Below are 113,852 nucleotides of genomic sequence, written 5' to 3' on the forward strand. Positions count from 1 at the left end.
TCATCCCACTGCACATACTATTAATAAATTATTTCCATACTGTACATGCCACACTTATATCACTGAAATGCTGTAGCTGCACTCATTTACAATGCAATTACATCAATTTTTACTATCTCAAATTGCTTGGTTGTTGCACATTATGCTGCTTGATTGATCTTATTAGATGCCAGACTTTCACTCGGTGTGTTAAAATTAAAGATGAATCTACAGCAAACTTATAGGCCCAGAATAGCTACAAAAAGAGAGCAGAAATGAGGATTTTTTTCCTCTCTCTGTCTCTCTCTCTTCAGCATCATGACCCTGTTATGTGGAGGAGATGGAGTAGGCCCACTTCTCATTAAACAAAGTCAAAAGCTTCTCATAAAAGGTGAATTTCTGATCACCTCGATGCTTTTTTTCCATAAAATCTTTGGACTCAGCCAATAAAAACCAGTTTTATGTCATCCACATTATTGGGTGTATTTATTATAAAATACTGGCCTAATTATCCAGGTGCAAACTGCTCCCCACATTACTGATATTCCAGCAGGATAAAAATTAGTATGCTATTTATATGAACTGCTTTCGGTTACATGTTTTTGGTAATGAATGGCCGTGCACTTCTTTTTGTCTTCTTCTGATTAAACAGCAAGGAATCCTGATTAAAATGCTGCGCTTCGTGGGTTTGTTTGAGTACAGGAGCTTGGAGAAAATACAGCAGACCTCGTTTGTGCTTTAACACATTCGCGCAAACTGAGCTCACAAGAGATAAGGGTTTAATATTAGCTTTAATGTGGGCTGTCACAATTAGCATGAGGATCCAGTCCGCCCCCTTTGCAGTGATCCGTTCCAGGTTTTGTGTGCCGCCCTCCACAGCCAGCTGCTGCAGAGAGCAGGGGACCGGTGCGCCGTTTCTCCTCGCCTTGTTTGCCTCCAGTCCGGCTGTAGCTCCGACTGTCTGCACGGCGTGTGGATGAGACGCAGATGGAACAACCGGGAGCGCACCGAAAGCCAGACTAAAGAAGTCACATCATCCCCCTTCGGGTTGTAGCTGCGAACCAGGTCGCTGGAGACTTTCACACAGACTTGACAGCGTGGAAGACGTGCGCGGAGTCTCATTTTTGTAGCGAGACCAGGGCGCATCTCGTCTCCTTGAAGTGATCTCTTTTTATGCAGTCTAACCGTAGCGCTCCCGTCGGAAGGAGCCTGGGTGCACGCACTGGAGGAGCAGTCGGAGTAGGAGGGGGAGAAGTAACGATCATTACTTTTGAACAGACCCCCTCGCAATGGAGCTATTCGTCCGGTCCCGGACGTACTGGCGTGAACAGAAAGCTGCCACCGAAAACCGCACCATCTGTCCACTGTGAAGAAGAAAGTGGAGCATGCAGCCGAGCCCCAGCCGTCTTTGTGCGACTCACCACTTAGTTTCTGGGGGCCTCTTTTGAAAAAGGGAGAGGAGAGGAGAGGAGAGGAGGGGGGCTCCTGGTGTTGATCTGAAATTCCCACTCCATGCCGGGATCCATATTTTGGCACGGCGTACACACTGTAAGTAGCCATTAAAAGCGGATGTTATGAGTCTTTCACGGGAGATGCTGGCTTCTGCCTCTCTGAATCAATACCGTTCATTTACACTCGCAGGAAATGATAAGGCAAATGTCAAAAAACGGGCCCACGGGCTCCTCTGTCAGTTCAAAACTGTTGTAATGAGATCAATACATAGCCGGTAGTATAGGCTGGGGTGTCATTTTGTAGCCTGGTGTGTGGAACCTCCAGACTTTTAATTAATATGAAGTTGCTTGGCTGCCAGGATCCTGTCAATGGGGATTTCATTGAGTATAGCTCTAAATAATTCAATTTAAAGCTCGTTGAAGTATAGCTTCTTTTGATATGTGATGAAATGTGTGAAATGCTCTTTTTTTTTTTAAATTTAAGATGAATACAATAAGAAAGAAAGTACTGGATTTGAATCAAAAGTCTGTATAAAAAAAAAAGCTACAGGGAGTTGATTTATATAATGATCAGTGATGATAATAAGCGTGATAACATAGTGAGAAAAACAGAGCTCACACAAACACAAACATCTCCACCCATTCAGGACAGCAGGAGCTAAGAAGTTGGATGTCAGCTACTGTCTCCATTTACTTCTCCATTTTGCGGCTATAAAATAAGATCATTTCACAGGGCATGTATAATTCACAGACCTGAGCCAGCCATGTGTGATGATGGGACACACACACACACACACACACACACACACACACGCAGACAGAGTTTTTACAGGCTTAGGGAACCACATCTCATTCTCACGTGAAGCTTTTAGAGACGGGGCTGCTCAGACTTCAGCAAGAAACCCCAGGAGAGCACAGCCATGATGGACTGAAATATCAAGGTTAAATAACATTTACACATAATCCATACTGTCAATGCCAAATCAGCATAGTGCTGCAACATTATATAAGCCATACTGACAAGTTAGGGAACTGAGAGCTTCCCCGGCATATACTTATATAACAGCTTTCATGCAGGGAAGATGGATGATGACTTTTTCAAATCCAGTTGTTTTTGGAAACAAAAGCAAACCAGAGCATTGGGCTGTTCAGTTTTTTGAACTAAGAAAACTGCAGCATTATATAAGCTGTATGCACAGTGTGAGACCTGCCACCACACAAATCCGGGTTTATTCTGACCGTGGCGGATAAGTTTTTCCTGTCATGCCAGCCATTTTGGAGGACTAGACAAAAAACAAATAAATAAATAAAAAAAATGGGATGACATGCCCATCAGGGATTCCTGAAGATGAAAAGGTCATTTTGTTCCTCTGCCAGTGAGCTGTAATGGGATGTTTCACTGGTCAATATGGATGTTGCACTTTGGAAAAATCCTGTATTTCAGCTCATGCTAAGTCGGTTTCTTGAAACAAATACTGGGACAGTGGATTGTAGGAATTCAAAGAGAGGAGGATAGGGTGGTGGGGGACAAATGTTCTGTTGCCTCTTTCTCTACCCCTCCTCCTCCTCATCCTCTTCTCCACCCTCTCTACCTTCACTCCATCTCTCACCCGCCCCAGACGTGCTGGTTTGGTCCATTTGTCTGTGTTGTCTTGGGAGGAAGTGCCATCTCATCTCACATTGCGCAAATGGTTTCAATGCATGCTAGTGTGAATTCTAGCGGGTTTTTGTAACTGCCAATTTCCATATCAAAGTGTCTGCATTTCAATAGGGAGAACTTGAGCTACCAGCCCCCTTCCTCTAAGCAGTTTTGTTCTGATAGAGTGTTGCTGCTGCTGCTTCTGGTGGTGGTGGCGACTGACAAGGATTGCTGGACACTGCAGTTGGTTTTGTGTGCTTGTGTGCGAGTGTGTGTGTGTGCGTGTGGTGCAAGTGTTAGTGTTGGAAACAGATTTAGTGTGGATTGGGAGAATTTGTTGGCCATAATGTCACACCAAAAGGCATGTATTTAGTGGAATTTTTTTGGACGCCATTCAGAAACGTGGTCATGTTAAAAAGATTTCGTCTGTTACAGTATTTTCCGCAGTATTTCTCCACGCACTCCAGCATGAAACATCAACAAAGGTCTGTTTTATTTTCAAGGAGAAAGAGACTTTGTCCGTGGCGAGAGGAAACAAAAAAAAGCAAAAATGACTTCTGTTTACACATTTCGACTGGTATTTTGGCCACAGCCGTCCACCTGTAAAATGCTCTGAAAAGAAAGTGCCTTCAGGTGCTTTCTTGCCAAATAAATGGTGAAATTCCACATTCAGGAAGTGTAGATGTAAAGACGCAGATCATTCAAGCTTTGTGAGAGACACTGAATACCTAGTGGTGTCTGATTGTTTTTCTGTCGCAGAGATAACATTTATTCCCCATTCTGTGCAGCTGTTGTTTGTCAGTGCAAGAAAGCAGAAAGACACTGTTTATTTTGATGGATTTTTTTCTTCCCTTCTTTGTCTTGTGAACGTGGCTTAATGTTCTGTGCAATTTTAGGTAAGTTAGTAGAGCAAAACACTGATTTTCACCGAGCACGAAGAGTAGCAAAAAAATGTGCTTTCTTGCTTTTGCGCACGGCCTTATTTTGGATCAGCACAGGTTAATAGTGGACGAAAGTGCAGCCTGTGAGATGTTATTACGCAGAAACAGGGAATGTAAATGCCATTGGCAGCGCAGTAGGGGTCAGTGGCCCCTTCATGGTCATCCCGCTTCTGAGTAATAACATGGGCCAACTGCTCTCCAACCTGCCGAAGAAGAGCGCTTGCTTCCTCCTCTCCTTCTTTTGTTCGGACAAAGTAACCAAAAAAAAAAAAACCTTTGAGAATAAAGTGAGAGTGGGAGTTTTGAACCCAGAGAACAGGAAGGAGGAGGGGGGAGGACTTCACCTGCCATCTTCAGTCATTGTGGGCGGGTTTGACAGCTGTCTTGTTCAATTCCTTTGACACGCTCTCTGTGAAAAGTTGGACAAACAAATGGACAGAGAGAGGAGAAAGAGGGAGTGATGCATTATAAAGGTAGATGAGGCAGCCCCGATTGTACTGGTCTTACAGGAGAACGAGTCTTTACATCAGACACGGCTAATCAGCTCGTGATGTTGAGTGCATTTTGTGCCAAATCTTTTTTTTTTTTCCTGTTGACTTTACTTTCTTTTCCTGTTAGTCATTTTCCTGCAATGACTCCTGACAAAAGCCTAGAGAACAGGGCACTTTGCATTGTGTTTGTGTAGGAGGAGAGGGCAGGAGTGATAACAACAGTGTTGGCAGTAAGTTTGTTGAGTCAAGAAAAAGCTGAGTGGGAACCATGCTGTGGTGTGCTGAGCTGAGCCTAGTTGTTCAAATTATTAAAAGGCTGCTGAAGAGGAGAGGTACATGCATTCTGCTCTGTTGAGGCTGCTGTCGGTGGTGAAACTGGAATTATTCCTCCTTCTCAGATGGATTTCTTCCTGGGTGAGTGTTGCTGCAAAATGGTCTTAAAAGTAGTCTGTGCCTGTACGGGGCTGAGATCGAACCTGACATTTGCTGGTGATGCTGTGTAGAGGCGCCCCACCCTAACCCCCAAATGCATGCTTGTTGTTCACATTTCGCCAAGAGGATGAAGAACAAGAAGAAAATGAAGAATACAAAACAGAGGAGAGGGTCTAATAATAAAAAAAAAGAAAAAGAAAAGGGCATTTTGTTTATTTAACAAAGTGCTTCGGGGTGAGTTTCTCATTTAACTGCAAAAGCCCAACATAGCCATTTTGTGGCTCGCCTCAAAAATAAAGAGACAGATGACTGGAACGAATGATTATGTGTTAGGGTAGTTAACCCGATGGATGGATATATGCTCTCGCTCCTTTTCACCAAGAAAATACATCTAAGGGAGAAAGAATCTCTCCCATACTACCACCTCCTGTGTTTAAAATGACAGTTAACTTTCCCCCACTGGTTTAAAATGGATGTTTAATGATCAGCAGAGGCTTGAAGCTTAGGTCTAGCAGTCATGCCGGCTCTATCACACACTCAGCTCCGAGCCTCTGCAAAGAACGCTACCCCCTCGGCGTTGTTAAAGGATGCTTCGCTTAAAAAGGAGGTTGGTTCTTGAGTGACGGCTCATCAGAGGTCTCTTTGGGGGAGTGTGTTAACCCTTTAGCGTGTGCAGATCTCTCCCAGTCGGGGAGCTGTTGGCGGCGTGTGATGGATGTGTCCCGGGTCTTTAGGCTCCATATATCAGAAGATTAGCACTGACCTGTGAGTCGTCTGGGCTGCCCTCTGAGCTTCTTCTCCAGCACTGGCTGGCATTAGCATATGAGGACACTACTCTGTCTCAGGGGGATACAAAGATAGTGTTCTTTATTTGGTTCTGTCGTAGTATAGGTCACAGGAAGTGTGCAGATAAAAGGCTAAAGGCTTTGTGTTGGTATTAGGTGTATCTGACAGGTCATCTGTCCTCAACTGAGGAAATGCTCCTGTTTTCCTCAGATTCCTAAAACAGTATCATATAATTATCCTACAAATTGAGGCTCAGGACATGCTTCACTGCACAAAAATCTCCCCCTTGTCCCCCTTCATGGTATTCACAAATCGTATAAAAATGTAAATCACTCGGCCGATGTGTATTTCTCATTTTGCATTGAAAAGAAAGGTATTGTAACAGGTAAACACCCAAACTGATATGTTTTATTTTACCAAAAAGTCATCTGCAGAGCCTCCACGTGTGGAAGACATCTTGAATTCCTCTGTTAAATGCTTTCATGTAAACAGCAGACGTACATTTACTTCTGAGAATTCTGTGGTATTCGGTGTGTTGAAAGCTAAATTAAAAGTTTTGCTGCAGGTTCTCCGAAATGATTATCAAATCCTTCCAAATTTAGTGCAGTGTGTTTTCTGTCCAACACTTAGATGTCACCTCCCACTGACTGCTGGCATTTGTTGTTGCCGTGTCTTTATGTAGAAAGAGTGCTTTTAATGCAAATTTTTTTCCCTGAGCCGTTTTCGTGTTGAAAAAGAAGCACGGGATCACCTTTAGTCTGCTACCTCCTTGTCTGCCATGTCTAATGGCTATTTGATGCCTTCTTGGTCTTGTGATGAAGCCAATGTGTTTTCAAGGTGAGCAGATATTGTCAAAGCCCTTGAATGTTCCCCGGGCTTTGATTGGCAAGCGTCGTCACAGAAGATGAGAAGCAGTGGGAGTCACACAGCAAAGAGAATCTATTACCTTGGATGGCAAGTCGTGCTTTCACAATGTGTCAGTGCAGTCAGCCATCTTGCTCTCTCTGTGTCTGTGGAATAGTCCCTCCTCAGTGCAATGAGGGAACAGCTTTCAAGTTTAATTTTGGTGGCTGCCATTTTTTTCCTTGGGTTTCAAATCACGACGAATTATCACGCAAAACCCCAAAACATTTAAGCGTTCGCCAGCAGTGTTGTGTTATCCGTTATATGATTGCTGCATTCAGCATTTTAAAAAAATAGTCACAGTATATATATATGTAGAACTAAAAATTCAGCTGAGCCTTTTCATGTTGAGTTGGGCTGATTTCCTCCTTTTCAAAAGCCTCCTTAAAACACACGGAGAGATAGAGAGAGAGAGAGACTGAGGGAGGCTGCAGGCTCTGTGAAATGCACTGAGAGAAGGAACCTTGTTGTTGATCAGCCAAGCAAATCAGATCTTGATATTTGAAGAGCGGAATTGTGATTGCTAATCACTCCACTGTTGAGTTTTAATTAGGAGACTCATAAGCATTATGTCAACCCTCAGCTGAGCATAGTCAAGCATCAGATGAACTTAAGAGAACAAATAATTAGTTTTCTTATTTGTTAGGGCTACACAAACAAGCGCAGGCTTTTTCTTGTACTGTAGATGAATGAATAGTTTATTTTATGTATTTGCATTGATTTAAAATATTACAGCGTAATTGTGTTTTTATGTGAGCTTGTGTATGTTACATGTTATCTAAAATTGTAACTTGATCTTATTAAGGGATGAAAAAGACTTATTTTGAGCTGCCGCATGGGCACTTTCATCAGCAAAGAAAGCCTGAATCTATTCTTAAGATATTTTCTTGGAGATGGTGCTATAATTCGGACTGAGCTTATTTTCAGTGGCTAGGTTTTCTGTGCTGTGCTCCCTAAGACCTTTGTTAGGACATTTTAATTACAGCAGAGCTGGATGTAATTGATCTAGGCTTAGAGGGATTTCACTGTCAGTGAAAATGAGCCTGGGTGTTAATACAGCTGAGCAAATGCTTCCACCTCTGCACTCGCACACACAAGGTTGGTGGAGGAGAGAGGAGATGTGTCTTCTCGTTGACTTTGCCTTAATTCAGCGAGGCATCTGTCTTTTGCATGTAATGGTTAAATCAGTCTCGCAGAGCCGGCTGACACAGCAGCCCAGACAAGTTTTCCTCTGCCTCCACTTTACATTGTTGTCACCTGGAGTGTCCTCTTACGGCGCACTTTCTTCATGGTTCCGTGTTGTCACCCACAATCTTTAAATTTTTATAAGGCTGTTAGATAATGCTTCCCGATGAGGGTGAATTATTGATGGTCTTGTTCGTATGAGTGGGACAGGGCAGGCTTTTAACTCTCTGAGCTGCCGGGTCTCTTATCCTGTAACTAAGGGCCACCGCACAAACACCCAAAGGAATGATGTACTGGAGGAGAGGAAAAAAACGGAGGCAGGGGGCTGAAAATAAAATAAAAGAAGCATGCATCCTTTACACTACCGTTGGGCTAAGCCACAGCACAAGGGAAACTTGGCAACAGAGAAAAGCATTGCATCTACAGAAGGCTTTTCTCTGTTTTTGAAGCTTTGAGGAGTGGTATGGTGGCTCTGTATTTGTCCCTTATATTTGTTGGTTTATATGGAGGACGAACAGCACTCTGGCTCTGCTATTTTATTTTGTAGAGACAAATCTCTCAAGTTAGGTACTTGTTAAAATAGGATGCTCAGATTGTGATGCTTTTACTGTACGTTTTTGGAGCTCGAATATGAACAATTAAACCTTTTAGCCACTAGAGCTGAAATGATTAATTAATCAACAACAAATTTGAGAATCAATTGATTTTATCTCACTGTAACCCGAATGTCAAACAAATCAGGCAATTATAAAAAGTTTTCACATCGTTCTCTTGAAACTGGTGACTTTCTATCTATTTTATGATGATGTAAAGAATAAATGATTAATTGATTCATCGTAAACATGTAAAAAAAAAAGAAAAAAGAAATAACCTCTAGTTCAAACGGTGAAATGGTCAAACGATTCAGTGCATTCACAAATACTTCTAGTTTGGAGGAAAATGGAGGATTTTTCTGTTAAATATAAAGCCTTTATATTGCTGCATACTTTATTCAAGGAAGCATAGACAGCATTTCTGAACATGAAGAAAGGAAGAAACAACGCAGCCAAGAGACCACCGTAATTTGCTTTTCAACAGTAGCACCGAGGTTTGATCTGTTCCTTTGACCCTGAATGATAAAGCGTGAAACATGCTGCAAATATAGAATGATTGGCTGAACATAACGCACATGGCTGCTTTTCGGTGAAATGGGTCCGTAACCGCCGCTAAACGTACACCCGTAGACCCTGCCAGCTGTCCAGATTCTTACAGCACGCACTTTCATCACTGTTCCAATTCATTCTTTCTGCACTCGCACGGCCCTCCAGTTTGCATCACAATGGAGTGAGCAGAACAAACTCATGGAAATACTGGTGAAGTGTATAATCTGACATGCTGAAATTCAGCAGTATTGTCCTGTAAGCTTTATTTTGGGTTCCATTTTAACATTAATTTAGAATTGTTGAAATTTTTCAGTCTGAAATCGCTTCATTTGGCCCTGTAAAAAAAAAAAATAAAGTGTTGCAGTCCAAGGTTGCAACCAGATTTTTTTGAAAACATATCTAGTTGTTTAGATGCTGTGTTTTATAATTGTTGAGTTTTTGTCCATTCTGACTTGTTAAACCTTAAGTTGCAGCTGTGAAAAGTATGTTTCTAGCATTCTTAAAACATCAAACATGAATCTAACTACTGTGGAAGAAGAGACATTTTAAGCCCACCGGTAAACTTGCAGGGGCCCATCTTTCAAAACAGAAAATTAACTGGTTTGAAGCTGAATCATGATATTAGCAAACCTTAAATAATAACCCTGAGACTATTGTGGTGAAGAAAACAAGAAAGACAGGAAGAGAACAAGAAAGTAATTATGTACAAAGAAACAAGAAAAACAAGTCCAACCAGTTCCCATTTCCCACTGGAAATGCTGCAGATTGATGTCTGCGTCTTGGTTTCCAAAAGAGCAGACAGAGTGGGTGGACAAATTAATAGAAACCAATACTGAAAGAGTGTGTAAAAATGATTTTGAATTGAAAACAAGCTCGAAATCCATCCAGGCCTACAGCACATGTATGCATATTAAGCCACTGTCTCATTTCCAACTCAATACAGCCAAATGGTAGGACTGGGCAATATGGCAAACAGATATTAGCTTGGTATGTTAAGCCCTGGTGAAATACTGCATCTCCACAGAAGGATTTTTTTCTAATTAGTGCAGTAATTTGGAATAATCTGTCTGTAAATGCTATTAGATCTGAACTGGCCAGTACAAACATGTTTTCATTCAAGATTATAAAGCATTTTTAATAATGTTTTGACAAACCACTTTAAAATTTAAAGTCAAAATAATCAGGTTTTTCATCCAAGCGAGTCCCACCAGGATACTGAGAGATTTCTGTTATTATTAAAAGCCTGAAATACTTGAACCATATTTGAACCAGAATATGGAGGATGTTTATACATTTTTTCATAAATGTCCTCCACTTTTGTTGTTATTTTTCTGCTTTCTCTTGAACATTGCTAAGCTATTTTTAATGTCCCATTATTGCCAAATCACACGAACACATACTGGAATGAGCTGCCTCTGCTATCATGTCATCAAGCATACCTTATTTTCTCTTTCCCTCTTATCGAAATTTGGCTAAATTATCAGTCATGTGTCTGCTTCAAATGAGGCTAATCACCACTTTTTAAACTGAAATGATGCCACTACCACTTCCAAACAGAGATTGCCTGAACTTCAGATGAATCAGCCACAAAAGATCAAAATAATCTAAGATGACATTTGAAACAGTACACAAAAATGAAGGCAGCATAGTACTGTTTAATTTTTTACATATGAGTACTGAGCAGGTTTGAATTAATGAACAGACAAAAATTGGGAAAAAATTATATTTGAATCTGCAGTGGATCAGATTACTACATGTAATGTGAAAGCGGTTTCTCATGTTAATGTAGCATTTTAGGGTCTTTCAGCTCATTGTTTTGGTTTTAATGGATGCTGCTTCACTCTCATTTTATCATTTTTGGCAGCAGCAAAAATATAAAATCTCACTACGCGACCTGCTCAGCACCGAATGCCATGCAGCGACTGGCAGGTGAACATAGTGGAACGTGGAGAATGTTGCTCCGTGCCTGCTGTTGTGTAAAGTAAAACCTGCAGTGCGGTACTTTTACATATAAATGAACCCCCTTGCCAAAGAGTTCAGACAGTGCTGATTAAGCATTAACACCTCTGTAAAACATTCTCAGTTAAATATTATTGCCTTTTCAAGGCAGATGCTGGCCAAGTGTCACAGCTGGCTGTGTGAGGCAACAGGGATGGGACCCAAATGCGGATAGAGGAGGCATTCAGTATGGTTTTCTTTTTTGATGCTGAAATGTTTATAGGCAGGAACTGACAGGCAGGTTGGTTCTGGTCACCGTTAAGATTCAGGTGGCAGAAGTCTGAAAGCAGAAGGACAAGACAACAAAACAGCACTGCAAAGTTAGATGAACTGACAAGGACTGTGTGAAAACGGACTGGTTAAATAGCTGGAGGACTGGCGATTAAGGTGTGGACGGCTGAAGCCAGGTAACTGCAGAGCTGATGAGAGCGACGAGATCAGGTGAATAGTTGGGCGTGGCAGTAAGGTGAAGTGGGAACGTCCGAGGGCATCTGGTTGGCAGGAAGAGAATGACGAGGTTTGAGGAGGTGGGAATGAGGCAGGCAGAGTGTGACTCCAAAACACAACATGTAGCAGGTTACCTGGTGTCAGAAGTGAAAGAATGAGAAACTGTACTTTTTCCACCATTTGATGGGTTTACTTGCAGAAAAAGACAGAATATGTCCGCTGTCGACTGTGCGACTATAATAGCATCGGCAGTCATCTCGTGGGACTCATTAGAGCTGACAATCAGTTTGCAGTGTTGTGTAATGGCCGAGGTATATGAGGCTATTTTACAGAACTGCAGCAGACGTGGCGGTTTCATGAATTAAATCATATTCCTGGTACCTTTTCCTCCGTCACCAGATCTAAACATCATTTAACATCTGGGGAAACCCTGCAGAGCAGAATGTGGAGTTGATTTCCACCTCATTCAGCTCTCACACAACCAGAGACTTTACATCTCCAATAAGATTCTGCACTTTAGTCGATACTGTAGTCCTACCTCCCTCTTTTAATGTTCTTGATATTCACATATTAATTGGTTTTTTTCTTAGCATAACTCTTTCATATGGTGACTGTGATGTCAATTGTGGAATATTGTCATAACATTGTACAGTAATGGGTGGTCCAAATGAATGATTCCACTCAAGTTTTGCATGTGTTAAGAGGTTTGCCTGCTGAAATGCATAATATTAAAACAGTTAACCGACTAAACTAAAAATTTGATCGATTTCATAGGCTACAGCTAGACCCATAGCCGAAATGAATGCATTCTATTACACTGGCCCTGCAATAAACCCTTTATGTGTAATATTCTTCTTCAACTTTATGCTCATTTTACAAAGTCTGTCATCTTATTGTTGAATTGTGAATGTATATTTAAAATAGAAAATATATTCCTATTAATATTGTGATGGTGATTTCAGTTCAAGTGTTGAGTGATTTTATGTCTTTGTGAATATGTTGTGTCTGTATCATAAAAAAATCAGCATTGTCGCTCTCCTTCTGAGTGTGCATTACGGCCCTGAATTAAGGCAAATTAATGCATGTCAGTCACTAAAGGCGCTGAATGAACAGAGACCACACAAACAGTCCACAGTTAGAATGCGGCCCATGTGCTGACCATGCATAGGTAATGCACAGCAGACTGGATTTTACACAAAAATGTGAAGTCTGACAAAACGTTAAAGTTTGCAATGAATCCACTAGAGGAAGTAGATGAAACCAGGTGGATGGATGTGTCGCGTGTGTGACGTGAGCCGTCGTGGCGTCAAAACAAGAAGGCCATATAACTTGAAATAGCTTTGAAAATGCGTCGAGCATGAAGGGTGACTCTGGATGTCAGTAGAGACATACAGCTTGTTTGAGTAATGTAAAATGTCTGCATAACAGTTTATGTTCTTCTGAGAATTAAGGCAAACAGACACGGACATTAAAGTTGCGTGGCTCAGTTACAAGGAGGGGAGGGAGATGCTTGTACTCCTGGCAGATTTGAGTCATTGGTCAAAGGTGTAGTGTTGTAGCTTTTAAGTTGAGTGGGGGCAACTTTATAGCATGTAAAATCACAGACCTGTCTATCTTGACTAATTGATCATTCATTTGGCCAGTGAAACTTGAAGTTAAGATTGATTTAGATTCATTTTCTCCAAGTCCAAGATGATCTCTTCAACCAATAATCCACAGCACAGAGATCAGTTCAGTTTACGATAATACTAAACTTTGTTTATTTTTTGGCATCAACATGCTAAAAATGTCTTAGATAAATAATAAGTAAACCAGAATTAGTTGTTGCCTAATTTTCTATTGCTCAGCTTATTGTTTAATTGACTTTTTATTTCAGCTCTAGTCAGGATTATGTAAAAAAACAAACAAACAAACAATTGAATGTGGTTTTAAGCGAAGTTATATTTTTTACATTTTTTTATAAGAATACCATCAATTTGAAAACCTCAATAACCATTTCACAGTAATTTGTCATCTGCTAGATTGATTTAAATATATAAATACAGGAAATAGCACTACTGACTCCATGTGTTCCCCATAACTTCTGAAACCAAATCTACGCCCTCGCATACAGTTTAAAATTTATTTTTCGGTTACACTGCCAACTACTCAGTCTCCTCAAGGATTAATTGTGTTTGCTCAATTTGCATATATTTCTTAGCAAAAAAAAAAAAAAAAAACAACTCAAAAACTAACTGCACTTTGCTTTTGGCAACAAAAAATGTCACTTCGTCATCGCAATACTTAGTTGTAACCCCCCTTTTGGATGGGATTAGTTTTATGGTGGGAGGAGGAGAAATGTAATGGAAAACGGAGCATGTCTATAAATTTAAGTCCTGTCTGAATCTTGCTACATAAGTAACTTGTGCAGATTTTAGCGTCCGGCCGTATCTGGGACCTCCCACGCCTGGCAGAAATAATCTCTGATAAAACCTCAGCCAGTCCCATCCAAAATGGCAGCCCTGAGATAGTTTGTGAGTAATCTGTCATTTCCTTTTCGGGGAGAGTGAGAGAGAGAGAGAGAGAGAGAGAGAGAGAGAGAGAGAGAGAGAGAGAGAGAGAGGAGGACTCTGCGTCTAACTTTTACCCGAAACTGAGATCACTCTGTTTGCTCCAGATGTAACGTTTCATCTCCTCTGCTGGTTTGTTCTCCTCTGCTGGTTTGTTATTGTTTAAACAAGTTGCCGTCAGTTGCAGAAATAATGTTTAATTATTTGTGATATTTGTGTGTTATTTGTGATTTTTGGTGTGATGGCAGCAGGTGAATGGAGTTCTGTAACATTGGAGACTGATTACTCAGATTTCTCCCCACCTGCACGTTCACTGACATCACAGATGTTGTGTTTTAGCAGTTACTTCACGCGCATTTTGTTGAAAACTAATCCAGTCTGAATGGAGCTACAAGCGTGTAAAAATTTTGTGATGTGTCAGTGTATTTTTTTCCCCAGAAGGTGTTAACATCAACACATCACCTGCTGGAAACACACTGAAGGAGTGAATGAATGTGTGTGTGTGTGTGTGCGCGAGTTGCTCATGTTTAGGTGAGGGCTGATGTTGCCAGGCCAATCACGGTTTCCGTTGTAAAAATGTGTTTTGGCACTGGAGCGAGCTGGTGGTGAGCAGTGTGTGTGTGGGTGTGTTTGTGTGGATAAAGAGCAGGCAGGGGAGTGCTAGAATTAAGCGTGGAGGAGGTGAGAAGTGAGGCTGTCTTTACATTTACAAAGAGACTGACTGAAAAGGAGAAACCTCTCTTTTCCATGTCGGTGTCGAACTGCTCCCTGCTCCTCTCCGCAGACCCTACTGCTTAACCAACTGCTCTGAGGTCAGCCTATTCACTTCACTGGCAAGCAGGGAAGGCTGCTGAGTTTGAAATAAGACCAGATATTAAAGAATGATACAAACATTTTAGTAATTTTTTTTCCTCATATATTTTTTTACTATGTAGTTGCGCAACAAATACAGTCTCCATAAGCCAAAGTGACCTTTGCAAATGTTCAGGTGGAGAATGTTAAAATGAGTGCATTTCTGCAGCAGGCAGCTGGTTCAAGTAGGTCATGATTATCATTAATAAAGTAATTTTCATTTTTAAACGGAAAATGTCCTAAATGTGGATATTCTCTGGTTTTGTAAGTGTTCAGTGATCCTAAAGTGAATATTTTCAGGGTTTAGATGGTTGATTGGACAAAAAAAAGAAAAAAAAAGTCTTCAGCAATGACACTAATGTGTCTCTTAGTCGCGTTTCCCAATTTCATTGATTTCAGTTAGAAACCTTGACAGAAACACACTTTTACCCTTTTTGCAAGCGTTTGCTCCTCTGCAGCTCCTTTTTGAAAACGAGTCACCTCCATCTCTTCATTTTGTTTGACACTAACCTGGTTGCTCAGTCTGGGTTTTCTTTGTTCTCTTCACTTTACTAAGCGTCTTTGCACACCCGTCTCTGTTTCACCATGTCCATCTGCCCGCTGGCACTCTGTCTTATCTACTGCCTCAATCATTTGGCCAAGAGCCGCTGAACACACCAACTGTTGTGCTCTCTCAACAACATAGTGAAGCATTGCACCTTTCAGGGATTTTCTGTTTGGGCTTTTTTTTTGTTCTTCAGATGTCTCCTTTTAATCTTGAGCCATTTATCCCCGAAACAAAACAGGACATAAAAGTAGCAGTTCAATTACCTTGAATTATAGTTTTTGCATATTGGAATGAAACAGGAACTCATTTCGACCCAGACCTAAATAAGCAATGTGGGAAGTTCTGTGATCTATCCTCATAAAAACACCTGTTGACAGAAAATTATTTATAGGCACATAACCGAGCTGTAATGATGATGGAACAAGTAGCGCACATGGGGCTCGTATGAATTTAGAACTTGTTTAGGATATTTTGTTCAAGTTAAAGTTAAAATTGTTCTTAATCCTGAAGACTTTTCTCAATGAATCACACACACACACAGTTTCCCATGTCTGGGTTTATACATCCAGATGTGTGATCAGCAGTCCAAAACCCACTCATAGATTCTGATTTTTGTTATAATAGAAGACTAAAAAAAAGAAGAAAACTTTTGTGTTTGAGAATCTGGAACAAGTGAAATTTTGGAATTATTTCTTAATGAAATGACTCAAAATAATTATTGACTGGTGCAGCAATTGTTGCAGCACTGCTTTCATCAGGAGGATAAAGAAGGTTTGTTTTGAATATCGTGCCGCTCTTGTTCAGATTATTTGTTTTGTCCAATCAACAGTCCAAAACCTAGTTCTAATTTTCTGTCAGTTGAATTAACAAATCAACATATCATGTAAACTCTAATCAAAACACATGGGAGAAAACATTGTTGTTTCAGTGTGTACTGCTGTTAGCCACAGTTTACAACCTGTTTATCCTAATAGCATATCTCATCAGCTCTGTGTTGAGAAAACTCTCTGTAGACTGTGTGCTCGGTGTCGGCCCGTCTCTGGCAACTTGATGGCAAGTTCTCTACATCATTGGTGAAGCCAAGGAAATGACATCATGTCCCTGCAGGGGTTGAAAGCGCAGCCCTGACAGGACTGTCATGACAAAAGAGTTCCTTGGGAACATCAGCGTGCACCAATGACAGGGGAAAAAAAAGTGTCTGGAGGCTGTGTTTTCTTAGTTCCTGTAGTTCCCGTCTCCCACTTCTAGCCCATCAACCATTTTCTGATGCTAGAAATTCCCCTCTCACATGTGTGCCTTTTTTTTTTTTGTCCTGAATGTAGGGCATGGGGGCGGGGCAGAAAGTTCGCCAAATTAGTAGTTTTTCAAGGAGTGGAAGATGGATCATTGTGTTGGCAAGACGCAGCTCAACAGAGCCACATCTTTATTTCACTTGTAGGTTTTCAGCTTACACTTGGACTTGCGCATTAGTTTTGTTCTGGTCTTACTTGATATGTATGTATGCACTCTTTATCTGTCTCTTCTCGGCGTTGACAATTGAAAATAAATTAACATTCCTGGGCTTTATTTTTGTCTTCTCTAAGCCTGTGGAGAAAACTTGGAGACGAACCCAGGAGGTCAGGCCATACTCACAGGCTGTCAATCCTCCGCAGTGACCCCACCGCCCCCTTCTTTCTCCCCCTTCCATTCTTCTCCTCCTCTGCTCTCCCTCTCCCATCCATTTAGTCCCTCCCGGCTTAGAAACTCTCAACCCCCCCCCCCACCCCCTTCTCTCACTCTCTCTTTCACTGGACGCCTCTCCAGCTTGAGTGAGGCAGACACAAGCTTTGTTGAAGCAGACTCACATTCATTCAGCCGGCTGTTGCACACATCCTTGTGTTTCATGTTAAGACATGCGGGCCTGTCTCCTTCTATCCATTTATTTTAATTATGTTTTAATTGCTTGCCGTCCTCTTTTAAATGCTTGCTTATTATTTCTATCAGGCTGATGTGAAAAATTGGCTGTGGACTGTGATTTTCTGCATTATCTTAACTGATGATAGATTTCTCTCCTTGGGTTTCCACTGTGTATGTATAAGAGACAAAAGAAAAACAGATGTCTTGAATGTTTGCATATCATTTTTCATTACATTGGTGGATTTTTTTGTCTTGTTTCAAGAAAGACATACTGTTAGGAGAGAGAGAAATCCTGAGGGAATATATGTACTTGTGCTTTTTTTAGGAAGAGGAGCTAAAGGCGCAGATGAAAATGAATAACTTTTATTTAGTCAGTGCTCTTCTGGTGTATGTCGTATGTTTGAGTTCATTAGATTTAGCGTAGGTGGTGACAGTTAGTCATAACTGTGTACCTTTTTTAAATATCTGCCTCACTGGAACATGATGATCATTATGTGGAAATCGCTGGCCAAGAAGCAAGTAACCTCAATTCCCCGGCTTCGGGGGAGGGTGGGGGGCTGACTGGTGTAGATAATTCCTCTGCACAATCTCTGAGGGGTTAACGATGCCTCGCTTACCTCTTGAAATCATTTTCTGCTTCAGAACATCTTAGCCCCCTCCCCATACACACACACACACACAACCATCATCCTCCCTGTCCCCTGATGTGAAATTATGATACGTCTGTCAGTACTTGTGTAAAGCATCTTAATGTTAATCGCCTAATCCTTTTATCTCAAGTCTGGTCCGATTCAGTGCAGAAATCCCACCAAACAAAACAGTGTTTTTAGGAAGATGAGCATGGCTGTGTCCTCCGCCAGCTTAAGGGAGAAAGGAGACATGTTACTCAGCGGGGCGACGGCTGATCAGGAGAAAGAACCCCAGGGTGGTGAGGGCAAGTCTGCATCCACCAGGCCTGGCAGGCTCTCGCCCCCTGGTGTCTGGAGGGGCTGAGTGGCTCAGCATGCCCAGCAGGCCAGAAGGGCAGGGGGATGTCCCCCCAACAGTTTCCAATCTCCTCCTGTCAACCACCATTATGGTTACCCCATGGCCCCAGGCCTCATATTTGCAGAAGATAAATGGCTGAGGAAGAGGTCACATGTGTCTCTTGAGTTTTGGTGTTCTGCCCAATAAACTGAACTGGTGGCGGTCTTGTTAGATGACATAAAGAGTACGAGCAGCCTCAGTAGACTGGGGGTGTGAGGCTTGCAGTGCAAGGAGAGTTTGCACCCTGAGTTTCAGTCTTATCTGATCTGGTTGGGTGCCACTGGCAAATAAACAACTGGAAGACAAATAAAACCACAATTTCTATAAAAATCACCCAAGTTTAACTGATAAATTATAAGTTAGGTCTGTGTGTGTTTCCTTGGCTCAGACTATGCTGCACAATTTGAGCATGACCTCAAAATGAAAATAAACACTCTCAGACTGTGTCAGACTAGGTGCAGATCCAGTGGGGCTTTTTTTCCCCCAGCTTTTATCGCCCCTGACCAGACATTGGTCATGTATAGAATGAACCCACCAGTGACTTAAATTATTACTCAGTGTGCTAATGCGAAAGCTTCCCATGTTTTGTGGGTTTTCATATTGCCAAAAATATCCAAGCGCATTAGCGAGGCCCAGGGAGCGATCAGAGCTGACTGCTCTGCTGCTCAAATTTAGGTTCATTATAAAATAATCAGGGTGGTTTTGACGGGTGGCTCTGGAGGAGCTGCATTCAGACATGGGAAACGTTCACTCTCCTCTGCGTAGCGACGGCTACCAAGTGACCGATCCTGTTTATGATATTGGTGTGTGTGTGTGTGTGTTCATTGGGGAGATGCTGGATGGCAATGTGGGAATAAACAAGATACATTATGCCGGTTTGTGTGTGCACGTGTGTCCACAAGTGTGCATGTCCCTCGTTATGTGTTTGTGCAAGCATGCATATGTGAGTGTGTGTGTATGTGTGTATGTTTGGCATTTCACATATGACACAACACATCCCTCCTTGGTGTTTGACTTTGGTAAGCAGCTTATCTGTCTGGTGTGTTCGTCTGTCTCAGGCTCTAACCTTTTGCTGCTTTCGCAGACAAAGGCCTGTTTTTGCCACTCCTCGATAAGGAAGGAGACAAAAGTAACCCACAAAGCAGCTGTGTCTCTAACGGCGTCCTGTGTGAACGTGTTGCCGGAGTGACAAGCTCCCTCCCGCGGGGATCTGGGAGTAAATGGGGAAGGTGGAACAGGGAAGTGTGGGAGAATGAGGCAGTGTAAACATTCAGTGGTAACACGTCGCTAAGTGCTGAATAAGTGCAGAGTGCCAGGCATGCTATCTCCTTTGTTTTCATGTCGGTGCACTCACAAACATCTGAGAAGTTTTAATATTTCTGTGGAACTTCTGAAAAACGCTTTTGTTTGCTCAGTCAAACAGCAGTCAAGAATTTTGTTTTCGTGGTGTTCAGATTTGTGTCGGACTACATTTCATAAGAAACGTATACGTGATAATCCTTATTGCAGCGTACACTCAATGATAACAAATAATGCAAAAAATAAATAAATAAAAAAAATCTTCCCTGAGGCTGTAGTGATGACCAATTCCTCCATTTTTATAATCTTTCCTCTCTTTTTTTCCAGATGAGAAGATGACTGGTGATGCTTCTCTGAGAACTACTGATCGTTGACATCGCTCCAGCTTTCTGCTCTCTCGCTGCAAAGCGCCAAACACTTATTATTAGCCACCAGTCCGCTGGATCATTTACATACAACACACAATGGCCTCTGCACTGTGGAGGTGTCCAGTGTTTCGCTGCCTCTTGCTCCTTGTCTTTTGCTTTCACTCTTCAAAAGGTGAGTTACCATGGAGTTATGTGGCAGAGAGTAGTGTTAATGGGATTCTGGTCAAACTTTCAAGAACCCACTTATTATTCAGCTTATGAATGTGCTGAATTTATTAGCACACATTCTTCAGGGTCTGTTAATAGTTTATCCAGTGGAGTTTCAAAAAGGTGTTTTGAACATTTTGGACTGAATTCATTAAAAACAAATCACGGACACATTCACGGACGCATTCCGTCATTTCCACCAACACAACACACGTGCGTCATATAACAGACCTTTCCCTCAAGGCACCTTTTCTGCACAATGAGCTTTATAGAGATTGAGTGTACTTTGAGGCACTGGAGCCACAGCGGATAGATGCATTTTTTATTTGTGCCTAAATCAGATTGTTGTGTGCAGCCAGTACACCTGCAGCCATCAAAAGCATGTCACTTGATTCAGTGCCAGGCTGGGAAACTGGAGAAGAATGTGTCAGTGTTTTTAATTGTCTTCAATGACACCCCAGGGCTCTTTTTGGTTCCTTCCCTCACTTTTGATTAGTACATTTGGCTGTAATTACAATTATTGTCACAAAACAGACCCGTCTGTTACATGCCCATCAAAACCACTGATGTTAGTATGTCTGCTTAATGATGATCATTACATTTTTCCCCCTTTCAGTCCCATTGTACAGAGAAATAAAGTAACCCAAAATCACATGCTTGTGTGCCAAGCATTGATTACAGATAGACGTTGAAGTACATTATTTTGGGGGCTTCCTTTTCAATTTGGATTTTGCCTTTTTTTCTCTCTCTGTCTTGTTGTTTTGTTCTGCGATAGATCTTTCCTCCAGTTTTATTTTAGGATTAGTTGTGGTGCGCAATTTGTTAACAAAGACAGAGAGCTCTGTGGAGCAGGCTATCCCAGTCCTTCAAGTAGACTAGCTTTAAAAAAAAAACAAAAAACAAAACTACAAGAAAATGCCTTAGTTAGTTAAAATGCCTTTTTGTTATGAAATGGACATGTCAGACCTTGTAACAAACTTTGATGTGTTTAGGCACCAAATTTTTATTTTAAATGTAATTTTCGATAATATGCCTTATTGAGGCATGTGAAGAATAGCCCTCTGATTTGGTCTGGCTTTCAAACTGAGTTGAATAGCCCTGTTGAATTTCTTTAAGAGGAATACCGCTTTGGTATGCAGAAAGTCCAGGTTTTGGGTTTCAGTTGATTTGACGGCTCTCAGGCCTAAGAATGCATATTTTCCCATCCATCAATAAAGGAATGTGTGTGTGTGTGTGTGTGTGTGTGTGTGTATGTGTGTGTGTGTGTGTGTGTGCGCGCGTCTCTTTGAAAACAATATCTGATTCTATCCACATGCCACTCACCTTCAGCCTGTCCAGCCCTCAGGGCCGGCATCCCAGCACTTATGATCTCCGTTTCCTTCAGAGTCCCTGCAACAAAAACTCTACTTGATAATCACCTCCTGTCCCTCACCAGGAGAAAGAGTCTAATCAGGTTATCGTCTTCACCCAAAACATTCCTCGCTCTTTGAAATGCTCATTGACATAACCGAAGAGAACGTCATTTTACTCGCTCCTGGTATTGACTTCCCCGGCTAATATGAAGAATGAACACCAGTCTGGCCTCTGTTTTGACAAACTTTATCGATTTGCGCAAAATCAAATGGAATTAGCTGCTATCAGGGAAATTGTAATAAATGCATGTAATCGAGCATAGGTTATTCAGTTAAAGTTATAATCGTTGCTATCAGCTATATTTTTACACTAACAATATATCAAATGACAATGTGACAGTCACTCCCTTCAGATTTACAGAGAGTTTCAGCTCATTGTTTCGCTGTCCGGCTGCTGCTTACTGTTTTGGTTTGTTCTCTCTGCTCTCATAGTGTCGCTTAAGGCTACAGCAGTTTACAGTACCTGCTCAGTACTAGCAGACAGACATAATCAAAGACTAGCTGGTGAACTTGATGGAGCATTTAGCAGCTGTGGAAGATATTTCACTTAGGGGTTGGTAGAGACCAAAAGCAGAGCTCAAAGAGAGTTGGACTCGTTTCCTTTGCTTGGCCAGACACACCATTCCAAATGAACAACCATGTTACTCCATAACTGCTGGATGTAAAAAATTGCAGCTGATTTTTAAGTTTGCAATATTAATTTAAAAGATGATTATTTGTCAGTGTGCCACTAAATTGCCAAAAATTATTGCTGGTTTAAGATTTCTTGAGATGACTTGATGAGAGTAACAAAAACTCCATGAGCACTTACTTTTACTTTTTCACTTTACAGTTCAATAGAGTGAAGAAGGGACTTTTTCCCATCATGACATAAGCAACCACAGTCTGTTTTTGTGGTGCATTTTTCACACAACAAGCAGGTTTCTTGCTGTGTTACTCTTAAGTGCTCTCACTGACAAAACATGCAGAAAATGACTATTTTCTTCTTTTGTTTTGATGCATTTTTTTATGAACAGTTGTGGTGAGCGCTAACGTCTGTGACAAATACATTCCAGTTTCCTTTGACTGCTTTACAGTAAAAGCCATCCCACCTCCTCCACCCCCCAGCCACCAGCTGAATGATTTTAATATGAAGTAGTAAAATAGAAAATGTTTTTGCATGAGCAATAACTTACAGCTCTGATATGGTAGAAAGAAACCGAGGCTGTTATCAAATTAGAATTAGATGAAATTAGAAACAGTAATGTTGGTTTACATTCATGCTTCTTTTTCTTCTGTGAATTTCTTGTTTGTGTGAAGGCAGTCAGAAGAGGAGTGGCAGACGCCACCACTAACATATATGTAATGTTAGTTACAAAATATGCTGTGTATAAATGGTATCAAAAATGGGATTTGATTGCATGAAAGAATTATAACTTTCCATAATGTCCTTTTTAGTGTTTTTAATTAGGCATAGGCTTTTTAGGTTATTTGTTCTTCTTTTCTTCCACATCCTTGTCCCATTATATAACAGATATATAAAATTACACTACTGCTAGAGAAAAATAGGTCATGCAGGTATCAGATTTGTTTTAGATATTTTCAGACCTCCCAGTCTACAGATATGAAAGAAGACGGACAGATTCAAAGGAGAAGACACAAAGGTGGGGCGAGTGCCGGGGCACATACCTACTGTGAGTGAATACAAGCTGTTATCTGAATCTTTAAAGTAAAGAAAGACAGATTTAGGGTGGGATTATGTTGTGTTGTCAGTGTCAACGCTTTCAGTTGGCTGTTGTGTTTAAATGCCAAAAGGAGAGTGGGCACCTCAGCCTTCATATCTGAATGTGGCGCGACAGAGAAATGTAAAAGATTAGGTGGTTTTTGTTTGATAGCTGCGTCATATCTGCAGAGACAGGGAGGGGATCAGAGCAAAGAGGCAGTGTTTGTTTAGGTCCTTTAGTGTTCCAGTATGGGCAGAGTGAGTGGATGAAAAAAAGTTGTAGTTATTTTAAATAATGAATTCAGTAGACACAGAAAACAATGTGTGAGGAGGGTACAAAAAGAAGCAATAGATTCCTAAAAAAAATAGTCTGCGTTCTGTTTTCTTTCTGTCAGTCTTGAGCTGCTCTGGATAACATACACTCTACAGGGGGATTTTTTTTTTTTTGATTGTGCAATATTCCTCAGTCGAACATACCAGCATGCTTGTGTTTCTCCATGAAAGGTTGTAAAGGTTAACAATATGTCTCAGCACAACATTTGTCTCAAGCAGTGCCATACATTGTGCTGATGGAAGACCCTCCCTCGTGCCACACTGGTATTTCCAGTCCTGGGGTTGACTGAATGGGGAAGCCATTGTGCTCTAACTCCTCTCTGGCCTCAGGCCATACACATCCAGTCTGTCATCCACTGATATGCTTGGCTTGCCATTTTATAATTCATATTGAATGCTGCGGGTCCATGGCAGGGCGATCATGAATTATCAGCTTAACCATGGGAGATTCACAGATGACTGGTCAATCTGTGTGGTGAGAACAAGCACAGAAGAAGGAAAAAATCTGATATATCAGTCCTGCATGGAAATTCTGCCCAACTGGAAGTATTTCAAGAAATAAGGCAGGGGTTCATCATCTGGATTGAATGGACTTTCGTGCAGATTGGGAGTCATATGGAGACAGATAAATCATCCTATTTGTTGCTTTTTTTCTTCATTTCTGATACAGTTTTGTCAGTACTTTGCCACAATTCCTGCAGTGTGCAGCTTTTCAGTTTCTGTGCAGCGCACCAGATACATTTCAGTGCAGAATTGCGTAACAGTATGCTGTTTTAATAATAACCAAGGACCTGGAGAGTTTTGAATCATACGAGTACATGAAATTGAAATGAGCCAGAGTCACATGAATCTCCAAGATCAGTATTTCACTCAGAGGAAATGAAATACAATATCACCCTTGATAGGGTCATCCTAGATTTATTGCAACAGCGATTTCCTGAGTGCGTTTTTGGTAAGGCAAAAGCTGCACGAAATGTCTCCATCCAATATGTGAATGTGAAAGCAAACCCATTTCCCCCTTTAGGAGAAAAGCTTATGCTTAGACAGGATAGTAAAAGTCGCTTCTATATGGCCAGTTGATGAACACTTCATTTAATGGACCAGCAGCTACAGTTTTCTGACAGTTTGATTTTATTTGTTAAGCATGCTTTAAATCTCACTTGCTTGCAGCATCTCAGAGCCATTTAGTTCACACCCCTTATGGTAACAAGTTGTATAAACATTGGACTAGATGCCTACCTCACTCTTTCCTTTCTTAAATGCTGTCCACACTTGTTTTTTTTCTCCAGGCAGCCTAATTCAAATAATAGATGAGTCCGGCTTACAACCACAAAGTAGTTTGCCTCAGAATCTAAACTTTTGGATTTGCTCGGTGTAAGTCGCTGCATCACAGGAGTGTTCAGCTGTCATAACAAAGTAATGCATTTAATCTTGAGAGGAAGCAGAAGGGTTTTCAATAAAACCAAGTCTACGCTATAGCAAGCTGTAGACTTCTTCCTTTCTTTCTTTGTGTGTGGGGAGGTTTTTGCCAACAATATAAATCAGGCTTGGAATGGGAACAAAAGCATTTACGGAAGCAACAAGAACCTGTCGGATTTTAGTGCGGATCAGTGTTCACCCAATACTTTTAAATAGCTTGGAGGCATGTCAGAATTAATTTCATTTGAACAAAAATCATAAACGCTAAACAAACATGCAAAAATTAAAGAAAGCATGTAACATTTAACACCACAGGGACATTGTGCTAAGGCAATCAAAGCAGATGGTTGCTCTGAATACCTGTGCCAGTGAATTTTCCTTTTTAGCACAGCCACTCCAGCTGTTTTGTAGTCACATACGTTTTAGGCGTCAGGTTGTTAAAGAGAGCTTAGTTTGGAGGCACATCATGTGTGTAAAAGAAAACGAAGGCCATTTGAACAAAAAGCCCCTCGCTGTAAGAAAAGAGAGTGAGGCTACAATTATGTTTACTCTGTGAAAATTGTTTTTAAAAATTATGCATTTGTCCCTACCTGTCCTCCTCGATCTGTATCAGAAATGTCTTAACAGCCCTGGTCTCGCTTTTTTTGACTGCTGGTGATGATTTGTACTGTTAATGCTTGTGTTAACACTAATGCTGACAATGGGGAAAGGATGACAATCAATTTAAGAAGTTCTTAGGGATTCTGTGAATGTGCTTTTGTGTGACTCAAATGTTCTAAGTTTGCTCATACATTTTCTGATGTATCCGTTCTTGAGACAAAGAACAAGAAAAAAATGAAGAGAGGAATTGATGTGTAAATATGATACGAAATTGCTTCCACTGTGCTACGCCTACCAGTGGTTTTTCGTTCATTTCACCCATTTTTGCATGGCTTAAGGTCATATATGATTCAGATAAGTGTAATAACCTGTGTTGGATCTCTCACTCTCTCTGTGCCTGCCGGCTAGCTCTCACTATAGGCCATGAATGCAGCTCTGTTGAATTCACTGTATTAGTAATCTCCTCAGGCTGAGAGGCTGTGCCATAGAGCATGACCACACATTTTTTTTTGTCCAGGAATTAAATGTCACCTCAGGGTGGGTCACCTGCAAACAAAAGGCCACCAGCCGATTTGCAGGTATAAACAGTCTAAGATAAGGAAGCCCTCTCCTGCCGCGCAGGAAATTGAATAAGTATGCAGCAAGAAAAAAGTCAGAGAAACAGCAAAGCACAAAGGACGTTTTTGTTTGCCTTACGCTATCGGTATTGACCCCCTCTTGTAGCGTATATCCCATTGAGTTTGCGAGGCACAATGGGCTCATCGAAGATGAGGGGCAGGAAACTGTCTGTCATCAAGATCTCCCTATCTGTGCATCTCTTATCAGCACTCCTGTTTTCTGCTCACATTGACTGGAATGCTGGTGGAAGGGAATGGGGCAAGGTCATCACGCTCAAGCCAATCAAAGTGGTCAGTGTTCCAGAGATAGCGGGGGGTTATTGCCAAGGAACGGTCCTGGATGTTTTACTTTCACTGACTTTCCTGGTAAATCTCAGAGAGACTCCAAACAAGGTTGTATAAAAGCCCACAAAGACCTCCTCTGTTCCATTGTATGCACATTTTGTAGATTGCATTATGTATTGTGCTAGCAGTATCATTGTGGAAGGGAGGCTCTCCATAACAATCTGCAAAGCTCTAGTCACATGTTCCTCAGGATTATTTTTGGTAGCTTTGAAAAATTTGTAAAAATCTAAAAGCTGTGATTCAAACAATGCTTTCAAGCAATACTAACATATACTAACATTTAGTTAGTATATGATGAATACAATAGAAAACAACATTTTTAGCACCTCCCTTCAAAAACAGTTGCATCCATTGTGACCATTCATGTAAACCTATCATCTAGATAATCTGACTTTTAAAACCAAATTTAGAGATCCTTTCAAATTAGATGATATCCCCCCTTTAGCATTACAGTTCTGTTATCACAGATGCACCCAACAAAACATTTCCACCAGGTCTGTTCAGGATGGCTGGCAATGAGGTTACAGCTCACAGCCACTGGAGCAACAACAAACGTAATTTTTCAGTAATTTGCTCCTACTTCAATGAGTCTCTTGTAACCTTTTTAAATAAAACCTCACAAAACATAATCATCAAACCCACAGCGTGCAGGGTCTATTATCTGACATTGTAAGAGCTTGAACGTCCAACAGTAGTCAGCTGGTGGTAAGCATGCTAGCAAATTAACTTGCTAGTGGTCATGCTAGCACAGTTTGTGACCCTGGCCTTGCAGATTATAGCAGTGCAAGTCCATGAGGCTTTCCTTGGTGTGCATATATTGAAACTGCTTTCCTGAAATGGGCTGCAAACCTGTAATGCAAGCACAAACTGTCTGACCTTTAAACCTTTAACCTGAAGTCCAGTCTTAGTGCACTGTATGCAATCTGGAAAACATTGTTAGCAGGAGCTGGGGATGTGTCCCGAAGACATTCCTGATAAGAATCATCCATTAATCCAAGCCAGCACAGACTCTTTCTTAATTGCATCAAAAATTGCATTTTAAAGTGCAATGAAATGTGCGCTAGATTAAAAACATATGTCAAAATGAAAGAGGAAAAACAAAACATACACGAGAGAGTTTTTTTCTCGTGTGCACCAGTTAAAGCCACAAAAACAAAAGCACAAAAACTTCTTGTCTATAGATGAAACAGATCCATATTTTCATGCCAAAATGAATACCAAAATTGCACTGCACCTCCTCATCTGCATGAGCACAACCTCAGCCACACCACTTTGGTGGCACTAGTGGGTTTGTGCAGAGACATGAAACTACCAAAATGGACTCAATGACAGTACTCAATAAAAGCGATAGCACCACAGCGTTAAAAGCTACTCCAGGCTCTGCGTCTGCATGATGGTAAAACCTATATCTCCTATTAGAATTGCCTGTTCGTTATAGTCATCCCTGTAGTCTCTGGCTCATTATTCATGTAATCCATGTTCCAGTTGCAGCTTCTCCTGACACCCTGTCTATGTGACGTACTGAGTAAGCCTCCTGGCCTCGGCTCTGTACAGGCAGGGCAGGGTGGAAGTGGTGGGGGGCTGATTAGGATGGTGAAATGGGGAGACTGGGGGAGACAGAAACGCAAGCAAGCGATGGAGGCAAACCCACATTCTCCTCGTCTTTTCCCCACGTGATCCTTTTTTTCCTCTCCATCCGCACCCCAAGGGAGGCGCCTGACTTATTCTTAGGCATCTTTTTGAGCGGAAAATCCAGCAAAGGTTTAAGTGCAGAGGTACAATATGGGCTTTGAAAGCAGTTGGGAACCACACAGGGTAGATCAAACCTGTGAAACTATACCCCCGAGTGTTTCTTTAACTCACCTCTTTCTGCATGTTTCATCAACTCCACTGCAAAAAGAGATGCAACAATATATTAGATATTGAACTAGGAATGAACTAATTCTGTCAAAATGGCACTCTCCTGGGAGAATATAGGTTTTTTCTCTCATCTTCTTAGAGGAACATGTTTTTTCTTTCAAATGTTTAGCCCCTGTGACAGTTATTTGTATCTCTATGAAAGAATTGTTTTCTCAGTAGACAAGGTGTTGAATTATGCTTTGCTTTAATCTGACTGATGTGTCCATGGACAGAACAAAAAAAAGACATTACATCTGGTAATGTCTCTGCAAATGCATTACTCTCGTCACTTATATTAAGCATTGACCCTCTTTGCATTTAGAGGATTATATGTATTAGTAATGTAATGATGCTCTTCCCTTTTGTGGCTCGTTTTCTTTGATGTGTGCCCACAGGGTCAGGGATCATCCAGCCAATCGAAGGAGGAGAAAACCTTGATTCTTGCGGCCAAATTAAGACACAGTCATTATAGCCTGCACTTTCTTGCTTTTTTCCTTTAGTCCTCACTCTCCTGGGAGAAATTCTTCATCTGCAGTCTTCTGCAGCTGAGCTGGCTGTTCTGCTGAACCAAAATAATCCACCATGTCGACTGTGCATCAGTTGTGGCAAAACATTTCTTGTGTGTTGTGTTGTGTTGTGTTGTGTGGTGTGATTCCAGATGGTGATTTCTGCAACATCAAAATAGAATGATCAGTGCATGTCAAGTACTCAAACAGTTAACCAAACTAGCTGTTTGGTCAGCCAACTAGCAACTTAGCAACTCATATGCATTTATTACTTATCATATATTTCATGTGTTAACTTTTACAGAGGGAAACAGGTATCTTAAAATGTTTTGAGGCCTTGGATTGCTTCGTAGGGATGGTTTTTGCTCTTGCTTACTGTACAGCAAGCTGTTGCTTCCAGGTGATTTTGGTCAAACACTCTCCAGCCTAGAAATGGAAATGAACATATGTGTGATGACATGTCCAACAAGCAGCTGTGTGAATTGCTGGCAAGTTGCCCCAGAAATAGATCCTTATGTAGTTAGCTACAATAGCGAATCCCACGGACTACCTGCGACTGAGTGTGTATACTTTTGATCAGACACAGAGACAAGCATTTTAAAAGAATAGTTAGATAATTTTGGAAATACCCTTATTTGCATTATCAGTCTTTGCTCTAATTAAACACTCGCACCATTAACTGGCTTTTGGTGCTAATCAAGCTAACAGAATGATAGCTTCAGATTTACTGTACAGACATTAAAGAGGTATCAATCTTGTCATCTGATTTGCAGCCAGAAAGCAAATAAATGTGGTTCCCAAAATGCTGAAAGGATTCACCTAATTTGATTTATTATGAAGTGCTTTTTGTGAAATAGAAGTTTATTTGGAAAGCTTTGGGTGGGTTGTGTAGCCCTGCTAAAGGCTAGCCTAAATTGGTTTGTCAATCAATTGACTGACAAAGAGAGAGCCAGGTGAAAAATTTTCCCTTTAAATTCATGATGCTCCGCTTAAAGAGGAAATCTGCGTTTGGTGTGAGAGAATCTAGCTGGCTCTAAATGGACCCACCTGACAAGTTAAGAGGCAGCAGCATAGTCTGTCACGCCTTTCTTGAGCAATATGACAAATCCTTACCCTTAAACCCCTTCAAGGAGCAATGTGTCAACATGGAACATGTGACTCTCTCCTCCAAGCCAAGAAGTCAAGAAAACATTCAGGAGATGTATTAGAGAAAAAGGGCTGGCCATGAATAGAAATGGTGGCTTTGGAATTTGAAGTGGCAACACTGAATTCATGTTTCCCCAAGGAAGAGAAAACAGATATGACTCGAAGCGCTTCATCTAACCACAAATGGACTCAGTCCTATATTGCCAGTTTCTATTTTAGAATACTTATATCGGAATCAAGAGTGTCTGATAGCAGTTGTCTGGGAAAGGCAGGCATAACCCTGAGGCTTGTGGTCTTGTCTGACACTGTCTTTGGAAGCAATTCCCAGCAAGGTGGACTAGAGTGAGGACTAAAGTGTCATGGGGAATGGTGCCATATGTCCAACTAGATTTTCATTGTTTCACTGCTTTTGAACAGTTGAAATGAAATAGGAGCCGTTGTGGCATGGTGAGGTGTTCTTGGAATGTTGTCTGTATTTGAAAAGCAGGTGTTATTTTGCGAATCCCAAACCTCCTTTCTCATCTCCCACCTTGTCCCTCTGTGTCTCTCACTTCTGATGGTCGGTCATGTGCTGCATTTGCAAACATGTGTTGCACATTTTAGACAGCAAAACTGGATCCCTCAGAAATTTAGAGATGTAGAAATGGAAGTTTTGAGGACTGTCTTTGTACAGCTGAATCAGTCCAAGTACTGAGTTTGTCACTTTTGAGGCATGTGCATTGACAGAGAGTCTACATTTGTTTTATTTCATCACAGTGGTCTCTTAAATTTTATTTTTTCTAAGTTAATTTAATTCCATAGTATATCAAACGTTCCACAGAAGGCATTAAAATGCTGCAGTAAAGAACAAAGAACCTAGACAAAAGAGCCAAAATACTGATGAAGCTTTGAAAATCTTACTCCACCAAAGCAAAACACGCTGTATGACCACTGTGTCACTCCGGATATTGGATTATGGAGGCATCCCCCGCTGTTGGAAGAAAAGATTGACTCTAAGATCTGCTCTTTCTTCCAAAGATGTTGGTTACCGGTAATATTGGGAATAAAACAACGTAAAAAGACAAACAATCTTCAAGTACTCCTGCTGTGACCACGGTGGGGGCACTCTTATTTGACTAAAGGCTACACCCTCCTTTATGTAGCAGAGAAAGCGTCCCTGTCAAACCCAAGCACAGAACAATGGGGGCCAGCCTTGGGGAAACAGGGCCATTTGCATGCAGCTGTTTGCCGTTTCCAGGACCACAAAGGCCAATCAAAGGAACCTTAATGGAGGATGACAAGCGTCAACCAACGCCTTTGCTCTCTGTCTGTATCAGCCCTCACCACTCTGTCTAGCCTTCAAAAATGGCCCAGTTTTTTTCTTTTTCTTATGGATCAAACATTCCTCCAGTTCTCTCCCTCTCTCGCTGTCTGATGTCCAGATGCACAGGAGTTTGTCAGGTTAAAGGTTGCTCATGACTCCACTCTTGAGAGCTAACACACACAACACACGAACCTCAACATGTGTGTTATGGTCTGATGTTTGCAGTCGCCAAATGGCAATATCTCAACACCAAAACCTCCATTATCTTTTCATTTCATCTCCAGGGTTTTAATAGCCATCTAGTGTAACTAGTTTCAGATGCACCCATCTGTGCCACAGTGCCACTTCCAATTTCAAGGGTGTTGATAGAAAACAAAATATGTATTACGAGGTGGGGGATTGTTGCCAGTGAATTATAGGCTGTCAATTGGAGAAGAAGAAAAAGTCCCAGAATGCAACATATTGAGAAGTGGACCAGCCCATGCTTTGCTTTCTTGAGCTCAATAGACGGCTTAGCAGGCAGGTCGGGGGGGGGGGCTGGGTGGCGGGTCTGAAAGCTACTTTCCTCGCAGTCACTCACTGACCAGAATGCATGATAAGGCTTCATGTCAACAAGGCCAGAAATAAGGATCACAACCAATTACAGCTAAGTCAAAATGGTTACCTTTGCAATTTGACTAAATGTTCTGTATCAAGCATTATTCAGTTCCATCAGTGACTGTGTAATTTAACGTTAATCTGAGGTACAGATACAGAGAGAGCAGCCCCCTTCTCTTTCTTCTTTTTACACACACACACACACATGCACACTGACAAGGATCGTGTTATGGATTTTTTTTCTGCAGTTTTCTTGACATCGTTTTCGCTGCAGCTGGTGCCCTTCTGTCGCAGTGTTCAACTTCTGCAAAGTTGAGCAATCAAACAAAGCACAGAACGTGAGATGAAAAGCTTTTCGTAGCTCCCTAAGACATTGACATTTGTGCACACAAACAATCTTCCTCTCTTTCCAAAATCTCGCAAAACTTGTTTAAGCCAAGATAATCAACACAGAAAAATACCTACATCCAGAAACCTTTGTTGTCAAAAGGCTTTTCCTTCTTAGCTTTGCTTGAATCCTTAGATCTTAAGCAACATCCAACTAAGTCGACCAAAAATATATTCAGCTCTTCTCTTCCTCCTACAGAGTGAAAAAAACCCCTCTTTTATATATATTTAACTTTTTAGACAGATTTGTCTTTACTTGCCCAATTACAGGTTGACAAGACAGTCATTAATGAGGCCAAGACTATCTGCAGTTTGGAGAAGAAGCAATTTGTTCTTTAGGCCGCCAGTACAGTCTTGATACTCCCCCTAATTGATGTAGTGTTAGCCTATGACCACAGAGATCTATACAGGCGAGGGAGAAGGAGGGCGGCAAGGCACAAGCCTAATCAATCGCCAAGCCTCTGTTGACAGCAACATGCCATCATGCCATAGTGGTCTGATAGATGGGTAGAGTTGCAAAAGAATGGAGGTTGCAAAGGCAGACTGCTCATGCATGTGCGCGTCCGTGAGGGCGTTTTAGCTGAAAGACGGCCTTTCCGCGCAGGACTTTAAAACCCCATGAAATGCATTCTTTCTGTCTTCTCTCTGTAGCTGCCATGATAAACCCATCACTTCTTCCATGAGGAATGGCAGGCGGGATGATCATTAGTCTTCACAGTAAAGCCGGCGACTTCAGTCTGTTTTTTATCATCCACCATTCTGGACAGGTTTTCTGAAAGGGTTGGGTAATTGTAGTGGTTATTGGAATAGATGGAGTGACCTCACAGCCCTCCACTTACAGTCCAGCTGCACTGACGTCTTCTAATGAGGTGATAAACAGTGGAGCTAAGCAGAATCTACTGTCCATTAGATAGATCATGGTACTATAATGAAATGTCTAGTGGCTGAATGCCAGAGAATTTATACCATTAGTTTCATATTTTGTTATACTGCCACCACTAGTGTTTGCTGAAGTTTCTCCTAATACGCAATGACTTTTTATATACTCAACAGTGTATGTTTCACAGATGTCTGTTTTTTTTCTTTCTTTTTTCTGTTTTCTAGTGTGACATGAACAGACTGACACAGAATATCATTATAACCGAGCCAGGCACAGCAGGCTGAAATGGCTAGCAGACACGTGGGTCGGAGGTTTCAGGGTGGGAATTTCAAGCAGGAATCAGTTCAACTTTGAGCAGTTCAAACAATGCTAATTGCATCAGGCCCTGACTGTCAAAAAGTGTGAGGATAATTAGAGTGAGGGGGCAAAGTGAACCCGGGGTGGTAAGCATTAGTACATGACAATGCTTGGGAGCCAATGGGAGCATGGAAAAGGTAACAGGCTGAAAGGAGGGCTAATTAGCACAGAGCAGTGCAGAAAATTCAAATGGTAGCTGCCCCCTCAGGAACCCTCTATTGCTGCAAACAACGGCGATTATTGACAGTTCATGCAGGGCTCTGCTTCCACTTTTCAAATGGAACGCATTTGCATGTTCTACTTAGATTTTACCTAATTGTTTTCTCAGAACTGCAGACAGTTACATTTCTTTTTTTTTTCTTTTTTTTTTTTTTTAAAAAAACTCTGGATCATTTGAAACCCAAATAATGGATTTCTTTTTCTTTCTTTCTTTATTGCCTTCTTCTCTCTTTGCAAATCTCCGAATCTGTAGTTCCACTTCATTTGTGACGTGACATTCTGTTACTTAGAGAAAGGAAATATTGAAGAATAACTTGTTTCATTATAACTTTCTCCAAGGGAAGGGGGACAGATTTGAGTGAAATTGTTAATTTTCCCCCGAAGTGGAGCTATTTGGCTGTGCTCCCATCTGCTGTGTTCCATGTATAGATTTTTCCTCCTGTGTGGACTCCAGACTCTTCGATCCCCGACACTGTAAAATAGATTATATTACACTTCATTCTGCCGGGATTCTGCACTTTTTCCTCTCTCTTGCTTTACAGAGCAAGTAAAGCAAAAGAAACAAAGTACGACTGTAAAACAAACTATTCTCGGCCCTGATAGATTCGGCTGTGTGGTGGATGTTCTCTAGATGAAGGCCCTCCTGATGTCTTTGTAGCCTTTGTGTTTGCTCAAGGATTTATGAGGTTACCACTGGTCTCCGATGACTTAGATTAGATGCCTTAGCCAACATCCAAGACCACAGAGAGATGGAGAGATGAATTGTTTCGTCCTTCCCCCATTCCTGTATTGCGTGTAATGGCCCTGTCTGTTTAAAACTGTGGTAAACATTGGACTGCTGTTGCCTATTTATTTTGTGCCAGTAGATTTTTACCGCATTATGTGTGGTCTTACTTCCTGAAGGAGTGATCCCTTTCCTCTCATTAATTTTATTATTTGCCTAAAGTTTCTTGTCTGTCTCCTCTGTCAGGGTTCAGCCGTGCGGCCTTGCCTTTTGGGCTGGTCAGGAGAGAGCTCTCATGCGAAGGATATGCAATTGATCTCCGCTGCCCGGGAAGTGATGTCATTATGATCGAGACAGCCAACTACGGCCGGACTGATGACAAGATCTGTGACGCTGACCCTTTCCAGATGGAGAACGTCAACTGCTACCTCCCCGATGCCTACAAGATTATATCACAAAGGTAAAACTCTGGGGAGAGGAGGGATCTTATTTCACAAACATAACCAGGAGCTGGGGAGGCAAAGTATGGACACCCCTCCCTCTCCCTTGCTCTCTCTTTCTGCCTCCCACTGAGCTGCACACAAAAGAAATGTTTAAATTATCACCCTGATGTTGCAGCCACCTACAGACCAGACAATTAATCAACATCTCACACCTTTTAAATTTTTTCTGTATTCCTTCATTGACTAGATTATGTAGGTGGCATTTCGAATTTCAGAAAACTGGGGTGCAGATTAATTCTTGACAGGCAGGAATTGACATCCATGCAGCAGAGCTCTTCACACCAGCTGCGTGTTGTTGCTGCTGTTTGAGTCATAATCAGCATAGCTCAGAGTGTGCGCAAGTCACATGAACATCCTCTTAATACCCTGTCTGAAACACTGGGCTTGTTTTGTTCAAACAGTTGTATTGCACTGAAGTGGCTTTGCCTCAGGTAGTGAGCAATGCCTATCATCGTGCCTTTTATCCTGGTTACCCTCTCACAGGATGCTGCTCTACTGTCAAACCCAAAGTACAGCAACACTTCAGCTCGACTGCTCCTCACCCCCAGAGGTGTGTGTGTATTTTTAAAGGGCATTGGATGAACTATTCATAAATAGTAACCAGCTCCGTTCACCTTCTAATGCACTGCTCTGCCTTAACTTCCTCCCCTTAAGCTAGCTTCTGAGCCTCATCGCCCACCATCTTACACCTCTGCCCTCATCTTATCCCGCTCCCCCCAACCGCTTCATTCACTTCTGTATTTACTCCCCTGAGATGCAGCTCTACAGAATAGGTCAAGAAAGGTTCAAGTCCTCCTGTCTTACTCTGTCTTTCTAAATTTACAACCAGGTCCCAGTACTCTCATACCGCAATACATCGTTGACGGTGTCCATGCACCTTGGTTTGACTGCAGTCTGCTACACTGTGCACCACATCTGTTGACAAGTCAGACTCTCACTTGCTGGAGCTGCACTTCAAACTTATCTCCATCGAAGATTCCCCAGAGGCAGTGTGCAAGCAAAAGCTTTGAGAAGACTTTGTACCACAAGCCCTTAACCAGAATTATTCTAATGATTCAGATCAGAGGAAATGGGCTCCTGACCATAATTAAGGTTGATGTGATAACCAGGGATGTTAAAGCAGTCGCAAAGCTGATTAGTCCTCCCTCGGTCTGCAGCAAAGTAAAAGAATGAGGATCACATTAAGACGCAATGTGCTGCCAATATCGGAGAAGATCAACAAAAGGCAAAAGCACCGCAGACAGATAAACAAACATATTAAACAAGATTGGAGGAGAGGGAAACAGTGGGAAGTCTGCAACACAGAGTGGCAGTTTTGTTGGTTTGGAAACTGTGGCAAAAAGTATTCATCAGCAGCCAGTTCCTCACAACAAAAACAACTAGACAGGAATCAAATGGCATGATTTTCAACATTTATGTCAAAGTGATTTGTCAAGTAAAATGTCAGGTTGAAAGTGGCTGGATGAAAAGTAAAGTGGCTGGATGATAAATGTTTGAAGAAAATGATGAAAACTCTGAGGCTGTTAATATTCAGGTGATCATTCCCTCAGAGATGTGCAGTAAATGGACAGTATGCCTGACCTTACTCTCGCTTTCTACCGGCCTGCACCTTTCTGTTTTCTATGAGTGTAGGTATACTGTTGACACACAAGAAGATAATCCAAATAAGGTGATATTGCTGCCTTGAAGGCAAAAGGCCATCTATTCTCTGACCCAGTAAACTAGCAGAATAAATATTTTAGATGGTCAGTAGTGCAGCTCTTAGGGGTAAAGAAACCAGGATTCAGACGTTTTACTACCATGGGATGGTGCTCAGTGCAGTACAGATTACACAGAGGAAGTGTCTCAAAATGCTTAGCAACAACACCCCCTTTTCTCCAAACGAGAAGGAGAATCTAAAAAACTGCAGCAGAGTAAATGCCAGTAAACTTTTGCAGTCTGAAAAGAATTAGCAGTAGTAGATGAAGCATTTAGATCTTTTAGTAAAAGTTGCACTAATCAATATTTTTTTTATTCACAGTGGATCAAATGACCTTGGGTGATGCGAAAAGGATCACTTAAAGTGACAAACCCACAGGAAGTTGTCACCTAACTCTGCAGCTGTAACAGCCTTCAGTTCATTGCTATTTGTTACCCTTTTTAAGCAAAAGCAGGCCATTGTTTCCTGTGAAAAAAATCTTTGATAAACTGACTGTACATTAAGTGCTCATTGCTAGCAAGAACAGACAAAGTTAGCAACTAGCTGGAGTGGTTGGTGGTGGAGCCCAAAATGGAGTTAAGAGTGGAGTCATTATTGACCTTCAAAGTGAATGCTGTCTTCTGAATGTGCAAATGAGAATTTTTTTGCGAACACATTAGTCATACACATATCAGCTTAAGTAAGTCAGTTTGTGGCACTACCCTTAGAGAAAAATTGTAAAAATTAATAGAAGTTTAAATAAAAGCACTTCATAAGAAGAAAATAAGCTAAAAGCTTTAGCTAAAACTAAATTTAAACATTGTTTTCTTGTTTTATATCTCTCAAAATTGTACCTAAATACTTGAGTAAATGTGCTTTCTCCCACTCGGAACTAGTGTCAGTCATACTTCTAAACTTTAAACATTGAATTAAGTAGAATATTTCAGGGTGTGTTTGAAGTGCTCTCATCTGCTGCCAGTCTATTCCCTTTTTGATGCAGTGACCCTTCTCCCTCACAGTGATTCTCACTGCAGTGAAGCCAGAAAAGAGATTCTCTTAAGTGCAGCTGGCACCATACTGTCAGGGCTGCTTAAACCATCACTGATGATGCTGATGCTATTTGTTAACTTCATGATGGACCTTGTACATTTTAATTAATATATAATGTTTTAATAATCCATTAGTTTCATGTGAAGGGTTTTGTTATGAAAGCGCATAGGTGGATTTAGAGCAAGTCTCTTTGGTTAATGTACACAAGTCTACCTTTTTATTCACCATTTTAACATCCGGCTTAGTTGAAAGCGCACAGAGGTGGTTTTTGTGTGGTTGTTGTGCAGCAAAATCCCATTTCGCAGTGACAGAGAGCCTCTTGAATTACTAATGGTTCTCTGAAAGTCATGTCCAGTGTTGAAATGTATGTCCAACTTGCATGACTGCCACTGACCTTCTGAAATATTTATCTCAGCCTTGCAAATTGTTGAATGTCCTATTTTGTTGCCAATTTTTTTCTTGTTTGACTCTGTTACTGCTGAAATTATTCTCAATCCCTCGGCCTCGAGTGAGCTTGATTGAAGTGGAGCCAATTTCACCCTATACCGTATTTGCACAAACTCAGTCCTCTGCTGTTCTTCCCCGCCCCCCCCCCTTTCCCTCTTTACTTGAACTTTTTTAGCACCATCATGCATCTGCAAACACGCACACTAACTTTGCAGTTCACACATTAGACTGTTAATCATGGAGGGACACTATTTCAAACTGGAAGGAATATAAAACAACCTCACAGACAGTTGTGTTTGTTGCGTATGTGCAGAGGAGCCTCCCTGTTTTACCAGAGGCCACCATTCCAGTCCGCTGCATGTCGCTGCCACCTGTCGTGTGTGTTTTAATGAATGTTATCCCTTTCAATAGCGATATGAAGATGCTGTGAAAGGAAATGCCATCGCTAATTCCCAACATGCCTTTAGCAGATCTCTCACTCTGTTGTTTATTATCTCGTTCATTTACTCTTCCTTAATGTTTTCATTCCTCTCTCTGTTTGCCAAGGTTTAAACTAGAATTCACATGTGACAGCCATGGCTGGGATTTCGTCAGTTTCTCTGTAGCTGTAACGATGAACTTTCCCCCCTCCGTGTTATTAATGTTGTCTTTACCGAGTACGCTTGCTGTGGATAGTCATGGTGAAATCTCTGGTCAATTCTCTTTTTTTCCTAGGTGCAACAACCGTACGCAGTGTGTGGTTGTCACTGGCTCTGATGTCTTTCCTGATCCATGCCCTGGCACCTACAAGTACTTAGAGGTCCAGTATGAGTGTGTTCCCTATAGTAAGTATCGCCATCCAAATCTCACACTGAAATCTTATTGTGTGTTTTTAAAGTGTCTGCGGAGTAGACAGATGTTTGTTTTACAGATGATACTCCAACTGGAAACTGGACGTATTTGGAAGGCATTAATGATGATAAATGAAGAATTAAGTGTTGTAGTCACTGAAAGGGTCAGTTTGCCAAAAAAAAAAACCAAAATATAAACAGTTTCCTTAATTACCCCAGGTTCAATGTAATCATGCCAATAGTTTTGGTTTTATTTGTCCAGGTTTTGAGATATATGCCTTTAGGGCTGAGTTTTTACTTCCATTTTGGATGTTATTGCAAGTTGGAAAAATATCCAAAGTTGTTAAGTTCAGAGGCTGAAGAATCTCTTTTTGGATCTTATTGGGCATGTTGATTTTAATTCTGTCATGCCTTAAATGAAACTTCTAGGCAGTTGTTTGGTTAATGTCCTCTTTGCAAGATGGTGTCTGCACTCAGCCAGAGATTGCTTGCGAGGAAAAAGAAACATCACTCTTAAGCACAACCCCATAATCACAGGTCCACATGTTGATTTTGTAGTTCAGTAAGACCAAATTTTATACACATCTTATTTAGATATGATCGATCTAATACTTCTGTGAGAGGATCTCCGGTTTTGGGGCAAAATAAGACATAAATGTAAGCAGGACACTCTCGTCATCACAATGTTGTGATGCATATCAAACAATTAATGTATTTTTAGGTTGTAGCTTCAGGCTGTGAACACTAATCAGCTGCCAAAAGGTGAACACAGATAGAAATTGCATCTTTGAGTTTTAGATTTACATAACTTTAGTTGCTTACAAATGTTGAAAGCTAAATCTAATTAGATCTGAAAATGGATTCAAAGGGATTCTAATATGATAAGCGTATTCAATACAGCCTTATCAAACCCTGTGAATGTTTGAGATTTCTGCTTAAATGAAATTTGTGGTTTGAAGAGAGGAAGAAATTTCATTAGCAAAATCCTCTTCGGAAATGCTGTTCTTGTAACTCTTACTTACTGTTTTGATTGGAGCAACTCTGTACTTAAGAAATAGTCCCTATAAAAATGTTTTTCCTTCTCTGCTGTGAACATGGCAAACACAATTCCGCTGACCTCTACTGCATTTGAGCATGGAAGAAATCTTATAATATTTCAGGGAACAAATGAAACCAAAACTATGTGCATGACTAGTTACCACTTGGGGGTAACTGAGAAAATGTTTTCTTGTAATTTGGGTGAACTGATCCTTTAAATGGCTTTAATAATATAGACTTCAGATTCTGTGCCTTTTGCTGAGATAATAAAGGAGAGATTACAGAAAATTGGGCACATTATAGGACTTATATTCAGTAATGTCCAGTTGAATCATATTACACAGGATATTAGAGTAAAACAGTGTCAGTGATAAAAATGCTAAATCTGGGATGACTCTGCATCTTTTTTTCAGGTTAACCAAATTCCTGTATTCAGGTCATGGATCAGCTTTAGTGTGTCACCGTGAAAACTGTTTAATTAAATGTGGCATAGAGTTTAAGTCCTGCACCATTTTAAACCCTGTCTGCGCTTTCTGATTTTAGTTAATCTACCTTAAAAGGGTGTTTTAGAGCAGTCTGTAAGAGCAGCTTTAGACTTCAGCCTGCCCGTGAAAGTACTTTGTATTGTTTTAAATTGATGAATTATAAACATTTTTTAGAAATATTCACCTCTTTTTTTTTCTTCTTTCAAACAGACCTCCTTTTCACCTCCTGTCCTGTCGCGCCCCCCCACCCTTTCCTTTGACTAACTTCTTTGCTCTCATTTTTTTTAACTTCCAATCTTTCGCATATTGTCTGCAGCCTCCTCCTGTTCTGCCCAGCGTATGCAGCTTCAACAGTGCACTAAGGAGACTCCATATTAGGCTGACTAGCCATCAGTCATCTCATGTGCTGTTGCTCTCTTTGGCTCATTTAAGAGTTTGGTCTGTAACGTTAGCACTGTGTCACGTTTTATGTGTGGGCCAGTTTGGAATTGAGTTTTGATTTGTGTTTATAAAGTTTGAACAATTTCCACACTTAGTTAATACATGCCAAAAATAACTGCTGTGTTGTTTCTCTCAGAATGTTATCCATCTTAATATGACCAGGAGATTTTGTTTTTCTTCTGCCACTTAGGAGAAGCATTTTTAGAGGGATGTATTCTGCTTTTGCAGTGGCCAGTACATTATTTTGTTGGCAGTTAAAGATGGTAGGAATGAAAAGTTTAATGTGCTGGAAAACATGGCACATAACTCGTCTCCAGCCGTAACTTGTCTGTTTTTATATCCTAGGATGAGAGGCTGTCTCACTAACAAACATCCTTATTTTTTCCTTCAGCGCTCTTTCTCATAGCAGCTCTGCAGTTCATCTCATGGTCATATCCTCCAACTAATTCTTCTCTTTGTACCTGGTAGTTGACTCGTGATAACCTTTCTCTCCCTTTTGCACTCTTTTTTGCTTTCTTTTCCAATGCCTGAAATAGAAGTGGAGCAAAAAGGTAAATGAGTGGTCTGGTCCCCCCTCCCCCCCCGGCTCCTTGTTCTGTGGTGTTGAGTACAGCTCCCCTCACGTCTCTTCCCCCTCCTGATTGCCTCTCCTGTCAAAATACTAAACCCATAGGAGGTTTGTTTGCACCCATGGAATCCAAATGAATTTCAAAACAAAATTTCAAATGACATCCACAGTCATCGAATGTAGTTTTTTGTCCTCACAATGTGAAAGAAAACACCAATTGTTTGGTGTTGATTTGTTCCAGGGACTCTTGCCTAACACTGTATTGACTCCCCTGAAGAACGAGTTGTTGTGTATATATATTCTTAGTTTGCTTGGCCCAACTTCTGCTGCACCCATAGCACGTGATGTGAAATAGCAGTGATGGCTGAGTGAGATTGGCACAGACTAACAAAAAAAAAGGTTTGAAAAACAAGAATTCACAGTGTCCCTTTTTATCCAGAACCAATTACTTTAAAGCTGTCTAAATGGGAACCTTGCCATGACCTCCCTCACCCATCAGTGGTTTCTCTTGTCTTTTGCCACAGAAGTAGTGAAAATCCTTTAGCACTGTTGTACGATTTATTCCCCAACCTCCACTTTCATTTTACTTCTGCTTTGCTCCCACCATCATTGACAACTTGTTGTTCACTCTTATCACAAGATGTGAAGCCTGTTCCCTTATCATTTTGGTTTATGACCTCAGTCATGTGAGTATGCATGTGCAGTGTGTCCATATACCCAGCTGTTCATGTGGCATTTGATGTCAGAGACAGACTGGTGTTAAAAAAAAGAAAAAAGAGTGATGTCTTCGTATCCCATTTCCTGTGTCTTTCATTTGCAGGAGTTTTACGCTTTTTGTTCACATTTTGTTTCATTTTGCCCCTGCTAGGATGTAGCAGCAGACCCTTGAGATGCAAGTTCTCCTAACCTTACATTTCTCATTCTGAATAATCACTGTGGCGCATTCATTATTTTCTTTTTTCCCCGTATTTATTAGCAGTAGTCCAAAAGCACTAGATTCCTCCAAATTTGCTGTCCCTGATCCTTTTGTCCTGCATTTGAGTTGTACAGCAGCCAGAATGATGCGTGTCAAATGTTTTACTCATGTTTAAAATATAATTTCCTTAATGTATTTTGTTTCACTCTCTTCTCTGTCACTAGTTTTCATTTGTCCCGGGACTCTGAAGGGTGTAGGAGATGCCACCTTCCTCTATGAGGCAGAGCAGCAAGCGGGGTCATGGTGCAAAGACCCGCTGCAAGCCGGTGACAAAGTCTTCTTCATGCCCTGGACGCCGTACCGCACTGATACCCTCATTGAATACGCCTCTCTGGAGGACTTCAAAAATGGTCGCCAGACGACGACCTATAAACTGCCCCACCGCGTTGACGGAACAGGCTTCGTAGCCTATGATGGTGCTATTTTCTTTAACAAGGAACGCACTCGCAACATTGTTAAGTTTGACCTGCGCACTCGCATCAAAAGCGGTGAGGCTATTGTTAATAATGCCAATTATCATGACACCTCACCTTACCGCTGGGGTGGCAAGACAGACATTGACTTGGCAGTAGATGAGAGGGGTTTATGGGTAATCTACGCCACAGAGCAGAACAATGGGCGCATTGTGGTGAGCCAGCTCAACCCGTATACTCTCCGCTTTGAGGCCACATGGGAGACAGCTTACGACAAGCGCTCTGCCTCCAACGCCTTCATGGTATGCGGCGTGCTACATGTGGTGCGCTCAACCTATGAAGAGAACGAGAGCGAGGCTAGCAGGAGCCAAATCGACTACATCTATAACACCAAACTGAGCCAGGGCGAGTACACTGACATCGTCTTCCCAAACCAGTATCAATACATCACCGCTGTGGATTACAACCCCAGGGACAACCAACTGTATGTGTGGAATAACTTTTACGTCCTGCGGTACGACCTGGACTTCGGGCCACCAGATCCTGCTGAAGGTGAGAGCTGCTCCATTTATTGTTTAATCCATTGTCTTTGTGCATGTTCTCCATTGTTTGGTTACAGCGTGGCATGTCACAGATGGCTGCCTCTTAATTTTGGATGCAATTCAGGTGTGATAAAGAAAAGAGGGTTGTGTTAGTCTTGGGGAAAGGGCTCATTTGCAGACAGAAATTACAGATTCACCTTGGAATGAGGGATATCTTCCCGTGGGATCACACTGCTTCAGAAACCTGTTTCTTTTTATTACCATGAGGCAAGCTGAGGCACTCGCTCCAGCTGAAGCTTGGACCCAATCAAATTCTTTAATCTCAGGCCTGATCTAAAACCATTAGATATATATGTTTATATATAAAATGCTGGGAATGAAGCTGAGAAGTATTGTGCACAGTATGAACAGAGGTTACCCTCTTCTTTTCTTGGGATTTCAAGTTATGTTGCCATGGCTACCTCATCAACTTCACAGAAACCCTTTTTTGTTTTACAATGGATCAGGAAATAATCGCCATCCTATTGCGGCATTATATTTCTAAAATCACCAAAACAAACTGTGTGTGAGTTCTACACCACATGGTGAATCAGGGTAGAAGAAAAGCTGGAACAAGAGATCAATTACAGTGAAGGACCTTGCCAGGCGTTTAGGGGCTTAAATTAAGCTGTGAAGTGCTGAGAGGCGACATACGTGTCATCAGACGAGGACCTTACATTAAACTGATGATGGGTTTAATTACCTGACTGCAGCCACCTTACCACACAGAGCCAGGCTAAGTCTGCTGAATGAAGTGAAGAAACAAGGAGCTTGACCCGACTTCATGTTATGTTAGAGGCTCGAGTAGCCCTTGAGCAACAGTCTGGATTAGGTTATGATTTTTAACTTCTGGATATTCGGGAGGGGGTTTGCCAGGGGGAAATCTGATTCTTGACCTGAGCTGTCGAAGGGGATGGGGGTTGGGGTTGGTGTTGATGTCTCAATGGCGGGTGTGTGCTCCTGAACCCTGGCCTCTTGTCAGCACTTTTTTTTTTTTTGTTTTTGCCCTGCCATCCTGCCATTCCCTGGAATCTTCATAGCATGATAACTTGACACCAAAGGGGACTCAAAGTTTGTGTCTGTTTTGCTGAACAACCAAAGCCTTAATTAAGAGTATGTTGGAGGAGATGTGAAATATACTTTAATGAGTTCTCCATGCATGCAAACTGCCTTCTCAACTGTTCACTTCCTGATGTATGTAAATGTAATTAACAACTGAATTATCATAATTACCCTCCTTGTCTCAAAAGAGGCTCACAGAGAGGAGGCCATCACAGAGCATTTTCAATGAAGGGTTTAATGTGCTCTCTCAGCTACTGTAATGCCCCGATAAACATAAATGCCACATAGGCTTAGTGTTGCCACTTGCTGCAGGAACAGTGCATTTAATCAAGGAACCCAACAGAATATAGTTGTTGATCTCACTCGCTATTCCAATTACCCGTTTCCTGCCGCCATTTTGTTATTTCGATCCAATCAGAAATATGTCCTTGCAGCTGAACTTGTCACTTTGGATCATTAACTTTGTTTTATGGGAACATTTTGAAATGTTGTGGGCTCAAGAAGGAGAGAGGAGGCATCTCGAGATGCCTCGGCCAGCAGCGGCACACAGGGCTTTGTGAATGGCACTTGAAAATAATTGGTTCTTGTTTATTAGGTTTTTTCAGATCTACACCTTTAACTTCTTTACTGTGTAGCTATTAGGATTTATTGCTGCCCATGATATGGCGTTGAATTAAACAACCTGTTCTGCCGGGTAATCTAATGGTGCTGAAATAATGTCTCTCTCTCTCTTTCTGTGAAACTGAGGGGCACTTGAGGCGTAAAGGAAATTAATTGTGCCCATTAAGATTCATCGACCACAGAGTGAAGTTACCTCGAACACCAAACCCAGTGTATTTCTCTCCTTTGTAGAACTCATGTAACACAATGAGTGTCTGTGTCCTTTTCTGTCAGAGGCATCAACCTTGGCTGTAAGGCTCATCTTAGAGGAACGCTGAAGTGCTGACGGGATTAGGGGTTTATATTATTGGAGTTTTGGCTAAGTGATCAAAGCAGAAAATAACTGACCGTATTTCCTTCACCTTATGTGTTTGTAACATTGCAGGTTTCTTAATTCTGGCCCTGGTTGATTTGAAGTGATTAGCCAAGATCATTCCCCATATTGATCTTTCCCCTTACCATTCCAAACAATCCACATGTGTTGAAAGAAAATGACTATGCTCTGCTAATGCATTATAAACACAAAACAGCAATGATCAATACTTGCACATCCTCAGATGCCTCTCTAAAAGAGTTGCATGCCAATAAAAAACACACTTAAGTGCGTCTCTCTGTGATGTGCAAAAGCATTAAGTTATTTCAGTCCAATGAATTGAGAAAAAATAATCAGAGGAGCTAGTAATTGGTGAGAGCATTTCAAACTAACAAGGAGAGAAAGGAGAAAATTAATTTGTCTTTGAGGTTGCATTGATCTGAGGCCTTAAAGACGAGAGGCAGAAAATTAATGGCTTAGTCCGAAAGGCTTTGGCGATCAGCATAACAGTAATATCTTATAGCAGAGAACGCAAGTGGGCTCTGTGCCAGATTGTACTACTTCATATCCTGCATGCCACATGATACATACCTGTTGTGATACAGATGACTTTCTTCTTTTTTTTTTATTTTTCTCAGCCATTTTGTGACTATACCCAGCTGCACCTTGTTGCTCTTTGGTTTTCTTTATGTAACAACGCCAGACGTAAATGATTTACGGCACATATATCATGCACTAAGCCTGTGATCCACCCTCTGAAGCATCATGTTATGCAACAGAAATTCTATCAGAAATTATGGCAGTATTTATGGCATTACCTGAGCTGTGCTTTCGCTCTCATTACTGCAGTTGTTATTGTATTTGTTACTGTTATAACATGGGGGACATATGACAATGAAGATATTTTAATTGTTATTATTACTATATTGGTGTATTACTAACATTTTTTTAGAATTGTTATTAATATTACTATTTTGTACCATCACACTCTGTTTTTCTCTCTTCTCTTGTTTCTGTTTCCTTCTTTTGATTTTGTTTTCCTCTCTGTAAAGCACTTTGGATCAGCAACAGAGATTAAGTTGATTTGAGCTGAGTTGAGAATTAGAGGTTGATGTAAAAGTCACATTTCCAAATGCTCTAATCAACGTCAGTGAGGTTGTGCAAGGAAATCGTTTAAATGGATATTATAGGCGTGCACAACAGAGACGTCAGGGAGTGTTTTTCTGTCTGCATATTTATATCGCTGTCCGCATGCTTGTGTCTTTATTGTGAGCTGCTTCGCCACCTTCTACTGACTCAGACGGCCTAGTTGTGACTGTGCTCCACAGTGCTCCGTTTCAGGCCTCATAAATTACCCCACACAGACACAGGATATGTCCAGCAGAGCTTTTTCTGTCTACTGCTCTTTAAAGAACAAGTGCCAGTAAAGCAGTGAGTCCTGCAACAATTTCTCAACGGCTAGAGTTTTTTTTCTTGTTTTTTTTATTTCATTTAGCAGAAATGATGACATAGTTCACAGGAACTGCACATGATTACCTTCCATGCCGAGCCATGTGCACCCGTCACATAGGCTTGAATGAAGCAGAACAGCATGAGTGCATATAAACAGCCTAATGTAAAATTCATGTCTCGTGGGATTTGTTTCTCTGTCATTAATTACCAGCACTGGCTCTGTATAAAGAGGCAAGAAGACCAACTGTAGCTCGTACACAGTTCTTACCCTCTGAGACAGTCTTGTTATGGAGTCGAGCTAAAATGCACAACAAATAGACAAATGAATGTCCTATGTAAAACACATGCAGTCACTGTGTCTAATTCATTGTGGTATTTTGGGCATCATTAGTGTGGCAAGATACAGTTTAGTTAAAGCAAAAACTTTTATATTTTGGGAAATAGATTTATTCACTTTCTAGGGAAGAGTTAGATGGTGGGATCAGTACCACCACAAAATATGAAACAACCCTTAGCAGCTTGTTAGCTTAGCACAAAGCATTGAAACAGTGTGAAACATTTAGCTAGTTACAATTTGAAATTCAAGAATTACATTATAGTTACTAATCCTAATAAAAATTCAGGGGTTTTCTTCAGGGTCGAATGTGTATGAACCCATCCAGCTCATTGTCCGGCGGTCATGAGGGCTAGTGTTGACAGCCAGTAGGCAAAATATCTCCAAGATGTTGACTCCTTGTATGTTATGTTTTTATTGCATGTTTTGTATTTCCAAATGTGCGAAATGCTGATTAAGTGACTTGTGTCTGTGGTGATAATTGATGATAACACTTTTCTAGTTACCCAAACAATGGTAATTAACGCATCTTGTTTGTTTTAAGATGTGCAAAAATGGAAGTGCAACAAAGACAATTTGCAGTTTTACTGGGGGTTATGTGCCAGACATTTTGTTGGCTGTGAGGAGTTGCCAGGTGTCCAGCAGAGACTCCAAGAGGTTATTGTGCCTGGTGATCATTTGACAATCGACAATGGGAAGTTTGCTGACATAGACCCTGCTTCACCAGGGTTATCCTCTCATATTCCAGCAGCTGAATCAGGTGCATCTCAGTCCAAAGATAGCAAACTGCCAAGTTAAAAAAAAGGAGGCCTTAAATAATGTAAACAGTTGCTGCTGATTTAGCTGATTTTTAACTGAGCTCTACCTGTTTAATATTTCCCTTCAGCTAGATGTGTCTGTTTGATTCATCATAAAAAACGAAAGCGCTAAACAGCTTGATTTTGGCTGAAATTGTCATCCTTCTTCCCTAATAGCACATATTAGGTGGCTTATGATCCATTCATCCTGGAATTTGTATGAACAGGCGTAAAGTTCTTATTGCTTTGACTATAAGTGTGTAATTTGAGATAAAATTGCTCACATAGTGCTGCAAAAGCAAGGACAAACAGAATATCTAGACCTCAGATCATCTGATTATGCTTTAATATTTTTTGTCATCTTCCTCACAGCTACATAATTGGTTCTGGGGGGCTATAAAGTGATAAAACTAATTCTCTTTCGTCTCTTATGTCTTGATTGATGATCTTGCGTAATAGTTTTCCTTCATTTTAGCTCAGTTTTAATTTACACACTCTGTTTAGACTCCAGTGACAGCCATTTTGCAAGTGTTCAGTCTCAAACTCTTCCATTATTTACAAGAGGTATTATTCAGCATATGGCAACAGTACGCCTTTGGTGTCAGATTGCCCATAAAGAGTGACTTCACTGCCTCTTGGGAGAAATGGCAGCTAATTGGTGCGATCCTCTCTTGGTTGAGTGCTATCAGAGGACACTGAGCTTTTACTGGACTAAAATTTACTCATCACAATCAAAAGAAAATTGCTGTGCACCTGCTGCAGAGGATTCGAAATAACCCCACAAATGCATCAATGCATCACCATCAACAGTACATTACTCGATGTAATATTAAATAGATATTTTGTGTATTTAACGTTCTTGGTGTTCTTCACAATCACAATCTGAGTGAGAAAAGAAAAAAAAATGACTGTCGGCATCCTCATTTTTATGATTCTGCTTGAAAGAGAAATGAGAGACAATGACTGAGGTTCTCACTGTATATGCCAAAAATAATTTTGTGCGTTTTTCTATGTACTTGAATAGAATATGTTATTGTAATGTAAGATGCTATCTGTTGGATTTTGTGAGTGATTAAGGGAATTAGGGTTGCAACTAGAAAATCTTTTCATTTTGGATCTCTCAATTTTCTAAATGAGTGTACTAATTTTTTTCAGATGAAAAAGAAAATAGTTAAAAACATTCATCACATCATCCCAGAAACCCAAGCGAATGTCTTTGAGTTGGTAATTTTGTCTATCCAGCTGTCCAAGGTCCACAGGTTACATTTACAATCAGACAAAGAGAGAAGAACAGAAAATCCATATTAGTACTCTTGAAGCAAGAACTAGAGATTTTTTCAAATTTGAATTGATTTTCTTTTAATTCATTATTTGATTATCAGAGAAGATGCTAATTTTTGATTAATAGATTACTTGATTAATTGTTTCGGATCAAAAGAGAATGCCAGTGTAATAGTTAACAAATGATGTTTTATGCTGAGCAATTTAAATGTTTTCAGGAAAATTACTAAATGTGAATATTTACCGGTTCAGTAAGACTGATCAGTATCTATCTTGATACTGTATGAAAATTTGTAGTGAAATATGAGAGGTACAGGGCTTTGGTTAATCAGGTGATGCACATGTTATTTTACAGGCTGTGGAAAAGCAGAAGTTTACTCAGGTATGGAGAGGTGTAATATTCTGAAACCTAATTACACTTGCCCTGTTATTGCATTATATGTTTATATTGAATCAGTGGAGTCAGCTCATGAATCATCTCACTTTTCCTGAGTCGATAAAAAATCTTCACTAATACATACATAATAATACGTAATTTATTTAAAAAACATATTTATATTTTTTTCCTTTTACACTGAGGCATTGTTATACTATTATGTTTTACATATATATTCATCTGTTCAGGATTTTTTATAATGAAATTTACTTCCATTAATAAATACAGAAATAAAATAAATAAAAAGATGGCAACTATGGCAATCTTATGTTTTGTAATGAGAAATATAATAAGACATTTCTTGTCAGGTCCTTTTCTTGGCTTTTCTGCAGTTTTTAGTCATTTTTGTTGTCACACTTGCTTCCTTTGAGTAATTCTGAACACCTTCATAGCTGTGGGTACTAACCACACTTGTCAGCTGTTATTTTTGCAGCCATGCTGGCGTGGCCAACTTGTGAATGTCTGTGTGAGAGACACACAATGACTGAATGAGTGTAAGGTAATTAGCCAGGGCTCCTACCAAGGGAAAAGGTCACTGAGTAAAATGTCACAATTCAGCCTCACTGCAGGGTGGTTTGGGGTTTATTTTTTTTATAGAGAGCATCAGACTGTTCTCTCCCTGCTGTGGCCTCCTGACCACATCGCTAGATCTCAGCTTTGTAATAAAGTCAAATATTTCACTGAAATGAAAAAGCAAAGATCCCCCTGTCTGGCTGATTCGTGTGAAATGTGAAATGTGGGCTCTGTCACCATTCTCTCACAGGAAATGGAGATATGTGTCTGATGATGGAGTGTCAGATAGCATGATATTGCATTTTTCCAGAGGCACCCAGGGAACCTGAAGACAACATTATAGTGCCTTTCACAACTGCAGAGCTCATTGTGGGAAGCTGCATTTATCTCCACATACAATCAGGTGGTTATGGGTAAAAATGTAAGATCATTCATGCGTTAGACTAGTATATCCATGTAGAACTTACGCACATACACGCAAACATCCACCTTATTTTCCTTTTTTATTCATATTGGCTATTCATACTGTATAAAATTTATAGATTTCCTATTTCTGTTCTCATTTCCTAGTTATCTCCAGGCTCTCCGCAGCAGATATCCATCTGTGCACACGCCATGGTTTTTAAGCAGGAACACACCTGAGCAATGGAGCAAACACAAATGCTCTTGCACACATGCATGTGCACATTCACACATAGATTTGCTTTTCAGGGTAGGCGTGGATTGAATACAGTGGAATCGCATTATTGCTGATGGATGGTTTTTGCTCAGAGCAGTGCAGTTCTCCTTCCACACACCAGCTTTATCAAAGTGAGAGAGATGAACTAGACAAAAAAGTAAAATGCAGGAATGCTTTGTCTTCATTGTTGACATTTAATCAGCCCAAGATACTGACTCTGTCGGGAGGAAATCACTGCTATGTCAGAGGATGCCACAGCAACTTCTTGTCTTATTTATGGGCTTAAGTAAACCAAAAATAGCAAGAGATAGATGTGGAGTCACGTTGGCAGGTTTGCCTTGAAGGAGCAGGAGTTTAGTGAAGGACCAGAAAAGATGTGAAGGCTGTTCCGAGCTTTTTATTTCCAGGAATTATGGGCAGCAGTAACTCTAGTAATGCCAACAAGCCACAGGACTCAAAACAGTTGCAGTTCCCCCCACTGCTGCAAACGACGGGAGTTCAAGGCAAGGACATTTATGGCTCAAGCTATAACAGCTTTGCTCTTCTTTCGTTCCAGTGCCAACCATCGAAGATTTCTCCGTCTCACCGTCCATGCCTAAGACAACCTCAGTTGTCACCACCACCACGGCGTCCACTGTGAAGGGGCACGCTGACACCACTTTAGCAGGAGCAGATCCAAGAGATGGGAGGGACCCATTTGAGGACAATCGTGGCTCAGGTACAGCGGAGCCCACAGTCCCTGAGCTTCCACCAACACCGAGACGTTTCTGTGAGGCGACGAGGAGGCGAACCATCGACTGGCCTCAGACCCACACTGGCAGCACTGTGGAGAGGCCCTGCCCTAAAGGGACCAGAGGTAAGCCTGATGATGGTGTTTGAGGCATGCTGATGATATAATTGATAATAAAATAATAAATATGGATCTTATAAGCATGATGATGGGTATTTTTGATGGGTATTTTAAGTGATTAGTAACATTTGCATTTTTCACAGTAACAGTAACCAGAATCTGATTTATCAACACAAAATTGAATTGTAACTTTTTATTGAAAATTTAATTTTGTGCAATCAGCTTGTTGTTCAATAATTAGACCTGTGATCGAAAACTGGACTGTGTATAATTAACCAAGAGTTTCCACTGTGACGATTATGATGTTTAGCACACGTTGTGAATGTGACTATTACCACAAAAGACAACCAGTTCCTTCCATAGCTGTGTGGGATAACTCATCTAATTAGCACTGCTGTGTGAATAGCGGCTGATGTTTGCCTGACAATGTAGAAGAAAATCTCTCATTTTCTTCTAGCTCTGGCAGTCATTCACACTTTACATTTATGTCATAAAACTGGGCCAATATCTGCTAAAATGCTTGAGTCCCAGCATGTACCTTTCTGAAATACACGTGTTTCTGTTATTCTTTTTATGTGTTGTCCTGCTATTTTTAATCATCTTGATTATTTGCTCTTAAACTCAGTAGGAGGTAAACAGGTTTAGTGTTTTTTTCCATTAACAATCAAACATTTCAAAGAGTCTCAGAATCACACTTTCAGCATACAAATGTTCAGAAACAAAGTTTCAAGGATCCTGAAAGTGTGTGAAAATGACCCTGTTACTTTATTTGTGCTTATTTAGGTGTTAATGTGCTATTTCTATCTTTGCTTATGTGTACTGAGTCTTTGACACTTCAGCTAGAGGGCATGTCTAATTTGAAACTATAATCTAGCATGATTAGGGCCATTCACTTTCCTGAAAATAGGTAACAGGACTCTGTTTTAATATAATGGCATAATGTACATAGTTCTTGTTTGTGTAATTTTGAAGCACATTTATTCTTGCGGTGCGAGTGCATGGACAGAGGAAAAAAATAAACTGTTGCTGATTTGCAACCTAACAAAGCGCAGAAACCAATTAAGATGATGGACAGTGTTTGGGAAGTTATAAAAGAGAAAGCTCTGCCAAAGCCCAATGTCTGCTAATTGTCGTAATTACATTCAGACAGTATATTCACAGTTATTCCTCACATCACTCGTGGAAGCGCAGGAAGTCAGTGGTAAGGGGAGCATGTTTTGATGGCAGTTCTATCAGACTCTCAGACTCAGTGATACTCACATGAGTCTCTCACAAGTTACCTTAACGCCCCATCACAGAGACTGACAGAACTGTCAAAATATAAATCAGAACTACTGGAGGATGAAAGTAAACAAAAAAAAACAGTGTTTTGACTTGGGGTTGTGTGATGCGAAAAGGGAATGAGACTTATATTACATATATTGTTTCTGTTGTCAGTGAAGAGACAGTCATCAGGAGTTCTTTTTTTAAAATTTTATTTAGAAATGCATAATATGGAAGCAAATTAATGTTTACAGTTCTGAAATGTTTAGAGATTATAACAAACCAGAGTCCATTTTTTTTTCCTCACAGTTTTGACCAGTTATGTTGAAACCTGATAGCGTTTCAGTGTCCCTTCCACAATTTTGTTTAGTTCGTGTAGATGGCACACTTCTTGCAGACTTTCAGATTGTTTGGAAATGGTTGAAATGGTTAGTTCCCGGCTCTAGGGTCTGTATAAATGAAGGATCAACGGGAGAAACTGTAAACTTGAGCAAGGTTTTGGCCTCCCTCCAACTGCTCTGTTTATTCTGTGGTACTGCAGGCACTGCCTCCTTCCTCTGCACTGTGGCAGGGACCTGGTGCTCCAAAGGGCCAGACCTCAGCAACTGCACCTCACACTGGGTGACCCAAGTGGCACAAAAGGTAAGACAGGAATGTGTCAATTACAAAATATAGCAGCAAGCAAACATGTTACACAGTTAAGATCAAACATCTAGAGGCAATTTCTGATCTTTTTGCTTGGTCTGTTGTTCTTAAAGTAGCAGATGACTGTTCACATCATACATCATGAACACTTTACTCAAATCCAGCTAAAATAAAGTGAGTGGCAGTGAGCTGAAATGAGCTGAAACATCAGACGTCATGCCAAGCTCTGCAGACAGTTGCTGAGAGTCAAAGAGCCAGAGCATCTTTTTTCACTCACTCGTCAGCTTTGATGTTGTCATGCAGGTAGAAATCTAATGTAGATGCACAGATAAGCGTGTTAGTAGCCTGATGCAACCCAAACTCCCGACATATAGCTATCTAAGCTATCTTTTTGATGTGACATATAAAACACCTTCCACACAGTGCAGAATTGCATACTACAGTACTAATTAAGCAAAGGGAAAAGTATACTAAAGAAATGTTTGATGTTTGACACTGTTTTACCAAATAAGTACATATATAAGCTGCTTGCAGATGCAAAGCTTAAATAAATTGCAGATGGTAGTGAGGCAGTGTTGGAATGATCTTAGAAAAACAAAAATAGTTATTTAATCTTTGGACACGTGTTTATGCTGCCATGTTGGTACAGCTGAAAGAAGGGAGGGAAAGCCTCACATTAGTGTGGATATTGCCTTTGCTAGCCTTGTAGTCACACAGGAGAAATAGGAGTCTGCGTTAGGCATTTTTCATTTTGCATATTTGCTCATTAACAAGTGAAACCAGATGCTGAATTGGCTGAACTGATTATATTATCACTGATTTTGAATTTTATTTGGATGTAATTGCCAACAATAGTCGTTTTGCAGCCATTATCCCACCAGTTTGTTGACACTTCTGTAGTTCTTTTCACCAAGTGGGAGATACTGCAGCAGTCTGAAATTTCCTGTATCTCTGACTCGGAATTACACCTTAGAGGCTCAATGGTATGAATGTTTCCCCCATTTTGCCTCTCGTAATTATGGTCTGTATGATAAGACATTAGCTGCATTAGCTTTCTCTTTGAGAACTTGAATTGGCAGTGGAATTCCAAGGTTGCTTTTTAATTGATTGTATTGCTTCATTTACTCAGTTTAAAATTACAAAGTACATTCATTTCTTGTACACTAACTGCAAAAGCACCGTACTGTGAATATTATTATATAGTATCCGATGTGTAAAATTAGTATGTAGTACGGGATTGTGTCACAGCTCAGTCGAGCTCAACTTTTTCCTTTTTGTTTCTTCAAGTTATGTGTTTTGTCCATGTTTTTGTTTGCCAGTATGTTCAACATACACTCTCTGTGTTTACTTACATTCTGCACCCACTGACTTTCCTTTCATTCTGAACAAGCCCAGTCTGAATGAATTATGACCCTGAGGAGTATATGAGACATATTGTCTTATCTTCATACCGCAGAACCATCTCAAGCCTGCATCACTGACGCCTCAGTGACACCCATGTTTTCCTCGTTGCTATTTTTAGATTCGAAGTGGCGAAAATGCCGCTAATTTAGCCAATGAGCTGGCACGCCACACACAGGGCCCCGTGTTTGCTGGAGACGTCAGCTCCTCGGTGCGCCTGATGGAGCAGCTTGTGGATATCCTGGATGCTCAGTTGCAGGAGCTCAGACCGAGTGAGAAAGACTCAGCTGGACGCAGTTTCAACAAGGTACTGTGAAAATTCCTGTCTGGCCTAAACTTTGTCCCCCATGACTCAAGACATTCATTAGCAAGACACTTACCAATACACAGACACACACGCACACACGGACGCACATTCACAGTCTCAGGTGAGGGGGCTAAGGAGGCGGGTCTAGCCCTGAGGGGAAGCTCATTCCTCTACAGCTCCCTGGTAATTACCGGCTTTGGAAACACAGAGTCACCTGGCAGTTGCACCTTAAAGGAGCTAATGGCCATGAGCCCCCCACCAACACAAAGAAAAATACAAAGACTCTTCAACACTGACAAGTGTGGAACTCTCCCCTGGAGCCTCTGCAAGCACTCGGCAAGAAAAGAGTAGACCTTAGACTTACCTACGTGTCTCAGCTGCTGGCAGTTTCACGGCGAGATGAGTGACAGCTTGAAAAATTACATTGTTATTCAGTCTTTCTAAACAGCAGTTGATCTGTAAACAAGGTGATTTGCACCAAAGTGACGCCTGTTGTTTGTGCCCTAATGTTCAGACAGCTACATTGCGATTATTGCATTTGAAGATAAGAGCTAGCAGGTTTGTCACTGCAGCACTGAGAATGTTGCAGTGAGTTTTAGGTCTACATGACAACAACATCTTGTGATTGGCTGAGTTCAATCTAGAATGGCAGAAGTCAAAGGACCATAAAAGTGGTTTTGCAAGTTTTATTGTCTTTCTTAGAAATCACATACACTTTTCATCACAGCTTACTATTCTGTGGACTACGCGGCTGTGTTTAATTTTTATTGCTACTGTTCCGGACAGCCATTAGTTTCCATTTATTCTTCTGTAGTATGAAAATCTATTAGCAGACTTGCTTGAGTTGTGGGATCCTTTTATAGTGAACGTGAAATGTAATGTTTGATTTAAATTGCATTATTGCTGCTAGTTGCTTCACTTTAATTGCAGGTTGACCTGAAATGTTTGCACTTTGCATTTTACTCTTCAGTAACAAAGCAACTCTGCTAAAAATGAATTCAAACTTAAGAAACCACATTACTTTGTTCTTGCCATTGTTTCTGGTTGGGGACTGTGGCTTGCTGATTGTAACAGACAGGCGGAATACAGGTTGTCCTTATAGCACAAATGTTAGCTCAACTATGGAAACTGACTCATTTATATTTAAATGAGTTCCTCAACACCTGCTGAAAATCTTGTTTTTGCTGCTCACTGGTAGTTTAACCTGTCTGCCATGATGTACAGGTTGTAACATCACGGTTGAGACCAGTTGCAGGTTCAGCCATGCACACACCCAACAAGAGGTGAAACTTGAAGCATTTCCACCACAGAAGGCAGTAAAACAGCCAGATGTTGCTTTTTGAAGAAGCTGCTTTGATTTAGTTGCAGTTTTAGTTTAATTTATAGTTTTAAACATAATTGTTCATTTAAAAAAACAAAAAAACAAGGATACTTATTGGCAGCGTTTGGTGTGCACATGCATAACTGTAAAAAGCTAATCGGAAACCCACTTACCTAAATACATGCTCAAGAATCAGCTTTTTCCAACTCAGAAAATCAGGTTAGCCCTGATTCCTCTGCCCTGGTTATGAAGACGGTCTTTCTTGTATATATGATCAAAAAATCAGGTCAGTGCAGAAAGCCGACTACAGTTTTACCGAACTAAAAATGGAGGACTCTGCGTTGGTGTTCGGCAATGTAAAGTTACCCCATGCATGATCTTGTGTTGCATGGGGTAACTTTACATATATATCTATCTATATATGTATCTATAAATACAGTTCTGTTATTTTATTTAAGCCACGTCATTGCAGAAATACATTTGCCAGTGATCATCTTAACTGCGTATTAATCCAGCGATGAAATAAATCCACGTCATGAGTTTTTATGTCAGGTAATTAAGTAAGAATACAGATTTTCTGATCAAAGCAAACTATGATTAACATCAGAACACAGCAGTGATGTGGAAATTAGATAATTATGATGAGATGATTGAATACAATATTGGAATATTAATGAGACAAGTTTCAGATATTTTTTTAAGGGAAATTAATTGTTAATTTAGTAACAAAAATAATCTTAAGAATAAGTGATAAATTTGTTGTTTGATTAATTGTCTAATCAGAAAAAGAATTGTTGATTGATTGGAAAAAAATCATCACACGACTTACAAATAAAAAAATAAATAATAAAACTTACAAAAAAACCACTGATATGGTCCTGTGAGTTTCATGCAGCCCTTTCCCACAAATCAGTAAGTAAATTGTGGTGTCCATGTTGTTTTTTTGTGTGTGTGTTAAGAAATATAGGCTGTAGTGTGGATATAACAAAACATTTATTATCTCTTGTTTACCAGTTCTGTATGGGAGCTACAGTATGTGATTTTCTTCGCTTCCAATCAATTAGAATGGGAAGACAACTTATTTAATACAAAGAGACCAACAAAGAGCCAGCTCTATATATTATTCTCTCCATAGCATGAAATACAAATGACCTCATCCCACATTGTTTATCTTCTCAATGTATTTTAAAGCATCACTAATGGGAAGCATCAGAATCTGGTCTCAGCATTTTTTCCTCCACACCGCTTTTTGTCTTTTACTCCCACTACTATGTGATCCATATTCATATGTAGAATGCAAACACTGTTTCCCCAGAAAAAGCATTTAGAGCTGTTGCATCACTTTGAGGTTCACAGATGTGTTCCTTTTCCTTCCCTTGATCAATTCTGTGATTTATGGTAGGTGGCATGATTCCTGTTTTCTTACGATCTGTCTTTTGTTCTTGATCTACTTGTCATGTGGGAAAAGCTTCAAAAAAGAGAGAAGACATGCAGGGCGTACATGAAGGTATAGCTATCACTGCAGGCTTTCCATGTTGGCTTTTTTTTTTTACCTCGGTCCGTAACGCTTCACCAGCAGCATGCAGCACTGTCTGTCTCTATGTCCTTGATCGTCCTGTTACAGTATGTGCCCGGTGACCTGCTTGCACAAGATATGGCTGTTTTTTGTATGACTCGGCTTGTCCTTCTGTCCATCTGAGGATATCACCCTCGTCTTTGTCCTGTTTTCTATCCTCTGGGTGCTATAATTTGTACATTTTTCTTTCATTTGCCCCCCCCCCCCCCCCCCCCACTAGTTCTATCTCTCTCTCCATCATTTCGCTTTTCATACGTTGTGTGAATAATTGCCTTCCCACGGTTGTAATTGCACCTCCCTGTCAGACAGAAGTGTGATCAAAGTGGCAGCGTGCTCAATTTTCACTTGCTTGCATTGTAAAATTTCTAGTTTCCCTTGTCCCAATAGCAAAAAAAGAGGAAAAAATCCCTCTCCTGTTACAGTTGTGTTTTATCTGTGTTATTAATTTCTGAGCCCATTAATACGTTTGTGCTCCATTCCGATTTTTCACTCTCTGTCAGACATTCAGACATTTTGCTTTTCGTGTGCTGTGGAAGAATTTATTGCCTTGGGCAGGTTCTGCTGAAAGACAAGAGCATGGTGTAAACACTGGGGAGGCGAAGCCTTGCATAGCATAATACAAATGATCTGATTTTGTATTTCTCAGTGGCTCACGGGGACTTCCTGTAAGTGTGGGTTGTTTTTACTTGAGGTCTCATTTTACTGAGAAAAAGAGTGATGAATTTCCTTCCAACTGATTTAGAATTGTTGTTAGCCGAGCTAGCAACACGACTCCTCTGGATGTCGACCGGTCTGTCTCTTTGGTCTAGACTTTGATATGTTTGATGAATTGCCATTATTATTATTATTATTATTATTTTACGTTTGCAGTGCCCAGAGGAGGAAACCTAATGACTTTTCCTCCACTGCCAACATGTAGTCTTCAGCCCTAACTGATTCTGTCTCAAGTGACATCACTTGAGGCAATTTATCAAACCACTCCCTCTGGAGCCACAAATGGCAGTTTATACTGTGTGCTTTCACTGATCAGCCACAATATTAAAACCGCTGACAGGTGAAGTGAATAAAATTAATCTTGTGTTTACATTGCTATATTCTATGGCAGTGTCTTTTCCTGTCAGCAGCAGCCCTTCCACCCAACTGAACAGTGTACCCCATTGCATTTTGAAAACAACTCAGGGGTCCTGTGTCCCTTTCCCTGGCAGGTCAGGTGGGCCCTCCGACCTGGAGATGTGCAAAATAAATTTTTCTTTGCCATAAGTTGTTGCTAACATTTATACCTTCATGAATTCTAAGAACTTTAGTGAAACCTTAACATAATTTATCTGAACTGTAAAACTGAAGAATATTAGCTTCCTAACACATTAGACTAAGATGGTTGAAATGGTAAACATTAGACTTTATAAACCCCACCATGTCAGCAATGTTGTTGCGACCTTGTTGATGTTAGCATTTAGCTCAAAGCTTCTGTGCATACAGTAAGCCTCGCGGAGCTGCTACCATGGCTGCTAGGCTATTTTTGTGTCACTGTTCATCATTCCCTGTTGCTGTTGAGGTCCACACTGTTTGAGTGTTTCAGACCCTCACTCGCCACCACCCACCCAAGAGAGAATTAGGAGAAAAAGGATTCAATCAGAACACAGATCCTTCCTGTGCTACACAAATTAGAGACAGTCGACTTTTTTTTTCCTCCCTTTTGGATTTCATGGGTCCTTTGAGATGGCTCACCGGGGGGGACGACCATTTAGTGTCTGTCTGGATGTAATGGCTCTGACCCTGTAATAACCATGTTCTCTCTCTCACGCACACACACACTTAACTCCCATCATAGTCACAGCTCGCAAGCTTCTAGTTGCCTGCAAGGTCAGGGCCACAGAGATTGATTTCTGTGCTCTGGCCCGAGATATGAAGACACTGAGAGCTCTGTCTCTGGATACAGTCATCATCGCTGTGGTTAATATGAGCTCAGTGGTTAAATGTTGCAGTTAATCATATATTGATGCAGACTTAGGTTGATCCCCTTTCTTGCTATCCCAGACAAACGGATAATCCTGTCTGTGGTCAATTAGTGTTTTGGATAATCACAGCTGTGACTAATTGGTACAGTGAGCAAGGGCTTGTTGTGGTTAATTACCGTTATTGTGGGGGGCTTGCTCTGGTAAATGGCACCTATGGTTAAATTGTCACTCTTGATTTATCACAAGTGTTACTCTAGATTCTGAATCTTGGATTTTAGAAACTTAGAGGCGTTGTGGTTGATTGTGTCAAGCAGGAGTCATGAACTCACCCTGTTGGGGTCAAAGGAAAGTCTTGTTTTATCAACATACGATACTTGTGTGGGTTTTGTGGAATGTTTTGCTTACTTACTGCTTATCAGAATGCAGGAAATGAAAGGATTGCAATTGAAAACAAGCAGAAATGTTCCCCCCATCTTGACTCAGATTGCCACTCTGGATGTGGATTTCGTGATAATACCCCCTTTCCTCCAAGAGAATGGTATTCAAAGCCATTATGGTCAGATCCTGTTAGAGAAACCATTGTTCATAGCAGTTGTTCTTTTAGAAAATAGCTGTTTAGCTTCATTCAGTCCAGTAACGCAAAACATTTGGTTTGTATCCCCTGCCACCCCCTGCAAGCAGTTTTACATTATTCAATAAAGAAATTGGTCCAAGATAAACTTCATCACATTAGGCCTGTTTTTCATAAACAGAATATTAAATAATACATAATGCATTTTTTATCATCATTATTATTTTAGTTACCTTTGACATCCTTGAATGTCTTTAGTTGGAATGATCTTGATATTTCAGTTGCTGTTGTTGTTGCCAATGTCACTGTTGGCCATGCATGCCCTTTTATCATTTGCTGCTCAGTCCCTGCTCATTGTTATTAAAGTGAAGTTATGATGGGAGAAAACAGTAAGATGACATTTCACTTGTCTCCATGGATACAGGCAATTGTGGACACTGTTGACAACCTCCTGAGGCCCGAAGCTCTGAAATCCTGGAAAGACATGAATTCCACAGAACAAAGTCACGCTGCCACAATGCTACTGGATACACTGGAGGAAGGGGCGTTTGTCCTCGCAGAAAACCTGATCGAGCCTGCAATTGTCAAAGTGCCTGCAGAAAATATCAGTAAGTTCCTCTCCAGTAATGATAAAACAGATGAAACTTCAAGTACGCATCTGTCAGTCACAATTCAGGATGTGGACAGTTCTTTTTTTTTTTCTTGGCTGTGCATCACCTCTCAGCAAAATTGAGTGGTAAAATTGTCTTCAGGTTGATTTTTATTCTTTTGTGTACCTGGACATCTACCTCTCAAGGAGAATCTGATTTTAAAAAATGCCACATCTTTCTAGCATCCCAATAAAAAGATTTAGCCAAGCAAATGTGTCCTTACAGGCAGTTTATTAGCAACATGATCTCATTCATTTAAGTCACCTTTGTGCAGTGAACTGTCATATTTCTACTCATAGCTCTCTGTTGCTATGGTTATGGTCTCTGACTCACCTTTTTTGTCTTATACCTCACTGATTTTTGATCTATTTCTTCTAATAAAGTATTGAATGTGTGCTGCAAGATGAACTTTCCAGACCTCTGGGGGAAAACAAAGAAACCAATTGAATGGCATTGTTCCATTCACACAGCACGCTATCTGTTCTCTCCAAGCCTTTCCCATTAAATGGTAGTTAGCTGAGCTGATAAGGACTAGTGGCTCTGTTTCCACCATAGGCACTGATTAATACATTGTGTAATATTCTATATATTGGGCACTTAATCACCGTATTCAAACAGTTTTGATGAGCTTGTCAAGCTCTCGCTTATCTGCACAACAGAGATAATATCCAGTTGGAAAACATAAATATGGCTGTATAAAGAAAGACGCAACCTCAGAAAACAGCTTACCTGACCTCCCTTGAAGAGTCAAAAATAACGTGAAAACGATTGTTGCTCTTAATTAGCAGTTTGTCGAAGTCCAAATGGCACCTCCAGGCGAGCATCAAGGGCAAGATGAGGGAAATGGGAGAGAGGACGTAGAGAGAGCTAAAAACCAGACAGAGGGGGAGAGAAACCAGAGAACAATTCCTCATCTCCGTCTGTCAGAAGCCATCTATCTGAGGAAGTGAAGCCGTTTCTGATGGGAGGGAGTGTGCTGATACGTGTGTCCTCCTGACCCCTCAGTAATTTCACACATCAAAGGGAGCACCACCAGGCAGCTGGCATACAGGAGAGAGGGGCTGCAGGAATTTGGAGGATTTTCAGAGATTTGCTCGTCGAGCCCAGAGTTATCTGAACCCACAAGGGAAAGAAAAAGTAAAAGTAAAAGCTCAATGATATTTTTGATCCTATGAATATTTGACATTCATGCTGCAGTTTGACTGTGCACTTGCATTTGCTCATCCTCCATCGCTGCCCTTGTTGTTATTTTTTTCTTTTCTTCTTGCCTTAGAGGCTTTCAAATACCAAGCAACAGCTTAGTGACATTTTTTTTTAAGTAAATGACACTCTTCAGGGTCTCGGCAATAAGATTCAATTCTGTTACGGGTACAATGAAGCTCATGTCTTTACACATAAAGGGGCTTAAACAGCAGAGCTCTATTAAACAACATGTACTGCTTTTTAAAGGTTGCCTGTGAGTAATGCACCTCCTCTCTCTTGCTCTCTCTGTTGCTGTCTCTTTCCCCACACCTCTCAGTGTTGGATGTCTATGTGTTAAGCACCGACGGTCAGGTGCAAGACTTCCGGTTTCCTCAGACGAGCAAGGGCGGAGCGTCCCTTCAGCTTTCCTCCAACACGGTCAAAGTCAACAGCAAAAATGGTGAGAAAAATATAATTGCTGCAGAAGCACTTATAGTTGTGCTTTCCTCTTCCTTTTTGGGCTTTGTCAGTAATTGACTGATGGCATGAAATCTGTCCCTATTGGACATACTTGTTGTCTTTTGTGCAACGAAGATGATGGCAGTCAGATGAGATATTAATAAGATAATAAGTTTTACATTTTGGAAACAGGTTTATTCATTAGCACACTGTTTTCAGCCTTTACGCTAAACTAAGCTAATGACTTGCTGGCTATATGAATGTTCTCATCTAACTCTGGACCAGAAAATGAATGAGCATCTGTGGGACTATCCCTTTATGGTTAGATACATTGTATACAATTGTCATACTTTTCACTAAATAGATTATTTGTACTTTACTTGTTTATTTTCCCTCTGTATGATTTTATTAATGTGGGTTGCAGGTGTGGCAAAGCTGGTATTTGTGCTGTACAAACACCTGGGTCAGTTCCTCAGCATGGAGAACGCCACACTGAGGGGAATGGGGGACCTGAACAAACGTAACCTCTCCCTCACTGTCAACTCGCACATCCTGTCAGCTTCTATAACCAAGGAGTCCAGCCGTGTGTTTGTGGCTGACCCCGTGATCTTCACACTGGAGCACCTGGATGTAAGCCTCCTTCTGAGACTCCCCAAGACCCCATTGTAGAGTGGTTAAAATACTGAAACAGCTGCACAGCCTTTTGCAGTGAAGGGCAAATGCAGCACTTGGATGTATTATTGTTGTAGAAAAACTGCCGCAGTAAAGAGAAAGGATCTTTATTGTTGTAGTGTGTCATGGGTGCTGATTAGCATTAATTAGACTAGTTTGAGAAGCAAGTCAAGTTTTTTTCTGTGCCATGTTTCTCCTTGGAAATTGTGATTCTGATTTCCCTATTTGGACCATCCCTTTTCCTTCAAACAATCAATCAAATTGAAAGAATTTTAAGTGCACAAATACTGACTGCTACAACAAGCACACATAGACAGCCTGCACATCACCTTGTGTTTTTTGCAGTTACAGATATGAAATACACAAGATGTGTTTGTGTATAATCATGCATATTGCAGCGCATGTTCATATATGTTTAATCATTTTCCTGCGTTTGTGTTTTATAGAAGGAGAACTACTACAATCCCAACTGTTCCTTCTGGAATTACTCAGAGCGCAGCATGATGGGATACTGGTCCACTCAGGGTTGTAAACTGCTGGAAACCAACAAGAGCCACACCACTTGCTCCTGCAGTCACTTGACCAACTTCGCCATCCTCATGGCTCATCGGGGAAATGTGGTAAGTGGCCCTCTCCATGTGGTTTGCACGAGCTATTTTTCTGTCTCAGTTAGTTGCTCTTCCGTCTCGCTGATAGATTTGCGCCCACACGGCAAGAACAAGAATGGCATTTCAGTGGAGATAATTAGATTATTGCTGGAGGAGAAGGTAGGGGGCGGGAGGAGAGGGGAGAGGTGGAGAAAAAAAAGCAGGCTGTCACTTTAAAAGAGCGAAATTGTGTATCAAGATAGGAAGAGCCATATCGTTATCAGAAGTAATTATGTTTTACCTATCGTACATGTCTTATATTCCCTCATGCGTTTGTCCCAGAGAATCTTGGGAAGCAGTATAACCTCAGCTTTAACTTATGTTTCCACCCCTCTTGAAGTGGTGTAGGACCCGTTTGGTTGCAAAATGCAATTACAATCCAATTACATGATAAATAGCATGTGCAGCAAGGACCTTGCCAGTAATAAATGTGGAGGATAAGTTTGTGGTTCATTTAATAATAAGTCCCAATTCATGAACTCTGTCCCTGTCATCTGTCTTAACCTCAAAGCTTAACCACAGCTTGAAACCAGAGCCCCGAGGCTAGGCTTAGCCTCACACCAATTCCCCACACATCACCTCAACGGCAACTCCTGCCCTCAATAAAATTACAAATATCACAGGAGAAATTGCCTCACTTTCAGGCCACCGTGTTCTTGAGTGATATTTTGTATGGTCATAGCTGTTATTTTCACATTTGCCTGGTCTTAAAACATGCTCAGTTTCATAAGAACTGGAACTCGGAGTGATTTGATCTCAAAAAGAAAACCCACACGTGGACTTCACTTTGCATGGATGCAGTTCTTTGTGGCAATTCCTCAACTGATGTCACATTTTGTTATATGGGCCCCATAATGTGAACCAAGCATGTTAAGTCTGAGTGCCATACGTCATCGGTTTACAGGTTTACAATTTTTCAGATTTTTCTCAAATCAATATTCATGTGCTCCTATGGGCATCCAATCAGTTCCCCTTTGCTGTAATTGATGGTTTAATATGCAACAGTTTCCTAAAAAAAAGTATAACAACATGCAAAAGTGATTTATCTCAGTCAAACTTGTGTGTGGTGGTGTCTGTATCTGCCTTCCTTTTTTTGATTTTCTTGATACTTTAACATGTTGGGATGTTTCTGTGTGTGGCCCCCAGCCAAAAACAGCAAGAGATCAGGACTACACAAAAACAAGCAACAACCTTCACTAAAGCTGCTTTTGTGCAAAATCTGTTTTTTGGGGTTTTTTTTTCCCTCAGATTCCTTGTTTGCACTAACTGCCACTCTCTCTTCATTCACTGTCTAGCTCATTCAACCACTGCTTTTAATAATATCCTACATATTATGCCTTTAAATTCATTTTAAATTAACTCTTCGTCTTGCTCTTTCAATGTGACTTTCTTTAGTGGTGGAGGACAAAATTCACAGTCCTCATTTTGTCCAAAAATACACTCCAGAGTTTGTCTGAAGTTAAAGTGAGGTCTTTAACAGTCAGAATTAGACAAATCAAGCATCCAGTGGGGAAAACGGTGTCTGTGGGAAGAAGGCTTCTGGGCTAAAAAAGAGCAAACTGCCTAAACCTCATATTACTTTTAAATAAACATTTCTGCACGAAAGAAGGACTTTTTCCACTGAAAGAGTGTTAGAAAGAGATTTTTTAATGGCAAGCATAAACAGGGGGAAGGGTGACAACAAGCAAAACTTGTGTTAACACCCATATTGACACATGAATATTGTTTTAAGGTGGACATTTTCATTATAGCCAAGTATATATGTAGAGATTTCCATCAGGTCAGTATTTGCACAAATACAGCTAGATGTGCTTAAATTTCACCAATGGTTATAAAAGGTGTCCAGATGAAGGTCAGTCTGTCATGTTTCTTTCTCCGCAGGGGGATGGGAGCGTCCACGAGCTTCTTCTAACCGTCATCACACGGATGGGTATCGCCGTGTCTCTCGTCTGCCTCGCCATCAGCCTCTTCACCTTCTGCTTCTTTAGAGGTCTGCAAAGTGACCGCAACACCATCCACAAAAACCTCTGCCTCAACCTTTTCATCGGCGAGCTCGTCTACCTTGTGGGCATCAACATGACCGAACCAAAGGTACTGAGGAAATTATACTGCAGAGGGTTCTCATTTTCATAGCACTGATGAATGGGCTTGTCCGCTGTGCTTAACCCTCAGAGGCCGATGAATACAAAGTGCGTCCAAATTCACACCCCTTCTTCCCTGTTGAATTGCTCCGGAACTTTTCATTGCGAGATGGCACGCATATAACATTAAACTGCACAACCTGGGCTTTCAAACGATACCCAGCACTCGTCTGTGTGTTTGAGAGAGAAAAGATACAAACTTACGAATTTGCCTCAAATTTCTTCATAGTCTCAGTCTGCGTATAGCTTTGCTTCATCTGTGCACCGGTTACTCTTGTTCGATTGGCTCGCGAACCCATGATTGCACAGGTATGACACACATGTCAGATGAAAGAGCAGAAACAGGGCTTTACAATCATATCAGACACATACCTCTGCATTCAAGGGATTGTGTTAAAAAGACAGATAAAAATAAAACTGCAAAGTGATACCATGACTAATTTCTTCTTCACCCAATTTACGCTCACTGCTTATCAGTCACATAACCTGAAGAACCACAGAACCGACTGATTAAGAAGCTATCATGTGTTTCTGTGACAAAACATAATCTATAATCCGGTTTTGAAACCACAGCAAATTTCTGCACGGTGTCCAATAAAAGGCTGACATTGCTTTTATTGCAGTGATTCAAAAGTTGTCAAAGAAAAGAACGCAGGTCACCACCTACTGTAACTGCTACTGGAAAGTAGCCTCAGTTTACGTTCGCAATACGCAGAACATCTTTGTGTTCATAAAAAGATAACACACCACATAAAATGGTGGTAGATCTGGATAGCCTAGATTGTGCTGTAAATCTGGTTTTATACACAGTTCTACATCATTTCTGTCTGAAATTTAGACCTTCACTAAACTGAAAGTTTGAAACTGTGCAGTTTGTAATACCAGGGATGAATGCCTTTATAAAATATAGTGTATGCAGTTTGTTGGCCTCTGATACGAGCTTATCAAAGCTCATTTATGAAATAGTCATAGGATTTGTACCATTTAAGGCAGGAAGATAAACATTCTAAAATTATCAAATGAATGTTTGTACTTTTAGGTCTGATATTACATTGATATATCTGATATTACTGATACATTGATAACATCTATTTTCATAAATAATCACCTTCTTGAGTTTGATAATCGGTGATCTAATTAGTAAGGTAAGAAAAAGTCTGAGCAGCAATCTTTGACGATGAATATTTTTGTTAGATTTAAAAATGTGTTTTCCTCTTTATGATGGTAACTAATAATAATTAATGCGAATGCTATTCGGAGCAAATTCTGTTTGCAAAATGGTCTTTTTCCACATCCAGAATTCGTTTGAAGCAATGTGTCTGTCCTCTAGATAAACTCCCCTTTTAGCTCTCATTTTGTCTCTGTGAACTACAGAAAGAAATATCTGGGGCACAGCAGCTAAAGGCTCCACTGTGTTCACCAGCTAGTAACTAAGTTTGTCTGTGTTCTGGGCAGCTAGTGAACAGTGAGGTTTTTACTGAAAACATCCACCTACTGTGGCCAGAAACAAAAACAAAGTTGTATGCCATAAAACCAAACTGCTGAGCCGAAAAAGATGTTAAAATCTCAAGTGACCTGTTTTACATTCCACAAAGTCACTCGACCCAGTCAAATCTATTGATTGGAGCAGATCCCATTGATATTGTAATCTGTCTAAACTGTGCTAATGTCACCGGCCACTGAACTTTCAAACTCTAAACAAAAGCATTAAGTAGTTTGGGTAAATAGTAATTAGTCATTCTGTGTAACTCAGGAAGATCAGATTCACCTAACACCAAGTTACCCCTCTGATCATCCTCTTTTCTCTGTCTGTATCGTTTGCACTTGTCCTCCTGTCAGCTGGTGTGCTCCATCATCGCCGGCATTCTCCACTTCTGCTTCCTGGCTGCGTTCGCCTGGATGTGTCTGGAAGGCGTGCAGCTGTACCTCATGCTGGTTGAGGTGTTTGAGAGCGAGTTCTCGCGCAGGAAGTACTACTACATCTCGGGGTACCTCATCCCGGCTATGGTGGTGGGCATCTCGGCAGCCATCGACTACAGAAGCTACGGCACACAGCGAGCGTGAGTGTGGCGTTTTTGCAGAGATCTCATTTTGTACGCATTTGCGCATTAGTCTTCCCTTGTTTTCATCAAGACAGACCCACACGGCATGCGCACATGTGCTAATGATAGTAATATCACAATGAATAGCCCACCCCTAGCCCCTGGAAAATTTACGCCCTGTCACCGCTAAAGGAAGAGGCTGTGAGCAAAGCCACAACGTTATTGAATGCTCCGGCTAGCCACCCTGACCTACTGGGTTTTTTATTCTTTTGCATGTGGATAATTGCTGCCCTTGTCAGTTAAAAGTTTATGCACTTTTCCGCTGGTCTTCATCCAAGCAGCAAGCTTTATGATTTGTATGGCTGCAATCCCCTAATTTATAGGAGTAAATTAGAGGATTAAGTAAACTCCATTTTTATTGCTGTAGTCTTCACTTCATTTCTGTTTCCTGGTGATAAACACAGACCGAGGTGCAATTCATTCTTGAACCATCTACAATACATTGTTTACAGCTCAGAGTCTTAGGTACACAGTGTAAGAGACATTTTCAGACTGTGAAGTCATGAGTCCAATAACCACTGACTTTTAGACTGCAGGCTCTCATGGCACCAGGCCATCACTCCTTCAAGGACGGGTTTTCTTCTCTGTGGTCAGAGGAGTTTCTGTTCTGTTGCTGTGGCTGTGCCTATCATCCAACTCTGCTCGATGAGAATCAACTTTGTTTTGGCAATGAGATGATTTAATGAACTAAATATCACCTTTTGTACTTCACAGATGCTGGCTGAGGGCTGATAATCATTTCATCTGGACGTTCATCGTACCTGTGACCTTCATAATTGTGGTAAGTTGTAATTTTGTGCACGTGTCTGATAACTGATTTCTTTTTTATTTCAAGGAAAGCTTTGAAAACAGTTTATAGATTTTCTCTCTCTGTGCTGGCAGCCTCTTAGCTCTGCCTTCTCCAATCAATTTGCATGAAAGGAAAGTGGTCCCATTATAGCTGACACGAGGACATCAGTGTCCACTCAGCTATGAAATCCTCTGAAATCAGAATTGGTGAGCGGCAACAACTTAAAGCTGTTTGGTTCTTGCTGTACATCTAGAGAATACTCCCCTCTCACAATCAAGAGGAGAAATCGTCTCAGGCATGAAGGTCATTTGGTCAGTGGGAAAACAAGGGTGATAGTCGAGGGGGGTGAACAAGGAAGTAATGAGTGGGTGGGCCAGACAACTATTACCACAGCCCATAGCCCTGCTGAGGATCATGACACATCCCCAGCCAATCCCAACACACGGACATTTCCATCTTCACCTTTTAATATTTCATGTGGTGCGCTGGGTGTTCACAATGCACACGCGTGCACATACACGCACACACACACACACACACACACACACACACACACACACACAAATGCGGACACACATTCATGCATGCACGCAGGAATGCATGCAAGCAGCACAGAACAAACACACTTGACATACCCATATAGGTGCATGCTTGAACACACATGTAAATCTGTCCATGGACTGTATATACATGTAAAAGCAAAGTGCTGTGTCAGCAGCACTGTTTTTTTTTTGTTTTTTGTCATCTTTGGCAGAGATGCCAGGGACGTGAACATTGTAGAGGACAGTACCTTTGAGACCAGGCATGAGGGGGGAGTCCATATGTAGTTTGCCTCAGCTTTCCACAGATTGCCTCCCTGCCCCCTCGCTTCGCTGTCCGCCTGTCTGTCTGTCTGTCTCACTGGATCTGTGTCATCTCTTGCGGCTGTGTTAAATGCATCTCCAGCCATTTGCCTCATGTGGACGTGAATCAGCCCCTGTGGCTGGGAGACAAAACTCGGCATTACTCTAAGCTGTGATCTAAAAGCTTCTTTCTGTCTTCTTGGCCACTCCTTTTTCTTCCATTTTTCTTCGTTGGTTTCCATCTGCCCTTCACTCACACTCCTTTTGTTTCCGTTTAAAGACAGAAGAAAATAGAAGAAAATTAAATGTTTGAGAACACTGCATGGAGATTATTCTGTTTTTTTATTTGTTTGTTTGTTTTGTTTTTTTCCCCAGCTCATGCTTTTTTATTTTACAGCTTGTTCAGAAAATTGGTCACGCTTTCAGATGCTCTGTTGGAGCGCATATGGGATAGAAGTTTTTAATTACATAAAAATCTGGATGTATTATTTTCACTGAATATTTACACTAGTGCATTTCAGAGGTTTAATGTGGTATTGGGCCTATTTGAAGCACATCTCCTCCCTTTCCCTCGGTGGCCGTGGACCCTTCAGTGCTTATAGAGAGACATCCTGAGAGCATGGAAACCTTTCTGGATGTATGGCTTGAATCACTTAAATGTTTTTCCTGGCTTTCCTGCCCTCAGTTAAAAATTGCTTCTAAAATATGGCACATGACTCCAATCTTTCCTCTCTGTACTTTTCTGTCCAAACATCAGTTCTGTTTGGGCTTCAACACATATACATTCTCATAGTCAATGAGGATTTGCACTTTGGGATTCACTCTAATGTTCAACAAAAGATGGAAGAGAAAGTTTTATCAGCACTGAAGTGACATTTTATTATTCCTCTTGCTACAAGTATGCTGGTGTTGGCACTCAATATTGAGCCAAAACATTTATAGATTAGGCAAGACATAACACATAAAACAGCCATGTGTGTTTACAGCCAGTGATGGAATGTAAATGTAAGTTTATTTATTTATTTATTTATTCACCTGTGTATTTTCATTTCATTTTTCTTTATACTTCTTTTTGACTTCATTTAAGAGGGAAATGTCGTACTTTTTACTCCACTATGATTATCTGATAGGTTTAATTAATTAATAAACAAATTGATCCCTTGTTATTGATGAAACTACCCACCATGAAGTTGAACCAAACATGTTGGTCAGTTAATCAATTATTTTTCTCATGATTTAAGTCATATTTCATGTAAAAATGTACTTCTACTGTTTGGGTAGAGGGTCTGAATTTTTCCTCCACTGTAACAGTAGCAACAGGAATTGGATGTCTGTCTAAGTGCAGTGTGTTAACCTTGATACACACCTATTTTGACAGGTCAATGTCATCTTCCTGGTGGTGACGATGTTCAAGATGGTGAAGCACTCCACCTCCATGAAACCCGACTCATCCAGGCTCGGGGGTATCAGGTGAGGATTGTCACTCTGGCAGATTAGCTGGCTGCATTGTGGTTGAGACTGAATATGTGTGTGGGTTTTAGTGTGGGTGTGTGCATTTCTGTTGAGTTGGGGGGGGGTGGCAGGGGTCAGTTATGTGTGAAAAGAAAAATAATATGCACCGTTACTCCTTTTGCCTCCCTTCTGAATTTTCAAAAGCTGCATTTGACCAACATGTTTATTTGATTTTCTCTTCTCTTAAACCCGACCAGACCAATATTTTTCCCTTTCAGATTTTATTTTGGCCCGTATAGGTTCTGCCTCTTTAGCTCATTTTATGATTTCAGTATTTGCACTGCACAGGGTTATATTGCTGTATTTTATTCCTTCATAACTGCATTTTTGACCTTTGAGACCTGGTGTCTCTTTGCTGCTGCGCTGGCACAGTTTACAGGCTTCCTTGGAAGACAGACTCAGCCACATGCCCTGTAGACTTAAAGATGGTTAAAACAGAAAAAAGGACCCCCTACCCCTCTCCACGTATTTCCACCTCCAGTGGGCTGCATGTGCTCGATAAAAAGACGAGTCCCTGTACATTTCTGTGACTAGATCATTGTTCAACAATATGTTTTAGGCCAGGCCAGCACGTTATGTGGGCGCATGTTTTTTAGGCAACCACTCTGATTCTGGTCCAAACCCTGGAGAAAAAGAAAAAAGCCATTGAATTGGCTGTCAGTTTTGTTTTTAGCACACAGTAAGCCGCATTAGTGGATGCTGGATTTTTCACATTATCCTAAGTAAAGACTCATTAACTGTCAATAATTAGACTAACTCCACCTAAAATCCACTTTGTATTTGGTCTCTTTGTCAAATGTGGTAATTTGTAACAGAAAAAAAATAGTGAAATAACCACTTACATTTGGTGTGATTATTCATACAAACAAAAGTAATATTATTGTATAAAAAATTTGAACAGCAAATCTAACCAGTCATTACTGGCCACAGCGCGTCTCATATGTCTGTGGATCCTCTCTCGTATGATATGTCATCCCATTTCTTCTCTCCCGTGAATGCTCACAGCATCTCTCTCAGGGTGGCTCACATCTCTCTTCTGTATCAATAACCATCGTCATTGAAAGCGACTGTAAAGTTATCTTATTTCCTCTAGGCTTTCCTGGAAGCTGTCAGTGGATAACGTGCTGCATTTGCATTTTCTTTAGGCAACAACTCCAAGGATGACAAAGGAAATGTTTTTTTGACCTGCTGTGCATTCATTCCTAAACTTTGCATCAACATTTTTTTTCACTATGCAACTTTTCTAAAAGGAAAATAGCAAATGAGGGTATTGCTGTTTATTTTTTAACTAAGTGCTGCTCCAGATGTTGCAGTGCTTAACATCACTCTTCTTCCTCCTCTACAGGTCATGGGTGTTGGGAGCATTCGCCCTTCTTTGTCTGCTGGGGCTCACTTGGTCGTTTGGCTTGTTCTTCCTCAACGAATCATCCATTGTGATGGCTTACCTCTTTACCATCTTCAACACTCTGCAAGGGATGTTCATCTTCATCTTCCACTGCCTCCTCCAGAAAAAGGTAAGATCTCGTCCTCTGTTACTCTTTTGAAATGATTAGTTATTGCTTTGATTAGTCAAAGATTTTGAATGAAGAAGTACTCAGGAACAAGTCGTTTGTGAAGCGAAAAAGAGGATTTTTCTGTTTTTATAAGAAACGGTGACATTTTTCATAATTTTGACCATACAGATGATGAAATGAATTATTCAAAAACAAATGAGTTATTAATCTACATGGACGTGTTATGAAGCTGACAACAATAAGCAGATTGATCAATTAGTCAATGGACAGAAAATAATTCAGCAAATATTTCAATAATCAAAGCCTCTTTTCAAGCAAAAATGTGATTATTTCAGCTTCTCAAATGTGAGGACGTGTTACTTATTGGTTTGGGGGTTTGAGACTGTTGATCTTACAAAACAAGACGTTTTTAAAATATCTCAGAAAACTTATTGACTTTATGCTGGCATTTTATGGACAAAATAGTTCATTCCTTCATAAAGGAAAATTTGTTACGACTTTACTTTGATAGCAAAACACTACATTGCCAAGAATCGCTTGTTTCTTTCCAGATCTTATTAATCCATGTACTGCAGGTGTGGATCTGTAAATATTTATACTGCAACATTTCATGATATTTATTCATTCTCATGTGGCAACACACATATCAAAGGGCTTTCTTTCTACAATATTTCATCATGTTATCACAGTGTTTGTTATCCCGCTCCTTAAAGATGTGGCATTTAAACTGCTGTCAGCTGGATGGTATTTGATAAAGATTTGGGGATTTGCATCTCTCATGGGGGCTGCATGGTGCCAGTGCAGTGGTTAGCTCTGTGTGTTCTGTCCCGGTGTTTGTGTGGGTTTCCCCCCCAGTCGCTCCAGCTTTCTCCCACATAACAAAGACATCCAGGTTAGATTAATTGGCGACTCTAAATTTCCCGTATGAATGCGAAAGGTGCGACTGTGACCTCTCAAGGGTGCACACCACCTCTCGCCTCCCTCAAGGATAAGTTGGTATAGCTAATGGAGCATGGATGAATGTCTCCTCAGGGGGATTGTGTTGCTGTCTGTTTGCTCAGTGTGTCCTGTCGTGTTGTTCCTCTGCAGGTGCGCAAAGAGTACAGCAAGTGTTTCCGTCAGTCCCAGTGCTGCGGCGCATTGCCGCCTGAGGGCCCCCACAGTTCGGCCAAGGCAGCCACATCTCGATCCACTGCCCGCTACTCATCCGCAACACAGGTAAGTGTAAGCCACCGGGAATCAAATAAATCAAACTTTAGGAATTAGAAAACAACGTGTGAAATCCCAGATACCCTGCCTTGGTGGTGAAAATACCCAGTAGAACAACAAATACGCATTCATGGATTCACAGCTGAAAACAGTCCCCACCAAATGCATCTTTTTTTTTTTCTTTTTTTTTTTGGTAATTCAGGTTTTTTTCCAATCAGTAACAAACATAATACAACACAAGACAACATCAGTAAATCACTGAACAGCTAACAAACAGAACAAAACAAATCTGGGAACATGTAGTACTTAATCACATTAGTATGTGCAAAGTATAAAATACAGTAAAAGTATAAGTATCAATCAAGTAACACATTTTCATTAAAAAAGGAAAAGATAGGATTTTCAATTCATCCATTATGTTTCTTTCTTTCTAACCATTAAATACTGAAACCAGACTTCATAAAACTTCCCTTGGTAATTATTAGACCTTGCAATTAAAGATTCAAAAGAGGCCATGTCTGGCATTAATTTTCACCATTCATCAAAAAGACACTTCCAATGGCGGAGAATAATCCTCGCCATAAAAGTCTGCCAATGCAAGTCCAAATTTTTGTTGTGACCCCTGAAGTTTTATGTCCTCAGGCACAACTGGCCTTCTGGCTAACAGCCTCAGAGAAGCTGGAGAGGTCAGGACGTACTGAGAGGTCTTTTCACAGGATTTGTCGACAATAAGGATATTGCCAACATTATCCTTCAGTGAAGACTTCAAATTATCAGCTTATTTTCAACATTTCGCTTGAATTGTAAAGCCGAGGATCTTGATTCTTTCAACTAAATACACAGTGAAACTACAATTTCACTGCTGTACTCGATTTCACTTTGTATAATGTTAGACTTTATTATAAGGCTGATAGACTGCCAAGGTTGTATATCAAAGCATAGGAAATGTGACAATACAGTGTAGCACTGTACACACTGGTATTTCAACTTTCATTTCTTCTTTTTTAAAGGTTCTTTTATACTTTCTCTTTCTCTGCCAACTTCATTTTTGAGAGAAAACCTATATGAAAAGAAAGAAAGAATTTGAGAATTTTCCAACAGATCAGAAAAAACTGATCAAATAGGCAAGACAAGCATTTTATTTATTCTATCTGAAGACCACCAATGGGAATCTGGAAGTAGTTTCTGCTTTTACTTTCCAGAGAAGAAAGAAAGAAGAAAGGATGCTTCTCATGGCCGATGTCTCAATTTACAAGATCACTGCAAGTTTTTTGGTATTGGTTAGATCAATAACTTTTGCTTTGTTTTACCGTAGCATGGCCATGTCATAAAGCAGTGGGTTAGGTGAAACTTACACATATACAAATTTAGAAATGAATCACGAACCCATGTCGCCACTCAATCCTCAGGGACAGAAGCCTTGAATAACAACGGCACCATGTTGAGTCCTGATCAATGGCTGCTTTTCTCTTTACCCAGAGCCGCATCAGGAGGATGTGGAACGACACGGTGAGGAAGCAGTCGGAGTCCTCCTTCATCTCGGGAGACATAAACAGCACCTCCACACTCAACCAGGGTAAGCAGCCGTTTCTTCCACCGCCACCAGACGAGACATATTCGCCATCCTCTTTGCGATGAAGCTCTGAATTCACAACAAACACTTCAATGGATGCAGCTTACATGACTGTGTGGCAGCTCGGAAAAGGGGGCGATAAGACCCGATTTAATGTCGCATTTCCCTTAGTGTTAAGCAGTAAAAAAAAACAGCGTTAAATGCTGCCTGTGAAATTCACAGCATTTTTTTTTTCTACACTTTCCTGCTTCACTGGGATCATGTGAAATGAGGAGAACAGAGACAGAATAGAGGTGGCATAAAATGTTACTGATGATGAGGACTTGAGTTCAAAATCCTGACGTTCCTGACTGGAGAGGCTGATTGTGCAGCAGACTCCTGACTCATCTTCACTGCAGCGTGATCGTCAGGATGAAGGCAGCGGTTGGCGGAGATGAGCAAAGTCAGGCTGAGGTCAGAGCAGATTTTGGGAGTGATCCCAGCATCATAAAGCTCTGCACTCTGCCAGTGCAGATTTAGTTGTAGCTCCGTAGTTTAGTTTAGCTTCCTTTCTATTTTTTTAACATACATGCCCTCACAGAGTTTTCCAAGCAGTCCGTCCAAATGACCGAGGAGTTAAACATTCTTAAGCACTGACACAAGCACGCTGACAATGATAGGGATACTGTATTATTCAGATGGGCCACTTAGGCGTGTTTTGTCTAGTGTCTCGACTGGATGAGTTTGTTTAGATGAATTTGTCTGATGTAAACACTGGAGATGATTGTGTTGCTAGGCTTTGTTCAACACTTTTTAGTGATAATATTGTTTGTCAGTTACATCAGTCGATTGTTTGGATAATGTCTTGCTTTGACCAGCGTTTCTATGGTTTCCTTGTCCATGAAGAAAAGGCAGACTGATCACATGTCATGAACCTCTTGCTGTGTCAGAGGCTGGGCAGTGAATGTCAGTATTTGTTTATGTCCACCCAGTGCACCACCACAGATCGTGAAGTTCAGTACTGCGAGCTGTTTTTCCTTAAACTGTTTTTTCTCCCTCCTGATTTTTCTCCCCTTCTCTCTCTCTCTTCCTGTTATTTCAGGGATGACCGGCAACTACCTCCTAACTAACCCTCTCCTCCGAACCCACGACACTAACCCTTATAACAACCTGCTGGCAGAAACTGTGGTGTGCAACACCCCCTCTCCACCGGCCTTTCACTCCCCAGGTGCACATCCGCCCTCCACGTTTATTCTCACATACATTTGTGAGACGATTAGTACCACTCTAATGCCTGCTCACTAAGTATAAAGCTACATCCAGCAGCCAGTTAGCTTAGATCAGCATAAAAAGTGGAAATGGGGAAACTAACAGCTAGCCTAGCTGTGTAAAATTGAAAGAAAATTTGCCTACCGGAACCTTTAAAGCTCACTTATTGATACATTGTGGCTTGTTTGTTGAATCTGTACCAAAGTCAAACTGGAAAAAACACCAGTTTGTGGTTTTAACAGCTACATGAAACAGCTAGCAAAATCCACCAGCACCTTTAAAGCTCACTTATTAACAGTTTAAAACTGAGACATAATGCTCTTAGAGAACTTTAGAGGTGCTTGCAGTTAGATTTTGCTGTTGCCGTTTGACAGAGCCAGGTTAGCTATTTCTCCCATTTCCAGGCTTTGAGCTGGCTAAGGTAGCTAAACTAAATGGTGGCTGGCTGCTAGCTTCATGTCAAATATGAGGGTGGCATCAATCATCTCATGTAATTCTCTATCTCACTGAAGTGTGTAAGGTTTATTAAAAAACATGCAAAGTGGTTGTGACTCTGACGCAGCATGTATTGAAAGTATTGTTACTCTTGCATTTCTCCTTTGTTGCTCTCTCCTTCACGCCTTCTCTGTATTTCCAGTAGCCCTTGTCTAGGCGAGTTTCCCCTTTTGTAAACACATAAGGAGATAAACTGACAGGCATTAATGCTATCTTATCTCGTTTACTGAGCAGCTTCATATGTTGGTTCACATCATTTATGCTGCACTCATGTATGTTGAAATCTCTGCATTTTCTTCAGTCTACTTCAAATTATACCGCTTTAAATCATGTCAGTGTTTATGGTGACCTAGTTCCTCACTGGCAGAGCAAAAGAAATCCAATCAAAGGAAAAAAAAAAAAAAAAACAGAAGCACATGACGCAGTGCGGGTAGATTCGTAGCCCTCAGATATTCACAGGCATTTGATGATAAAAGAGAATATAGAAAAACAGGAGTATGGCGAAAAAGTATTAGGAGAGGATATGCAGTAACATATAGCTTTAACCCACTGCAGTCATCTTGGTTTTGTTTTGTGCTGTGAGCTCGCTTACAGCACAGTGAGAGCACTTCACACTCAGCGATAATGAAGCAGGGTTGGGACCAAACAGTGTCTGCACACAAAATCAAAGACATTTTATTTTTTGTGTGCGAGTTAAGTAGCAGCCAGAGCAGCTCTGACAGAGACGTCACTGTGTATGCAGACAGCTTGTGTTTTATTGCCTTAAAATGTTTACCTGCTTAATCATTGTAGGATAATTGCGTGTTAACACCCGGGCACCAGAGACAGATAAAAAGCGATATTTAATTAGTAGGTTATTTTGAATGTCATCGTAAACATCTCCTTCACCTGTAGAAACATTTTCTCTCCCCCTGAGGCGAACTGCCGCATGCAGTCGTGTTCAAACACAGGAGCAACGCTAAAACAGGAAAGCAGTTACAAAAATTTAAAGATTGAACATATGGAAAACAGTTTGAGGATAACAGGCAACAGCACGACACACAAATGTCAAAACCTGGTGTGAAGATCACCAACCAAGTATGAAATATGCACAGTGAGACTGTCAAGTTTAACATGAGCTTTTTCAAAATTTCACCTGCTATAGTCATTATACTTAGCTCCTGGAAAAGGACGAGCGTGTCTTCTGTTATAAGTGTATTAATACTAAGTAATACTCTGCAGATGTTCGCCCGATGCAGTAAAATCGGTGGGGAACATTTTGTATGAGTCTCTGCTGGAACGGTTCCCAGAGTGCAGCTGTCGCCGTGTCCAGTTGAATTCTGTTCACATCGTTTCCCTCGCTCCCGGTAGACAATACCTGTCCACAATAAAATCATTGCCAGGGCGTAAACAAACACAAAGTTGGAAACAGAGACTATGCAGAAAAGTGTCAAAAAATCTTTCTCCTCCCGCCTTTTTTGCCCTTTTTGCTCTCTGTGGTTCCTTCATTCTTTTTCGAAACATTTTTGATGTTGTTTTTCTAACTATTTTTTTTTTGCTCAGTTGCTATCATCCATTTTCTGACATGTTAATTTGAGCAAAGACTGCCTGTGACGACATCACCCTCATCCTACAAAATGTCAGCCTTTTACTTACAGGCTCACAGTGTGCCCAGTAAATAAAATCCTCATATCAAATTAAACTAGCCCCCTTCATTTTCATGCTGCTACTTGAGCTTAGTCATAGTTCTGAGCAAAAGTACTTCTGTGTGTGTGTGTGTGTGTGAGTGAGAGAGAGAGAGAGTGTGTATTTTGTTCAGAGAAAAGTGATAAAGTACAATTCTTAAATGAAAGAAAAAATAAAATGTGTCATTCAGGAAGAAATAATGTCATCAGGAAATGTTCTTTTACTGTAGACACTGTGCTTGCTGCTGAATCCTTTCACCTGCTGAGTCCAGGATTCAGTTGTCCTTGATTTGTCCTTAAGTTCAAACACATAATTTCGCTGTCATTCTCCATCCACCTACGACGATTTGAGCAAAGCGTCACGTGAGCTAAATTGTAGTTAATTGCAAGGACACGATCCGAGTTGGATTGACTGAATCCGGGCTGAATGTTACGAGCTTGCACTTGTGTCTTATTTCAGTGATTTTGTTGTTTCTGCTGCAATTGAAAAAAAGCATCTGTTTTACTTTTTTTGCACATCAGCTGTTCTTAGGCCAGATAGCCTGAGCAGACACACTTGATGTGAGTGGTGGCAAAGTGAGTCATTGCACCGTGCCTGTCTGTCGTGGTGTGTGGGGGTTGTTGCTGTGCTTGTGGGGCCCCAGTGCAGAGAGGTGGCTGGCCATCTGTGTTCGACATTACTCTTTTGTCTTGCCTTCTTTTAACAGGTGGAATGTTTTATTCATTGTTTATGTCACAACTCTTGTTCATCAGCTCGTATTTTATTTATTCATTTAACGCTCATCCTATGCTGTTGCTTTTTGTGTGCTGTCGTGTCGTTACCTGGTCATCAGCTGCTGTGCAGCGTGTTGCTGTACTATAAGTTTTTAAGTTTCAAGTCATCTTTTGTTCTCATTTTTCCAATATTGTTCAGGATAATCTCTTAGATTGGCTTTAATGATATTCAGCCATGATGAGGATGAACATGGTGGGGAGCTAATTGGGTTCTCCTTTGAATTTTAAAACTTTATTTGCATAAAATTAAAATTAACCCAGAGATCAAAGAGCACAAGAGTGAAGTGTCCTGAGCAGTATCACGTTGTATGTGGATGGTTTAGTGGAGACTGCTTTGTCCTGTCAAAAATTATACCTCACCGTCTCCCTTCCTTTCCTTGCAGGACAGCACTCTCTGAGCAACAGCAGGGACATCAGCGCCATGGACACCCTCCCCCTCAATGGCAATTTCAACAACAGCTACTCCCTGCGAGATGACGACTATGAGGCCGTGGGCGTTAGAGCCACGGGTGAGCTGGGGGGCCTCAACCTAGACGATGTCGCCTTCGAGAAAATGATCATATCTGAGATTGTCCACAACAACCTGAGGCCCCGCGGAGCCCCCAAAGTTCGCGACGCCCAGAGGGATCGGGACAGAGCTCTGCCTTCCCAGACCAGAGTGACAGTGGACCGAGGCGGGGGTGGGAGTGGCAGCGAGGATGATGCTATCGTGGCGGATCACGCCGAAGCCTCCTCCCCTCAGAGAGGAAGTGGAAGAGGAGGTCACGCCACCCTGGAGCTGCTCCTGCACCCCCACCACAAAGAGGTGCTGGAGGCCCCCCTCCTGCCCCAGAGGACTCACTCCCTGCTCTACAGTGCCCAGAAGGCCCCAAGGCGCCTGGAGGGGCAGGACGGCCATGGCTCTGAGACTGTTACTGCAGTGGAAGACATGGACTCCCATTCACCCAACAATAATAGAGACTCCCTTTACACCAGCATGCCAAACTTGAGAGACTCACCCTCTCCCTCAGCTTCGCCATACCCCCCGGAGGAGGAGGAGGAGCTCTCCCCCTCACCTCAAAGCGAAGGTGAGGATGCATATCATAAAAGCATGCCCGAGCTCGGTGATGCGCCGCAGCCCATGTCCTACTACCACATAAACCGAGGCACCAGCGACGGGTGCATTATCCCGCCCAACAATGAAGACTGCGCACAGGAGGGAGAGGTGCCCAGCGATGGACAAATGCAGCTCATTACCAGCCTCTGAGCGGATTGTCTTTGTTTGCACAGGTTTTAACAGATGGGATTTTTCAGTTGATGTCAAGAGAGTCGACAAGTCTGACTCCGACTCCACATGCCCTTCCTGTTAAGACAGGAAGTGAAATGTTGTTGGGTGGGGAAAGAAATGAAGAAATGACTTTTGCACACAGATCTCATTAACACACAAAACACATCCATCCGAGGCCAGACAAATGTGGACTGTGAAAGCTCGGCTGTTGGACTAAAGAGGTGCAGAGGATAACACACAGGCCACTGTGTTGGAGATAAATCTGGCATTTCAGTCGTTCTGTACTGTCGAAGAATAAGGGATAAAAAAAAAAAATACTCCCAAGAAAAGAACTATGAAGCTCCTGTCATATTCCTGGGGGAGTTTGCAGAACCAGGGTTTTTTAGTCATGAAGTACAGAACTAGAACCAGTGTGGCTCCACTACACAGTCAGGACTGTAAAGTTAAGAAACCACTAATTCAGACTCAGGCCTTATATTTTCTCTACTGCACATTTAACTGTTGTCAAAGTAACAGCTAAAGAAAATATATTTTGCTGTACCACTAGTGTAAAAAGCCAAAAAAAAAAAAAGAAAGAATAAAAAAAAAGAAAAGAAACGACAACCATTCAGTAGTTATGCCCTTTCAATGTTAATAAGATTATTCAGACAAGGTTAATCAAAATGGTGGAAATGTGCTTTTTCCTCTCACACTTGACTCATTGTAGAATGTTTGACTATGAAAAAAAAAAAAAGTTTTGAGAGATATCAGTCCATCTGAACTCATGCTCACGTCTCTGCTTGTGAAGTGCTTTTGCTTTCATGAATGATGAGTTTTTGCCAGTAGTATATTTGTTAACACCAGGCCATGCACAGATTTGGAGTGAATTGGAAACTTGTGTAATTTATTTTTCTTGAAAGAAATTGTCAGGTTTATGGACTTATGTTTGTGTCAATGCAATAGTGCAGTTTTTGCTGACCTTGTTTCATCCTTTGACACTAATTAATTTATTAACTGAGCTATTCAGAAAAAAAAAGGATAAAAAAACAACATGGTTGGAACGTATGAAAAGTTGTTGCAGCACTGATTAGGTTCATTTTATTTCTTTTGTAAGAGCCCATCATCAGCTGATATTTAATTCAACTCCTGTTTGATATCAAATAAATGTGAAATTTTTTCTTGTTCGCAGATGTCTGGCTGCTTATTTGTGCTTTGCGTAAATGGCTTGCTAAGATACAGACATGTAGGGAAATGATAAAGGATAAGACCGGAGTATTCCAATTTCTTGCTACTGTCAAGAAACCTCATGAAAAGATCCAAACTAACAGTCTGTCCCAGCTTCCCAAGACTGCCTGGGACAATCAGACCCAAACCCATCTGTCTCACGATGAAGATTTGTCTCACCAATATGTACTTTTATTTTTAAAACAAAGTAATATTAGTTCCTTAAACAGCATGGCAAACTTAATTAAAACAGGAATAAATAGTGCTTTTTCATGGAACTACTTTCTGGGGCAGATTAGCACACGATTGGTGGACTAGTGAGTATTTCCAGCAGGGGGTCTGTGTATGTAGGACTGAGTAAAAATGAACTGCAGCTCAGTTCGTTATAATGAAGGAGTGTGTCACCCAGTGCAACAGTGTGATGTGTCTTCTCAAGTTCTGAAACACTGTGGCAGTTCTTCAGACTCTCACAGCAATCACCACACCATTTGTACTGAGCAGCACAACACATTCGGCCGTCACTCGCTCAAAACATTTAACTTCAGAACTTAATAACTTCAAAACTTCAATTCACTATTAAATGTTAAAAGTCAAAGAAAGTCAAAAGGAATCCTTACTGGGATTTACAGCTGATGAATGTGAACTCCTATACACACTCGTGTACAAACAAAAGTTTCAACAGACAGTATGTGATGGTAACAACAGGAAACACAAATGTCTCAGTACAGTAAATAAATATAAATCAAGAACTATTTAGGGGTGCACATCCCCTCCATCCCTTATGATGAATGGCATTTTTGATATTTCAAGATGTTCATCCCTACGTATTTGACTTCTGTATGAACACAACAAGAAAGACTGTTGTGAGAGAACTGTGTTATGCGAATCATGACTTTGACACCATTCATTCAACTGAGAAAAACTGTAAAAGGTTTTTGGACAACAGTGGATGTCTTATGGCACAGAGGAATAAGATATATCAGGATCGCCTCCTGATTTGTCTTGTTTGTCGACAACAACTAAGCCTTGTCTTTCAACTGTCACCGTAAGCACACGCTCTGACAGCAACCGTCCAAGTTTAACAAGATGTACAATAATCATTTCCGATCAGTGTCTAAATCATTTCACACTCTGAATTACAGCACATCATCCGAGGAGGAGACATGCTATAGATTTTGCAAATTTTGTGTCTTTCATCCGTGGATCTCCAGGAGTATCCTGCTCCAACTGACTACACACATTCAGCAGACGTACAGTACACACAGTTGTAGGATATGGGTGTTGTGCTTTATTAGATGGAGCTGGATGCCAGTTTGCTGTCAAGAGACTGACACGGAGGCCAAGACAAAGCTCTGAGTCCACTATGACTGTCTGCCTTGTTGTTTGAGCATCAGCCTCTTGGTTTACACAGAGCCACCCAAAAGCCCACAGAGACGCAGAACCAGGCTGTAAATTACACGGAAACCTGGCTTCTGTTCAGTTATAGATTGAAATTAAATGCAAAGTCAATGACTGACATTGTGCGCGAAAGCCTCTTTATTATAAACACTGGAGAAGCGACATGGTAGCTCACTATCGGTTTCACATGAAACTAACCCTTCAGGGTGTCTGTGATGTCACTTTGAGGAGGGGAAGTTTACCGGTATGCATTTTCATAACAGACAAAATCGTGATGGATGAATGTGCTGAGATCCCATTGCCAAGCATAAGGATCGGTTTTGCATGATGCATATATATTGGTTCATTATCACTAAGTCACCTGTGCTCTGTATTAGCTCTCTCACTCTATTATCTTAAAGAACATTGGATTCTGAAATTGTACCATATATAGGCCTAGATGATCACGGTGGGGTGGTGGGGTGGTGGTGGGGTGTTGTGGGGAGTATGGCTGTTGTTGATACAAAGATCACCAAATCCCGGGCTCTACTTATCCCGCTGTGATGATTTTCGGCCATTCATCCTCTTCAAAGACACACCCTCCACCTTTGACTTTTCATCGAGTCGCTGACATTACCATCTGTGATTATCTGGTTATATTATGATGCAGCATATTAGTCATGCAGTGTTTGCGTTGCAAATGAAAAAGTTGTCAAAGTTTGTTGGAGATGAAAGTGCTTCATTTATCGACTCATCTTTTATCTGGTGCAGTCAAAGCCCAGCTTCCATGGGGCAGTGGCAAATGAAGGCGCAATAAGGCTCAGTCCGAGAAGACATTACCGTGTTTTCATTTGAATCCGTTTGATGTTCCAGCCTCTGGTGATTTGGACATTATTTCATGTCCATCATCAAAAAGACATCAAACAAAATGCTGAATTCAAAATCAGATCACAGAGTCTAGTCAAAAATATGTTATGTGTGTGCTGACTGCACGTAGCCTATACTCGTACACGCTCCTGAGGTAGGCCTATAGCTTTACATGAGTTATCTTAAACCTTTCTCAAAACTGAAATGAGTATTGTTTGCAGAATCAACTCTTTGCTAAACCGAGCCTTGTTTCGAAAAGAACATAATAATAACCTTGTGATTATTATTAAAATGAAAAGGCATTCTTGCAGACCTTGTTTATAGTCTGGGACAGCAATCTTTTGTTTGGCTAGTGCAGGAACTATACATAATAACATTAGCACAGCCACAATGCAGAAAGAGTATTATATTTCCTCAGGGCCTCTGTAAATGTACAGCTTACATTCTTCAACATTTCACTCTGCAGCAAGCAGATAAAGAACATCTGAATCGCTCCTGCTCTGTTGCCACCATCCCTCCCGAACAACAGCAGCACCGCCTTGGCTAACTCGACTTCTCTGTGTGCACGTAAAGCACTGCTGAAGACTGAGAATTCCTGCCAGCAAAAACAAGAAGGTTCCCTCACATTTTTATAGCTATAACACATAATGTGTATAGCACTTTCAGACTGTGTTACAGGGTGGAAATGTGTGAGCATGCGTGTCAAGGATAACCTGCTGATAGACCTACCGATATAGAAACCACAAACTTTTGCCCCCAAAATCCTGCTGTGCTGTTAAAGTCAGCTTTTAAGTTATGGCTGCATAACCTTCTAATGTGATTATTGAAATTTAACTGGGCTGCGAAAAATTTTAATTTCAGTCTTATGGCATCTGTAGCTTGTTGTAGTACTGCTTGTTTGGATATCGCCACAACTAGCCCTGGCAAACTGAAAGATGTTCAAAAAGAAATATGAGCTTGCTCCCCGGCTTTCACAAAGAAGCCTATTATGAGAGATTAAGACTTTAGGCTGAAAATATGCTCAAGAGTCCTCCTTGAATCCGGCTGAGAAAGGCTTGATATAATTTCTTGCGTGTGTGTGTGTGTGAGTGTGAGGAAATGAAAGAAAGTGTTTCAGATAGAGAGTCCAACAGCCCAAAGAAGAGAAAGTGAGAGGAAGAGAGAAGGGGAGAGATCGTGAGACGGACGGAAAGCAGCAGCAGCCCAAGATGTCAGAAACAATCCGAGTCTGAGCCCTGCAGTTGTAAAACTGTCATACCTCGTAGGAAACACCAGCAGTGACCTCAGAATTGGACTAAGGTGGCCTGTCACGCCCATTATACAGTAAACACTCAACACAGTTTTTTTATTGGGTTGTCTCTATTAAAATCATGGCAATGCATTCCCCTGAGACACAAACATAACATATGACTGCTGTTAGTCGAAAGCTCAAGAGAGGAATTTCCCCATATTTAAGCAATTGGTCCCACAGTTTTTGGTCATTTGAGACTAAACATAATCATTACAATTTTAAAGTCACAGGACTGAGGGAAAAAAAAGAAATAAGTGAATTTGTGAATAAATTCCAGGCAGTTATATTTGACTTCAAACATGACAAACATGCTTGAACATTAAATATCATCTTTGTTTTTCTACTGTCTGTCCCACTTCAAAGTGCCTTTTGATATGCAGATTCGGTGTGACAGTATTGTCAAAAGCAGCTCAGACAGAAAAATCTTTGATAAATAAGAAAAAGAGATTTATTGTTTCCCTGCTGAAACTTATATAATACAAATGTTTTAAGAATAAGCCATGTTCTTGTTTTATTCAGCGGGGTTTCGCAGTGATAATTACGGGTCATTCTCACAGATGGTTTTCATATTATCTCTGAAACTGTGTAGCCACCAGGAAACACATCTGTATCTATTTTGCATTGCCAATTCTTTACAAAAAAGTACAGAAAAGAGACAAAACATCAACATGAGGCACTGATTCATGTTGTACTGCTTCAACTTTTAAGTACAAAACTTTAAGCTGAACCTTATAATAGTTTTGTTGCACAAGTGCTCCATATCAGTCATTTTCTAACTGACAATGTGGCTGTTTGTACTTAATTGTGTTACCATCAACTTCATTGCAGGGTCAATGAAGAACTTTTAAAGCATTAAACTGCAGGGTATCTCTGACTAATGCTTCATTTAAAAGGCTTTTATTCACTCACACAGGATGCACCAAGACTCTGAATGTGAAATACAGTGCTACAGTAGCATATGGAGATAGTTATGAAGCTAGGATAATCAATGTCATGCTTGAAGTCGCATTCAAAAGATGCCCAAAGCAATGTGTTTTTGGGCCACTGGTTTGAAAATCGAAGTGATGTGATCAAGAAAAAAAAAAGGGGGCTAGGGGGTTGAATAAAGGTTGGTGGGCTGTGATTAACTGAGCTACTGCACATGATGACATGTTTTATTATTGCTTTCTTGTAGTCAGTAAATGACCTTTACTGCAGACTACATCAACAAAGGTTCATATTTCATTAAAATATTTGGTTTAGGAGTTAAAACTGATACGCATGCTGCAAACCACCCAAAAACATACAAAGATAAAAAATAAAAAAAGAAAGAAAAAGTAAAGCACATGTCGTAAAAATTAGTTTTGAAAGGGTTTTGCTATTTAAACAATGTTTAAAAAAAAAAAAAAAAAAAAAAGAATGACTTTTTTTAGGTCCTCCTGAACTCTACAAAATGTGCTTTACTTTGATGCTCTGGAAAGATTCCCAGCACTTTCATAGAGGTGGAGATCAAATTTCAGAAAGAATCCCCTCAGCTGTTTCAGCTTCCTTTCACCAACGTGCCCTGAAGCAAAGGATCTTTCTAAGAAGGGTCCAACTGGGGTCTTCACGTATGGGGATATCAGGAGTGTGAGCCAGCGGAAAGAGAGCAGGGTCCCCAGAAGAGAGATTCAACACTTCCTTTTCTGCCACAAAAATATAAAAGAAAAAGGCGACTACTTTTACGGTTGATTTAACTCAGAACAAGAGGGTAACAGTATCTGCTGTGTTAAAAATCAGTTCCAAGTGAAATAGAAATCAAAGACCAGCCACACAAAAATGAAAAAGTTCAAGTATTATTACAAAATACAACTTCATCTTCAGTCTTATGTTTGGAACTAACATTTGCAAAGTAACTGTATGCTTTTATCATGAGCAGAAAGGTGTTTTATTTCTGTATTTTATAACTTGTTTAGAATTATGTGTTTGAGTTTAGTATGATACAGTAATTTATGTAATTCAATTACAGTAATTCACTAAAATCAAAAACTGACAACACATAAGAGGTTTATGTTTTCATTTTTTTGAGGTTATCACACACTGGTCCTGCCTGTCATGCTACAAGCACTTTGTATTTTTTAAGTTATTTAGTATGGCATTTTCTTTTCACCTATAACACACTACAGAAAAAAAAAAAAAAATACCTGACAAAAAATATTAATACTACTTACAGTCTTAAAGACAAATCAAGCTAAAAATTCATCCATCTCTGTCCATACTCATATATGTGGTAAAGACTTCAAAGGAATTTAATAAAAGCTATCAAGTGTAGTTCTTGCTGAAATGGAATGTGACTATATTGCCATGTATGGCTCTCACGAACAATTTCCAGTGAGAAACACGCTGTCTTCACTTGGAGACTATTTTTACAGATGAGTACACGGGACTGAGCGAGAGCTTCATCACATGGTGCTGCAGCAGTCACCTGAAACTCAATATCATAAAAACTGTGCTTGTGGTGGACTGTTTCTGTATGTCTATTAGCGAGTCAAATTCCTCCACGATGTTCATTTACTTGGCCAATAAAACTGATTTTGACAGAACACAAGCGGTCCCATGAATGCAGGCAATGGCAATGGCAAAGGCAAGATGTGGATGCTTCACGCACATCCTCAAACCAGCGGCACAGAAGATCTGGGTATTCAGCATATTTTCGAGATGGGCACCCAAGATTAGTGTCACAAATCAGTATTGGACCAAATGTAACATATGGTCACCATCTCTCCTTCTGTTTTAGAACGTTTCCATGTCACAGTGGATTTGACCTTCTGCATATAAAATGTCATCATTTTTTTTATTACATTTTATCCTTTTAGACGTTAGTGTGAATTTTCATCATATTTAGCGTACAACTTACTGCATTGTAGCCCAAAATGTGTTTTGTCTGGTCACAGTGAACTTAACCTTGAGTTCAAGAGGACATTTATAAAGAAATATCCTCGAGGTCTTCTGAGATATCATGTTCATAAAAATGGGACGGACAGATGTATGGAAGGACAAATAGACAGAAAAAAAACAGAAAAAGTATGCATGCTCATACAGGCTTGCTTGCTTTCCTGGACAGAGAGGATTTTGCAACATGATGCGAATAAACAACAAATAGGGCAAATATTGTAGACATCTTCTCCTGTCTTCTTCAGAAGCATTGTTTTTTAATTTGTGCAATATAACAGGGAACACTCAGTTGTCGACACAAAAACCATAAAACGTTATGGTTTTTCCGCTGTCGACTTTACATCAAATTTTGATGTAAAGTCACCCTGAGCTGCAGCCCTGTGTTCACTGTTCTGTGAGAGCTCAGACGAAAAAAAACCTTGAGGCAGTCAGAGAAATCTTCAAATTTTCACCCCACATCCTCTTCACTCTTCTTTCACAAACTAGTGTATGGAGAGCACAGAGTAACGGCCTACTCGACCTACTCAGCAAACACACTTCTTCCCAGCACCAGGTCTCAAAACACTGGATCATCCTCCTGACTGTTATACCAAAAAAAAAAACACCAGAGAAAGTGTGTTTTACAAACACTCTGGTTTATATTTAACAAGTGCATCAGTGACACTATGAAGTAAACAGACTGTGTTTCACCTGTGATGCAGACCTGTGAGCAATTAACTGCATATGCAATGCCGACGATAGAGAACAGCCAAGAAGAAGATTGCACAGCTGTTATGCTCACTTTTCCTTTTGGAGATGAACAGAAACAAGAAGTGGGAGCTCAGTGACTAGCCAAAGCATTTAAGAGTCAATTGAACAGCAAATATTGAGGGAAGAAATTAGGAAGTCACATCTTTGACTTAGTGCAAAAAGGGTAAGGAGAGACTTTCCAATGAATACATAAAAGAGAATCCCCAGCTGCACTCAGGGCCTGTGTTGTGTGCCCTCTGATCCTCTCCTTATCGCCTTCCTTTTAGGGTGCTGACTGAATGTTAACTGAATGAAACTTTGTGAAAGACATAAGAGAAGCACACAGCAAAGACATACCCATAAAAATGAAGATAAGTATACAGTATGTGGCCTAGAGTGTGAGCTGTTTCCTTTGAGGTCTAAGAATAAATTAACCTCTCCTAACAGTTGTAAATCAAAGTTGGCTTTCAGCCGAATACAGCAAAATACAGGAAATATTACACACTGGTATAAAATTGATTCACAGTTGACTTTTTGCTGCTAGTCTGCTTCTATAGGGATAGGAATGTCAGTTTGGCTGCTTCTTTTGTAGATCTACCGACTAAAATATGATTAACAACTACTGGATGAATTGCATTTTGTGCAAACATTTAATGTCTTCTTTTACTTTGGCGATGCTTTTCCTGTAGTGCAACCATGAGGTCAATGTTTTCACTTATCCAGTGAAATATGTAACATCTAATATCAAAAACTAATATCACTTCTACCAGCCACAGCTGTAGGGTAACTAAACTGTGTTTAGTGCTTATTAGAAAATAAACATGCTGACCCTTTGCTGTATTGCTGTACTGAATGTTTAATGCTTATTAGCAAAGTATGCTAACACTCTTACCTATGTTTTGTGTTTACTGGTTATTAGCAAATGTTAGCATGCTAACACACTGCTCATGATGGCAAAGACCTGACCAACTCTGCCTCTGCCTGGCTAATCTTATCCTAATCCCAACCACCCCAATCAGTGACTGTATATAGAGAAGGAAGTGAGTACTGTCCAATCAGAGGCAGAGTCAGGTGGGTCCTGACTTCACAGAGATAACATGACTTTACACTGTAAGCCTACAACCCAAACAGTTCTGCTTACTCTATTATTTTAAGGGGGTTAGCGTGTACAGTATTAAAAATTAATTACAGTATGCCACTTTTGCAAAGATAAAGTTTAAAAACTGCTATCAAAAGATACTTACACAACAATCCTTTAAGTCATCCTGAACAATATAAAACATGTAGTTGTAAGCTGAGTACTTGTTAATGTATAATTTTCCAACTAGGTTATGACTTGAAACATAAACATCGATAATAAATTCAGTTAGACACAGTTCTAATAATATAAATATCTTTATAGAATGACATTTATTTAACTGCATGTGCAGGATTTTTTCAGAGTGTACTTTCTTGATGACTTGAGGGAGTTGAAATAATATTTTGCCTATCTAACATGGCCTCAAAAGTAGATCTGTTTTTTCTCTTTGCATGTCCAAACAAGGAAAAAAAAAAAAAAGATTGAATGGTGCAGAAGGATTGTTCTTGACCCTCCCTTGATTTTCAAATGGCATTTCTTGTTTTCCCTGGTGACTTTTTTTGGGGGGGTGGGGGGTCGTCATTTAATGCACCATTAAAAGACTACAGCTGGAAAAGTGAACAGGAAAATTTTTAACAACCTCACAAAGCCCCTAAAGCCTAAACCCAGAGTTGCCTCTGACAACCTCACGCAAAAGAGGAAGCAGTCCCTCAAACCACAGCCTCCAAATGCTGCATGTCAATCTTCCACATTGAGCAGATGCAATGGTCATTTCACTTTCATTTTTTTCTAACCAAGGCTATCGAGTACTTTTGATTTCGAAAGAATCTCCTGATCACGACTGAACCATAGTAAACATAGTTCATTCAATTTATACATGTGGTATGTGAGATATAGCAGAGACCTTGAAGGCATGCAGGAGAAATGGAAAGGAAAGGGCTCGTGCTACAGCTTATTTCCAGAGGGGAGGAAAGAGGGATCTGTCCTGGATGTAGTGGGCATATATTTCCTGGAGGAACAGCAAATCATGAAGGAGAAGTCACAGTCAAAAAAGATTCATCTCATCATCAAAAGGATATATGGCCCAGCTGCGTCTGGAAGTTGTACCATTTGATAATATATGTGTCTAAAAAAATAAGTTCTATTACTTGTCCTTGGGTATAATAGCACATATAATCTGTCTCTAGGACGTTGGTGAATAGAATAAAGGACACAGAGGAAATATTGAACGCGAGAGAAGGAAACATGCACACACGTGCAGGCGGCTTAATAGGAAAAACTGTCTAAGTATGTGAGTCATCAAAGCAGACAACTGGGTAAACGGCACAACAAGGGATGCTAACGTTCATATTAGATCGCGGGCCCTTGGGCGTCATTGTGTGTTATGAGTTCAGCATTAATGGCTGCCTTTGGGAACGTTTGTTCTTGACGTAATTACTTGTCAGAGGGAACCCTGACTCTTGATGAAGCATGAATTGGAGAGTAGCATGTTTTGTGACAAATAATTCAGGTTTTTAACAAGACAGAGTTGATTCCCAACACTATAAGGAGCAAAGCGTCCCTCTGCGACTGGTGCTTGTACGGTAATTGCAGCTCCAGCGTAGGCTCAGTCCAAAAATGTTGTTCAATATTGATGTTGAATCATAACTTTATGCATTTTAAAGCGGAAAGAGTTAGTGGGTAAGTCAGTTTCAACAGCAAGAATAATCAACAACCATTTTGATAAAACAATAATTATTTCAATAATTTGTGAAGTAAAAATGACCCAAATTCTCTGATTGGTTGCTGCTTCGCATTTTTTTTTTTTTTTTGTTTCATTTGATAGTAAATTGAACATCTTTTGGTTTTAGCCTGAGGGTCAGACAAAACAAAACAAGATATTTGAAGAAGTTGCTTTGGTTGATTATGGTAATTGTGAACAATTTTTTCAATGTTTTCAGGCATTTTATAAGCCCAAAGAATTCATCAAATAATACCAAAAATAATAAGTCGATTGATAATGAAAATAAGCTGCCTTTGTGTAATTTTACATTGCATGCTGTGTATTTTACACATCGCTCTGAAACTGATCTAAAATGAAGCATAAACAAGCTTTTGATCTGAGATTTCAGTGTCACTTTTCAAATTTATTGGTCTGCTTGACCGCTTGACATGCATGCACACCCACATCAACACCCTGGAACAGGCACTCATACAGACAGATGCACCCACACATACACACACACACGCATGCACGTACACACACACCCTGTTGGACTTTGAAGCCTTGCGACCGTCATGTCCATCTTTTCAAACACTGTCCAGACGGGAGAAAAACCTTGGCCATCAGCTCTCCTCTCTGAACCTGTCCATCACTGTCACTCTGGATCAGTGGTGCAGAACTCATCCTTCCTCTCCCGCTGGTCCCTGCTGGACTGGACTTGCTCAGTCTAGCCCCTCATATCGCTGTCAGGAGTCCCAACTGACAGCCTACTGCTGCAGCTGATTCCAGTTTGTTGGCCCTGCTATGGGCTGATGCCAGCAATCTGTGCTTTGGCAGTGGGTGGCCGTCTGGTAAGGAAAAGCTTTGATAGGTGCAATGATGGAGTCATTCATATGGGCATCTTAACACTGCCCAAGTACTATCATATGCATGAAATAGCAACGTGTTGGAGTGGCAATCCCTGACTTTGACGTGAGAATGCTCAAATCCTGCAGTTCACAGGGATAGATGGTGATGTGGGTGAAACACACACACATGCCTCAACTGCTCAACCAGACCGGATGTCCCACCAGTCCCGCGTCTGTGCGTGAGCCCGGGCCTTTTCTTTTCTCTTTCTGCACCACATGTGTGAATTCTATCGTAATGGCTGGGGTTTCCAGAGAACTCTGGATCTTTCAAACAAACCACAACAGGCGGTAAACCCAGCTTCTCAGCCTCCCACAGAGACAGGGACAGTCAGTGGAGAAGTGAGAGTGGGGATTGGAATTTAATTACAGCCTTAAAGCCCTCAGAGTCCAATATGAGAGTGAGGGATGAGACATAAATCTACAGGGGTGCCTTTGTTTGTACGGTGGCTACAACAAGAAAATCATTCAAAACCCACTGCGGTGACACTTAAGTCTGTAGAACAGCGGTTCAAAGTTTGATGGATGAACAACTGGGCTTTCAAAGACTGACTTAGTCATTCAGTCATTCAGCCCAGCTTTTTTTAATTAAAGTGTCCCTTCTTGTTTTATCATTGAAAGCCGTACCTCAATAACAAACTGCAAACAACAAAGATAAACATAGATTTGATTACACGCCCTGGGCAATATGCCAGTCCACATATTTGACCTTACATTAGAATTATGAAAACAACTGACAAAAGAAAAAAAAAAGAAAAAGAGATTTTAAACATTCTTCCAGCCAAAGGACGTTGGGGAGTTCACTGATTAACTACTGAAAAAGTTTACTAAACTAACTGTGTCTTGCAATACATCACTTTGGGAGCTGAGATTCATGGCTAAAATCAATCTGTCTTTTTCCACATTACTGACCATAGACGCAATTCCCTTGTGTCTAAGTGAAAGAACATGGATGTACTATTACAAGGGAACCTATGGCCTTATGATTGGATTCAAAGCTGCTTTGGCCGAAACATCAAGGGAATTTTCTGGGCTGCAGATTGGCCAGACTGGCGGCAGAGCATAGGATCTGCAGAGTGAGTTAGAAGTCATAGGCCTGCTCCCAATCCATTGTATTTCAGCCAGGGTGGGGCACTGAGGATGAAAACCAGATTGGGTGCTCCACATACTGTTCCACATGCAGTGTGAATAATAAGGCCCGAAGGACACTTTCTGTCTCTTTCTCCTTTGCCTCACATTTGTAACAGAGATACATTGGGGAAGTGTTGATTCAGGACTTCACTGCTCTGATAGGTCTGAGAGGAAACATCGAAGGGTTACATTCACAACAGTGTGGCTTGCAGTGTAACTCAGAGAAAGAAGAATATTCAGGCTTGTGACTCTGCAAGAGGCTGTCAGGGGGTGGGGCACCCTCCAGTGCAGAAATCCAGATGTAGGTCACTGCCAAAAATTCCAAAATCCTGATGTTCTGGCCAACTGGGAGGCTACAAAACCTTCTCCATGTAAATAACGTCAGCGAATCACCCCCTACAATCCTTTCCATAAAGAATCTGGAGCCATTTAAGCTGAGACAGCCATGAGAATACAAACCGCATGTCTTCTTCTGTTAGGGTTTCTTAAATCACCTCAACTCTGTTAAAACAAAATATCAGGGTGCATTCTGATGGGGACACATCAGGCAGTGAACGTGAGGATATGACGTTCATAGAGCTTATACAGGAAAGAAGTCAGTATATCCAACATGTCAGCCAAGATTGTTTTTTGGCATCAATATCATGCTAATATGCCTTCTCAAACTGACAAAGTTTGCTCAACAAATTGCCACAAAATATGACTGTCATTTTGTTTATCTGGACAAAAGGCATGCATTTGAGGTACTTAACAGAGTCATGTGCTAAATCAACTGGCCTTGTTCCAGGTCTCAGTCCTTGAGAATGAGCCCGGTAAGAGAAACTGAAGAAGAGTAGTTATACGCACATTGAGTAGGTGCAAGACTTTCAGGAGAACAATGTGAATGAAATGAGGTTATGTCTACAAGCTTACTTCATGCCACAGAAGTTTAATAAAGACAACATTTCAATCCCACATAAATCTTTGTCCAGCCAGATGTTAAAAAAAAATGGAAAAATGGAAACCATACCCATATTTATAGATCATTATGCACACCAACAGAACAGTAAGCTCTGCAATGGCAGTTAATAAGTTAATATTAAGTTAGATGAAGAAGAATTGAAGCTTAACATCATTCTATAAAATTTTAGCGAGATCAAATCTCAATAACATGCATTTTTAAAATAAAAATAATGCATGTTCAAACAGTGTAAATGTCATCCTATGTCCCCTGCTAAATGTTTGCAAATAATGAAATGAAAATGCATGTTTTTTCCTGTTTTCTCTTTTTCTGTATTTGTGAATGTAGTTAATGTGGATTCTGATCTTATAAGATGATAAATCTAATATAACTTTGTATATAAGATGTAAGACTGATGATTTGATGTAAATACTCATTTCTATTACCGTTTCAATGCACTTGTATCTTTGGTTGATTAACCACACCTGCTGTTATAGAGCTTGTTGGCCTATCAGTATGCATGATGTATAGATACTGGAGTGGTTTCCATTTTAGAAACAATCTGACAAAGATTCAAGTGGGATTGAAAACTTGTCTTTGTGGCCTGGAGTGAGCGTGCGTGCATTACTTGGTATAAGAAACGACCATGCCCTCGGTGAGAAAACTACATGGTGGCTCTACAGCTAAGAAAGCAAGTGTGAATTTTAACCAAAAGGGAAAAGTCGGTTGAATAGCAGCCTGCAAAATATTAATACAAGTAAAACTATAGGCGCATGCCGATTCCACCTGCTTTCTATTTATTTGTGTAATCACACCCATACAAGTGTCATCATTCACTCATTACAGTTCTACCAACTTTATATCCATTTTTCTGACATATGCAATCGTTTTCCCCAGGAGCTGTGAGGTGTTACCAACCAGATGTTTCATTCTCAGTACACTCATGGAGACGTTTTGATTTGGAGACATTAAAGATCTTGTTGAAATGTAGCTATGTGTGTGATGGGGGTGAGAAACATGGAAATGTTCAAAACCAGGAGAGTGATCCACATGACTGTTTGTGTCGCGCTGTGGACTTAATAGTTACTTTGGGCTGCCACCCTCAAGCTTGACATTTTCTCTCCATAAAATCACAGCAGAGGGACATCTGGACTTCATGCAGCAAACCACTGTAAGACTTCAAACGTCAGTGTGGTTTCCACGACCTATCTGCACTAAAACTGCTCTCCAACAGAATAATACAATAATGTATTCTCTTTCTTGCCATTCTGGAAAGCAAGGCTGCGAGTAATTAATGATTATTCTCATTAGCAGCACATTGATAAGTTCTTTTCTTAATTAATGTCCATTTTAGTCTCTCAAATTTTCAGCAGCCTACACTTATTCAACTGACTTTTATGTTAACTGAAGACAGCCAGTAAATATTTATATTTGAGGAGCTGGAGTCTTTTTTTTCCTCAAGAAATAAATAATTAATCAATTATCAAATTTGTTGCTGATTCGTTTTCTGTAGAATGGCAAAACATTGTTTCAGATCCAACTTTTTAGAGAATGCTATTTGCGTTGCTGAGTATTTATCTGACCCAAATAACCCACATAAAAAGATTTCTTCACTTACTATTTTTTGGTAGTTAACAATTAAAATTTTTCACACTTAGCTCTGTGGATTATACAGGGTGTAATGAGAAACTGTATCTTGAAAATGATATGTTGCGTTTTCAGTTTACTGAATGTAATATTTTCTGTGTTTTTGCTACCACAGATTCTGTTCACTTTTGATTTTCCGAGGCAGAAATTTCAAAAATTGGTCAGTGGCAAAACTTGGGAAATGATAAAATTGTTTTGTTTTTCTTAAATTGTAACTATGAAAAATAGGCTATATCACCAGTCTACCTAGTTAATCATGGGCAGAGCAATTTCTGGTATGTTTGCACAGCATTACAGCTATTCACCATTTTCCCCTTCTTGATGAAAATACCCCATGAGCTCAGCTCTAAACAAAATGTAAAAGACTGGCAGTACACACATGACATGTATGTACTGTGACATCTCAGCATGACTGGCTGTATTTATTCTTGCATAGGTTGTGACTGACCAGCCACGCATGACTGCTGTACCAGACACTAAGGTTAATTAACTATCTGGAAACTATTTCGGCCCTGCCAAGTTTGTGTCACTTCAGGTATGTCTCCATTTAATGTCTTCCACTCTAAGTATAGGTGGCTGGCACAGGCTCAGAGTACATTTCCGTTGTGTGGAATTATAATGACAGCACAGAGAATACAATAATATGGGCACAGGCTCAAAAAGGTTTCAATCCCAGGTTACCCAAAAGAACTGTGCGTTTTGCCAATAAATGTCAGGACAAACATGAAATTGACAAAGACCCTTGTCTCTTTGGCATTAGTCTTTGAATCCAACATACATCAACTCTGCCCTACAAAGGCAAATTCAATTAAAAGTAATTGCAATGCCATAAAACAGAGGTTAAAAAAAAAGAAGAACAAAAGAATAAGAACAGCTAGAGTGGCATAAGAAAAGCTTGCTGGTGAGGTGACCAGTGTCATCTTGGTTGATTAGTTTGTTACTCCACACGAGGCAGTAGTAAAATCTAGTCATTATGGATAAAAAATATAACTCAGATCTCAGTGAGTTTGGGTAAACAATAAAAATAAAGTTTATTTTCTAAAACCATCAAGGTAAGAGCAACAAGAAAAGCTAAAAAACACATTTTGTTTGTATAGTGTTTGTTTTCCTTCTGCATTCCTATCCAACCTATCCAAAAGCAGAATGCAATATCTGCATTTTTTTAAACGATTATGCAGGTTTTATGGCATTTTCAGGTAAAAAGCCGTAATGTATTACAACCTTTTATTATTATTAGTCAGACAAAAAACATTAGAATCTGTCCACTAAACTTCTCTTCTTATGAAGGTGAAGCCCTCTGTATCTGTAGAGCAGAATAGTTCATACATTTCATTATTGAGTGAAAAGTCAGGAGATTTGTTCTCTTTTGTAGAGTAAAAATCCCAAGAATAATTCTTATAGCAGCTAGATGGTCTTAAAGTGAAAGAACAGACATATTAAACTGCTCTTTGGTGTCTACATTCATGATTTGGTCTTATTTGTTTTGTGCATTAGCATAATCAAATATTGCATCAGATACAGTTGTCATGTTATTGCATTGCTTGTACCTGCAATGTGTTGATGTTATTTCTTTTTTTTTTTTTTTTTTGGAGACACAATTGCTTCAGCACAATTCATTGGGGGACATCAAAGCCTCTGTTCTCTATGTAAAACAGCAGAAATTCTCTTGGCAGCTTCATATCTCTCTCCCAGTCAATTGCCACTTCAGGATGGATCTGGGGATTTATGCCACACAACAAAATATATGAACATGTCATATTGTCAATTTTATCTGCAGACACAATGATGCTCTGCAAACATGAATTTATCATAACTAAACTAAATGAAGAGAAATGCATTAAAAGAATGTGTCTGTGAGAAAGGCCTCCGACATGCAACCTGTCATCTTGCCCGTGTGTTTCTGTATAGTGAAAAGGCTATTTGATATTGAATATCTAATGTAACATGCAGGATTTCATTTTTCATCTCCAGGTGAAATCATTAATTATCTGCATCTTCTGCTCACACTTTTTAAATCTAACATTACACGAAACATTTGATGTATTAGATTGTCTATTCTCTTCGCATTGAACTTTAAAATCTTTAAAGTGAAAGATTTATTAAGGAAGTAGCCTAACCTTGAGTATTTATGCAATGTGCTTTAAAAATTTGGTTTTGACATTCACATCAACGTCCACAAATAACAGAGACCCTGGTGAGATTAAAATCAAGGAAACAGCACTTTCTTGTTGCTTTTTGTGAAATCAGTCATTGTTTATCATTCAGCTGTGTTTGTGTGTGTGCTGGGGAGGAAGGCAGATAAATTCTGGTACAAAGGCGGAAGTGGATTATTGCCAACAAGTTCAAATTGAAGACTATTTTTGCATTGTTCACAGTGAGTGATTGCTGAGTGTGAGGCATTAGCTATGCTGACTGCAGAGCTATAAATAATATTTTACTGTGGTGAGGATGTGTGTGTCTGTTAGCATGACATCTGGGCTTTAATTCTGGGGGTAAAAAAATCCCATATCTGCATGATCCTACTAACACAAGCCATCTGAAGAGAATACAGATGAGAGATCTTCCCTCCATTCTCCCACAACAGTGCATGGCAACACACAGTGACCTTGGCTGATTAAACATCCTTCTTTGGTTTGCATTCTGAAAAACTCAGCCTTCAATATGTGCCTATAGTGTCCAGGTACTGTAGTGCCAACAAAGGTACTGGACTGTGAAAAGGAAGCTGTAATGAAATATTTTTAATAGTAGAGTGATTCATGCTGCTTCTGCATGATCTTCTTCGTGGATTGATATGTATGCATATGATGCTGTGGATATGCAGATCAATAGGATTTGATTGCACGTGGCCTGTGGGATTTATTATCATCACTCATTTTAATGAGGTAGCAAAGTGATAGGACAACAAGATCACTAAGAGTAATGTTCCACTGGGAGAGTGCAAAGACCGCCACCAGATGGTTCAGTTGGGAATGACTCGAATACAAAACAGGCTTCACAAACAGGATCCTTTTACTTGCAAGGTTAGATAGCATAATTTCTGCCATGTCTACAGAAATAGACTCGAAACAGCCTATTAGAGGGTTTGAGCCAAAAAAGGAGAGCAAAATGGATGATGTAGCACACTCCAGTCCACGCCACATACTCAGGAAACACATGATGATTTATATACAGTGGGAATGAACATAACTCTTTCCCATGGTTGCCACAGTGGATTTCAAGAAAATAATTTTGTTTAGGGGTCTCTGTTGTGGGCATGCTTAATGTCTGCATCATAACATTTCACACCGCAGTGCTGAGGATATACAGTATCATGTGGGCCAGACTGATCCCTGGTTTAATTTCATAGCAAATTGTTGGCTCTTTGAAGCCTTCAGTAACCACATGGTGACACTGGAAATGGTCTATTTAATACCTGTTATATTGTCACTAGACCCACCAGTCCTTCAGCTGCCTCAAGCCCTCTGTGAGATTGGAAATGAACAAAGGGAATATGAATTAAGTCTGTAACTGAGCTGGCCCCTGGCATACTAAATTGTAAATTCAGCTGTGCTTTATGAGTCTTTCATATGATTCAGGACTGATAATTCTTGATCTTAAATACATTGGTAGCAGGCAGACCTAGGCTACAGATTATGTTGAACATAGGAAGCAGAGCTACCAGGACACTTTAAAAAGAGTGGAGAATATCACCCCACATTATAGATTTACAGAGGGAAAGCAGGAGTCAAGATGAATACTGAAAGATCAGAAAGTACTCCTGGAATTAGCAATGTCTTGGGCGAATGTGTGAGAAGCTCATGCAGATGTCTCAGCTCTGATTTTAAGCTGTTTAACAAGTCCATTCCCTGCTGATCAGTGGTACCTGAGGCCAAAACTGTCTCCCATGTCCAAGGCAAAATTTAGAGCTATTTGAAAACTGTAATAACGGGAAAGGAGTTTAAATCCAGGCACAGTCACATCTTATTAAAGCAGACACAGTGCATGAACTGCAGGTTTGCAATGGCTAAATATTTAGAGCAGAGGCAGCAGTCGTTTTATTTGCTCAAAACACACAACCACAGTCTGCTGTGTCGGTGCCAAAAAGGCTCAGAAAGCTGAAGAATGTGAACACAGAACAAAGTTATAAAGTGAACTGTCACATATGTTGAAACTCTATTGATAAGACTGATCGAAAAAATAACACAAAGCCACGCTAAAGATAAAAATAAGCAGCAGATGGCTGACAGGGTAAGACGTGCACTGCTCAGAATAAATACAGACTTAAAGTTGAGTCAAAAACCTGCCCAAGATTAACCTGATAAGACCACTATCATCTATACAGTCATTTTCAATTTGACGTATCTCGGAAAACGTCCACACAAACCAGCCAACAAACCACTTAACCTATAGCTCGGTTTAACTGAATTGTACATTTAGATACCATACGATTTCTGCTGACACTGAGCTGTCAAGTTAGCTTTTATCCAGTTTCAAGGACACTTGGGACAGCAAAATACTGCTATGACTCACCAAGACTGAAAGCTTTTGCAAACCAACTAATAGAGTGTCCAAAAAGAAAAAAAAGGGACCAAAAAAAGAAAGACTTCAAACAGATTGGTGAAACATCATCAAAATGAGAGTTCTCCCTCAGCGTGCTCATCCCTGCTATCACAGACATTACAGGCACTCCAAAAGCTGCAGTCTGTAGAATTGACAAGCAGCGCCAGGTAGAGTGTTTGATCTCGTAATCATTATGATGCTCTTAATTGATAGAGGTTTGTCTCCTGCAGGTCCGGGTGAAATATTTGATCTATGCTCTGTGGTAAACCTGTCCCTGGGAGGTACTGTCAACCCATCACCTTTGTCCTTGAGGTGAAAAAAAAAACAAAAAAAACATATAGGTCATCAGAATTTGTAGCTATTTTACAGGACTGCACCTGTGCCATTGCATATTTCCCTGCATATTGCATATTTACTTCTGTTTAAATTGTATATATTCTATACCACTGCCAAAACATTTCCCAAAGCACACTACAGCGATTTACATTGATGTGTTTTTCATGCCTTCTAGGGAGCCCATGTTTACCATTTAATGTCACTTCAATTTGAAAATGAACTTGGAGAGACTTGCAACTTGCCCCAAACAGTTCCTCTGTCACAGCAAATATTTTAGACATTATTTATTAAGTATTGAGTTACCATGGCGTGGAAACATTAACATATTCCTGCCATTTGCCTTCCTGGTCTTCAGTAGTTAAGTTGGTTGAACTTGTACATTGCTATCACTGACTCTCTCGTTCACCGAGGAGAACTCCAACACATGGTGGCTAAGCCTACACCAGCCTACACCAGCTCGCCACCTCACATCATGGGTGACTCCAGAGTAGAAGAGAGTCCAGCCTCTCTCCAGGAGTTGGGTTCCAGAGCCCAGGCTGTGCGTGGAAGTGAGCCCGACTATCTCTAGCCGTTAACGCTCAATTTCCCGCACAAGTTCAGGCTCTTTCCCCGCCAGTGAAGTGACATTCCATGTCCCCATAGCCAGAGTTTTTGTCCGGGATTTGGGTCGCCGGGATCCCCGTCCACAGCTGTCGCCCAAACCACATTGCACTGAACCCTCTCACTGAGGAGATTAACAAAGTGCAGCTTAGTTGCTGTTTTTTTATTTGTTTTTATTTTTTGCTGTCTCTACATTTTGTGACCTATCAAAGCCTATCAATGGTAAGAACCATTTTGACAGGACATACCGGCAAACAGCCAAGAAGCATTACACAGCATCATGGGAATCCAGCTGGAGTTTTCTGGAGATTCTGAATTTGACCTCAGTGTTAACATTTTCGCTCTGTTTTTGTCCCAAATTAGCTGTAAGACTGCAGTATTGGCATTATTAGCCTACTACATGCTCAAATTTTCCTACATCCCGTATTATTACATTGCTTTAAACTAGAACTAAAAACAGCTACAAGCTGCAGTGGTGGATGTTATTCCTAAATATTCAAAATCAAACATTTAACACAATCTTTATTCACATCACTTGATGAAAACAAAAATTCAGTGGCTTCGTGCATTAAAGCATTTGCTGTTCAGCAGCTGAGGGCCAAGCCAATCTTGCAGCTTCCCATCAGCACTTGAAAACATTTTAAAACAATCAGAGCCTTTCAAGTGCATTACCGTGCAACCATCAACATAACCTTGACTGAGAATAATGATCACTAAGTGTCCATTATGATGGATTACTCTTTTCAAACAAGTCTCTGATGTTGATTTTCAAACCATACTGAAATGAACTGAAACCAGTAGCTGTCTGGGAGGTAGAAAAAAAGCATTCATCAATCTAAAAACATATGGGCACAAGTCAAGGTGGTCAAAGGTCAGAGGTTGGAAAGTCAAGGAGGCTTGACTGCTGAGATGTATGGTGAGTTGTCACTGGATTTCTCTGGGCTGTGTTAAAACCTATGCGAAAATGTGGATCACAACCTTAGACTCTGCTGTGACCACGCAGTGTGCAAGCCCTGCGGTTACACCCTTTCATGTAAAACCATACGTGAGTCATGACAAGTCATTTGTCATGACGATCTTACACAGTATAAACCTACCGCTATAAATGATTACGACCAGTGTCATGTCTTATCAGTTTTGGCGTAACATAGTCTTTACAGCACGACGGCTCAAGTTTAATATTATCATAGGTCATTTACTGCACCGTTTACATCGCTTTGAAGGATTTATGTCCGGCCCACTCACTGTCCAGTATCCATGCAAAAGGGGCTTAAGTCAGCCCCCAGAAGTGGAAAGATTGGGGATGGAAACAGTTGCGGGTAACACTCTTGTTCAGTTGGGGCGGGGGGAGGCAGACATTTAAAAGAGCTTACTGCTGTAGCTTTCACTCTGGCTTTGATTGTCTTTGCTTTGATCTGGTTTCGGGCGGCCATGTTGTGCAGTGTTATCCTCCCATAATCTCTGCCATCTCTGAAACGCTGCAGTGGAAAAGACACTGACTGTGTTTCTCTGTCTCTGCAATGCTTTGGCCAATGTTTTTCACCCCTCACACTAAGCATGAATCACCTTATCTATGAATAAAAACTGGAGAACAACAGAAAAAAAACAGACAAACAATCAAATAAAAAAAAACCACATGGTTCAGTCTGAAACGGAATATACAAGTATTACTTCAGCAGGCTGGCAAGGTGACCTGGACCTTTCTCGCTGTACTTTGCACTTCGACTTCCTCATGCATGCCCTGTTTTGTTAATGAATCAACCCTCCACTTAATCAAATGCAACATTACCTTCCCCTCAGCAAATGAAACACTGCTCCACAGAGAAGCTGTTATGTGCTGTTTTCTAGGGTGTGTAGGTGGGGGGGTTGGTGGTGGTGGTGGGGTGGCTCTGAATACTAGAACTAAAGCACAACTTCAAAGGGATATTGTGCATCTAACCCAAATTAGCTGCCTGTGCAACTGTCTGAGCACTTTGAGACCATCCTCTGTTGGTAAGAATACATTATCTTGTGGTCGTGAAATTACAGGCATTTATGTTGTACTGCACCGCTGCACTTACCAAAGGACAAAAAACTATATTCCACGCACAAAACCGCATAGGAGACTTGGTACTGTGAATAGAGACTGAATAGAGACAAACCCTTCTGGTTTTCAGATCAACATTCCCAGACAGATGTACTGTATATGATACCTCTAGATGCCCAGACATCACCCCACTTGGTGCTAACACAGGAAGAGGGCACCAAGCCGTGAACACAAGCATCAGTACATGAGGATAACTGGGATAGACAGATATCAGATATTCAGCCTTTTTCTGATTGTTCTTTCTGATTCTGATTTTTCTTCTATTTGTTTTTCTTTTCTTGTTCAGTAACCAATATTTTTTTTAAAAAATTGCTTGTAATAGCAGAAGATTGCAATAGTATTTATAATTTCTATTAATAATCTGAATCTGCTATGTACACCGCGTTTATTATAATAATAATTATGCAAATGATATTTTTCTATGGTTGTTCTAAATAGTCGATGCAAATGATAGTCAGCATAATTTTCAAGTCATTAACTGTTAGAGTATAAATTGAATGTTATTGGACAAACCTCCCAATGATAACAGTATTCTTTTTGAAAATAAAAAACTTAAAACACACTGTTCCAAATTATTGCAGACAACAGAGTTTGAAAACATTTTATAGATTGTAAAAAACTGAAAATGATCATTTGTTGAATTTGCAGCATTAGGAGGTCATATTTACTGAAATCAAAAGTTATTTCAATCAAAAACATCTTAACAGGTCAAGTTACATTTTAACATAGGACCCTTTATTTGATAGCAGCTTCACAATTCTTGCATCCATTGAACTTGTGAGTTTCTGCTTGAATTTCTTTGCAGGATGTCAGAATAACCTCCCAGAGCTGCTGTTTGGATGTTAACTGCCTCCTACCCTCATAAATATTTTGCTTGAGGATGCTCCAAAGGTTCTCAATAGGGTTGAGGTTAGGGGAGAATGGGGGCCACACCATGAGTTTCTCTCCTTTTTAGTCCATAACAGCCAATGATGCAGAGGTATTCCTTGCAGCACGAGCTGGTGCATCGTCATGCATGAAGGTGATTTTGTTACAGAAAGCACGGTTCTTCTGGAAGTGGTCAGTCAGAAACTCTGCATACTTTTCATTTTCACACCTTCAGGGACCGACCAGCTCTCTCCCCATGATTCCGGCTCAAAACATGACTCTGCCACCTCCTTGCTGACGTTGCAGCCTTGTTGGACCATCCACTACTCCATCCAGGGTTGCACGGCACTCATCAGTGAACAAGACTGTTTTGAAATTAGTCTTCATGTATTTCTGGGCCAACTGCAGCTGCTTGTGAGCATTGTTCGAATAGAAGATTTATGCATAACCGCAAGCCTCTGGAGGATCCATGATGTTCGCAGGACTCCAGAGGCACCAGCAGCTTCAAATATCTGTTTGCTGCTTTGTAATGGCATTTTAACAGCTGCTCTGTTAATCTGATGTCTTTGTCTGGCAGAAACCTTCCTCATTGTGCCTTTATCTGCATGAACCCGTGTGTGCTCTGAATCAGCCACAAATCTTACGTTTTTGTGAAATATCTAAGGTTTTCACACCTTGTCCAAGTCATTCAACTATTTCACACTTTTCAGCAGCAGACAGATCCTTTTTCTTTCCCATATTGATTGAAAATGTTGGTCTGCTTAATAATGTGGAATGTCCTTCTTCAGTAGTTTTTCCTTTAATTGGGCTCACCTGGCAAACTAATTATCACAGGTGTCTGTGATTGATTTCAGTGATCCAAAGAGCTCTGAGACACAAAACCATCCATGAGTTTAATTGAAAAACAAAAAAAATTATCTTTATGACACTTAAATACAATTTACATAATAATTTGGAATGCAGTGTAATTAGCAGCTTTAGTTATCATTTATAGTCATAAATGTAATGGAGTAAAAAGTACAATACTGCCTCATAAATGTACCTAAAGTTAAATTAAATATTAAAGTAAAATACAAGTGTTAGTATGTGTAGCACTTGAGTAAAATTCTTAGTTACTGCATTATTCTGAATTTGACCTTAGAATTTTTATTTTTATTGCAAATGTATATCCTTTCCAAATAATAGTTATCGGTCACCATGATTACCACATTGGTATCAACCCTAAAAACCATCAGTTGATTCCTAAAAGTTTAGGTGTATTCCATTCCTGTCTCAAGATCTGAACATCTTATTGAAGCCGAAATAAAACGTAACTCTGTGTAAGTTACAAAATCAGACTTTATGCCTTTGCAAAATCAGACTTTATGCCTTTGCAGCAGGCCATTCAAGCCTCTTGTCTGAGATCCAAAGTACATATTCAACAGAAATATATTCACTGGGAGAGCTGTCATGTGTGTTGACACACACTTGGAAGACCTTCTGCAGTTTGCACATGATTTGTATCACCTGCATATCATTAAACCATGAGCATTTCCTAGCAGTGTGAGCTACAACAAAGACAGGATCTACATCATACTGAAATATCTGATTGGTCTGCAGCTGAGGACAATACAGAACAGTCCCCAGTGCTGTTTTTTTTTATTGTAATTGCATAAACAAATGCATGATTAAAAGTTGTACCGAAGCTCTACGCCAGCTGTTTGAGGCAGGCTGACACAGCTGTATACATGTGTCTTTGCACACTAAATCAAATGTCCCATTGTGCTCATCTGGAATGAATTAGACTGAGGGAGGGAGGGGGACCTAGAGGCTTTGATATACAGAGGAGGAAATGGGTAATGTCCTGGAACCACATGGAACATCCTAATAGGAGCTGGTGACTGAAAAGACAGAGATAATCAGATCATCTCTGTCTGTCTGCAACCTGTAACCCTTTCTTTATTTCTTTCTGTAACAAGCTCACAACCTTGAAACAGCTCTAATTTTAACACATTTAGACATAATATGCTTTCATTTTATAAGCAGCCAATCTGCAATAAATCATGTTTAGTTATGTAACCTGCAGAATGAGGTGAATAATTGTATATATATATATATATATATATATATATATATATATATATATATATATATATATATATATATATATATATATATATATATATATATATATATATATTCAGAAAGTATTCACACCGCTTTGCTTTTTGCACATTTTGTTATGTTACAGTCTCATTCCAAAATGGATTAAATTCATTTTTTCCCTTAAAATTCTACACAAAATACCCCATAGTGACAAAGTGAAACAAGTTTACTTGAATTTTTTTTTTTTGCAAATTTAGTAACAATTAAAAAAAAATATATAACAGTAAGTATTCACACCTTGTGATCAATACTTTGTTGAAGCCCCTTTAATTGGCAGCAATTACAGCCTCAAGTCTTTTTCAGTATAATCCTATAAGCTTGGCACACTTATTTTTGGGCAGTTTCTCCCATTCTTCAATGCAGAACCTCTCAAGCTCCATCATGTTGGATGGGGAGCGTTGGTAAAATAGGGTTCAAGTCTGGGGTCTGGCTGGGCCACTCAAGGACATTCACAGAGTGGTCACAAAGCCACTCCTTTGTGATGTTGGCTGTATGCTTAGGGTCATTGTCCTGTTGGAAGATAAACCTCCGCCCCAGTCTGAGGTCCAGACAAACTCTGGAGCAGGTTGTCAGCAAGGATGTCTCTGTACATTGCTGCAGTTATCTTTCCCTCGACCCTTACTAATCTCCCAGTTCCTGCGGCCACAAAACATCCCCACAACATGATGCTACCACCACCATGCTTCACAGTAAGAATGGTATTGGCCAGGTGATGAGCAGTGGCTGGTTTCCTCCAGACATGACGCTTGTCATTCATGCCAAAGAGTTCAATCTTTGTTTCATCAGACAAGGGAATTTTGTTTCCCGTGGTCTGGGAGTCTTTCAGAGGGTTAGGGTTAGGGTTAAGGTTAGGGTTAGTCACCTCCCTGACTAACACCCTTCTACCCCGATCACTAAGTTTAGTTGGGCGGCCAGCTCTAGGAAGAGTCCTGGTGGTTCCAAACTTCTTCCAATTAAGGATTAAAGACTAAAGCTGGTCAGGAGGGCCAGCTCTGTCCTGGGCTGCCCACTGAGCTCCATGGAGGAAGTGGGTGAGAGTAGGATGTTAGCCAAGCTGACATCCACCATGAACAACACCTATCACCCTCTGCATCGGACAGTGGAGGCTCTGAGCAGCTCCTTCAGTAGCAGACTGCCCTCAGTGTAGGAAGGAGCTACAGCAGGTCCTTCATTCCCACTGCTTTTAGACTGTATAATTTAATGGTCTAGTTCTCTTTTCCTCCTTTATGAGAACTTGTATAGCTGTATATTGTACTGCATTTGCCGTACTTGTAAATTGTTAATTTATTATCTCTGTAGTTTTTTTGTAACTGTTTTTGCAAACTTTTTGCTTTTTGCACTCTTTTTCTGTTCTTGTGAGCTGAAGTGAATTTTCCCACCATGGAATCAATAATGTTCATCTTATCTTATCTTATTAAGGAGGCCACTGTTCTCTTTGGGACCTTTAATGCAGCAGAAATCTTTTCTACCCTTCCCCAGATCTGTGCCTCAACACAATCCTGTCTCAGAGATCTACAGACTATTCCTTTGACTTCATGGCTTGGTTTGTGCTCTGATGCGCGCTGCCAACTGTGAGGGCTTATATAGACACGTGTGTGCCTTTCCACATGATGCCCAATCAACTGAATTTACCACAGGTGGACTCAACTCAAGCTGTAGAAACCTCTGAAGGATAATCAATGGAAACAGGATGCACCTGAGCTCAACTCTGAGTATCATGGCAAAGGGTGTGAATAAGTTACCTTTTTTGTTTTTTCATTTTTAATAGATTTGCAAAATATTCAAGCAAACTTCTTTCACTTTGTCATTATGAGGTATTTTGTGTAGAATTTTGAGGGAGAAATTTAATTTAACAAAATCTGGAAAAAGTGAAGCGGTGTGAATACACACACACACACACATATATATAAGTATGTATATAGACAGATAGATAGATGGATAGATCCAGGTAATCTTAAGGTTATCTAAGCAAGCTGTCCATAGCAATGTTGTTGGTTTAAATCCCAGCAAAAGGAAGGAAATTTAGGGATCCAGTGACAACCAAAAGCTGGAGAGAGCTGCAAATATCACACACCCCACCTATAAATTCAGTTGATGTGCTGCGGAGGAAGGCACTCAAGCCTCAACCACTGGAGTGGAGTTGGTCGGTAGCCAACAGAGGAAATCTGTGGTTGTATGAGGCAGCTCCTGTGTGAATGTGTAGCAGGGTGTGTCTGAAATGCAGCCACTCTACCCAATATTTCAATTGCTTGGGCAAATAAAGGCTTAAAATAGTGTTAAAGTTATAAGGACCATTTCTGTAAACAAGTAAACCACAACATAGATGCCCCAGTGAAGAAATATCATAATAATTATCATTTGTGTTGTTCAGACTAGATGAATCTGTCAAGTTGAAGTAATTCAGTGCAGTCAATAGTTACAGCTCTAAACAGACCAAATCTGAAAACAGGAAAGATATGGCTTTTCATTCATTCATTTAAGGGCATAAATCATTCCCTTTGAAGCGCAGCCGAGCCTGCTTGCAAGGAACATGAGAAAGCCAATATGGACAACAGCTGGTCAGCTGGGATGAACATGACATGCTGTTTCTTGAGAAGAAAATAGAAAGAGAGAAAGGAGAAAAAAGGAGATGAAATAGTGAAAACAGATGAGCGTCACATTCAATAAACAAAACATGCCTTCACAGGATAGAACACATTCTCGGTGAAAAACAACATGAAAAACTAAACTTCGTTTGACGAGAGAAAAATTCTTGGACAGCTTTGGAAGCACAAAGTACTTCTCTATTTTAACCATCAAACACACCACAGTTTTTACCGGACACACTGTTCTATCATGTTTGTCACAAAAAGTAAAAGAGAAAGGAGTGTTTGTGCATCTAAAACTTCACCCAGCAGACCTGAATCAGCCAAAAGCAATCAAATTATGGATAACTGACCACCATGGACTCAAATCAACAAATCAAATCAAGTCCCTGTGACTGCAGTCAAGGCGAAAACATCACTGCCCACAGAACTGGAAAAGGATTTTTGTCACAGATTATGTAACAGAGATCTGCTGCCCTCTTGTGTAGTAAAGCAGAATTTTAACACAAGTTAACGCTTTGCAATCAGAGGAGAGAAAACAGTTGTGTTTTGCTTCAACATGTTATATTTAGTGGTGGAGAAAATATTATCAGTATCAGTAAAATGTGCTCATCAAAAGTGCAAGAACTTAAATCTTAAATGTAATCTGTAACAATGTAGTGCATGTTATAAGATGATTAGATGTTATATGCATCTGAATCTGAAAGTTAACTCTAGCTGTCACAGCAATGTAGTGCAGTACAAGAGTATGCAAAGCAATGAAGTACTGTGCCTTAAGTACCTCAAGTTTGTACAGCACAGTACTTCCACCACTGTTTATGTCACACTAATCTTTATCTGTCTTATCTGATAAGAAAAGAGCTTCGTTAACTGGCAGCTTCAGTGGTAAATGGCACAAATTTCCTATTCTGAATGGATGAATTACACACATGTACATTGGCTTGAACTTTGTTTAAATGTCCTGAAGATGTTAATAAGCATGGATGACAAACTGAAAGTAGTTGGGGAATTTCTGAATAAAAAGTGCATATTTAGTTGTTGAGAAGGTATGGTTAAAGAACATCTTAAATTTTGTGGGTCAAAATTTTAGATTAAACACATAAAAAAATAGAACTGGAATGCCTAGTTATCAGTAAATTAATTAATCAAAAGTAAATTAATCTAAACCTATTTAATCAGTCATTTAAGTTGTTTTAAAAATACAAGTAATTTTCTAGTTTGACTTTTACAAATATGTGTATTGTCTGCTTTTATGACATTGCAAATTGAATACCATTACGCTTTTGCTGCTTGGTTATTTGCTTGCTAAAAAAAAAAAAATACTGTGAAGTGTGTCTAACACTTGTGATTTATCATATTTCAAAGGGAAAATCCATAAATAAGCCTATCTGTGAAACAGTGTCATGAGGAGATCAGGCTATGCAGTAAGGCTGCATTCAAAGAGGAAACACCAGTCCTGAGGCATCTTATCAAAACATGACAGCTGGCTGAGTGTGTCAGTGAAGAAGGGAACCTCCCATCCCACATGTTGATGATAATTAGACCTGTGGTATCTGCATAAGGCTGGGAGTTCTGCCATCCTGACCACAACTACTATAGCAACCTACACTCTACATTACCCTGTTCATTACTGTGAACATTAAGGCTTATCCCTGGTTACCCTAGCATTTCTAAACATGCTCTTCATGGCACAGGCTGATGGGACATCCAACCATTCAGGCTTTAAACAGTCAGAGGTTGTCAACAGAGATGTAACATACATAAATTTTATCATCAAAAAGCATATCAAAAGTACTCAGTAGGCAGATTGACTCCTTTTGTTAAATTATGCCTGTTACTGGAAATTTATTGTTACTTATGCAAGCAGTAGTGATTTTGAACTTGTAATTTTGTAATAATCACAGACATTTATCAAAACAATACAAAGTGGTTGACAAGCATAGAAATAGAAAATATGTGCAAGAAATTATATACACAAGAAAGATAAACTAAACTGGTCAATCGGTGTAATAATTTGATCTATTCATGCACACAAACATAAATGTTGTATGTGTACTGAGAAATCTGATTTTAACTATTTTAGGCTAGTGGACACATTTTACAAACAAAATACATGATCAGTTCGTAAAATATGATACTGTGCTATGTTAAACTCTTCAGCAGAATGTTAAAATGTGCTCTATCTTCACCATCTGTAACAAACATGTTGCTTACCTGCTGAAGCATCAATAATAGTATTTCAATATCATGTGTTACTTTACTGGACTCTATATGTTTACTTTAATAGTGTGTTGCATTTCCAATGAGGGCGTCCTTGGCAAGCTACTTGGTTCCATTAGATTGTACCATTAACTGATATTAACATAACGTTTGCTGATATGCTATGTGGACAAAAGTATTGGGACATCTAACCGTCACACCAACAGCATTCTAAATACACAGACAGCTTTGCAGCTGTAACAGCTTCCAAATCTTATTCCACAAGATTCCACAAGATTTTGGATTGTTTCTCTGGGATCCTTTGCCCACTCATGCAGTAGAGTATTTGTGAGGTCAGGCACTGATGTTGGACCAATAGGCCTGGCTCACAGTTTCCATTCCAGTTCATCCCAAAGGTGTTGGATGAGGTTGAGGTCAGGGCTCTGTGCGAGCCACACCAAACTCATCCAACCATGTCTTTAAGGACTTTGCTTTTTGCACTGGGGCACAGTCATGCTGGAATAGAAAAGGACCTTCCCCAAACTGTTTCCACAAAGTTGGAAGCACATGTCAATTTTGGACAATGCTGCAGCAAGGTAAGGGGCTGAGCCCAACCCCTGAAACCAGCCCCACGTCACACCAGAATCCAATGACAGAGGTGTGTCCCAATACACATGTCCACATAATGTAATACTAATACTGTGCCTTACTAACATTATTGTAGGATATTATTTTTGTTGTGAGGGAGTGTTTTTACCTTGCAGTATTATTACTATTACTTATGCAGGTAGGGGCCCCTGAAGAATGCACAGGGTCCAGAATTTTGTTCTGTGGTCTTGCCTGCAGACTTTCTCAAAACCTTCAACATCTGTGACTTTGTGTGACAAAACTGCACATTTCTGGGTGAGTTTTTACTGTGACCAGGCCACAGCACACCTAAGCAATATTAGTATTGTTG

At 40.4% G+C, this 113,852-nt stretch overlaps 1 protein-coding gene across 6 annotated transcripts; it reads left to right on the plus strand.

Annotated features, from left to right (window-relative positions):
• The first annotated feature begins 698 nt into the window (after positions 1-698).
• Positions 699-82,920, plus strand: LOC124069125 (adhesion G protein-coupled receptor L2-like). 6 transcript variants are annotated; one of them, XM_046407921.1, is made up of 22 exons: positions 699-1,527; positions 19,891-20,103; positions 34,831-35,044; positions 38,977-39,086; positions 42,765-43,565; positions 51,678-51,977; positions 53,776-53,876; positions 55,402-55,587; positions 58,377-58,415; positions 61,438-61,621; positions 63,183-63,305; positions 63,729-63,934; positions 64,423-64,596; positions 66,505-66,714; positions 68,604-68,824; positions 69,581-69,647; positions 71,877-71,968; positions 73,356-73,524; positions 74,614-74,742; positions 76,213-76,309; positions 77,388-77,513; positions 80,871-82,920. In XM_046407921.1, exons 2-22 carry the CDS (start codon positions 20,028-20,030, stop codon positions 81,731-81,733), a joined length of 4,488 nt encoding a protein of 1,495 aa, XP_046263877.1. In that variant the 5' UTR covers positions 699-1,527; positions 19,891-20,027; the 3' UTR covers positions 81,734-82,920. The 6 variants fall into 6 exon arrangements, with proteins under 6 accessions (XP_046263877.1, XP_046263880.1, XP_046263884.1 ...); XM_046407928.1 differs by lacking the exon at positions 80,871-82,920 and adding an exon at positions 80,236-80,826 and having other exon boundaries at positions 703-1,527; XM_046407922.1 differs by lacking the exon at positions 699-1,527 and adding an exon at positions 1,547-4,915.
• Positions 82,921-113,852: the final 30,932 nt, after the last annotated feature.

Source organism: Scatophagus argus, chromosome 13, assembly GCF_020382885.2.
Source record: "Scatophagus argus isolate fScaArg1 chromosome 13, fScaArg1.pri, whole genome shotgun sequence".
Lineage (NCBI taxonomy): Eukaryota > Metazoa > Chordata > Actinopteri > Scatophagidae > Scatophagus > Scatophagus argus.

Bases quoted from the DNA above. Each gene is read 5' to 3' on its own strand.
- LOC124069125 (XM_046407921.1), top strand. From the start codon at position 20,028: ATGGCCTCTGCACTGTGGAGGTGTCCAGTGTTTCGCTGCCTCTTGCTC. The intron at 39,087-42,764 runs GTAAGTATCGCC...CTCTGTCACTAG, and splicing joins GTATGAGTGTGTTCCCTATA to TTTTCATTTGTCCCGGGACT. The intron at 77,514-80,870 runs GTGCACATCCGC...CTTTCCTTGCAG, and splicing joins ACCGGCCTTTCACTCCCCAG to GACAGCACTCTCTGAGCAAC.